Source organism: Diabrotica undecimpunctata, chromosome 8 (assembly GCF_040954645.1).
Source record: "Diabrotica undecimpunctata isolate CICGRU chromosome 8, icDiaUnde3, whole genome shotgun sequence".
Taxonomy (NCBI): Eukaryota; Metazoa; Arthropoda; class Insecta; order Coleoptera; family Chrysomelidae; genus Diabrotica; species Diabrotica undecimpunctata.
In genome coordinates this window covers 131,828,015-131,944,867 of record NC_092810.1, presented here as the reverse complement: position 1 = coordinate 131,944,867, position 116,853 = coordinate 131,828,015, and the positions used below count along the sequence as shown (strand labels likewise).

Here is a 116,853-nt window from a genome sequence, read left to right as displayed (position 1 = left end):
TATATTGTTACGTGGGCCAATTTTATGGAACCATCTTACTTTTCACTTATCCACATTGGCAAAGCATACGCAATAAAAATTACCCCGGTAAGTGGCGGTAAGAATTTACTTCTAACATTTAACATTGTTGCCGTTAGCTCTCAGTTCATTTTGTAGATAAGTCACCTTCAATTGAAAATTGTTATATTTATAGCATTTTTAATGTATTTTTAGCCGTACTTTGGGACAGGATGGGACTATTTGTAGGTTAACATTTTTAAATTTCAATATTTATTTATAAAAAATTGTTTATAAAAATTAATACCACTTTTTGAGATGGCAGACCTACATTTCGTGTACCGAAAAATTTTAGATATAAAAGAATAGTTTCCTATTTTCTATAACTTTCCACAAGTTTTCTATAATTATCCACCCTTCCATGAATACAGAAAGTACCCAGCTGCCGGATTATTTGACAGGTTAAAAGTAAATTTTAAATCTTAACCACAATTTTTTAAAAGTATGTGCAATATTTCGCAAATATTTATTGTAGTTTTTATATTGTTTACTGATGATATCTTTATTTTAATATACACAAAGTAAAGTATTTGCCATATAAAACGTAAAGTAAGTTCATGTATCTCTTATCTTTATATATAAACAGTTTTTATTGATGGAATCTGTATGTTTAATGGTAATTCATTTAATACAGTCAATCCAAAAGTACATGCTATAATATATAAATTATTTTCGATAAAAAATTATATTAAAAAAATTAAAAACAAATAAATATTTACAATGAAGTTTACAATTATTTAAAATGACAAAAAACAAAGCATCAACATTATACTCCAGTCGTCAGAGACGAAACTGTCACTGAATCTCTAAAAATCATACGATAGATAAATTTTGCCAGGAATACAAATTATGGGACCCCAAAAAAGATGCAAAAAAATTTACCACTTTTACCTCTGGGCTTCCCCCTAAAACCCCCTCGCAGAGTGGTAAAAACTCAAAAAGTCGATTTACCAAAAATATGTATATGTTTTAAATAAAAATGTAGCTGAGATAATTTTAAACAAAAATGTTTATTTGCACTTTTTGTGTAGAATGAACCGTTCTCCCAAACAAGGCTTGAAGCGACCGTCGATTTTGAATGACAGTTACGCACGTGAAATCAATGTTCAATAAAATTTGTATCAGCTCGACGGTAAAGTAAAAATTAGATATCTTTTGACTTAAGTGACCTATCGACAAAAATCAAGATGAAGAGCGAAACAGCCTGGTCCAAAATTGATAAGAAGAGATGTGTTATATCGTTTGACTTGCAGCAAGTGTAACCGTTTCCCAAATTAACCACTGGTTCTAAATTTTATTGCAGAAAAATATGGATGTATAATCTAGGAATCCATGATTGTACGGAAGACGTAGGTCATATGTTTTAATGGACGGAAAACGTTGCAACAAGATGAAGTGATGAAATTGCATCAGTACTCATAAAATTTCTGAGCTCAAAGATAAGTGAAGTAGAACATCTCGTTTTCTTTACGGATAATTGTCCCAGACTAATAATAACACCTGCTATAATAAACAACTGCCATAAAACTGGAATACCGGAGTAATTATACCACTGCATAAAAAGAGGAGATCAGCTTCAATGTAAAAACAATTACAAAGTCTAGTTGTGTAAAATATATAATTCTATAAGAAAAATATTTTCTTACCTTTGTTTTTGTTTTTCCATAGAAACACTTATTTCAGGCAATTCACAGGTGGCCATCGCGGTTAGGTGATTTATAGTCACACACATAAACAAAGTTTGACTTTTAAAATAAATATTGTAGATGGCGATAGTAGTTATTTGATTAGTCCACTGAAAAAGTTTTCAGTCCAAATTGAGTCCACTGCACATAGGAATGTTAACAAAATAATAAATTTTGTTCCATAAAAAAAGATTAGTAGAAATCTAAGCCTAATGGTTCGCTTTTATCGTATTCTTACGAGTATTCAAGAAAGTACGAGCATTCGAGAAAATATTCGTTGAAACACCCTCTATAATATTTCTCTAATGTCTTTTTATTGTTAAATGACCAAAAAAAAAGTTATAAGGCCGACAAGAAAATTTTTAGTTATTTTTGTTTATAATTTTTTTTCATTTTACGAATAAATGTAATAGTCATAAAGTTATAGACGATTTAATTTTCTACAAATAATGTTTGATAAAACATGTCTAGGGTTGATAGTTTACGAGATACAGTGCAAAACCCTTTGCATTCCTTATTCCATATTTGTAGTAAAAATTATTCTTTGAAGAACCATAATATTGCTTTGAAGTCATTTTATTGTAAAATTACCAGAAAAAAAATTATGAGGCTCAAAAGAATATTTGTTCAAAGATTTTTAGTTATTTTTGTTCATAACTTTTTATTTTCCATTTTACGATTAAAAGTAATACAAATAAAGTTGTAGACAATTTAATTTGCTACTAATATTGAGATACAATGTAAAAACCCAATGCCCCCCTTTTTTAAGATGGTGACCGGAAAACAAGAATGACGACCTCACAAAGTTGAACTTAAGCTTATTTTTAGTCCCCCAAAAATATAAAATTTCGCCCTCTCAAAAATGGATCCCTAATATAACTTTTCAATGGACTAAATGTGTTGCAGGCACTAAATATTTACATAAATCGTTATATCTATCTTTTATAAAAAAAATATGATTAAATTAAAGGGTTAATTTTAGACCATGGTATAAATTAAACTGATACGAAAACATATTTTCAAAAAACAAATTTTGTTTCTATAACTGTTGCAAGATAAATTCTATTTATTGCGATATATTCTAAAAACAATTACGCAATTGGTTTTTTTTTAATCTTTTTATAAAGTATTAATTACTTCAAAAGAATATATCTTCATAGTAATAACATTTTATATCTGTTACGAGTATATTTTATACATATCAGCAATACTTTTCGTGTTATAGAAGACAACTGGATTAATGTTTACTTTAAATATATAGACGGCATTGAATGCAATGAGTAATGGAAACATTATTAACAAAGAAAGAGAATATGTTGCAATGACTCAACTTGTAATATTTCTGCGAAAACAGTAAATGCTTTGTTCTTATTTATTAATTTTAAAATATTTTAAAACTGTATAGAATATTTTCCATATTATATCATCTATTTTACAAATATTAATTAGCAGATTCGTTTGAATTTTGTAACTAATTCCTATTACTCCAGTCGTCAGAGACGAACATGCCACTGAACCTCTAAAAACCGCCTCGTGAGGGAGTAAAAACGCAAAAAAATCGATTTACCAATAATCTGAACGCCGGGGGAAAAAATTTTTTAACTAAAAAATCTAGCTGAGATCATTTTAAACAAAAATATTTTAGATAACAGTTTATTTTTTATGGAAGTGTTTGCTATTCGATTATTTATCTCTGCTTCTTGTGTACCCTTACTCTCTAGTTGCACTCCCAGGTATTTGAAGGTTTCGACTTATTCTAAACTATCGTTATTGATTTTAATGTTTGTATGTTGGTCTGTTTCCCCACAAACCATGACCTTGGTTTTACTTTCATTGATTCTCAGATTACGTTTTTCGAGTTTATCTCTCCATATTTGGATGTTTCTATTAAGTGCGTCTTCGTTTCTTCCAAATACGACGAGGTCATCTGCAAATGCGCACTAGGCTATCTTTATCATTTCCAGGTTTCTATGTCCAACAAATATTCTCCATGTTTCTTCTCTAGTTTCCTTTATTACATCATCTAGTGCAATATTGAACAGGATGAGGCCTAGTACACCTCCTTGTCGTAAGCCATCATTGACTCCAAACTTGTCTGATTCCATATTATCTGTTCTTACTCTGTTTCTTGTGTTCTTGTATAGGCTCATAATACCTTTTCTGAGTTTGCTGTCTACTTGTCTGTTCTTTAGGCTTTTGTCTATTTCGGTTCGCGGAGTTCTATCAAATGCTTTTTCGAGGTCTATGAAGGCTTGGTATAGTTCTGTGCTCGTATTTCGTGCATTATGTATTAGCTGCTTAAGTGCAAAAATATGGTCATGGATGCTTCTTCCCTTCCTGAAACCGCTTTGTGACTGCTACAGCTTATGGTCTACTTCTTGTAGTAATCTTTTCTCCAGTACTCGTTCATAAACTTTGGAAGGGATACTCAGGAGGGTTATACCTCTGTAGTTGCTGCAGTCTGGTCTGTCACCTTTTTTGAAAATGGGTAGAATAACGCCCACTTCCCAGTATTTTGGGATCTTGCTCTCATTTCATGCTTTATTGCAAACTTTTCTAAGCATTTCATTTCCATTTTCCCCCATATTTTTTAGCATTTCCGCAGTTATTTTATCATAGCTAGATGCCTTTCCTCTTTAGAGCCTGAGTATTATTTCTCTTATTTTCTCTATTGTTATTTTGTTTTGATTTGGGTTCTCATGTGGGTTATCTTCAGTGTTGTCTATTTCATTATTAGAGTCTTCTTGAGTCAGGGGGTCTTCGAAATATTCTCTCCACCTGTTCATAATACTTTCGTTGACACTCAACATCAAGCTGACAAAACTCTACGCCCATGCCCTCTCAACAGCCTGGCTGTTATTTAAGTCCTGAGGAGATACGAGGATATCCAAAATCGAAACTTAATACTAGCTCCAATAAACCAAGAGAAAAGAAGAAAAGCAGAATAATAACTGACACTTCAGAAAAGCTTCTTCTGGCAGAAAAACAGATAAAAAAAAACAAAGAAAACCACCAACTCTAATGCTGAACGTACTAAATCTACGAAAAGAAAAATACTTTTTGAAAATGAGAAGAATAAGAAGACAACTGATGATGAAAATGGCAAAAACTCTGATGATAAGGTATTAGAAGAACCACAGCAAAATTTTGACAGGAGTAAATTGAAAATTGAAGATTTTGAGCTGGTTAAATTTGGGACTGTAAAACAAAAAGATGTGTACTATGTTGGTGGAATCATTGGTAAATGTAATGATGGGGATGTTGAAATTTCATTTTTGAGAATGTCATCTAAAGTAAATTATAAATTTTTCTACCCCATCCTACCAGATATCTCTAGTGCTGCTTTATCAGAAATTGTAGCACTTTTGCCAACTCCTGAGCAGAATACAAAGCGACAGAAATCATTATTGTTTTTTTCAGTTTCATTGGAAAACTTAAATATGCATTAGGAGTTTGATTAGGAATTATAATATAGTTTTAAATATTGTAATAAATAATTTCTAAAACATTTATATGAGGTTGTCATTTTTCCAATTGTGTCTGAAGCTGCCCCATTTCCCGTCTGAAGGTGCCACTTCAGTGGGGCACCTTCAGACGTTTTTGAAAAAGTGGTTTTGATTTTTTGTTACAACAAGTATAGGGTTTAATATTAAAAGCATATATACAGTGAAAGTTGGGTGAACAATGTATTTTATGAATATTTTCTTTCTTTAGTTGGTGATGTATTCAGAGTGATATAATAGTTCAAATTTTTATGTCTGAAGGAGCCCCACTCTCCCTGCTGGTCATGTAGTAAGAATAGAGACTGAAAGATCATTAAAAAGAGCTCTAGATAGTAAAATGCAGTGTGCAAGACCAAAAGGCCACGGAAAAGGGGGGACGATGAAGTGGCAGCGGACGCGTAAAATTTGCTAGACGTGAGAACCTGGAGAAGATCGGCGCGGGACTGGCAAGGTTGAAGGCAAGGTTTAAAACAAGAGGATCTATTATCAATGAATCTAGTATTAAAACAAATCGTAAGAAGATCAAATATGAGCACAGGAAACAGGAATATTTTCAATAGTAAGGAACAATGCATAGCGTTCGCGGATGATGTGGTGATACTATGGAAAACGAAAAAACATTGAGTCAGATATAAAAACAAATTCATGGTATGTGTCCGCTTCCAAAAAGATATTTTTATAAAATTTCATTACCTACAATGTTGCCAATAGTTTCGGCAAAATCGTAAAAAATGTGTAGTTTTACGCACTTTACCTTGAAAACAGATGGCGTTACAAACATTTTTTTTTACCCAAACCCCAATTATTTTTCAGTTTTTTACCTATCCTAGAGACTGTTACCTTTTTTGAAACACCCTGTATAATTTTAACAAAATAATATATGTAGGTATGCTGAAAACACTTATTTTTACTTAAATTTTTAACTAATGGATATATTTATCGCAAGTTACAACAATATCATGTTAATAATACACCAGCTACGTTTTAGTTTTAGTATAGCATAGTAAATGCGTCAATGGTTTATTAATTAGGAAAAGTACCGTCGTTTTTTATTACAAGCGCATATATGTCGTAATAAAAATAAAATGCCCATATATTTACTTAAATAAAATATCCTTATACACACTTTGAAAGTACTTTTTATTTATAGAACAAACTAGCCAACAACACCACACAAACGATGGAAAAACAGAAGTATAGAATTGCCATTAATATCTACATTTATAAGGATACGGGACGCGTATTTTATTTCAAGGAAGTTTCAGAAATTAATTTTTTTTCTTTGAAAATACATCAATGTTTATAAATCTGTTTCGGTCTATATAAATAATTTTATGGACTTTGGTAATTAACACGCAAAAATTGTGGTATGTATCATTGGGTTGTATATAAACGTGCGTCATATTTAATACAAACGCACCTATAATAATAATTGTAATATCACATGAATACAAGATAGAGAAGAAGTTTTGAATCTTTTTTTTATAAATAGGTATCTTATGCGTCGTATTTATAATTTTTCAATATTTACTAATTTACTTGGGTACGTAATACGCGACTGGGACTAAATGTTAACTCAACAAAAACGAAATATATGTGCATAGGAGGCCCTAAACACGTTGAACTAAACTTAGAAGCTAGAATTGTAATTTCGTTATGTTCCGAATATATCTGTATGGAGGCAAAGATCGAAAGAGATGGACGCACTGAAACAGAAATCGAAAAGCGTATCATAAAAGGGAAAAAATAATGGGCGCACTTAACTGACTACTCTGTTCAAAAACTACTTCTAAACAGAAAAAGATATAGCTATGTAACAGCATTTTTAACCCTTCGTTGCTAACCTAAGGTCTCTGAAACCGACAGCATGGAAATGACGTCTTCTGTTAATTGACACAGCGGTTTTGACAGAGTGTGTGCATTTTTCCCGTTATAATCGGTATCTGGGACCGAGGATAGTCAACCTTTATTTTTCTATTATAAAACTCTTATTACGATTCTCTTTTTGGTGTTTGTTTTTAGTAGAAGAACGTAGCTTTTTGTTACAGCATATTTTTTATGGCGATGATTATGAAAGGGCACAAGAGAGATTTTAAATGCTATGGAATGAGTTGGAGCATAAATCTGATACTCAACAAATACAAGACGATGACGATGATGAGAGCCTTGTTTTTGACGTATTAAAAACTCAATACCACAATATTGGAAAAGGAAGAATTAAAAGGAAATAATTGCAATGAAAATCTCAACGAAAATGGCCCTCTTCACAGAATTTCGTATTTTCTCGGAAAAGATAAGATTATCAGATGGAATAAGCATGTTTTCTCTCAAACAGCTGTACGTATCCGTGCACAAAATCTTCTAGCGCAAGTGCCTTTTGTGAGAAGAGTTCCAAAACAAAAAACAGACGCCATCGAAATTTGGAGTTTATTTTTTACGCCAGATATTATCGTCGAAAATACCAATATATATTTTACGGAACGAGTATGCCCCAATCTATAAAACAGCCAGCCTAATAGACGTAATCACGCCCTCATCTGGTCAATACTATCAAAATTAGAAAGACGTCATATCTAGGACACATAATGCGCCATAGGGAATTTAAGCAGCTCCAGGTAATATTAGAAGGCAAGATTTAAGGTAAAAGGGGCATAGGACGAAAGAAAAAGTCTTGGCTACGAAACATCAGAGATTAGACCGACAGAAAAAGAAATGAATTAATTCATCAAGCCCAGAACATAGAGAAATTTGCCATATTGATCGCCAACCTCAACAGAGAAGGCACTTAGGAGGAGGAATAGACGTAACTGAGTTAAAGGCATTGTGGGATTACTGAACATAGCAGCTGCGAACAAGAGTAACCATCAAATGCTGCTGAACTTTTTAGAACGGTATATCTACATTGACAACAATGGGTTGTCAATGTAGATATACCGATTGATGATGTCCCTAGAATGGCTTAGGTTTCTATTAGGAAATTTACGTTTTGATGATAAAACTACTCGAGAAGAGCGCCAAAAACGTCACAAATAGCTGTAACAAAGGAATTTTTTGACATCTTTACTGCTCAGCTACCAAAACATTATTCAATGTCCCATTTTACAACGGTAGACGATATGTCGTTAGGATTTCGTGGCAGATGTGGATTTCAGGTTTATATGCCCAACAAATCACGGAAATATGGCATAAAATAGATGTTCTTGTAGACGAAAATGTTTTATACCTCGGCAATGAGTGTTGGGTATCTTTTCAGATAAAAGAAATACCCCAACAAATGATTATCACAACCGACTAGGCTCCTACCATAAGGAACCCGTAAGCACCGAAAGTAAAATGATTACAATAACCGAATAGGCTTCTACCATAAGAAAAACTTAAGAAACGAAATGTAAAATGGTTTTCATAAACGACAAGGCTCCTACAACCAGGAAACCGCAACTAGACATAGATAAGAACATGGAAAAAGGGTATCTACTTGCAGAGAACCCTAAACACATATAAAAACAGAAAAAGAAGAATACGATCCAGCTCGAGGGACCATTATGTTGCTTTCTGCACATACGATGACCTTTTTATAACAATTGAGACCATAAGAAAGGGAGCAGAATGTCATTGTTCAATTTAGAACTCGCGGGTTTTTCCCTTTCGCCTTGGGTATGTATATTACTATATACGTTAAAGATACGCTATATATATTAAAGAAATGCTTTTTACCAGTTCACGCTACGTGTGGGCAGTAATTACCAAAGCGATCGGCAATTTTAACGAAATAGACTAACTTTTCTATGCTTCAATTTTTTTTAAAATTTTTTTATTATTATTATTATTACTTGGTCTGAATTTGAAAGGTTTGTCATAAATAAAGAACGTATGCTTTTTTACTACGTTAGGAGCAAACATAATAATTTATTGAATTAGTTTAAAATATAAGAAATAAATATTAATTTAATTTTAAATTAATAAATATTAATTTAATTTTAAATACATTATTTTAAAAATACAGAAAACAGTATGTAGCTCCACGCTAGTCTACATTACCGCCTATTGTTCCACTTTTTTTATATGCTGAATCAAAATAACAAGTCTTTTAATCTTAATATTTCAGCAATGTTTATATACAGTTGCGAAATTGCAACAAGAAGTACAATTGATCTACTAACGGTTAACTTCGCATGTAGGAATAAATGGAAATGAGAAAGTGGACAACCTACCAAACACAGGTCAAATTAACTTACAGAATACAACAAATTTTATCCATACACCGAGCTTAAAAACCTAATGAAAGCTAACTGTACGAATATATTGAAAAACTGCTGAAAAATGCAGGAACCAAACTAAATGAAATATCTCCTCATGTGAACACTATTTTGAATAATGCATTAAATAGAAGAAACCAAGTAATAACTAACTGACTTAGAATTGGACATACTGCTTTAATCCATAAATTTTTAATCAATAAACAATATTCGCCAATCTATAGAAACTGTTCCCTTCTGGCGACAGTGAACCATATTCTGATTAAGTCCAGTACGACGAAGAAAAAACTACCTTACAAATACCGAATACGTATTAGATTATTTAAAATGTTTATGTTAATATGCATCTATTTAATGTAAATAAATAAAATCTTTCTACCGCACTAATAACCCAGCAGGTAGATGAGGATTGTATTTTTAAAATAAAAAATATCACTTGTACCAAAAATATATTTATGGTGCTCAGCCCACAGACTATAAAGATTATTTTTATCTTTTAACGCATGCATATTTTAGAATAATAGTTGACTGAGTACAAGGGAACTAAAGATATTTTTGCTAGTATATGACCTTGAACAAAAATATGGCAATATATTTTCTACTCAGTTTTAATTAGCCAATCAAAATTGAATACTGATATTTAAATTTTTGTTTAACTATAAAGAAAAACAAGAAACACTCAATTATCACGAACTGTACCGAACTTCCGTAACCATAACCTTTTACCGCACCATCTGGAAAATGGAATCTTAAGAGATGCATGATTCACAGCGTTACTATTTTTATAACGTAAAGTATGATCACTTGATTATTATAATTAATAATTGTGGATAGAAAATAATTCAAATATATATTTGTCGTTTTTTTTTAATTTTTGTTATTCTCATAATCAGTTTTATTATATTAATTTTCTGCTGCTACTGTGAAGAGGTGTAAACATTTTATTAAAATAATGTCATCTGCTATTTTAGTGAAACTGTTGCTGTCTTGCTGTTGTGAGGCAAAGATCAGTTGCCGCTTCATTTTCCGATCTCACTCCCACTACCTGAATACTTCAATAAGCTATAATTCGTCCGTAAGTTCCAAAACAAAAATTTCTTATGTATTGTACCTCAAAATGGAATTATTCGAGTCTCCTTAGCTGTAGATGAGCTGATAATGTCGTCAAAGTTGATAAAGGATTATACTTAGATTAGAGATTCTCTTCTGTTCCATTGTACTTCTGATATAGTTTCTAATGATTTTAAGTTTGCTGAAAGTGGTTAATGGACCTCGGAGACAGCGTGAAGTGTCTCACCCCTCACCCTGTGATAAAACTCTTAGAAATGTCCACTTTTTCCCGACGAATAAGTTAAGGGTTCTAGAAATAGGATTCAACTCTGCCAGCAAATCCTACTCGGAAGCGGCTATATGGAACGTACACGGTATCAGAAATAAGCAGAAAAAAGTTTTATTGGATATTGAAAAAAAGGAAATCGATTTCTGTGTACTGACGCAAACAAAGAAATAAGGTAAAGATAACGAAAGAGTCGGTAACTATACGCAAATGTAGAGCGGTGTACCAAAGAGTAATACAGCCAAACAGAGTATAGCTGCCATAGTAGAGCTCACGAAAAATAGCCATAATATCATTTATGCTCCCAACAAAGATGTTGTGATGGTAAATAAAGAAACACTTTACTATAATCTACTGAACGCATTAAAAGGATTTAAGAAAAACAAGAAAGTATTCATTCTAGGAGATTTAAATGCCCGAGTGGGAAGAAGGGCAAAAGTCACAGTATTGGAAAGTATGGAGAGGCTATTTTAAACAAAAGCGGTGCGCGACTAATTGGCTTATGTGAGAGTTTATCGTTAGAAGCGCAAATGGGTTCTACGCTCTTAAAGACACACAAATATACCTGGGAACAGCCAACAAGAGAGCTAAGGTCAATTATTGATTATGTCATCATGCACTACAAAAAAATCTAAAAGTTTTGGACGTAATGGTATATTGAGAAGCGGAGTATAGATTTGATAACTTAACCATGGCAAAGGTGCTGGTTAAATACCGCAAAACTAGTTGTGACCATCAATATGAAAATACTTGCCTTGAAATATGAGTGTAAACAAATAATATAATTTGGAAAGTCTTAAAAATGAATCCACCCAATTTTTGTACAAACTCAGATTGGCTACAAAATTACAAAATATTAAAAAAGAAGACCATTCGGTGGAAGAACTATAATGTTAAATAAAAGACTGTATACCTAATGCAGCACAAGAGGCGAAGAGACCAGAGGGTATAAGCAAAATGTGCAAACCAAGATCCAGAGTGTTGCTCACAAGTTAGTTCGTAGATACCAAAAAGAAAGCTATCGAATCTAGCTAAAACAAAAAAAAATCCAGAAGAGTAGAGAATATAGACTTACTGGAAAAGGAAAGTTAAGGAAACTGTGACCAAAAGAAATAACAAAACGTGGGACAGGAAATGAAAAGAAATAAAATGATATACGAGTGGAATTCAAGTATAGAAGCTTATAAGAGATCTCAAAAAATCACAAAGGAACAAGGAGATTAAATCCCATATGTCAGAGCGAAAAAATATTACAGATCTCTATTGAAGCAAGACCACGTTGTGAAATAAGTTGCAGAGATTTCAGAACAGATCGAATAGACGAAGACGAAGTACAACTAATCAGTGTGAATGAGATAAGGCGAACCTTAAATGAAATAAAAAACGGGAAATCTACAAGACCTGAAAACATCCCCATTAAATGGTGGACGGCCTTAGCTTACTGAGCAGTTACTGGCTTCATAAGCCAGAGTGCACGATCAGTGTTTTGGTGTCAATTGGATGTCTATATGAAAGAAATATTAAAGTTTAAATAGAAGAAGATATGACAGAAAGCGAAGAGCAAAGTGGTTTTAGAGCTGGGCGTTCATGTATTCATAATATATTTTTTGTTTTAAGATAAGTTATTGAAAAATAATATGAAAAGAACTGACTCGTCCACCTAACTTTCGAGAAGCTTCAAAAGTTGTGCAAAAGCTTTATCTTGAGGCGACGAGTAGTATAAACATGGGGGCAAAATTTGAACTAAGAACAGTCGCTGCAACAGTCGCAAATAAACTAAGAAAAGGGTGTTGTATTGCTCCTACTTTTTTTAAAGTATACATAAATGAAGCAGATAACAGACTGGAAAAGAAAATGTGGGGAGATGGGAATATCAATGGGAGACCCAATACTGTATACTCTTCGATTTTCTGACCATTAGCTTAGCACAGTAGCTGATCTGGACGATGCACCCTATACGATGTGAAAATTACAAGAATATTTGGCTGAATATGGCCTGTAAATTAATATGGAGAAAACAAAACATAAATAGAGATCAGTTATCCTAAACAAGTACTCAGGATTAAGAATGATGTGTGGCGGAAGATCTAATATAGACGTTAACAATAAAACAGCTCAAAATAAGAGAGCTTAAGGCAATTGAACTTGGTTCCGTATCACGGAAACACGGAATGATAAAATTACAAGACACTAAACATCTTATTTTAAGGCAGTAATACAAAGTGGATATATATAGATCTGAAGTCTAAATACCAAAAAAAGGGACTGAAAAAATTAAAACGTTATGGAGATGAATTACTGAAGAAGAAGCTTTGGGATGTAAAACTTTAAACACTAATAAATGATAGGATCAAATAGATGATGTTTGAAGATGGAACATTCTAATAACACGCAGCTTATGTAGTATAAACACCTCCAAAGAATGGAAGAGATCGATGGCCGAGAAGAGTGTGGTAGTGGACTCCCGTTGGAAGGACGAAACGAGGACAAAGAGTATTTGGAACATTGAGATAAAAAGAAGTAGTGGCAGCGAGGAAATTAGGTCAAAACAACTAGATTGGCAGAAATTGCTAACACAAATAGGCGAAAAATGGCTTGGTTTGTAACAGATTCGCTGTGTATGTATATATAAGTATGTCATGAAGCTGTCTGTAATTTGTTTTTAAAACCATCACATTTAACGAATTTTTACATCGACTCGTAGACCACTAATGTGCAAGGTGTTTCTAAAAAAGATTTCACATTTTATTTGCGAAAATATGGGCACTGAATTTAAATCGGGTTACAAAAATTTAAAAAGTCAAGGTTAATCAGGTAAAACGTAATCAGGTATGCAGCACTCTAAATTTATAACTCGGCAACAGATAAAGCAACAACTTATTTGTTAATTGTACAATAAATTTATTATGTGGTATCACAGTATATCGCAAAACCTGATGAAATGTTAGTATCTTATGATACAAAAGAAAAGCCAGTTAATATTTAAATTTTTTTATATCTAATATTACATATTTAAATAAACCTCAGTATCTGGTTAACAGTTTATTGTCTGCACTGTTTTGTTAGTTTATTATATAATATATGTATATATAAATATATATATATATATATATATATATATATATATATATATATATATATATATATATATATATATATATAATTCGATATTCTTCTTCACCTTAAGGATTAGACTTCAACCCTGTTCCGCCTTCAGTCTTGCCATCTTCTTCGGAGCCGTCCCACATCTCTTCTTCCGCGTGATTTATATTTTACAATCTATCTTACCTATCTATCTTGGTTCATTCTTTCAATATGTTCTCCCCATTTTAACTGGTTTTGATATATTATGTTATTCTTCGAGAATATATTTAATTCGGCCCTTATATCCTAATTTCTAATTTGATCTTTCAATGTTCATCCTTTTTTACTTCAAATTAACGTGTCTTGACATTGTTGGTCATTGACACGGGAGCAAAGGTTTACGATAGTACATGGTTATGTATATTTACACTACAGATACTCAAGCAGTTAAAGAATAACAATACTAAGTGAATTAAATTTTGTTAAATAATTTGTGTAGTCTTTAAGAAATCTATTAGTCTCTTGAGTCGACTTGAACACTTTAGAGGTTCTTTTAAACTGTGGTTTATATTTTTGGCAATGCGAATGGCCTAGTAGTGTTAACATTCTGTGAGAGCGTGCTTGACTGATGCGTGACCATGTGTCACACGTGTGTGTCCTATCCTCCATCTTCGTTTATTGACTCCTCCTTTGTATTTAGAGATTTTAGAGATAAATAGCCATTAACATTAGGCTGTATTTCTCTTTTTGTGTTTTTGGTGATCCAAAGTTCTAGCTACTTGCTTTGGATATTAGTTTTAAATTTTTATTTTATGCCTTCTGGGAGCTTTAAATTGTAGACGGCTAAGTTTGATGTTCCTCTAAGATGGAACAGCACTTTGTCAGAATCAGGGTGAACGGGCAACCGTTCACATACATACACATATACCTACCTTAGTACAAACGTCAATGAAAATTGGGACCATTCCCATAAAATCAAATGTAGGATAGAGAAAGATCTTCATTTCAAAAAATGGCTAAGCCATTCAAATGTGATGATTTATCGATACCTATAAAAATCACGATACTGCGGTGTTATATATTGCCTGTACTGTTGTACGGAGTTGAGTCATAAACTCTCACAGACTCTACCTGCAAGAAAATTGAGGCTTTCGAAATGTGGCTTTATCTTCGAATCCTAAATATATCTTATATCAACCACGTTACTAATTAGGACGTTTTATTAAGAAGACAAAAAGGAAACGAGCTGTTAACCACAATTAAAACAGCCAAAATGAAATATTTCGGTCACATCATAATGAATAGCTACAACTAATGTTACAGGGAAAAGTAGAAGAAAAAATAGGACTCGGAAAACGAAGGATTTCCTGGCTAAAAAATCTACTAATCTGCAAAGTACAGATTGTTATAATGGTCACCAACATTTAAAATCTATAGACACTACAAGAAAAAGAAGTTGATTTAGATGCTTTTTCTCCAGCGCTTTCAGTTATCTATTTTTTTTTTGATACCGATACAAAAAGGCACTCTTATTAGTCTTATTCGGGTCCTTCGGAAAGTGTGGGGATGGATCGATTCTAGTGTCTTTTGCACAATTAGATGTTAAGTCAAAATATTTTCTATCGAGTGAATTGCGGATAAGGTATCGGTGCACAGAACTACACTTTGATGACTGTTGAAGGAAAATTCGAGAGCTTTTGAAATATTTAATATTTCTCCGGAAAACGCGCTACAATCATTAGATATTTGGTATTATACTAATACTGAATCAATTGTAGTTGATTGTACAGAACAGCCAATTTCATCTGTATTTCGGAATGCATCGATATAAAGCACCTTATCATTATGAGATATATTCACAATATCCTTGAAAGCTTGTCGAAAAATAATAGTTACTTGTTGCTTAGTTAATTTACCAGCTTGGCCCTGAGTCGGAGCTCCCTGTTCTCCGTAACTCTGATGTGACCGGGACCAGTTAGAATCCACCCCTCTCGTACTAGTGTATCGAGTTGGGATTTTCCGTTAGAACATAACTTCTCCCGATATCCTTCTTTTGCCCGATTTTCTATCACTCGTAGCCACACATTAGCTTTTATCTCTCACACTCATGCGACTACCACTTCCGCACTTGTTCCGTGTACCACTATACCGCCATTTCTGCCTCATTCTCTTATTCATACTTGTCTTTGTTTTTGTGTTATCAGTCTCTTCTTCCTACCTCTGCGGGCCCAGTTCTGCCTCCTCAATAATTGCTAGAACTGCATCTAGCTTCCTCTCTTCCTGCTCTTCCTTCTCTTTTATTGACAGCAGTTTTCTCATATAGTTGTGGATTTTGTTTCACTAGCACTCAGTCATCACCAACTTCTCTACCATCTCTCTCACCGACCCAAACACTCTCTCTAACTTATTCCTTTCTCTTACTTATCTACTTATCTGATCCCCCTTATATTCTCTCCTTTTATCACCCTATTTCTCCATTGAAACATCCTTTCTCTCTCCTTAACACATGTAAGGAGACAAAGCCGGTGATCATCCACAGCGCAGCAGCAGACACAGTCCTGTAACTACTTGCTATCCACAGCAGACCAATTCTGTCCACGCGTACGAAGAGCCTCTTGTAAGCCTGTGTTTACACAGTCGCACTCTATACTGGTGCCGCGTGGAGACTGATAGACTGTAAAACTCCGTATAAAACCGTCCTCGTTTCGGATTTGGGTTGCTCAATATTTCCGTCACCTTTTGGCTAGGTAGGAGTAAGCCTTGCACGACTTAAGGGACTCCACCGGCGACTCAAGGATCTGTGAAATTGAAAGTATACATCTGGCGAGCTTACGAGTCGTGAAATTGGTGCCATTAGAAGATTAAATACTGGGTTTATCGGATTCGCTGAAATTCTGCTGGCATAAGATAAGAGTAGTTCCTGCCTCCAAAGGTAAACGGGGAGGTCAAGAGTTAAGAGATTTACAATAGAGACTGGCTCCTGGTCTTAACGGAAATGTTAAGGTGACATGTGACATGTCAATGTCAATCAATTCTCTCTCCTGATGTCAACCATAATGTAGCTTTGCCTATTTTTTAAATAATTTTAAACTGTTTGTCCTTGTGTAGTGTAGTGAAATGTACAATTTTATGTTTATAACATTTCATGTTTGTTGGATAGGCCAAAGTTGACGAAATGCCCCTGAAGATGCTCTAGGAAGCGAAAGTACTTGGGTAAAATTTAATTAATAAACTGTGCTCGATATCTGTCTTTTATTTGATCAAAGTTCATTTAACCTTTTATCAACAGTTAGTACAAGCATTGTACCACAACGCCACCATGCGTGTAAAACTACATGATACCAGAGGAATTCCTACCCCTGAAGATGCTCTAGGAAGCGAAAGTAGTTGGGTAAAATTTAATTAATAAACTGTGCTCGATATCTGTCTTTTATTTGATCAAAGTTCATTTAACCTTTTATCAACAGTTAGTACAAGCATTGTACCACAACGCCACCATGCGTGTAAAACTACATGATACCAGAGAAATTCATATAAAACGAGGTGTGAGACATGGCGACACAATCTCACCTAAATTATTCATAACGGTCCTCGAATACGCCTTTAAAATGCTAAAGTGGGAAAATAGAGGAATAAAAATAGATGGGGAAATGCTCAATCATCTGCGTTTTGCCGACGATATAGTACTTATTACCGAAGATCTGCGTAAAGCAAAAAAAAAAATGCTACAAGAATTAGAAAACGTATCTTCAACAATAGGTCTAAAAATGAAGATCGGTAAGACCAAATTTATGACAAATTTGGTTCCCAGCGAACACCTAACCATCCAAAATCAAGTGGTACAATTGACAGAAAGGTACATATATCTCGGTCATTAAATCAGAATGAGCAAGGATAATCAGACCTTTGAATTTCAACGACGAATAACACTTGCTTGGGCGGCGTATGGTTCACTAAGAGACATCTTTAGCTATGAATTGAAGATAATTGACCAATGCGTTCTTCCTATTATGACATACGGAGCAGAAACTCTCACTCTCACAAAAACAATAGCACTAAAAATGCAAGTGGCACAAAGGTGCATGGAAAGATCGATTCTCGGCGTGACAAAAAAAGACAAAATAAGGAACCAAGACCTAAGGAAGAGAACAGGTATCACTGATGTTGTCGAACGTATAGCCAAGCTGAAATGGAATTGGGCAGGTCACATAGCGAGATTAAAAGACTCAAGATGGACCAGAAAACTAATTGACTGGCGCCCAAGAGAAGACAAACGCATCAGAGGACGATCACCAACACGCTGGATGGACAACATGAAACGAATATCCAAGAAATGGCAACAAGACGCACAGAACCGTGAATAGTGGCGAAAAATGGGAGAGACTTGTGTCCAGCAGTGGACAGAACACGTGGCATGATGATGATGATAATAATAAAAACAGTAAATACCCAAAAGAAAAATTCCAAGAAGAAAAATTACCAAAAATGGAGAGTTAATATTTAAATTACTAAAAATTTGCTTTAAAAATATTGGTGACGATGATCGTAAAATTCAATTGAGGAAAATCTACTCATTTACCGATAGTCATAAAAAATCAAGGTACTAGTGTACGTAACGATTTAAAACTAAATAAACATGACGAATAGAAAATAATTAACACTTAAACATTATTGTGGTAAATGAAAATTTTTATAGCTGAAATTATTGTACATAAAAACCCTGTTAGATATTTTTCAATAGAAATTTTAGCCGCAAGTACTACATATGTCTCAAATACTAAAAAGCAATATACTTTTGTTTTTGGAAGTTAATCATGCAACATCTGATAAGGCACGATGATTGAACAGCTATCAATCCAATAAAACCTTGACAAACGTCAACAGTGTAGTAAAGACTTCTTCTTCTTCTTCCTTCTTGTATGTAGGCTTTAAAGCCTGTTTCTTCTTTAATATTAGCCTCCTAAATTGTTTAAATTATCGCACCATCTTTCTCTTGGTCTGCCAATACTTCTTCGTGCATTTGGTGACTTATCTCATATACGCTATTCGTACTATCCTATCATCTGCAATTCTACTAGTGTGTACGGTCCACTTCTGTTTCCGTTTTGTAACCCATCCATTTATGTGTTCTATATTGCATGCTCTTCTTATGTTTTCGTTTCTCTTCCTATCCAATAGACTTTTCCCTGATATTTGTCGGAGTATTTTCTTATCTGTTGTTTCTAGTAGTCGTCTTGTTTTAGATGTGTCAGGCCTTGTCTCTGCCGTGTATGCTAATATAGGTCTAATTGCTGCTTTATAGATTCTTGTTTTTGTGTCTTGTCTTAGGTATTTATTTTTCCAGATTGTGTCATTAAGAAATCCCGTCGCTTTACTTGCTATTAAGCTTTGTTGCCGTTCTTCTTCAACATCTCCGTAACTAGTTATGCCTATTCCCAGATATCTAAACCTTGCTTCCTGCTTTATTATTTTTTCATCAATTTTGATTTTACATTGTAGTGGGTATTTAGATGTTGTCATACATTTGGTTTTTTATGCTGAAATTATAATATTGTATTTCTTGGTTGTTGTATTGAAGCTCGTCTTCTGTCTTGGCGATTAATGCGGCGTCGTCTGCATAATATAATATTTGGATTTCTTTGTTCCCCGTTCTGTAACCATGACCTTTACGTACTGCTTGTATAATTTCGTCCATTACTATATTAAAGAGAAGTGGGCTTAACGAGTCACCCTGTTTGACTCTGCTTTGTACTGATATACACTGAGTTAGTTTTCCATTTATCTTTGTCTGTATTCGATTATGGAAGTAGATGTTTTCGATGGTTTGTATAATCCTAATTGGTATGTTTCTTTTATACAGTAGGTGTAAGAGGTCTTCGACTTGGATATTCGATTGTACTCGATGGCTTTTCTGTGATTTGTCTTACAAATACGACGTCTATGCAGAATCTTCCGGATCTGAATCCTTGTTGTTTATCTGATAAAGTTGTTAGTTTATTGATTTTGTTGGTTAGGACTTTTGTGGTAAGCTTAAGTGCGGTGTTTAGTAGATTTATACCTCTATAATTGTAGGGGTCTTCTTTGTCTCCTTTCTTAAAGTGGGAAATTAAATCTAATTTCCCTTTTTTTTTATTGTTTTTTTTGTACTTTAGGTTGCCTTAATAATTGGTTTGGCATGGACTTGTCGTCGTGAGGAGCTCTGCAAAATGAGTTTAGATGATATAGAAGATAAAATAACCATGATTAAAATTCCTAATTCTAAAACGAACATGGAAAGAACCTTTGTGGTTATTGGAGAAAATAATATTTCTTTATACAAAAAATATTTGTCATTACGTCAAGCAAACACCGCATCGTAGATTATTTGTATATTACAAAAATGGAAGGTGTACTATACAACCTATTGGTATTCACACTTTTGGAAAAATCGCCTGCACTATTGCTGAATTTCTTAAATTACCGCATCCCAAAAAATACACCGGGCACTGTGTACGAAGGAGCTCAGCCACTTTACTGGCTAATAGTGGTGGTACCATAATCAACTTGAAAAGACACGGAGGATGGAAATCAACTAATGTAGCAAATGAATACGTAGAAAATTCTTTAAGAAATAAAATTCATATAGCTTCACAGATTGAAAATGGCGGCAACCAAGTTAATATCTCAAAAAATAGTAAAAGCCCTGAAACGTCTAACACTAATTTCAATATTGCCACTTCTGGTAATATTCCTAACAACATAAATGTAAATAATGGTTATAATTGTTTAATAATATTCATAAGTAGATTTTTCTAATGTTGAATTCACGAGAGTAACTTTAAAGTGTTTAATAAAAGTTCATTAAGTTAAGTTTATCCATATATTCTTTTTAACATACAAAACTGCTGCAGAAAAAATATTGTACGTAACACGATCCAAAAGTAATTTTACGAGACTCAGGATTCCACGACTCGCCTACGGCTCGCCCTGGAAACTTGCTAATCGTCTTGTAAAATATCACTTTCCGAACTTGTTAAGTAAATTACTATTTTTTGAGTGCTGCAAAAGTTCTAAAATTGACTGATTTATATCATATGATTATTTATATACAGATTGAACGAATTTAAAACGGAACATACGAAATCAATGTATTTCGGCTCAACTCCGCTCTAGGTGGTTGGCCAACAAAAGGTTGTCAAATAATTATATTATAAAAATCCAATACTTCAGCGGGCTACTGGATTCGGAACTCATTCAAGAACAAGTCAAAACTCCACCCCAAATAGGTTGCCTAGAATCACTGAAAAACTAGACTAAACAAGCAGTTATTATGCTGTCAAACCACTTATCGCTTCCTTATAGTCCAAGAGATAGAGCCGAATTTATAATGTTAACTATTAAATATTTTTGGTATAACAAATAGTAATTTTACTTATTTTTTATTACAATAAAAAGGTTTTTAAATTTATATTGCATAAATAATGATTGTTCAGATATAAGAAAAATTTGATTTATTAGTACATTAATAATCAAATACAAAATATATTATTTCTATTTATCAATAGGTAAAATTCAATTTGTAGAATTCCTTTAACATTTTACAAATAATTATTAATAAAAATCAATTTAATAGTGGAATTATCAATTTTTTAAGTTTTGAAATTTACTTTGTAGATATTTTCAATATTTTTTTTAACTTTCAAATTGATTGAATTTTTTTTCATTAGTTAATTATAATTTTACAAATGCTGTTTGGACATTAATTTTGCATCATTATTATTTTAAAATATTAAAATAATAATGATGCGCGTTCATTTAGATCAGTAATTCTAGACGCATGCGCTAAATGTAATAAGTATCAAGATGCTTTTATTCAACTTGGTGAAACTGACTTCGATTGTAATGAAGTTTTTGAAACCTTAGTCACTTATATGGAACAGGACTGACGAGAACAATTCCAAAAAGAAAAGTAAACGATGTCAGATTTTTACTATTTAACCGGCAGTATAAGTTGCATGATGTGAACGAGCCTTAAAAAAAAACTAAAAAATTTCGATGCTTCAAGCTTACCACCATGTCAAGATGAATTACACCAACATCTACTGCGAGCTCATTATATTTCAAATATTTGGACAAATGCTCATAAAAAAGTACCAACAGAATTAATTGTTGAAGAACATGGTTGGGAGTTTGAAGATGAAACATATAAATTCAAATGGTTTAGTGGACCTCAGATGCCAGAATCAGTTCGAGAAGTAGTGATTGAAAATGAAGCAGATAATGAATGTGATATTATTGAAAGTGAAAGTGACGAAGATGATGAATGTGATAACATCAATGAGAGTGAGAAAAATGACGAAGTTTTTCTAAATTTTTTTTTCTTATCGGAAAAATCGTTTGAAAATTTTTGGAAAAAAATCATGGTATAACTTACAGAAAATTGAAAGGATTCTACAAATTAGATTTTACCTCAAAAAATTACGAAAATTTTCATTTACGGAAATTTTTTTGGAAAATTTTGAGGAAAACTCTACTTGATGCTTCTCAGAATAGTAACAGAAGTGAGCATACAAATTTTCAAATCAATCGGTATAAAAATATCATAATAAAATCAGTTTGAAAATTGTTACCGAGACCTAAAATGCGCAGGCAAGTGGTACATTTGACCCCGTTTTGTGACTCTCTGTACCAACCCAGCTGTCCGCCCTTTTGGATTTAGAGTTTTTAGGGGCTAAATAATAAGCCATGAAAATGGCGGACATAATACTTATCGTTAATTTTTCCCCAAAAAATTGCAACTTCACCCCTGTCCGCCACCCCTTATGTATCCACTCTCGCGTCCGCCCTTTGGGATTTCGTCTAGTTATACCAAGATCTTACTCTGGGCAAATTTTCAGCCATATTATCGATCGTTAATTTTTCCGAAAAAAATTTCAACTTCATCCCTGTATAGCCACCCCCTGTACCACGAGGGACGTCCGCCTGTAAGGCAAAGTCTTAACCCAGTTACAATGAATATATTCCAATAGAGAAATGTCATATTACTGATCAGTTCAAAATTTCGGCTCTATCTCTCCGACTATTAGGCAAGCTCTTCTTTTCTTTAAAGGAGACAGATAGTTGAACGATATTTTATACAATGTCTATCACCGGGTATGTATTTATTTTTGTCCAAGTTTTATATTGGTCCACTATTTCAAATGCAGTTCAAACAGACATATATTAAATTGTATGTTCCCTTTTAAATTGGTTCAATCTGTATATTTCATAATACGATATTGAATAAGGTATTATTAAATGACGTTGTCCGTAAAATTAGTATTTGTGAATATTTTTGAAAAAGATAATTGTAAAAGTTTCATAAACGTTGTTAAAAATTATCATAGATTATGTTTACTTAAAATAAAAACAGTAAAACTGGTTATTTTGACTGGTACGGTAGTGCTCTGCTGTGTTTATGCGTAGCAGTAAATCTTCATAGTTGGCCTATGTACTAATACGTGTTGGTGTATGATACTATTAACGACACAACCACGATCGGAGTAGCACAATCGCCGCTTGGTAGTCCGATTCAAATAATCATCGTCATAGTTGTCAACTCATTCTCACCTTATATCGCGACAGAAATTTAAATACCCGTATATTACCTCCTAGTCGGTACTTATTTTTATCACCAAGTAGTTGCACTGGAGCCTTCACAAGAATTTCTCTCTCTACCAAAGTGTGTAAATGTAAACGAAAATGAAATTTTTAGTGAAAGTGATGGACCTTATAATCCTCCAGTTCTTATGGATTGGTTATGTCATTTACAGGAGTGTTTGCCCGGAGAAAAAGCTGTAAGTAGCTATATTTAAAATAATTCAAAAAAATTGAATAATCCAAGTACCTAAACAAATTAAAAAATTGTATTATTAGTTTTAAAATTATTTTTATTACATTTTTAAATGCCATAATACTTCTTTTGTTTATTAAATTAATTTTTATGTAACGACATTTATTATTTCTTTCTTTACAAGATGGCAATTTTCTGTCATGTAAATTACATTTTTCATTGGTTAGTTTGAGCACTATTTGGGGGTATACTTGTCTTATTCTACAGGAATCTTATAACTTGAATCCTTGGATCTGTTCTCATATTTCTTATCTATAATATTATACATCTTATTAATTACATTACTGTCAATATTAACAGTAATTAAATTACTGATAATATTTTTGTTGTTCTTTTTCTTTTTGTTTCCCAGAATGTAAGAAGCTTTGCCCCTATAGTTATCATTGCTGCAATAGGTTATTGCAAAATGCGCAGTTTTTAAACTTAGTCCAAAAGATGGAGAAAAAGACAAACTTTTGATGCCTTTTGAATGTTTAAGAAAATAAAAAAAAAGAATAAAAATTATATAAAAAGTAGTAGAATATCTGAAATTGGCAATGGAAGTGATGAAAAACTACGAGACTGTCTTAATAATAAAATATATTCCAAAAGCTATAAATACCGATATTTTTTGATGTTATATGAAGTAAAAATATATATTCACACAACTTGCAAACCAAAATTTTATATAACATATCCACAAAGTTATTTTCTGTACATAGGTATACAGAGTTGTCACATTTAAGTCATATCGGTTCTATAAAATATTAATTATTTTATGAAAAGACAAAGCAAAAATTTACATTTTTTAATTAGCTATGTAAACAAATCCAGCTAACATAACCTAATCTGACCTAACTTAACCTAGTCCAATTTAATTATTTACATAACTTGTAATTGGTGTTTGAATTGGAATATTGTCAGTTTATATTTTAAGAAACTGTAAATTTAAAAAAGTGGCAACAATGGATAAAGAAAACTGTCATGGATGCCAAATTTTATAATTTTTTTTTGTAAAAAATACGAGATTTTGTTTACAGAAGCTTTAAAGAAGAAATGCAAGGAGAAATTAAAAAAAATAGCTATGACCGTGAAAAAATGTGTTTTTACAATGAAAATATGAAGTTAATCAGTATTAAAGCAAATCTATAGATATAATTTCAGGTTACTAGAGAAATTCTCATTTGCCGAATAATTACTATTTGTAAATTTATGTTATTAGGATCATTATCTCAGTATTCTTCATTAAATTGTATCTACTGCTTGGTATACAACGTATTGTTATAGTTATCATTACTCAATAATTTTATTCTTTTTTTTTCATGTTTTTTATATTAATATCTTTTATATATTTGATAGTATTCAATGTTACTCTAGTAAGTATGTCCGCTGTAAAAGGTATTAGAGTGCACCAGTGAAATCAGTCAACCCTGCTATTTGGTAATACTAATTAGGTTTTGTAAAAATGGTAAAATATGTCGATTTTATTTTCATATGGTGTACATTTTAACTATACAGACACTTGTCAACTTTTTTCTACTAGTTATATCTTAAAACCATTTAATTTAAAAAGGAAAATATACCATATCGTGTAACATATCATTTCAGAATCGCTTTGATAGAGTATTCCGCCACCAATGGCTTTTATTTCTATATAAACTCCATTTTTAAGAAAAAGTATTAATTTATTGATTTATTACACCTTTTAAAAATTGAAAACAATGCCCATGTTTCGCTAATCCGTCAAATTTCCATCATATCAAAAACTACATAAAACGAATTTTGCAACAACAATAAGGTACTTTTTAGATATATTGTATATATAATAAACTAAATTAATGAGTTTTGTAATACATAAATAGTTTACTCGTCTTCTCATGGCGCCGTCTCCTTTCGAAGGTTGTCGATCCAAATGGCAATTGTAGTTTTGGAAACTGCTGCGCGAAAGATTTCTGCGGATGAGTGGTCAAACCATCTCCTCAGGTTTTTCATCCACGAGTTCTGGCGTCTTTCTACTGATCTTTTGCCCTGTACTTTTCCTTCCAGTATAACTTAAAGTAATTCGTATCTTTCGCCTCTCAATACATGACCCAAGTATTGCATTTTCCTCTCTTTGATTATTCTTAGTAATTCTTTAAAATAGTTTACTTGTAAGTCATAATTAACTAACGATATTTCATAATGATCCATTCATAATTTCCATGCAGTTGTAAAGCCACTTTGCATTTTCAAAAATATGTAAGTAAGCTCACATACGAGACGTAAAATAACATTTAAAAACATGAAATTGGAATTGATCGAGGCCAAACATTCTCATTTCACAAGTAAGGCAATACAGACCGCCTTTACAGACTTTTTCCTGGAAAAGTGTCGACTACATACTCAATTGCTGGAAATACACAAAAACCTAGCTAGCACATTTCTGCTCAAATATTATTCAGACCAGCTAAATCCCACGGGAATTTAAAAACTCAAAAGTTATAGCAATACTAATATTAAACCGGGTGAACCACACAAAAAACTATCGACTGATAGCTCTATTATCACCGACAGAGTATTACAGAGAATTTCAAGTAATTATGGGATCAGAAGTAAGCACCCCCAGAAAACTCAAAAATTGTCAGCAATAAGAATCGGTATTTGCACCACTGCTTTTTAGCCTTAACATCGCAGACAAGCCGACAACATCAACAAAATTTGGCTATGCCCATGACTGGGCTTTATTAACACAAACCAAAATCCCTAGAAGAAGCTGAAGAGATACTGACGGAAGACCTAGAAGTTATGAATAAACTTTCAAAGTTGGAGACTTTGACCCAATGCCTCTGAAACAGAAGTAACCTGCTTCCACCCAAACAACAATTTGGCTTCAAGAATACTTAACGTTCATTTTGATTATACACGATTAACCACAATAAACACCCAACATACCTAGTCGTGACTTTTGATATAACGTTAACCTTTAGAGAACATTTAAGTACAGTTTAATTTAATTTTTAAGAGGTGAACTACAGTCAATAAATTAATACTTTTTATATAATGAAGATAATATGCGCATAGACCACCTGAATAAGGATAAAAAATTAAGCACCTGGGTGGTTAAACCTCTACACGGGCGACATCTCAATGAAGCCAATCAAGACTATGACGCGATATTTTTTTTTCTGTTCTGAGGATGGAAATTTCTAAAAACTGTAAAAGGTTAACCCATCTGTCGTGTGTTGGATTCAGGGTAGAGGAGTATATCCGCGTTCATTTCCCCCTAGATGGAGGTCCTGCAAACGTATGTCTTCCTGTTATCCTGCATACCAACTAAAACCACCCTCTCCTACTTGTGCGCAGTTGACTGTCGCACGTACCGTACTACGAAAGTGGGATGGTCGCTATAAAGCTGGCGACTTTTTCGGAGCACTCATTTCTCTTATCTATATCTTATCTCTTTCGTTGGTCCGGCTTGTGTTTCTCTTCTTTGTCTTTCTTTTTAATGACTGCTCGGATGTAATTTTGTACACTATTCCATCCCTTCTTACTTCCCGTCATCTTTACGATCATCTCTCTCACAGTCATAAAGTTTATACCTATTTCTCTATACATTCTGTTTCTCTCCATTGTCCATCTATTACACTATAGCGTTGTGTGAGTAACAGTGTTGGAGTATTCGCAGTGTAGGCATTTATCTGTATCTGTCTTTAGAGATACGCCCTAAAACATCCATGTCCTGTGAGCACTTGCTGGAAGTAATCCAGTCGTCTGTGACAACAGTCCACCCAGTACCTTAGGCTCGGGATCAGCATCTTAAGCTATTGGGCAACATCTTCCGTGTTGTTCCACTCTTCTTGCTATATTTCCATTGATTTTTTCCTTTCTTCTTTTTTATGGCTGTTGTCAAAAGCTCTCTTCTCTCATAGAAAAGTCTACTTTCTACTGCTAACCGATTCAGAGGAACACAACTCGTGATAGTCTACGAGGCCGCCGCAGATAGGTGCATGCTACTCGCAACAGACTCGTTCTTTCTACTCGTTTCATGAGCCCCTTGTAGGTTGGTATCTCTAGCCGCACTTTTCCATCCGCCATATTGGTGTCGCGTCATTCCAAAATATTTGACGCATTTTTTTTATGTTAGCTATACCCCTGCAGATTGAAGTTACATCCCTTTTATTTTCCGTTTACCCTTTAGAATGATGGCTTCAGTCTTCTCAGCTGCAAGTTCTAGTCCGTGGTCTTTTATCCAGTAATTCACGACGTTGTCCTGTAAGTCTAACCCGAAAGCACAGCGAGATCATCAGCAAAAGCGAATAGGGTTATATTATTAAGTTAGTTATTAAGTCACCTAGGGCTCGATAACACAGAAAGAGCCCTACCAAAGCTTAATCCTTTTAATACCGTAGGATTTTGGTGCGAATGAATTAGATTGCTAAAGAAAATGGCATAATAGAGCCCTATGGATTAAAGAATAGACATAAAACAAGATCATGGAGAAACAATGTAACCAACGCCATGATAAGAGAAGGGAAATGATAAAATCTCCATAAAATTAATTTTTGTGCAAACAAAATTAGAATACCAATATTAATTTGTTAAATTCTTAAAATTCCCTTTATTGAATATCAATTTGTCTTATCTATATATTGGTATTTTATAGTTCCTAGATTTGTTCGTTTGATAAAATTAACGACTTAATTACTTACATAATTTTCTTATTAAAACATTTACGTCGCACAAGTGACAAGAGCTTACAACATAATTTATTTTTGTTATAATTTAGCTAGATAAGATAGAGAGACATACTAAGAAAATCAATCAAGAATCTAATAAAAGAAATATTCACAGCAAGTTTCAAAGATATTTCATCACAGAGAAGAACATAGCAAGAATAAGGCTATAATATTAAATAAGGAAAAATAAAGGCTGAATACTGGAAACATTATTATTTTATATCAGTGAATAAATATTTTCAGCATCATAGACTCGACAACCATTATTATAGATCTCGGACTGCTCTAAGATGTTCCTTCTTATGCGTTTTGTTTTTCCAATTGGTTATATTTTACATCATTGGAAGGTCTTTCGATTTGGAAGAAATAAAAAATAAACTGGGTACAGAACACGTATAAAAATATATTCTTTCTACCCTAACTGATGGGAAATCTGGTGTACTTTTTTTTTGTACATGACTCAAAAGATGGTTATTACTGAATATTTTCTTATTTTCGTCAATCTCCCATGTTATTAGCCGGAATCCTGCGTTCTCGGATTTTCTACCAGAAAAAAATTGTTGCTTTTATTAGTTTAGCAATAAAATACACCCGAGCTTTCTTAAATCTATTAACTGAACTGATTGACCTCTCATGCACCCAAATATCAGTCGCGAACTGTCAGAGTGAAATAAAACATTCAGTTAATTGTTTTGCACTAAAGGATCAAAGTTTACATAACGAAATAAAATCAAATTCTTACTTATGTAAACCATTTTATATTTTAACAATATTTTGATTATGTTGTGTGAGCTATTTAAACGTATGACATTAAACATCCTATTTTTCTTCGGTTATTAGCCAGTAAGTCAATGTCGTCTATATTAAGATAATTGATACAATACCCACATAATGTTAAAGGTCTTTATTATCTTACCAATAAGATTTATTACGAAGTTACGAATACGAATTAGCGGAATGATGGTTAATTAAGAATAATTTTTTAATGAATGGTAGATAACTAAGGATTTATAAAACAGTATTTATATTAAACAGTAAACAAAAATTATGGGGAAAAAATAAAGCTACTACATAAAATAACTAGGGATAAATAAGAATAATAAAAATACTGGAGCCGGTACAACAGCAGTAACTTGAGTTGGACGATCTTGCATCGACCATATCAACACTAACCATTCTTCTCCTTCTTTTAATGGCGCTACAACCCTTTGTGAACCTTGGCTTGCTTAACAATATTCTTCCATTCTGCCCTGTCAGATACTTTCCTTCGCCACTGCCTGATGTTCATGGTTTTAAGATCCCTCTCTACGTCGTCTATCCATCTTTTACGGGTCCTTCCTCTTGTTCTGTTTCTTTGGGCTTCGATCTCTGGACTACGTTTACAGCTCGATTATCTGCCAGTCTTTTTAGGTGACCAAGCCAGTTCAGTCTTTGTGACTTTACAAATCTTACAATATCTGCGCTCTGCATTAGTTCATCCAGCTCGTGGTTTATTTTAATTCTCCACGAATCATCGCTGCATTGGGTTGGTCCAAATATCTTCCTTAGTATTTTGTGCTCAGATATTCTTAGTTGATTTTCATCAGTGGTTGAGAGGGTCCACGTTTCACATCTATATGTGACCACTGGTCTAATTACTGTTTTGTAGATTCTTAGCTTAGACTTACGATTCAGTAACTTACTTTAACCCAGTTTAATGAAAAAAGAATGGTTAGGGATCGAGCAACTCTCGATCAAACGTCTTTGGTTTCGATGATCGCTGAAGTTTCTAGTATTAAAACATGAAAGATGCAAACTCTAAGTTGAAAACCAAATGGTAGACCAAGATAGAAAATTAAGTGCTTCATAATCGGTTTACAAAATGACAATAATATTAAGCAAGAAGTGATAAAAACAAGTAGACAAAAACAATACGATATGGAGAATAATGAGTAAGAAAATCAAATCAGAAACCCGTGCAGAATAGACAACATAAATTTGCATGGTGAAAGTTAAAAAACAAGAATGGAATCGAAGCATTAGTGGAATTCTATATAAATGTTATCAACAGGACAAACTAAAGGCTCAATATTTCAACAAAATACATGGAGCAACATTAAAGAATAATAATTTGCCTAAATAAAGTGAACAAAAGAAAAATCTGTATCGAAAGATAATAATTCTAATTTATGCCATTTTTATTAATATATTCTCACTTACATCACTTAACTTTAACTGCGTTTTAGTACGTAAAATTTGAAATAAGCTGTTACATTATAAAATACTGATATCACAATTAACAATAAAAATTTGAGATCATCTCTTAATTTAGTAACAGAACAAGTTAGTCACAGAAAATCTTTGTATGAAAATATTCTTATCAAACATTTTAAATAATAATTGCAACATCTAATGAATGATTTAAGATGTTTATAACATTGCGACTGTTTTATTTTTCTAATTAAGACAAATGTGGCAATTTATTAGTTCAATTATTTCCTAATTAAATGTATATATTTATATATTTTTCGTCCATGTTGTTAAATAATGTTTAATGTTAACTATTTAAAAAAAAACGCAGAAAACTACAATTTTTAATAAGATAATAACAACTTTTACCAATTGAGTTTTCAGAGAATGCATAGTTGCTGAAAATATTTTTCAGAATTGAGAATGCATAGTTGCTGAAAATATTTAACTTTCGTTTTGTCTTCATTGAATTGATTTTTTTGATATCCGTAAATTTGACCAGGACTTGGGGGCTTATTTTTTTTATTTAACATTCCAATATATTTATAATCTATAATATAATTACAATAAGTAAATTGTCTGACAATATTTAACAATATAAATATAAATAAAGAAAAAATGTCGTGTAGAAAATTGTCCATTGACAATTTCCTGTCATTGGTTATCATTCGGAGGACTTTCGAATGGAATCTTTCAATAATGTCAATACTGGATTTAGTTGCTGCCCCTCATCGTTGAATTTCATAGCTCCAAATGGGTTTTAAAATAACTTTGTATGTTAAAATTTTGTTGTCGATTGACCATTTTGACTTCCAGCCTATTAACCAATACAGTCTGTTGAGTTTAAGGCTCAGCTGTTTTTGCTTGGTAAAGATGTGTTTTCTCCATGTAAACCTGCGATCCAAATACATACAAGTATTTTATGTCGCCTTTCTATGGCAGATGATGATCGTTTAACGATACCGGAGAACAGTTTCCTCGCTGTTTGTAAATGTTACCTGCGCAGATTTTGTCCCGTTGGCTCATAACCGCCACATTTTTAGCCAAGTTTGTATTGCATTTAGGTTAGCCTGTATTCTGTGTTGTGTTACGTCTAGGTCTTCATGAGAAGAGATTACTGCTGTGTTATAAGTTGCTATTGTGACTTCTGTTGATGTAGATAACTCCGCAGTGAATATCAGGTACAGCACTGGTCCAATTTGTATAAAAGGCCATTATGCCAGACTTTGTCAAATGCCTGGGAATTTCTAAGAACATTCCCGAGCAAAATTTTTTGTTTTCCAGCGATTAGTGTATTTGCTGGTAAACCCGGTAAATGTTTGTAGTGGTAGTGTGCTGTGGCCGAAAGGCAAACTGGTGATGGGGTATTATTTGTTTGTCAATTAAAATTAGCTCTATTCTGGATAACAGTAGTCTTTTCATTATATCCCAAGACAACAGGGAGCAGACTAATAGGTGTGTAGGACCCTATTTCCTCCAAGGATTCTCCTGGTTTTGTAATTAATATTATTTGGGCTAATTTCCAAACTAGAGGAAAATGTCCTGTTCTTAAAACGGCATTATACAGTTGTGTAACGGGTTTCATTATCTATATTAATACGTTCGTCTGCTGGGAAAGGTTGGAAAACCGTTACAAGATGTTCACCGAAAATCTCGGCTTTCTCTTTATTGCTTTTTGCCCATGCGCCATCTTCAGTGCGGATTTAGGGGTTGGAAAATTGAGGACGTTCTATTTGCCTGGTTGCTTTCCAGAGTGAACACTCGGTAACTGTAGGCGAAATATGTCTGAGATAAGAATGTTAACCATTGTTTTTGTGGTTATTAAATAACGCTTTTAACTGTGCTGCAGCTCTATTCAGACTGGTCTTGTCTTTTGGTGCTCTCGTCAGCTGTCATCTACGTCTTAATATTCGTTTCTCTATATAATTTGGTTTGATTTTATTGGGTAGTTTATGAGAAATCGGTTTATTTACTTGATTGTTGTTGATTCCCATGCAGCTTCTTGTATGGATTGGTTAAGGTATTCTGTTAACGTAGCAGATGGTGTTCTTTTGTGAATAATTTCTGAACATACTTTTATTAAAATAGGAGAATGGTCAGACGACAAATCATAACAAGTAGAAGCCCTCAAGTGGTTGTTTGGTAAACCCATGGTCACCACAATCTAACAGATTTGGTATTTCATTTCTGTCAGTAGGACAGTAGATAAGTTTACCCGAGGATATGTTTTTAAGATTGTTGCCTTGCATACATCATCATCATCACCCCCAACCCTTTGCGTACACTGCTGAACATAGGCATCCCTGATATTTGTCCATTATGCACTTTTCATCCAATTTCTTGACATTATCTTCAGATCGTCAGTCCAACGAGTAAGGGGTCTTCCTTTACTTCTTTTGTCTAACCTCGACCTCCACTCAATCAATTCTTACACCTTCTATCACTGTTTCGGGCGACGTGTCCGTCCCAGTTCTATTTCAGTGTGTCAATTCGAGAAATCACATCGTTAACTCCTGTTCTTCGTCTTAAGTCTTCATTTCTAACTCGGTCACGAAGCGATATACTTAACATTGACCTTTCATTGAATTGCCAACAATGACAAAGATCATATACTTCAAACAATATCAATGAAAAGCCCACTGCAGTTCAACGAGTCCAAGGATATCATTTCTTTTTTTACTTGACCAGTACCAACATGCTGGACCTCTTAGGAACTAGAACTTTTATCTCTAAAAAAAAAATAAAATTATCAGTTAATAAGTCTTTTAAAAAATTCTACAATAAAGTATTTCTTTTTGGTTTACGCTAACACTGTAGAAAATGTATGTAATTAAGATACAGGAGATAGAGGTACTTTCAAGTAAATGTTTCCTGGCAGTTTGGTCATTTAAAATTGAATGATACACTAAGAACAATTTCGTAGCAGCTCGTTATCGATGAAATATCTATTTTAGCAGTTCCTTATTGGGCTTGTTGCTGAGGCATACAAGATTTATTTAATTACCAACTTCTTTTTTTAAGTTTTACCAATTATAAGTTTCTTCTGGAAATATGATTTCGCACAAATTATGATATTGCTAAATCAGAAATACTTTCCCATTTATCCGTGGCTTCACACAGCATATTTCGTTTGCCGTTTACCACATGCCAATCGCCATTTATTGTTGTCATAAATATCTTCTTCAAACAGGTCCCTTTTGTCCATTTTTGGTCCATACCAGAGTAATTTTCGTTTTTATACTTCGTCATTTAGTGTCTCCTTTATATTCATTGGTTCTCTAATCAGTTCATTTCTTACTTTGTCCATAATTGTTAATCTGCAGTTTATTTTGCAAAGCATCACTTCCAGTGCATTTATTTTGTTTTCAATTTATTTTTAACTATTCTCTTAACCATTTGGCGTTTAGTTTTTTTTGTAATATCGTCGCTCCATATAACCGATTGTAGTTGTTGTTATTGTCTTTCATTCCTCTTTTTATTTATTGTATCTGTTTTAAAACTTTTTTTATAATCAATTAACAAACCCTGGCTTCTAAATTCTTCTTCCAAATTTTTTATCAAGTAGACGATGCCGTCTTTGCCTTCTGCTAAAATTATTTGATCGTCGGCAAGCAAAAGACTATGGATATAGTTGTCGCCAATTATTTGTGCTACCTCTGTTTTGAGTCGTTAAAATTTGAGTTTTAGTTTAATTTAAAGTACTAAAGATAGTAATGCCAAAGGTTTAGGTATCTGTTATCCTGCCCATCAACTAAAACCATTCTCTCCTACTTGTGCGTGCGCAGTTGACTGTCGCACGTACCATACTCCGAAATTGGGATGACCGCTGTAAGACTGACGATATTTTGGGAACACTCCCTTCTCTTATCTAGATCTTATCTCTGTCGTTGGTCCAGTTGGTATTTCTCTTCATCTTTTTGATTACTGTTCGGATGTAATTATGAACACTATTCCATCCCTCCTTACTTCCCGTCATCTTCACGATCATCCCTCTTAGAGTCACAGGGTTTATACCTTTTTCTCTATACATTCTGTTTCTTTCCACTGTACATCTATTACACTCCAGCATTGTGTGGATTCTAAACGGCGTTGCTTTAGAGCCATTATGGTTTATTAACTCTTCTTCATCTTTTGAATGTCCTGATAGATAAACATCAAAAGCTAAACCATTTAGTCTCTCTTCGCTAATACAATTTCTTAAATAAGTCTTTAGTACTTTCACCGATGAAAGTAACCTTTAACATGTACAGTTCGTTGCAGGTTATTTCATTATTAAATTAGCCTTTTTAATTTTTTGTCATGTGTGTGAAAGACAAGATACATGTTCCTACTATTCTTTATATATTTTTTACTTTATATGCCCTGGGGGAGGGGTTTTTAACCCCTTAAGCCCCCTGGGTGCGCCACTGCCCAGAAATCAGAATCAGAAATAGCTATATTAATTAAATTAACAAATTATTTAATTGAAAGTAACAAATGTTAAGGTAGAGCAAAAAACGAAATAACTATCTCCATTTCATAGCTTGAACTTTTTGAACGAAAATCTATGACACATTGTATCGTTTACGTCAGTTGCACAGTAAACGACTTAAATACTAAATACTTAGTCCATTTTAAAATTATTTTTTACATGCAAGAGCGTGGGTTAGATTTAAAGCTGTATATAATTGAGTTACTAGTTTATTAATTTTAAGTATGGTATGAAAATAGCTAGGATGCTTTTCTTTTAAGATGTTTTCTGTAAAAAAACTTTTTCTTTTTGTGGCTTCGTTATAATCCAATAATAATTGGATTATAGAAAAGAGTTTCAATCGTTATTTCATTTGTTGCGTCGTGGGAACACGTTAAAAGTTAAATTCACGTTGGTATCGTATAGGAAGTCTCTGCAAATAAAATAGTAGTAAGAGAATAATCATTAGACGTCATAGATTCGAAAAGTTATAAGTAAACGGCACAAATATGATGCCAAAAAATTCAGCAAATTATTTCTAAAGTTCGGTATTTTTGGGTGGGACTGTTTTCCAGGTGATCACTGTTGCCAAACAAACATGTCTCTTGGCATTTTCGGAAACAGTTATTGAATTATCGTCGTGTATAAGGGACATCAAAAGAATACAATTATATACATAATTTATTGAAGTTTTCGTAAATGTTCTCCATTCTTTTCTATTCTGTGCGTATTGATTTGTTCTTGCCATGATTTGCACCCACTTTTGAATATTTCTTTCATATTACTGTTCCAGGCTTTAACAGGACGTCCTCTTCTACTTTTCCCTATTGGTTTTACCTCCCATATTCTCTTCACTTGCCAATTATGATTTATCCGGGATAATATCCGTACAAGGCCAATTATTTTCCTTTATTGTGTTTATAAAAGTAATTTTGAACATTTCACTATTTCTGATTCTGTATGTATGAAATCTTCTTCTGTTCTTTTAACACTTATTTTTAATTCGAGCACTGGCCTCCCTCAAAGAACCTCTCCATTCGTTACGGTCTGTAGAGATTCTACACCACTATCGACTGCCAAAGAGATTTCGTGCTTCCTTATCCACTTTTCCTTTCATCGCTTTCTCAGTCTTGCAATAGGCCTCTTTCCCTGAATTCTTGCATACAATAGTTTTTTTGGAAGCCTGTTTGCTTCCACTCTAAATACATGGCCTGCCCATTGCAGACACTGTAGGCCGACATACTGAGATAAGGGTGGTTCTTTATATAGATTATATATTTTATATAATTATATCTAAGGGCCTAGTATTTGTCTCAGTACCTTTCTTTTAAAGATTTCCATGCGGTTTACAGATTTTTGAGTTAACACCCAAGTTTTACATTTATAGCTCAGTATCGGTCGGACTGTGGTCTTGTAGATTCATATCTTAGTTATTTGATGTACGTCACGTGATTTAAAGATCGGGCTTATAGCAAAGTATGCTGTATTGCCTAGGATGATTCTTCTGCTAAGCTCTGCATCGTCAATTTTATTCTTTGTGATGACTCCTAAATAGATAAGGCTATCTACTTTTTCTAAGTTATCAACTGTCAGGGATAGCCGTGTAGGATTTTAATCTTTTTTGTGATTATTGACAGTGTATTGACAAGAGGTTTGGATTTGTAAGCAAAATTTTTGACATATCCCAATAAGAATGGCGTCAGATCGGGCGATCCGCTAGCCGTTCCATCGATCGATCGGTAGAGCGCTAGAAATTGTGGATTTGCTGAACTTACTAAATAATTATCACCATTTAAATTCCCATCAATGGAAAAGGGACCTATGATATTTCTAACAGTTCCTGTCCATACATTAACCTTTTCAAGATATTGTTTATATTCTTATCCCATTAAGTGAGGATTTCCCTAGAAATATTGTCTTAAAAGAAAGGTTAAGTTCCCTCAGCTGTGATGGATCTAAGGTTGTATATCCGCTTAAGGAGTTGGGCATCTCTGTTTCATTGATGATACAGTCAATGTTATGAAGTGCCAAAGTATTTTACATAAAGAATTATTTTCGTTCTTCATGTACCATGTCCTTTCAGAACGTTGGTTACCATCATAGCTATCTTAATTTCATTTACTGTCACCCTGAATGGCATGCTTGTATCAATACCATCAATCTCGCAAGTTCATCAACCATGAAGTCTTTCTTCGTCTTTGCCTGCTATTTTCCTTGCATAATATTTTGTAGCAATCTATATTTGAAATAATATAAGTCGAAAGCTTACAGGATGACTCCACAAGAAACCTATTCCAAAAAATAATAACCGAAAAAAGCAGAACTACAAATAAAATTTTACAAGTACATTTTACAAATTACTGAGAAATCACTAGACTAGCATTTCTGTGTCTGATTGACCTAAAAAAAGCGTTTGACAGAGTAAGAGTCAAAGATGTAATCCATCTACTGTATAATAGAGAAGCTCGCCTAAATATTATAAAAACTATCGAAAACATCTACCAAAACAACAAAATGGAAGTCAGAATAGATGAACAACTTACAGCACCTATAGAAATAGGCAGCGAATTAAGACAAGGGGATTCATTGAACCCCATGATCTTCAATTTACTCATGGATGAAATCGTCAAAACCGTTAACAAAGGAAGAGGATACAGAATGGAAAACAAAGAAATCAAAATACTCTTTTACGCAGACGACGCAATATTGATAGCCCAAGATGGACAAAGAAATGATAGATCAAGTACAAAAAGCAAATAAACTGCCAGGATGCTTTAATAACACTATATGGCGAAATAGATACATTAACACTGAAATGAAGTCAAGAATTTATAAAGCCAGTGTAAGACCAATAATGACATGCCTCAGAAACAAGAACCGACATAGCCACAACGCAAAGGCTACTGGAAACAGCAGAGATAAGAGTACTGAGAAGAATTACAGGAAATACGCTGAGAGATCGAAAGAGAAGTGAAGACATTAGAAGAAAATGTAACGTACAGTATATAAATGAATGGACACAAAATAGAAAAAAGAATATAATAACCACATAAGCATAATGGGGGAGACCCGTGTCGTCAAAATATCAAGAGATAAATCATCAATTGGCAGAAGAAATATCGGACGACCGCGCAAAAGATGGAGTGACAACCTTCCATAGAGATATTAATCCGCCAATGAACAAGCAGAATTGTTTATAAAGAGGAAGAAGAAGAAGCAGAAGAAGAAGAAGAAGAATCTATATTTGGGACCTCTTATTACACGTCCGAAGTACTCCAGCTTTCTCCTCTTGATGCTTTTTATAATCTAAGTAGTCTTGCTGAGACGTTCTAGTAATATGGGGTTTCGAATCTTCTCCACCCAAGAATTATTCGCCTCTATTAATAAGGTTCAATTGTCAGATGGGGAATTTATATTACAATCAGATGGTATAGTTTGGCCTACAGCGAAACACGCTACATTGTGATTGCAGAAATAAATATTCCTCTTTTAAAATGGTCTTCTAGTTGTCCTGATCTATCACCTATCGAGTCTCTTTGGCATCAGATGAACATGTTCTTCTAACTATACCAGTTCGCAAAATCCCTGAATTAAAGGGTAAAGTTCAGGAAATTTGGAATAACGTTTAAGCAGATTACTGCCAAATATTAGTAGGCATTATGCCAAAGAGAACTGAGGCTGTTTAAAATCGGAAAGGTGACTCCACAAAGTGGTAATGCGGAGTAAATATTTGGTTCAATTAATTTGCGCCAGACATTACTTTTTCTTTTTGTTTATCTTATAATTATTATAATTGGTAAAAGTATTTGATATGGCTGAGTAATTGTCAAGATCAGAAGTATCAAATAAGCCTAATCCTGCCCATTTAATGTATAACAGTTAAGTAAAATATTAAATTTTAGGATTAGTATTTCTATTAGTTAAATAATAAATATTATCTGTTATTAAAAAAATCTTTCAAACAATTTTACAATAGCAGTTGGAATAATGTCTCATTTTCTTTTAAAGCCATATAAAAATCGAAAGGAATTTACCAGATACGATAACGCTGTCCATGATAAATCCAATTATAAACAAATTATTCATATCTTGTAAAATAACAATATTGTATACAAAGATAAAAAAAGTCATTTTTACTTCATGATAGTGGACTAATTTTAAATAAATGAATAGGCAAAGTTTACTTCATGTACTTGACTTTATTTTCCGTATTAATGCAGACATTTTTAATAGTAGTAACTGGGTTTAAGTCAGGAAGTGCATTCGGGTGTAAAAAACATGGAAAGAAGGTATATGAACAGCGACGCGCAGTTGAGGCCTCGCCTGACCCTTGCGAAAAGTGAGTCCTCTAAGGAAGGATGGAAGGGGCCAAAAAAGCTAGTCCTGAGGATTGCAACATTCAAAGTCGGAATTATAACAGGTAAAGGTAGAGAGATTGCCGATTTCAAGCAAATAAGAAGGATTGGTATACTTTGTATTCAAGAAACTCGTTGGAAAGGTAATAAATCGAGAGATCTTGGAGATGGATGTAAAATGTATACAGTGTGAGTGTCATTGGGAATATCTAGTAAATGTAACTAGAAGCAGGGATAAAATAATGAGGGTTTAACTAAATACAGGCCATACCAATGGGAATATCCTATGTGCCTACGCCCCAAAGGTAGGGAGTGAGGAACAGAAAAAGGAAGAATTTTGGAGTCTTTTCCGTTGTGGTGGTCGAACAATGAAGTGAAACATAAGGTTAGGAAGAAAAAAAGAGGTTATAAGTCTAAAAGAGTCATAAAAGTACTTTACTCACGTGCGCCCGATTAAGAGTGTAGATGGAAGAGTGTTAAGATCCGATGTTGAAATAAAGCATAGATGATAGGAGTGTTTAAGAAAGTTGCTAAATGAACAACACCAGAAGACGAAAAGAAGATGCCGGACCCGAAATGAGAATGTAATACCGGGGATAACAAGAGATGAGTTTGTCGAGGCTTTAAATAGGATTAAGAATGGTAAGGCAGTAGGATCTGATGAAATACCTATGGAGGTTTGAAAGTCTCTGGGAGAGGAAGGGATCGCTGTGTTGTGGCAACTGATAAGTAGGATATATGAGGAAGAAAGGATGCCCAATGCATGGAAGGAGAGCGTGATGATATCAGTGTATAACGATGATTAAGGGGAGATTCAGGACTGTAAGAACTATAGAAAAATACAGATATTTTTGGTATAGTTTTTAAGATATCATCTCAGTGATAGATAATATAGAGTAATTTAGTAAAAATATGGATTATTTTTATAAGTATTTTATTTTAGGAGTTTTATTAAAAAAGCTTATCTTAATTGTTTAGAAGAATCCAATAAATATATTCTGTAATATTTTATGGAAATAGATGCAAGTTTTAGCTCATTAATGCCAAAAGCTGCAGGATACTCTTCATTTTACTTTGGCAATTACCTGTCTTTTCGAATATTTTCTACTGTTTTGTTTCGACATAACCTCTTTCCATCATCTCTTGCTCTTGGAATAATTCTTTATTGACTGTTTCATATATTTTTACCTCCTTTAATATATTTTAAACTATTAGTGTTTTTTTTTTATTTAATTAATGGCTTTGGATAACTTGATCCATTGTCACGATAATGTGTTTGACTAATTGAATTTGTTATTGATGTATTGACCTATTGTATTTGTTAACAAAATAGTACTTCGCCTATCTACAGAACTTTGGTTAGACCCTTAGTAACCTATGGTTGTGAAACCTGGGTAATGACGAAAAAAGAGGAAGCCCAACTCAAGACATTCGAGAGAAAGATACTGAGAAAAGTATATGGCCCGGTGCAAGAGGAAGACGGCACATGGAGAATCAGGAGAAACGACGAGGTTAATGAACTGAATGAAGGGTATTGTAAGATTTGTGAAAAGTCAAAGACTCTCATGGCTGGTATATGTTCAACGACAAGAAGACACGAAAACGACAAAGAAGATGTTACAGTGAAAGCCGGTAGGAAGGCGGAAAAAAGGAAAGGACGAGATGGTTGGATGACGTGGAAGGACATAGCCAGACAGGCAAATACCCATCCAGGGTTATGATGCCAAAAGAAGAAGAAGAATAATATCAACTATGTGGAAACGACAAGGGAAGTTTATATTTAAAATTGATAGAATAATCTGAAGTTAAGTCTAAGACTTTGCCGATAAAAATGCGTTACCGATGCTGTTTGGTTAGTGACAATATTTTAAATGAATAGCATGACCTCATAATAAAGAGATATATTATTAAGTATTATTCTTATGAACTTATTTACATATTATTGTTTCTATATCTGCTTATTTATTATCAGATTTATAGGTATTATCAGATTATCTTTTTATAGTATTGTTTTGCAATCAATTTTTATTTCTGGTAAAACCAAAAAAATATAATTTAAAGGCTCACTAACATTTGCCGAATAATAAAACCAGAAAAATATAATTTAAAGTCTTACTAAGATTAACCGAATTCTACAAAAAATTGAAAATGACGGAAGTCCTTGAAGTTATAATGCGCAATAGTAACAGAAACAAAAAATAGAGTAGCCTGAACAATTTATATTGTATGATGTAAATTGTAGAATATACGACTGTGGCAATTAGTACTCAATTGTTAACATTAATAAAGCACATTTTGCAATTTTTTTGATATTTTTCTATTACGAAAAAGTGCGCTTATTTGTTTGTAAACAATTTTGTTTACGACAAGTGCATCTGGTACTGTTTTCAGATAATAAACTGCTTGGTATGCAGAATCAGTCAACATTACCATAAAGATACAATAAGCGCATTCCAGTGTTTTAATTAAGGTTATTGCCAATTGTGAGACGTAATTATAATTAATATGAAAATAAAAAGTCTACATAAAACTTTTATAACGTGTGACAAAGTATTGTTTAAAACATCATTGATTTCACGTAAAAATCTTATACAGATATTTGAAGGTTTAAAAAGAGATATGAGGGGTAACTGATGAAAAATCCTTGAAGACGTACACTTGATTTTGCTTTGTTTTTTTAACAATCCTAAAACTGACAAATATATTTTTTTGCCTATAAAACGTTTCTAATACATTTTAGAGAAAAATAATTGAAATAAAAGTTATAGATCATAAAAAGTTCTTTAATTGTGAGAGTTTTCAAATTAAAATACAAAAAGAAGTGATCGAGATAATTGCAAAAATTATTTTTGCAGTTGCAGTAATTTATAAATAATACTTTGTTTTTTGCACAACGGCATGTAGTATAACTACTCAAAATTGTGACAGTTAATGAGTTATTAGAGTGTACTAAATTTCCAAACAGTTCGACCAATGGTTTATAATATATGTATGTTTTTAAATTAGTTTGTCCCGGATCGCGATTATTTAAACAACTGCATTTGCAGAAACAGTGACTCTAGAGGTATTTTGTAAATGGCAATCGATTCTTTGAGTCTTCATTTTTAAGGTACCTTTAAGGTGTAGAGGAGGTGTCCGGCCAAAAGAGGTGTCCTTTAAGAGATAGTTTACTGTACAAAATTATGAAAATACATAAACAAGCTTTAATTTGAGCTATGCTACATTAAATTTGACCTAATAGTTTCTGCAAAATTAATAATTGAATGTCCAAAAATGTTAATTTTCCATAGAGGCTTCTGTTCATTCACAAGCTTTTCATTGAGCTAACCTACAAGCGTGTCACATAAAAAAATCAAAGTTATTATAAGTTTTTATAAGCTAAAAAGTCAGTTCTTTTTCAAAATGTTTAACAAAGTTAATAAAATGTTGAAGTTTTTTTAATATACCTTAAAATTAGCTGTACTTCTTCATGAAATTGTCATCAGAAACCCCTCATATACCTTTTAGAACCTTAAAATACCTGTATAAGATTTTTTCAGCTGTCTTCCTTGACTGGGGTTTATAAATTATTCAACGCTTTGTAAGGTTAAAAATAAATACATTCTAATTTTAACTTTTAACTTTTAACAAGTTGCTGTGTTGAAGTTACAAAATAAAATTTCGTTTTTAAGGTTCCCCTATTTTTTGTGGCAAAAAGATTCTTTGTTTAATGCCATCTCTCCACATACACATAAGGTTCCCCTAACACGGTTTAACACTTTTTCTTCCAGTAAACACCAGATGCTCTCTGCTCGTCTTTTGTTGGCATTTAGACCATCATATTAGTGCGCCATACGTAATCATAGGTCTGACTAGAGTCATATTTAGCCAGTACATCTGTTTGGATTTCATACCAGATAATTTCCCACATATCCTTCAATATGGCGAAAGGGAAAGCTTTGCTTTGTGAGATAGTTTTTGAAAGAAATATTTGGAAAAAAAAAAATGTTATCATTTACTGTCTTTGTCCGTTGTTGAGACTGTCCGTTGAAGAGAGTTGAAGGGTACAGGCTCATATATTTCCGAATGATTTTTGTTTTAAAAACCGTTAGTGTAGAGGAGGTGTCCAGTCAAAAGAGGTGTCCGTTAAGAGAGAGTTTACTATAAAAAATTATGAAAATACATAAACAAGCTTTAATTTTAGCTATGCTGCATTAAATTTGACCTAATGGTTTATGCAAAATTAATAACTGAATATCCAAAAATGTCAATTTTCTCCATTTTTAGTTTTTGAAATAATTTTTTATGCAATAATCAATATATTTTAGCTCTTTTAATTATAAATCAAATGAGACTTTGTAAGATCCGATCGATCAATTCGTTTTCGAGATACTTTGATTTATTTTTAAAAATTCTTAATTAAAAGTTCATAAATTTTCCAGGGCCGGAACTTTTTTTGTAAAAGAGATCTAATTCTAAACAGATTCTCTTCTTTGTCGATTCTATTTTTATGAAGAAATAAAAATATTTGATTAAAAAATGTTTCAACCCCTTATTTATTGCTTTGAAGTAGGGGCAACTTTTGCAAGTAAAGTTGACTGTTTTTTTGAGTAGCTGAATTGGCTTGATGGTGGGGGAAATTCGGAATTTAAATCCCCGGCGCTTGGAAAAATTATCATATCTTCGTTAAATATGGACTAATTTCGTTTTTTTTTATCTGGGGAAGCGAAAAATTTTGTGATAATTGGCGAATTTTTTTTGGTGTGAATAAAACTTTAGTGACTATTAACATTTCTCTTTAATTACTCATCTTTATTTTACATATGATAAATTTTTGTATAATCTTTAAATGAAAATTGATTAGGATTCCACAAACTTATTAGTATGGAAAAAACCAGTACGTATCTGGTATATAAGTTATGTCTACTATATAAAAGAGAAAACAGAAACAGCTATAATATTTACAAAAAAGAGGAGGGCATTTCTACAAAAATGAGCCTACCAGATAAAACATGGTTTCTGATTTAAGAAAATAAATGTTTACAAAAATTTTTCATTCAAAAATTTCAGAAGTAAAAAATGGCGAAAAATTGACATTTTTGGATTTTCAATAGTTAATTTTGTGTAAATTATTGGGTCAAATTTAATGTAACATAGCTCAAATTAATGCTTATTATATGCACTTTCAGAATACCGTACTCATTTCACTTTAAAATGTTAATTTGATAGAAAATAAAAATAAATAAAAAAACCACCGTTTTTTACACCTTAAAAGTGTTATAAAAAAATGTGATTAAAAGTTTGAAATTGCACACTTGGAATTTACTCCAGACATTACTCTTTATAACGCCACGTTGGTTTCATAAATTCACTAATTAATGCACGTTTTTCTCTACAGCTTCGGCTATGTATGTATAATGTTCACAGTAAATTGACCATCTTCCTTTTAATGCGAAAATTTTATCCGAACCCTACTCACCGCTTCTGAATCCGCTTCCTTTGCATAGTTGTTTGGGCATTTCCTTGTGCACTTCGCCTTTATACTATAAAAAACGTCAAAAACCTGTCTATTGTCTACTAAAAGCCTAGTGTTAAAATGTTTCACTGTAATTTTGTCACTGCATTTGATTTTTTTATAAATGTTGGTCATATTATTGTCTTTCTCCGGTATTATGTAATCTATAATTATAGTAGTAGCAATTCATTTCAATCTAAGAGTTCTATTATTACCCTTTGCTACATTTCTGATGAAATTAGATATTTAAATATTGTTGTCTATTGTAGATTATTTCAATATACACAATACTTACTGTATTTTTTAATTCCAGATACCACTCTATCCAAGATGACCGCAGTCTGTCACAAAATGAAACCAAAAACAAACGCCATTTCATTCACCTCTACACAACGACCTCAATGAACGGGAAACCTTTGTGTTACATGGACGTATACCAGATATATTCAGCTTCCGATGAAGAACATCTAAGAAGCGTTTGCTCCAAAGGCGTCCCTAACAAAACGTACTACAGGCACAAGGAGCGGCTTACCAAAGAGAGGTCCTATATTCCAGACGAATGGAAAGATTACTCCATAATGGCTGTTTGATTCATTTTTGATTCACATGGAATTTAAATCTGCGATACTAGTTTTCTCGAACGAAAGAATTGATACAGATCGTCAAATGTAGGGAAAATCGGTTTTAAACATATCACGACAAAATTCATCAAAGTCAGCAATCGCAGGCTAGAACTAGTACTATAGGTACGATTCTAACAGCAATAATTATCAATACAAGAATCAGAATATGTGATAAATTTCTATAGTTTCTATACGATGTGTAATTTAAATCAAAGATTAGTAAAGGAGTATACAAATCGTATACTTAAGTATTAATGAAAAGGTTTTGTTTCGCAAATATTATCATTTAAGACTAAATAATCCGCATGCAAATTAAGCTGAGAAATAATGTACAACAAACTAAGTATACCCTTAACCTAATATGCTTTTTATCTGTTTGTTTATTTTATTACTAAAATAATAATGATGAAACAGGTTTTTAACATTACATTCCTATATCCAACAATATTTAAACAGAACTCATCCAATAATACAGGATTGAAATTATTGTATTAAAACTAAAATTAAGAAAAAAATGTTAAATTGAAAAGCATTACAAAAAAACATACTTACGTATCTTTATGCGGTTCTTTTTGATACGAGTTACGCGCATAATAAATGTGGTAAATCAAAAACCTTTTCCTATGTTTGATGAACTGTAAGATACCAGCGATTGTGAGCTTGTGATCAAAATGGTTTTATTATAATAATAAAAGTGCTTGATTTACAGCTCACCTTTATGCATGAAGAGTACATGAGTCTTCTACTTAACATACGCTTGTTATTTTTTCCTTAGAAAGGATAATATAGAATATAAAACCTAAATACACCATGTACATAATTCTTTGTAAAATTCGACTGATTAGATATAACTTAATTTTATTAAAAATAAATTTAAAAAAATGTTTTTCTGTTTTTTCTTTCATTCTCCCATTCACATCGAATATATTTTACCCTCGCAAATAAAATACTCGTCCTCAAGGAGTCCGTATCTGAGTGGATAAAAACAATAATTATTAATAAATCGATGGACTTTTTCTGCTCTCTGAACGATGCAAGATATAATGATATTCAAATAAAGACAGTTAAATGTCAAAAGTAAACGAACTATACATAATTTTTTTATTTAGAAAAAACCCTCTTTCAAATAGAATAGAAATATGCTTTATTGTCACTAAAAATTGTACAATTTTATGGACAAAGCTTGCAAAAATTCAAAAAAATAACAATAACAAATTTAAAATTTACTAAAATTACATAAATCGTCAATATAACAAAATAAAAGATAATAACATCTTTATCAACATCTGTTTTGCCTTGCAATTCTTAGAAGGCACAGATTAAAGCAAAATTCTGAATTTGGTTTCGAAAATTAGTTTACGGATTTTTATATCAGATGTCGCTATTTGCGTCTATACGAAGCCATGTTAGAGTTGCTTCCTAAGACAGAAAAGATTTATTTTCACGTTCAGAGCGACTGTGAAAGCCGTTCTGAAGAGGCCTATTAAGCCGAAATACATATAAGCGGATGCACAGGCGCCCTGTACGTGAAATCAAATCTTAACTGTCTTTTCCTTTTTAAAAGATAATAAATTATACAGTCCATTGCAAAATTTTACTAAATTGCAAATTGCATAATAAAACCTTACGAACTATTTTACGAATAAGTTGCTGCATATAATACAGAAATATATATAAAAATACTTTTAGTTGCTTGTACCTAAACGTACTGTAATTTCTTAGTTATTCGTTAAGAAACTCTTAGACTGAATAATATGGTCTTTCTCAGATAGATAGGCTTTTGTCAATTTACGGAACTTAAGGAGATGGGTTGTATTTTTTTGCCGAATATAATTAGATTGCTTTACTAACGCAGTGGTCGGGATCGGTAAATACACATAAAAGCTTAAATTTCTGGTGGAGTAGTTAGGATTAGGTCCTGCTGGAAAAACATGTAGGTGTTTACGAATTAACGAGTATATAAAGAGGGAACAGTTAAAATCCCGTGATTTTTTAAGTATCTTCTGCAATGTGTTATTCTACTGAGGCCAAAAAGATACCGTATTACTCTTTTTTGTAATTTAAAAATAATATCAGATTGGGCAGCTGTACTAGAATCCCAAAAGGGAATTCGATATCGAAGATTAAACTCGAACAAAGAAAAATATGTTATTTTGGAAGATGCTAAATTGATTTCCTTCGAAACAGATCTTATTACATAGCAGACTGAGGCTAGTTTCTTACTTAACAAATCGATATGAATCGATCATTTAAGGTTGCTGTCTATAAAAATACCAAGAAATTTTACAGAATCAGCGGTACTGATCTGGTTGTTATTAAGAAGCAAGGGTTGAAGAGCTCTTTTATAGAATAATGTGACTGCCTTATCCACGTTAAAGGAGAGTAAATTAGAGTCGGACGAGGTTTTTATTTTAAGTAGATCAGAAGTTATAATTGCATGAAAAGTTGCAATATTAGAGTTCCTCCAGGTAATACTGGTATCATCTGCAAAAATAAAAAACTTTCCAGCGATTTTTAAGATAGTAATATTATTTATAAAGACAAGGAAATGTAGAGGACCCAGTACTGAAACTTGTGGTACTTCACATACAATGCTTTTGTGACTAGAGTCAGTATCATTTCTTCTAACTAGTTGTTTCCTATTCCTCAAGTAAGATTGGAACCAATTTAAAGAAATATTTCGAGTTCCGTAAAAATTTAGTTTTTTTATCAAAATGTCGTAATTTACACAATTAGAAGCTTTGGCATATTCACAAAAAACAGTGGCAGTATAAAGATCATTCTTTAGTGCTTGATAGACCTCATGTAGTACAGAAAACATAGCTTCGCTGGTACATTTATTAGATAAAAAGCCGAACTGACTTTGTAATAAAATGTTGTTTTCAACGAGAAAGGACATAAATCTATAGTTACAGACATTCGATTTTTCACCACCCTTATGAAAACGAATAATAATGGCTGCCTTTAGGCACTCTGGAAACATATCTTTATCAAAGGAATCGTTAATTAGTGAGACCAGGACTTCCAACACAGTCTTTGGGAGATTTAAGAAAATTGTTGGATAGTCCATCAGTACTACAGGAAGATTTGCTTTTGATACTACTGATTATTTGGATCAATTCAGATTTATCAACTGGTCTTATAAAGAATGAATTCGAGACCTTTTTTGAATTGGGGAGATAGAAAATAGGATCTTGTTGTGGCAAAATATTTGATGTTATATTTTTACTCACATCACCAAACTATTCATTTAGATTTGCAGGGTTTGGAAGAGAAAATGTTTGAGCTGTGTTAGTTTTTTTTCGAAGATCGTTTATTATGGACCAAGTTTATCTTGCAACATTTTTAGAACTTTCCAGACGATTCTAATAATACATTTTTTTAGCTGTTTTAATAAGTTTTAGATAGGCTCCTCTGTACTTGGAGATATATTCAGTGACAAAGACGTTGGTAGCAAATTTCTTGATGTACAGTAGTAAACGCATATTCTGAGCTGATATGCGGATACCTTTGGTAGTCCAGGGTTTGTGATATTTTGATTTAATTGTAGACAAGCCTATCTAAAAAATCACTGAAATTATAGTCCACGTCCACAGAGGGAAAATGCCACCCAGAAGTTAAGCACAAATTTTGGAATTTACGAAAGTTCTGAGCGGACAAAATCCTATCTAAACGTTGAGTTTTCGAGGATTGTTTGTTAAGAGTATTAAACTTGATATATACTGCTTCATGATCAGATCCGTCCTGCATTAATAATAGTAGAGCGTACATCAAGGGGTGAGAAATCTGAGACAATATAATCAATTATGGTAGATGTTGTTTTAGTAATTCTTGTAGGAGAATTACCGTGCATTGTGAAACCATACGATTTGAATATATTGACCAAGGATAATTGGGTAGCACAAGCAACAGCAATTAATATTCAAGTTACCGCATAGAATCTTTCTGCTTTTATTGGACAGGTCGTCTAACAAATTTAACAGGTTCTGAAAAAATCGTTCCGTGGAAAAATCAGGTGCTCTATAAATGCACAGAATGTAAATAAATGCAAAGAATGTAAACCTTTAATCTCATATGGTTATTGACGTTATAACTCATCGAAGTCACTAGAAATATACGCAGTCTCTATTAATCCAGCCTTAGTACTATCGTTAATGCCAAAACATCTTCACAAAAAACATAAACCTGCATCTTTTGTTGGACTATATTCCAACCATTTGAAGTTGGAATAAATGTAAGTAAAAACCACCGACTTCATGTTTTCCCTTTGCCTATTATTTTGGCCGGAAACTGTTCTAGTCTTGGTTGGTAACGACCTCTAACTATTCTAGATCTTTCTTATCTTTCTTTTGATAATTTTATGCAAGATTCACCGGGCACATTATTATGGTTTCCTATTATATTTGAAATATGTTTCTTGTCATTTGTTAACTTATATACGCCTATCTAATAGAGATATACTAATAAATTCTCATAAAACCATTTAAAATTATAAATATTCAAGATGGTTCGTATTAGATAGAGTAAGTTAATTTCAGAAATCAGAGGATAAAATCTATTAAAAAATTATGAGAAAAATCTAAAACGAATAAAAAGCCGAAACAAAAATTAATGGACCCTATATACAAGTATATAGTATAATTACTTATCATTAGTTTGTTTTTAATATAAATAAATATTATTATTAAAAACCTTAAACACCTTAAAAAAAATTAGAAAAATTCGAGATATTACAGTGCTTTTCAGATAAAACTATCCACCAAATAACTTTTTAACTTCTGGACACGTCAATTATTATTTGAAGGGAGAGACATTATATCATATTTAAGGTTGAGGGATAAGTGAATCTATTATATATTTCCATCAAAGGCCACCGTAAATAAAATATAAACTATCTTTTATAAAAATATTTAACTCCTTGTGAAATAAAATATGCGTACGACTATGTTCAGGTTTGGTATGTTCACATTGCCATTATTTTACCCATGTAACTGCGCGCGCAACCGGCGCAACGAGTGTCGTTACAATTAACATTCAAGAGACATGATTATGATATAAAATTATTGATAATAATACTTCAATACCAAACAAATATCCAAGATGAAGACCAGGCTTTTTATTTTATTAAGTATTTTTTATCTAACTTGTGATGTTAATGCAAAGGTGCCGCCAATAGTTTTATGGCATGGAATGGGTAAGTGAACGATTTTCATTTTATAGGTTATTATAAATAGTAATAAGTAAAGTATAATAAAAGCTCAGATTTTATAACAAATCATACTACCAAATGATTTTTAAATAACTTAAATGGGGAATAAACTCTTGGGATAAGCCATTTATGATTTTAAAATATACCTGTGTGCATTGTGTCAAATTAAAATCAAAACAAAGAATACCCGGTAAACATAGACGTTTCGTAAAGGATTGCATGGGATACACATAATTTATTTATATAGAATGCCCTGCGAGAAAATTTGAATAATTTCATTAATTAAATTTTATGGAGGTTACCAGGCTAAATAAATATGATATAGATTGGTATGTATTAATTTTGATAAGAAATCAGACGATTTAAATATATTGTTAGATAATAGATATCTATAGGTACATTGTATCTTACACATTTTAGGATATATGTACAAAGTCTACAAAAATCAGCTTAGCACTTATATTTTCCCCAAAAATATAAAGGTTCAATGTCTAAAACAAAATAGATTGCCAATTTTCTGCAATAGTTTTCTAGTTTGTGATTCAAAAGTAAATTAAAACTTGTCAACTATTATCTTATTTATTTTACTACTTATATACTGCTTTGCATTAAAAATAAATGCATTGTTAATGTTGAATTAATTAATCTTAAAAAAGTGGGTTTCTACTCTTATAGTTAGTAGTAGTAAGTAATCAAATATTCAGCCTTTCTTGGCATCTAATCCATCTAATACATTTGCAGTTTTCCGCTGAAAAGTCACGAAATCGTGATGAAATATTGAGACATAAAACAAAATAGAGTTTCATTTTTTTATTTTTGTTCTTTTTTTATTTAGACATAATTGTCCACATAAAAATTGTACATGTGCCTCCAGTAAGTTGTCGTTCCATCGTTTTCGTGGTTTTCCTACTAATCGTCTTATATATCGAAACTACTAACTTTAGGGCAATAGCGATACAGATTGCGTTTTTAGAATTCCATTTTTTATTTAATTTTAGTACAAAAGGCAAGTACAAAAAGCGAATAGACTGGCAGGATTCCTTAATAACACTATATGGCGAAACAGACACATAACACTGAGGTGAAGTCAAGAATTTATAAAGCTAGTGTAAGACCAATAATTACATACTCCTCAGAAACAAGACCCGACACAGCCACAACGCAAAGGCTACTGGAAACGGCAGAGATGAGAGTACTGAGAAGAATTACAGGAAACACGCTGAGAGATCGAAAGAGAAGTGAAGACATTAGAAGAAAATGTAACGTACAGTGTATAAATGAATGGACACAAAATAGAAAAAAAGAATGGAATAACCACATAAACAGAATGAAGGAGACCCGTGTCGTCACAATAGCAAGAGATAAGTCACCAATCGACAGGAGAAGTATCGGACGACCGCGCAAAAGATGAAGTGACAACCTTCCATAGAGGTATTATTCCGCCAATGACCAAGCAGAATTGCTTATAAAGAGGAAGAAGAAGAAGATTTAATTTTGACAGAAAAAACTTAAAAGATTCTCTTTTAAAAACAAATGGACTAAAAATTAATTTTTCATTTAAAGAATTTTATGGTTATTAATCACTACTCAAAAAAAAAAAAATATATATATCGAATAGTGCTATCGACTTAACGATTACTTGTTGATTTTCACGATTTACTGATTCGACTATTGTTACAATATTTATTTTATCACGTACAGCATGTGAATAATATGTTATTAATGTATTTGATAGAAAACGTATCTTCAACAATAGGTCTAAAAATGAACATCAGTAAGACCAAATTTATGACAAATTTAGTTACTAGCGAACACCTAATCATCCAAAATCAAGTGGTAGAATTGACAGAAAAGTACAATCTTGGTCATGAAATCAGAATAGGCAAGGACAACCAGACCTGCGAATTTCAACGACGAATAACACTTGCTTGGGAGGCGTATGGTTCACTAAGAGACATCTTTAAGAGCAACATCCCGATAGCTATGAAACGGAAGACATTTGACCAATGCGTTCTTCCTGTTATAACATACGGAGCAGAAACTCTCACGCTCACAAAAACAACAGCACTAAAAATGCGAGTGGCACAAAGGCGCATGGAAAGATCAATTCTCGGCGTGTCAAAAAAGACAAAATAAGGAATCAAAAGGAAAAGAACAGGTATCAGTGATGTCGTCGAACGTATAGCCAAGCTGAAATGGAATTGGCAGGTCACATAGCGAGACTGAAAGACACAAGATGGACCAGAAAACTAATTGACTGGCGCTCACGAGAAGACAAACGCAGCAGAGGACGACCACCAACACGCTGGATGAACGATATTAGACTAATATCCAAGAAATGGCAACAAGAAGCACAGAACCGTGAAGAGTGGCGAAAAATGGGAGAGACCTATGTCCAGCAGTGGACAGAAGAGGTTGCATGATGATGATGATGATGATGTATTTGATAGTTAGTTGATCATTCGCTCGACTTTTATTTGATTTTATTTATATTTATTTAATTTTATTTAATTTCACTTAATTTTGTTTAATTTTTTTGCTGATTGGCCGGGTCAGGGGCCATCTTATTTCATGTTCATTCTCTGAATAAACTGTTTACTAGTTCCTTCCACTATCTTCTATTTCTTGCTCTGCTCCTAATTTCACTTTATCTTATATACATTTTTTCTTCTTCTCTCGTTGCAGTTTTTTCCAGGTGTTGTCCGATCTTCCTCTTTTTTTCCTTCTGGTTGTTATACAAGTACTTTTCTCGCTATGTTGTTTTGATCTGTCATTAAACTATGGTCAATCCATTTTCATTTTTGTTTCCTTGACTGTAGTAGATATTATGAAAGTTTGTTTTAATCTTTCTTATAGTTTTGTATTAGTTATTCGGTTAGGCCAGAATATTTTTAGGGGTTTTCTTAAAGATTTTTTTACAAAAGTTTGTAACTGTTTAGTTGTAGTTTGGAAGTAGTATACTTTTAATGCAGCTATTAATGATTTGAATTTTTTTCTTATCGATAACATAAAAGGATTAAATGTTTGATTTACATTTTATTATGACTACGATTTACATTCGTTTGATATATCCAATAAATTCGCATTTTACTTGATGCATTTGTTTTTAACGATGACAAATGAAACTATTTTGCATTCCAACGTCAGATAAGATTCCTAAAATTATAGCAATTTCCCTCTTAAGTCACACCGACTTGGATGCGTATCGTGTGGTTTCTTTGATAAACTTATTTTTGTTTTAATTTGAACTTGTGACTGACCTCCAACATAAATAATTATTTTGTTAAGTTAGTCAAAATATTTACTAGTTGGTATGCTATCGGTATCCTTTATTCTTTACTATTTTTTTTATATTTCTGTAAATCTTGTATTTGCTAAATCATATTTTGTCATATATAAATTATGATCAGATAAACTATTTTAAGCGGAAATATTAGAGAAAATATCTTCTTCTTCTTCAGTGCCTTATCCGGTCCGGATGTTGGCGATCATCAAGGCTATCATGGTTTTGTTGACTGCTCTGCGAAACAGCTCCGCTGAGGTCATCCCAAACCATTGTCGGAGATTTTTCAACCACGAGATACGACGGCGTCCCGGTCCTCTTCTGCCAAATACTTTACCCTGCATAACAAGTTGAAGAATTCGATATTTTTCTTCGTTCCGCATCACGTGGCCGAGGTACTCAAGCTTACGTTGTTTAATTAAATTAAGCACTTCTTTTTCTTTTGTCATGCGCTGTAGGACCTCAACGTTGGTGACATGGTCCACATAAGATATTTTTAGTATCCTTCTGTATATCCACATCTCGAAGGCTTCGATTCGTTTTTCAGTGGCTTGCGTCAGTGTCCAGGCTTCAACTCCATATAGTAACACTGGAAGAACGTAGCACCTCACTATCCGCATTTTGGTTCCCAAACTGAGATCACTGCAGCACAGCAAGAATCTCAACTTAATAAATGTATATATAATATATAGAGAAAATATAGACACAAAAATAATACGTGTTATGAATTTCTCTTTCCTTCAACAAAAGACGAGAACTAAACTTCTAAGTAGTTGACTATGAAAGACTCCGATTAATTAATCTTCTTCGATGCTAGGTACAATTCGATGTTAAAGAAATGTTGTAGACAGCGAGTTACGTATTTTATTTTATTTTGAGCACTGTTAATTTTACAAACACTTTTATTTTACAATTTGTCCTGAAAATAACTGAGTTGAAATGACCACTTTACCATGTCGTGCGAGATAATTGTCCGACTGCGGACTAGAGATTGTAATTTTACAGCCAAATAAGCAGCGTTTTATAGATATTTTAAATGAGAGCAGATGCTTTACTATCCTTTTTATCGCTTTGTAGTTTTGTAGATTCCAAAGCAATAAAATATTTTACAACCGGCTCTTAAAATCTTTTAGTGGGAATAGAACGATAAAAAGTGCAGGTGTGCGGCTCGAATTGTGTGTGTGATGACCATTAGAGAAATTTTGACGTAAATTACTGCCGACTAAAATTAGAACTTTGGGTAAATAATTCTTTTTAGAATATTATATGAAAGGGTCTGTGATTTATGAGATAAAAACCTAAAAAGACATTTAATGCAAACTCGACATTTTTGCGCTGAAGTAAATACATTTACAAAGAAATATAGTAATAATCTCCTAATCTTAATTACTCTTTGTTTTCCACATGTCATCTTCCAGGCCACTCTCCCCTATCTCTTTGTCAACGTCTTCTCGCAAATTTCCGTGGTCTTCCTCATGTTCTCCTTCCTTTTGGATTCCATTCTAATAACTTTTTTTGGGATTCTGTGATTGGGTATTCTTTGTATATGTCCGTACCATATTAATTATTGACTAACCACTTCGTCTGTGATATCATGTGCATATGCAATATTAATATTTGTTTCCTTTCTTTTATATTTATTTTCATATAATATTCATTTATATTTATTATTGCTTCTTCAAGTGTTCCATCTTTTGCTATTTTCATTCTAAGGTATTTGTACACAGATCCGTATTTAATTTTCTGACCGCGTGCTAGTTGTAAATCTTGTTGTGTTCCTCAAGGCAGTGTCTATAACGTTATATCGTCATATAGTATACGTTGTGCTTTTTCCAAGTAGATTTTGAACAATTTTTGAAAGAAGAAGAAGAGGGTATCAGTAAAATTCCTGGCCCAGATAGTATTTCTCCATTGCTTTAAAAAAAAACTGTATGTTTACATTGGCCCTCCTTTACCATTTTTAAAGCTTATTTAGATTGGTGATTTTCCATTTTTCTCAGTATAGTTGTTTTGATTTAGAACCGTGTTCAAAAAAGTTCAGAAAAAGGTCAGCGATGTACAGAAAATGTTTGTCGTGTCGTTTTTATGATGTGTAAAAATAGCAGTAGAGAAGTAAATTTTTGCCACCTACAACGATGTACAATATTTTTAAATCCATAAGGTATTCAAGTATTACGCACTCGTATATATGTATATAAATATAGCATACCTAATATATGTGTAGGCCAATGTCACATTCTTCTGACAAATACGGATTGTAGTTTTAATAGAACATGAGGTAAAAGTATTATAACAATCAATTTTAGGTGGAAGTAAATTGCCTGTTGATCAATATATATTTTTAAATTTTAAGTAAATGTATTGATATCTATGTGGTTCATTTGACAAAATTAACATAATTGAAGGGCTTGGCGCAATAACCGTCCCCGTGCACATTGCGTAGTTTTGGGAAAAATGAGAAAACGTGTCATTTAGTCATAGTTGAAATTATGTGAATTTTTGTACGTGTTTTTGCAATGTTGCACATAGTCATTTATTGCTAACAAAATAAGAAACATTGTCCGAAAAAATAGTAAAAATGCTGTGTTTTTGCAAAAAATCTTTTTTATTAGTTATAACAGAACTCACCTAAGAACAAAGTAGGTAATACAATAATAAATTCTACTATACTATCACTGTAATAATGCAGAAAATCAAAAATAAAATAAAAGAGGACAGTCTAAAACACTCTAATCAGAATGGTTCTTTTTTTTGCGATCAGCATCTGCCCGTTTGATTGTATCATAAAATGTTTGGCAAAAAGGAGGAACATATTTTTTCATTAAAGGTATAATGCTATCGAATTTTGCTGATTTCAGTGTTATATTTTCCTTATAAGCCAGAGGAGCTCCGTTTAGGTCAATAATGATTCTTGAACTTTCATTTAAAGCATATGACGTTAACGAGAAAGGAATATGTGCTTCAGTACCGAAATATTCTCAGGGATGCAGAATCATATATAAATAATCTATATTTCGATAAAGCAAAAGGGCGCTTTTTAACCACAGCGGATTTTTTAAAAAAAGGTTCGAAATATGTTTTGAAATCGAACACCATGTCCAGTGTTACACGTTCCACAGTGAACTTTTTACCACAGCTTTCAACCAATGAATACCATTGATTACCTTTTTTTCAATTTCTGCAAAATCTCGGTCACACGGTAAGAAGCTGTGACCTGGCTCGGGTAAATGGTGTACTATTCTTGAAAATCTTCCGTTCTTGGCTAAAATTGAAAGGAAATGGATCCTAACAGCATTTTTGTTCTGCTCCCCACAGTTGTCAGTAAATAAATGCAGCACAGTAACAAAACTTTTAATATACTTCTGTATAAAATGCCACAAAAACGATACAGCTTCTATGGAGCCTTTCTTCGCAACTGTTTCGTCAAACATATAACTGACTGATTTATTATTAGAAGAAGAGTAAAAAAGCTGATTATAAACCCAGATCTGCCTAGCATAAAATATTTCCCGTAGTCAAAACAGGAAATGGCAAATTTTGCTGATAATCGAAACAAATAGTCTTCACAGTTTCGTCGATTTGCGCCATTTCAGTGTTTTATTTTAAATCATCGTAGAACGCTTGTGCTTTCCGGAGATGAACTTCTTTTTTAAAGTTCATTTTTTGCTTAAGTTCGTCCGTAGAAGCAGCATCAAGTTGTATTTTCAACAGATCACAAGTAGCACAAGTGTCCGATCGCGGATAACCAAATGACAAATTAAAATGTTCTGTGAAATACCTATAATAGTAATCATACGTTACTGTAGATTTTATTTTTTCGTGCCTTTTTAACAGACAATATTGCTCGGGATCATATTTTTTCAAATAAAGTTTGTACATTTTTCGCACATTTAACTCTGCTGATAGATATTTCTTTTTATTTTCATTTCGTGAATAGTGTGATTCACGCACTGGAAAACTATTAATGTGCTCCTCAATCTGTTTCACAATATTTTCTTACTTTTTGTTTGGTCGATTATGGTGTTTACCATGGGAATCCCTTTCAAGCACCACACCAGATGCTTTTTACTGTGCACTTTTCAATACTCATTTGTGAACAGCATGTAAGTTACAAAATGCTGAGCTTTTACTTTTACAGATTTTGTACCCATTTTAACACTATAGCGATAAGAATACTTCTTCGTTTCACGTACGCTGGTTTTTCTTCTTTTAGATACTTTTCTTACATCTATGAGCGACCCTAAATAACTATCTTCAATGTTCTTATCTCCTATTACATAAAATGCTGTAAATATTGCATCTTTCTCCATTTCCGTCAATTTTTCAAAGCACCGTTCTAGATGGTTTAGTATAACTTTAATTTTCTTCATCGCTCGAATCATCCATATCAGATGAAGGTGATGGAAGTAATGCCAAAATTTTTTCGGACCTTGAGATGGTGTCATATTGATATTTCGCTGAAACCAAGAAAACACTATACTTATATAACTAAATGAATTCATTTTGAAACGTTTTATTAAAATAAACTCTATTAATGTAATTGGAAAAGAAGTGTGGGATAGGTACAAAACAAAAATATTTCACAATACTGAATATAAAGTAAACTATAAGATACATAACAAAAAAGTTTCATTAAGCTGTATCTTTGGCAAAGTAGAATATAGGATACAGCTTAAAAAATAGTTCGGTATTGTTACTTTTGAATATTTATATATAAATATTCATATTTACTAAACTTCATGAACTACAATCTCAAAAGATTAATGTATCACTTGTTTGGATTAAAGGGCATTGTGGAATAAAAGAAAATGAAGAAGTAGACGAAGAAGCTAAAATAGGAAGTAGAACAGGAGAATATCTAAAGTATAAATGTCCTCACAATGAAATTGCTTGCCACGTAAAGCCCATATTACTAACAGAATGGAGAGAAGCAGTCCAAAAGGAAAATTTTATAAAAACATAGTTACCGAGCCTCCTAGCCAATCTTGGTTCTCAAGACTGTCGGGAAGTAAGCGGTTTTTCTCTGTATTGTGCAGATTAAGGTTCAACCATGTTTTAACTCCGCAGTATAAATATAAAATAAAATTAAGTGATTCTCCTAATTGTACATGCGGAGAAGAAGGTACAATAGAGCACATGATATTAGGCTGTTCTAAAATAAGTAATGAAGTAAAAGTATTAAGTGAAGAAATAACCAAAATACCCAAAATCACCAAACCATATAACCTAACCCAATTACTAAGTTCAGAAGATTGTAATATTTATCCAACCATATTATAAACAATTGTCTAATCGGCGTTCACTAGGCAACCATGTTATAAACAATTGTGACTAACTTTGAATGATCAGTATACATGGCAGTACTATTAGCTTTCTGAGTTTATTAGACGTATAGGCAACACAATTAACAGACAATAGTGAGTAAATGATTAAAGAGATAGACAATTTGAATATTTGAAAATGACGTAGCCTATAAGATACAAATCCAAATTAAAGGTTCTTCGCGCAATTCTTGGTATAAAAACTAAAAACTGAAAAGTGTATTGCCTTTAAACATATTACAGCATAGTCCATATGTTATTATTCCATTTATATGGAACTGTCCATATGTTTAACGCATAATAAAATCATTGGCTATGATCCATATCGTCTAGCCTACATCTATTCTATTCTTCGCTTACAAATGCAAAATGTCAAAATATTCAAAATACAAAAACAAGTATATTGCCAGACGGAAACTTTCTGAAAAACAATTTTGCAAAAATATTTCACTCATCTTTACCTGATTGTTTGAAAATCAATTCTTAAATCATCTGGACCAGTTCCAATCTTTTAGTAAAGTAAAAAATATATGCACCAGTGAAAACAAATAGTAATAGCTATGATTTGAAAACATTGATATACTAAAAATAAAACTTATTTACGTAATACGACTGGGAAAGCGATAAAATATTTTTTTATTTTTATCCCAAGTACATGTAATAAAATTAAAATAAAAAATGTAAAACTGGCCGTACCATAAACAATATATTTTATCGTTTTCATAACAAGAATCAACAAGGAAACTAAATTCCTGTAGTAGGCTGTATACCATGTATTACAAAAAAAAATTTATTTAAAAATTCCTTTTTAAAAGGTATAATAATAAAAACCCCATCGGGCTATTGATCTACGAGCTCAACAATTATTGTTCAACAATTCGCCGTAATATTACGGTGAAGTATACACATTCTTAGTAGATCATCTGAATGCAACCGAAGTCTATGACTACATTGGAATTTGCAAAGTGACTAAGGAAAAGGAAGACCTTTACATTGCACCACTTTTGGAAAAACATAATGCAGAAAAAGCGTTAGAGATTTCTTTTAAAAGGAAACCGGAAAAAGTTGGTACGAGTTCATTATCTGAAGTTAACTTAGAACAACAATAAAATTACCCATTGATCTTTTGATGCCACCGCATACTCAAGTTGTTTACAATAAGGAACACGAATTTTATAAATATTTCTTACATATGTCCAGATTGCACTTACATATCCTTAAACTAAAAAAGAAATTAAGTTAGTAATAGAAAAAGCCTGCAAAGAACTACCAGTTTCAGTCAACACCACTTGTATCAGCTTTGTAGATATATATGAACCAGCTCTAGTTGCTCTGTTAGATCAGGCAATCGATCCTTCCAAAGTATGTCCCATGATAAGATTTGTCGTTCTTAAAATAGTGGTATCGAAGTGTTTTTGGAAGCTAAGAGCGACTCCAAATGTCCTCTGTGCCTTGCTGCTGTTACCAAGTTGAACGAGATGGTGTCTAATAACAAGTCTGGGGCTCAAATCAAGGCCGCGCTTGAAAAATTGTGCAAGGTTCTGTCGCAAACGATTAACAACCAATGCGAAACATTTATTGATAAATACACAGATCATATCGTCGAAATGTTACTCGCCGATTTGACTCCTGAAGATATGTGTGCGACATTACATATATGTACTAATAATAGACTAGCTAATTCCTTACCACTGTATAGTCAGGCAAATAGGTAAAAATATAGATAGGTATATAATGTAAATAATGTAAATATAGGTAGATAATGTCCATACTGGTTCTGTTGGATCCAAGCCATAGTGTATATTATGCGAATTTGTGATGAAGAAAATAGAAGATCAATTGAAAGATAAGTCGACTGATGCTGAAATTGAAACTATAGTTAAAGATATTTGCAAAGTTATGCCATCATTCGTAAAACAAGTTTGTTGATCAATATGCAAACACTGTCATTTAATGATTGAGTGCTGCTCTTGATCCACCGAAAATATGTTCGTACATAAAATTGTGCCGAGGATCACAAATGGATATGATTAAAGTTCAAAGTTGGGAGTGTCCTCTTCCCAAAAAAGCCTGTGCAATACAGATCATAATGTATCAAAATAGTAGACGCTTACGATGAAGAAATTATCGATTTGCTCGTCCACCAGGGTGGCAACATTGTGTGCCGAAAATTGGGGTATTGCAAATCTTCACTTGAAGAAGTTGTGATAGATTAAAGTTATAGATACTTTAATAAATTAGTGATATATGTTAAGCAAGGTAAGAGTCGAATATCAATTTAAATGATTGTAACGATTTTCAAAATAAATAATACTAAGACTAAGACTAAAAAAATAAAATAATTTGATAAATTATTATGTTTGCTCCTAACGCCACCTGCTAACATATTAATAAAGCACACGTTGTTTACTTCTGACAGACCTGTCAAATTCAGACGAAATATTAAGATAATAAAAAAATATAAATAAATATCATTTGATAGTAAATTTAATTATTATATAGACTAAATAAGATCTTTCAAAATAATAACTGTATTTATATGAAATTATGTGACACGAGAAGTGTCATAAAAATTTAAACAGATGATATTGTTATTAATTGGATGACATTTATGACTTTTAAATTTTGATAATCATTACGAAACGAATTTTTTATTGACATATATTCCTTTAATTTTTTACTTCTCATTAACAACATTATACAGCAACTGAATCTGTTATCGAGGACCTAAGAGACATCTTGTCTCGGGTTAGCAACCTCTGGTAGTCTTCTGTTGCCATGAAGTAAATCTGTTTAAAATAACATCATTTAAATTTCTCAACAAATATGTATTAATTAATAAAGTTAACATCATTTAAAGGGTTTTTACCCACACCTTTAGTGGCTTCACTCATCTATCTTCTTCTTCACGTGCCATCTCCGCGACGGAGGTTGGCAATCATATGGCTATTCTGATCTTAGATGCTGCTGCTCTGAATAGTTCAATTGATGTGCATCCGTACCATTCCCTCAAGTTACCCAACCATGAGATTCTTCTTCTTCCTACACTTGTCTTGCCCTGGATTTTTCCTTGTATAATCAATTGAAGTAGGTTGTATCTCTCATTACGCATAACATGCACCAGGTATTGCAGCTTTCATGTCTTGATGGTTTCCAATACTATACAGAAGTTTAAATCCAAAAAAATTATGTCGAAAAGGATTTAAAAATCCGCATAAAGTTGTAGGTACTGTAACAAAATCAACGTACACTGTTCTGGTTTGCTATAGTGCAATAGGAGAGTATTTACCTTTGTTTGTAAATTATAAAGGTTTACATTTGTATTCTACCTGGTGCCAAAACGGCCCTGACGATGTTGTATGCCATCGGGATGGATGGAATCAGTTCAGTTGGCCAAGTTTTAAAACGTTTTCATCAAACATACTGCAAAACTGAAAGGCCCTAAGCTTCTAATAGTTGATGGTCACAATTCACACTTGAATTTGCCATTGATTGAAATGACTTGTGTGAATAATATTGAAATTTTGTGTTCGTCGGCCCACACATCTCATGCTTTGCAACCCTTAGCTGTGAGAGTAGTTAAAAATCAATGTGTTAAAAGAATATTATTGTGCTACGGGATGCAAAAATGTAGACAAAATTACTTTTCCTTCATTGCTTAAAACATTGGTCGAGACAGGATGCTTCTCTAGAACAAATGCAACTGGCGGATTTGTAGGGTCAGGTATCAGCTCACACGTCTACTCCAGATCTACAACAAGAAGAAGCCACTGCAATTTTTCCAGAAAAGTTAGAACTTCAGGTTAATCGCAACTTTCACTTAGATGATGTAAATTTTACCAGTACGTCTAGGCACCATACAGAAAGACGTGACACCCAAAAAACCTTAGAACTCGCATTATTATCAGCACTAAAGAGGCAAGAAAAAAAGACCAGAAACACTGAAACGGAATAGAGTTAAAGAAAATTTGCTGAATGTCTTACTAGCTCAGAGGTTTTAGAAAGAATTCCTTCAGAAAGCACTGCTTGAATAAATCAATGAAAAGACGATTAGGGCGAAAAAGAAAACAATTGAATCAAGTTCTGAGAGCAAAGTTAGTTTATGAATAGATGACTATTCAGACTTAGATGCGCCTCTATTGAAACATGAACATGATATTCCCAATACAGTGGCAAAAACGAAACAACACGATTCTACCAAAATTGGGATTAACTCTTAGGTTTTGGTAAAATTTACTGTTGAAAAGCGTAGGAATGAAATCCATCATTACATTGAAAAGGTAAAAAGAAATTATTTCCGACGGTATTGAAGTAGCAGTGACTTTCCTGAGAAAGAAAGAAAACTGTTTTGTATTTCCTACTGTTACTGGCGAAAGAACGCGTTTTCCTCCTATGTGTTAAATTTGATTATTGTTATTTTCGAATTTTTTGGGTTTTGAATAAATTTTGTACCAAAAACAGTGCATAATTAACTTATTGTATGTCAATGTTACTCGACCAATAGTAAATCTTGGTTTATAACACAAATCACCTTTATTAGTGGTCTGTGGCTTATAACGTAGTTAATATGGGATGTCAATATTTTCTTAGGGTGTGGCCAACATTGACATCTGACACATTTACAAAAATAAAAAAGTGTATCAAAATTTTTAAACTTACAATAAAACTTTTACTCTCCATTTACTCCTAATATAGCAACTTAACATTACACGTAATTTCAAATTTCTAAGTATAGTCAAATGCGAGAAAAAATATTTAGTGAAGATGTGACAATATTACTCGGATTTACCTTACATATAAATTATAGTGAAGTCGTAAAATAAATTGCTATAAAAAGACACTTTAACACAAAATTTGAATTTGAATGTGTTTTGTGTAATATGAAACTAAATCAATCACATATTTTTTACTTATTTAATATTTATTTTTAGGTGACAGTTGTTGTTTCTCCTTTAGTTTGGGAGCTTTTTCCGAAAAACTTAATACTACTCTTGGGGGTACGTACATTCACTCAATCCAGATTGGAAACAATCTTATTGAAGATGTCTTAAATGGATTTTTTAGACATCCTGACCAACAAATTGATGAGGTATGCGAAAAGCTTGGTTCGGATCCTGAACTGGCGAATGGTTTCAATGCCATTGGGTTTTCACAAGGAGGTCAATTTCTGTAAGTCGTAGTTTACTAAAAGCACTAGTCGTGCTAATATTATTAATATGCGTACCTTTTTCTCATAATTATACATCACATTTATGAGGATACTCAACTAAAATATTACCTTTAAACTTAACGTTGCCCGACCAGAACACCCATGATGGACTTTTTCTATGAATTAATAATGATCGTGATTTTTTGACAGTCTTTCTTACCGAAACATAACAACTTAGTATTAAAGCATTTTCCACTAAAAAAAGTTCGACAAACTGCTGAAAAAAGACCCTTGCAATGGTTTAATAATGAATTAAGGTCTTACAGATCTGATCTTTTTCTTATTAAACACATTTCAGATGTCACTAAGGATCCCGATTTGTTAAAAGTATATAAACAACAAAAAATTTAATATAATCGGCAAATTGCTACAAACTCAGCTTACTAAGATTTTATTACTAATTCCAATAATAAACCTAGAAACTACTGGAAAATGGTAAATTTCGAAAGAAATAACACAAGATTGAGTTCGGTGCAACCTGATCTATTTCCAGCCAAAATTAATCAATTTTTTTACTACAATTGCAGAGAATATAATTACATCTCCTCCCACTATTAATGAAGATGTCCTCTTTAAATATAGAAATTATCCTTCTTCGAGCAAGTCTTTTTTTTTCGTCCCGTTCGGAACGGAGCTTTCATTTGCAAAAGAAACAAAATACCTACGGCTATAAAAGGAAAAAGAAAGAAAAGAAAATAATTATCACAAGCATATTTGGTTATCAGTAAAGGAATAAACATGGCTACTCGCTTCTCGTCTAGGGCCCCATCAAGACATTAAATTAAAACATAAATTAGACTGGGTCACGGATAGTAGGTTTAAAACAAATGGGATAAAACAAAGGTTACTATTTTAATTGAGGTTACGTTTCAAAATAAATTCTGTTAAGTAGTTATATACAATTTTGTTATTTAATGACAAAAGGTAACAAATCTTATAGGGTGGAAGGATTTTATGTTTGATTAAATTTTTTATTAAGTAACTCCCATTTTGATAAAACAATGTTATCATTGGCACGTACTGTTGCACGCCATATCCATGCACGATGATTTAGCAAAATAGGCTAAATAAATGACAGCTAATTTGACAGAGATGTTGCTTTAACAATAGAGCCACTATCAGCTGTCAAAATTTGGAAGTCGGTACTGGATTACTGTACCACAGAATAAATAACAATTAGAATGCCCACTTTCAGATGCCGCCTTTGAAGTGTGTCAGCACACGATCGCCATATTTTAAACGGAAACATAGACTCGAATTAAGAAATTTGTGACAAGCTAGGACAGAACTGTAATTTAAATTTTTAGAGATAATTAATTTAGTGAATTTGAAATAATTTAATCTATTCTTCAACTAAAAGTATGAATAAAATAGTGCATATTATGTCTATGGTTGCCGTAAATAAATTAAACCGTGTTAGTTTTTCTATGCACACATCAGATAAAATTTCACTGAACAGCACTGGTTTCGTTTAAAACATGGCTGATTTCATTTGCGCGAACAAGATGGGCGTACTTATCTTATCAGAGAGGGCATTCTGATTGTTTATTATTCTATGACTGTACCTACAAGAATGATCAACGATAGAAAACAATATCAGATACCTGTACACAAGATTTATATTAGCGAAATCAGTAGTGCCGGTAGCAGTGATGAAACAATTGATAAATGATTTCATTTCTTAATATTTTATTATTTTAAAAGTAACTCAGTTATTTTGAATTATCTTTTTTAAACGTAGCTCTTATTTTGATTAATTAGAGTATATTTCGTAATAAACGATATTGATATTAAATTTACAAAATTTAGATATTTAAACTATTTCACTTATTGTATTCTTATTTTAGGAGGGCTTTGGTACAAAGATGTCCAAAAGTAAAAGTTCTAAATTTAATTTCCTTGGGTGGCCAACATCAAGGTGTTTATGGACTTCCTAGATGTGCTATTATATCGGAAGTTTTATGTGACTATATAAGACAGCTGTTAAATGGAGCTGCATATGAGGAGTAAGTTAATATTTAAAAAATTTGTGTCAACTTAAAATTAATAATAAGGTGAATCATATATAAAACGCAATAGTGCAGTCGTAGACCAAATTTTTAGGTATAGCGTTTTTGCTGTTATGGTATGCGAGTGAGCACCAAAATGTATGCAATATACATTATGCGCAGTGTATGCTATATTATTAGATATTATACACATAATGTATGCAATATACAATACAGGATTTTGTCTTAAATGGGTCCTAGATTAATTACGCTTTACTTTATTTATTGCTAAATTGTGCAGACACTGTATAGGTTTCAGATTAATAGATCTTATGAACTAAGTAGTTAAAATTGTACAAAAAGTAGTTCACAATAGATTATAGAAAAAATTTGAGAGGAAGTGCTATAGAAGAGGGGCTTTATTTTCTCTACAAGTACAGAACATTAACTTAAATGATAAAGACCTCAGATTAATAAAAACGAACATCCAGCATTATTAATATAAGTGAAGGAGTAAGGCAAGATTCTGCATTGTCCCCAATGATTTTTTTACTTTTTCTCGGTACTGCTATCCAAGAAAGTACTGAAAAAAAAATTAATGGAGAACAAATTTCTAATATAAGATATGCAAATAAATGACACTGCCCTTCTAATTGATACAGACATGTACAGGTCTTAGACCAACTTAATGATACTTGTCGAGAGATTGGAATGAAAATTAACAATAAAAAAACCAAGATAATGGTAATCCAAAAGAGGTAGAGTGTTGCTTTACCTATAATGTTAAATTGGGAAGATATTTGAACAGGTTAACCATTACACATATCTTGGCAGCTGGATTAACTACAAGCTTGTTGACCCACCACAACAAATCAAGCAAGCTAGCGATAGTTTCTTCCAGAAGCGTGGTCTACTCTGCGGTATACATATCGATATTAAGATTGAAACTTGTTTTGTTTGCTCTGTTGTTTTCTATGGAGTCAAAACTCTGAATCAGTTAGAGAAATTTGAAATGTGAGTGTACCGGAGACAAAAATTCCTTGGAATTCACGACAAACAAATGAAAAAGTTCTAAATAGATGTATAAATAACCCTATTTGGGCTATTTGCTGCGTAATGAAAAGTACTACTAATAGAGGGGAAACGAGGTCTTAAAAGAAAAAAATTGTCCTAAATGCATACAGCTGAAGACATATAAATATTAGCCACCATAACTTTGAAGGAAAACTTTGCTAAATTAGATAGAAGAAAACTGGGAAATATATAGGGCAGCTCGGAATGAATCAAAAAGTACTTTAAGGTAAACAATCAGCAATATTATAGGAGAAGTTTCATAAAGCATTAGGAAAGCATAGCTGCGTGTCACCAATACTTTGTTCTAGTTTTTTATAAATCTGGTTTGTATGATTTTTAAGGGTATGCGCGCACTTGACCGAACCGGTCGGCAAAGGAACGCGCCACGACGATCAACGATTTAATGTCTTCATTTAATATTTAAATGCGTCACTGCTTTACGGAAACGTTACACATTGCCTTACATCGCACGGTGCCGAAAACCCGGGATGGAATATTTTCGCTATTAGAACGGTATCGTCTGCATACCTGATATTGTTAATATATTTACGGTTTATTTTTATACCAATTTTGGCGCCATCTAGTGCTTGTTTGAATATGCAGCATTCAGAGTACAAGTTAAAGAGCACTGGAGGCATTCAGATCTATCAAACTGTTTACCATTTCCTCATCGACAAGTTTGAAAAACTCATTGGGATATCATCTGGGTTCGTCGCTTTCCTTACTTTTGTACTTTGTAGTGCATATTCTACTTTTTGTCTTAGCATTTTTGGACCTGGTTCTTCCATTTGCATATTCTTTGGCATATTCCCATCACCTATTTAGTTGATTTTTAGTCACTGTCATAAAATAAATAATAAACATATAAACAGAATAAACATATAAACTAAAAACTAAACAAATGCTTTTTGTAGCTTTGTCCAAAAAGATTTGGTACAAGCCACCTACTGGCACGACCCACTGGACGAAAACCTTTACAAAGAAAAGAGTACCTTTTTGGCTGATATAAACAACGAAAAAACGATCAACGCGGAATACAGTGAAAGAATCAAGTCCTTAGAAAACTTGGTGCTGGTGAAATTTTTAAACGATACCATGGTAGAACCTGTGGAAAGTGAGTGGTTCGGATTTTACAAACCAGGACAAGCGGAAGAAATTTTGCCTTTGTTAGAATCGCCTCTGTATACAGAAGTAAGTTAATTATTATGCCAATTAATACCAAAAAATAATGTATAACATTTATCTAATTTGACATGCTTTAACAAAAGCTTTTATAAAACTTTATTATTATATAAAATTATTATTATTGTTATTATATAAAAGTTTATTGGTTTTTTTTAATTTATGCCACTTACAATTAGATATTTAATTTATACATTTTAAAACAGAAACTAATTTATTAAAAATGAGACATATGTTCCCAAATAAAATGTTTTTCCACTGTACAGTATAGTAGATTTAAAAAAATTATTAACTTGCTGAATATAGAAATGCTAAAGATCTAAAATCAATTTTTTTTTAGTTATATTAAATGTGGGCATTGTTTGTTTAAGCTAACTTAAATGCCAACTGCGTAACTCCTTTTGAAGACAGGAATGTAGTAGATAGTACATTGAAATAGGGAGGCAATAGCCTAAGACACAGCGACCTTTGCAAACTTGTGCTTGTATTTATCAATATTAAAGTTCCTCATCTAACCTAGCCCTCTTGATGAATTTTCACAACCTTAAAAAAGATCATTGTATATAGCTGATGCTTTGGATTTTTTCTTCTCCGATTTCTAGATAGCACAATTTTGCAAGGTCTACGCAGTGGCATACATGCGGTTATCTTATCCTCTTAACAGAACCGATAAAAAGTTCCTTTTGTCAAATGTTTTTGAGCCTAGAGTGTCTAGTCAGATATTCTACTATTATTCTAATAACTGTTCGACTGCGCTTTACTCTTTGCGACTCTTTATGTTACACTGATGTGTCCTTTGCTAATCTTTTCTATATGTTGGAGTCAACTCTACGAAACTAAGTGTCTTCTGGATCTAAGTAGATGGCAATTGTATTCTCTACCCGACTTTGAATTAGTCGGTTGTTTTGGCGAAACAACCTTTGACTACAATTGCCAGGTAGTCTGCATATCTAAGGCAATAGAAACCTTTTCTGGATTGCTTCGCTAGTAGGTTGCCCATCAGCATAGTCTACATCAGAGGAGATAATAATACCGTCGTCTAATGAGGATAAAATAATCCTATTTGTTCGAGTCGCCTTTATTCAACGTTTTCTCCTCGTCTAGAAAAGTCGTTACCGCTATCTCTTTCTCTTCCATCGACTTTAAGAGTAATCTGCTTAGATCATCTTCTAGCATTAGCGATCATCGTGACTGAGATCTCCCTTAACGCTTCGTTCCTTATGTACCTATCAAATAATCTTTTCACGATTTTTCTAAAAGGATTTGTCGGCCAGTAGGATAGGCTGTTTGGTCTGCTATCTTATCAACGTTTAGGATGTAAGCCGATACAAGACCGTCGTTGGGTAAGAACTAGATGAGTGGATCGTAGAACATACACGAGTCTTTTTACCTTTTTTGCAGAACTTTATTTACGAATCTTTTTTGGATTCTCTTTATGGGTTTCTTTATTGTATTGTGTCAGTGTTTCCCAATACTATCTCACTATTTATTGTATTTAGCCTTATAAATAGCCTTTTACATATATCTTAACCTTTTTTTTGTCTTATTCCCCCAAAGTGTATTTATTTTTTGTTTCCTTAGTTTTTGAAGTTATACTTCTATACGCGCGCTCCACGTATGGGAGTGAATCTGTGAAATCATTACATATGTAAGATAATGAGTACGAGAGAGACATAAGATATATTTTCTCTCTCTTCCTCTCTCGAATATAAAAATGTTCCTTTTGTATATAAAATTTAATATTATATATATATATTATATAAAGATATATATACATATAATATTATGTTCGGAAAGTTTTCCGCGGTTAGTACAATTAAACTTAGAGCTAAGATTAATACTATTATCAAAATTAATATTAAACTCACCAGTCTTCCGGGTTGAACCGCGTCCATTTTGCCGAGCTTTCGACATCCTCTCTGATGTCTTCTTCAGGGCTTCCGAGGTCTCAGTATCCCGAGACCCCAGACACTACTACACTCACTAGTCACTTCTAGTTCACTCACTAGTTCACTACTACGACTGAGGCCAGGGGACGGTTAATTTATACCGTCGATGGTGACGTGGCCTAGGTGGGGGTTAGGGTGGGGATTGGCGCGAGAGTTGGCGCGAACATTTTCGACAGTGAGATTTTGATTCGAGGATGGAGGGGGCGATATTTTGTTTATGAGTATAGTTTTGTTTATGAGATAAAAAGGAAATGTTCGCGCCAACTCTCGCGCCAATCCCCACCCTAACCCCCACCTAGGCTACGTCACCATCGACGGTATAAATGAACCGTCCCCTGGCCCCAGTCGTAGTAGTGAACTAGTGAGTGAACTAGAAGTGACTAGTGAGTGTAGTAGTGTCTGGGGTCTCGGGAGACTGAGACCTCGGAAGCCCTGAAGAAGACATCAGAGAGGATGTCGAAAGCTCGGCAAAATGGATATCGACGCGGTTCAACCCGGAAGACTGGTGAGTTTAATATTAATTTTGATAATAGTATATAATATTATATATATATATATATATATATATATATATATATATATATATATAATTAAATATTTATTAATATTATTATTTATGTGATACGTTTTGTATTATTTATTAAATGTTCATAATTATATTAGTCTTTTGTATTTCAAAATAATAATCTCAATAAATCACTTTATGACCCAGAACTGTCAATTTTGACATATCTTTGTGTCATGTCCTCGGTAGTATAGTAGTCAGTATCCCCGCCTGTCACGCGGGAGACCGGGGTTCGATTCCCAGACGGGGAGGACTTTTTTATAAATATTATTACATGGTACATTAAACATATATGCGTAAGTAGACAAGTTATGTATATTATTGTCATTTTTTAATACTTATGAATATTGCATTTTAATTTGTATTGTATTATTATATTAATAACAAAATAAACAATGAATTTTACTGCAGAGTATGTGTAAAAAAATGTTTGCATTCAACTCCTTTCATACATATATGAAAATAAAAATATACATTTTCATCAAAATATTGATTCAATCCTTCATTTACAGGTCAAAAGTTGTTTATTAATTGTTAGTAAGTTGTTATTAATTCTGTTTCTCTTTCTGCTATGTCTTACCTATAGCATTACATATGTAATGATTGTACAGATTGACTCCCAAATAAATTTGTAACGGCGAATGCGTGTATAGAAGTGTAACTTCCACCGGCAGTCCCACTGGACTGCCACACCCGTTTTTTTCTGGGTAGTTTTTATGTTAAGCGGCTGTTATTGCCTCAGTTAATTGCCATTGGATCATGCCATGCCTCTAATGGTCCCTATTCTTCTCTCGAGAGACACTCGAATGTGCACTTATAGCTTTTCGAGTTTACCTCTCTTGGACATATTTGTCCACAAAGGTGAGGAGATCAGGTCAAACTGAATTTACCTGTGATCAGAATATGAAGGTTATTCTGATACATATCAGGCGCATAATTTTTGACTACAAAGTATAATCTAATATTCAATACTTCCCTGCGAGTGGCTTTGACAAAAGTAGATTTATCTCTTATATTAGTATTTTCTAGATATGTACCTAAGATGAAATGTAAAAAGGACTTATCTTTAATATTGATGATGGTGCTTTCTCGCACGAGATAGTGGGCATTGATATGACATCCTAGTATTGGGCTAATGTTTTTCCCATGGCTATAGGTAACTATGTCCTTTAATACTCCTGACGAGAAAGTTTTCTTGCAAAGTAGGCAAAGCAGACTAATCATCTTTTCCGGCATTCTTTCGTGGTTGTAGTTGTAACAAAATTACCGGTGCAGAGTGCTGGCATTAGTCTAAAATTGACCTTGTACTGTATACTTGTATATTGCGTTGTACAGTTTCTTAACAGAGCAAAGACATCAGCTTAAATAGACGAAAAGACGAAAGATAAAAAAGATTCCCCTTCTATATTGAAGTAAAACTGACACGACAGAAGTCAAGAGTAGCCAACTGACAAATATATTTTGTCGCTTTAAGTGGGACATAGACATTTTATATATGACTATGGCATATAATAAAATGGAGTGTAGAATCGAAATAGGTGAAAGATGAACTAGAATATTGATACAATAGTTACGCGCCAACTATTTTTAAAATAAAAATAGTAAAATTAAAGAGAAAGTTGTTAACAAATGAATAAAGTCAAAAGAATTGAAATAAAATAATTATTTGAATTAAAATAAGAAAAATGTGACGTTTATAACGTTCCATAGTATAATCTTAAGTAATTTAATTTTACAACCATAAAATCAGTGTCTTCCAAGGTGTGTTTGTCCTATTTGGAATTTATATTGAAATTAAGATGTTATTTTATTTCGGTTGTACGAGGTACAGAGTTAAGGATCAGTGTAAGGAACCACCGACATATTTTTTACACCACTCTACTCATTAAGTTTTTACATTTTTTGATTCTACCCAGTTTTTATATAGCTCCGTAGAGATGCTAGAACGTTAGTTTTATATTATCGTAATAGTAGCAATTCTAAATGTTTAATTAGAATATTTTAAATGTATATTTTATGTTTTAGGATCGCTTGGGATTAGGAACATTATACGCATCAAAAAAGCTGCATTTACTCCAAGTGGAAGGTGAACATCTGAGATTCAAATGGGCTTGGTTCGAAGAAAATATTTTACCCTATTTAAAAGAATAGATCAATAATATATTATTGTAAATAAAAGACGTTTAATATTAACTATCTAATTTTATATCCTTTTTGTCGAGAAAAACAAAACATCTTCGGGAACTTTATATTTAAATATGTGAACTACCTAATATCGTATTTGAAATTTCTTGTAGGACTTAGCACATTCCTGAATATTTCTCCAATTCTTATTGGACATATATATTTCCGGGTTGAACCGCGTCGATTATCATTGCTCCGAGCTTTCGACATCCTCTTTGATGTCTTCTTCAGGGCTCTGAGGTCTCAGTCTCCCAAACTTACAGACACTACTACACTGATCACTAACCAATCCATTACTGCTACTGGGAACAAAGGACGGTTCATTTATACCGTCCATGGTGACATAGTTTGGGTGGGGATGGGGAACCGTATGAGATGGTGTTGACCTAGAGCTGAAATTGAATCTGAATTGCGAACAGAAATGGAATGTTCATAAATCCTATTTTGGATTCTACGATTTGTTTGGCCTATATAAGATCGGGGCAGTCTGCACAAGGAATTTCATAAACTCTGTGTTGTTCATTTGGAATTTTGTCTTTGATTGAGCGGACAAGAGATGAAAGTTTTTGTTGGGGGGTAAATATTGTCTTTATTCCTCTTGATTTAAGAATTTTGTTGATTTTATGTGTGTGAGTCTTTGGGTTAAGATTGAGTGGGAGGTTGATGTATGTGGATGCTTCTATTGATGTGATTTTCGCGGTAATCGTTTTGGATGAGGGCTTGTTTTTAAGAAGAGAGCTCAGCGGGTCTACTTGGATCATCGCAAAGGCGTATTGACCTGGAGACAAGGGTATATATGACTGAATTAATTTGTGAAGGTGGATGATGAGAGTTGGCATGCAAGTAACGATTGGTATGCGTGGATTTTCGATAAACAGAGTAATGAAAACATTGGGATTGGTATACTTGGTTGCGTATACGTACAAATACAGAGCTAATTGTACCTAATCTTAGACTGAAAGTAAATCGTTGATAAGATGAGTAAGTCACTTGGGCCATGAAGAAGACAACGAAAGAGATGGCTAGATTAGATATTGGACGAACTCTTACAGGCACCCCCTGAAAATACAAAATATGCCTAAACAGGATACCCACAAAAATAAATATCCTCGATAAGAACGGCCCACCAGAAAAAACAGACAAAGCACAGCTTGGTATTATAGGCCGGCGGCTTCGAGTTCAAGACTGTGACGATTGGAAGACGTTCACAAATTAATCTAGAGCTCTAGAAGAGCCGTAGCGCAAAAGGTAAGCTATAAAATTGTTATGTCAATGCAATAAAACCAGTGAATCTAAAATAGTACATTTAAATTTACGTTGCAAATAATTATTAAATATATTTATTAATATTTATTTATTTATTAATATTATTAAATAATTATAAGAATTCTGAATAGTGCCAATGACCTACAAAATCCTTTTATTGTCCAAAATACTTTGAGTACTGATTGTCCTGGTTGACTAATTTATATGTTTAGAAAATAAGAATTAGCCAACTTTTATCCCTACTTAGATTTTTACCGATACAAAAGATCGAAATGCAGATAACCACAGTCGGCTTATTTATATTTTTCAAAGAATTAACATTAAAAAATATCAATTCCTTATCTTATCTTTATGTATTTATTGATGAACAATAAAAGATCCTTCTGTTTCAACACGTGTTACAACAATAAATAATCCTTTCAAAAATTACAAAAGAAAAATTTTCATACCTTCGTAACTACCTACTTATTTAGGAGTGAGTTAAGCACCTGCAGATATTTCGCGTAATATCGCTCTGTTATATACAAAAACTCAACATTTCGCATTTATCGTATTTATGTTCAAAATTTTGCGGAAATTCGCATCTATTTCGTAAAAACGAAAATTCCGTACCCCTACATATTATAAATATTTACTGGTAATAGATATTTTAATTACGAGGTTTTTTAGCTTCCGGTAGAATTAGATCAATTGCGATATAGTTCGACAATATTTTCCTAGTTCGAATTATATTTATATAGCGTCTAGGTACAAAGCTGCAAAAATATAAAGTGTTACACAATGGCCTTTTTGATGAATTGTAGTTTTTGAACAGTTAGAGTTCGTAGAGTCTAATTAGAATATTTACCTCATCAAGTAGTACGTAAGTCAGTTAAAGTTACTTCGAGTGTATTTATTTTAAAGTTATCAATAAAATTGTACACCACAGCTTCGAGAATTTTTTCACATCGTCAATCGAGAAGTTCGGACATAAGGGTATTCGAATTTATATTCGAATGCCTTATGAATACGTCGACATTCACTCACTTGGTGTTATTGTTATACTACAGTATATTTCCTCGAAAATCTTAGATGCTTACAATTAAAAATTCAGCCATTTGGGCATTCTAGACTTTTATTATTATGCTAGAATCTACTCCTGATCAAATTACTACTAGAACTATTAATTTTTATAGGTCCACTTACAAAGACTCTATTATTAAATTTAAACAAGAGTTTCGAAATTCTGAAAGAAAAATTCACGCAGTCTTCCAGTCTTCCACAGTCTCTTAGCGTATCAAATGTTGAAGCGACAATCAATGATTTAAAAATAGGAAAATTCCCAGATTTCGTTAATTACATACAACATATTCAATTAATGTGTTAAAGGCAAGTGTGTGGTTACGTGTTAAGTTGTTTTTTACATTCTCTTTGTAGTGGCACTCCCAAAGAGTTGAATAAAGTATAGATAATCGGCATTTTAAATCTTGGTAACTGTTTATTAGGTAAAGATGGTGGATGCAATACCCACAACATTTGCAGTGATTCATCAGAGACATAAATGCAAGAATTGGCAATGACTTTTACTTTTACTTTCCTTTTTGGGGTTCTAGTACAGCTGCCCAACCTGATGTTATTTTGAAATTACAAAAAAGAGCAATACGGTATCTTTTTGGCCTCAGTAAAGTAACACTGAGAAGCAGAAGCTACTTCAAGAATCACGGGATTATAACTTTTGCTATATTCTAGAATCTGTTTGCTTAATTTGTAAACACCTCAAGACCTAATCATGACTACTCCACCAGACATTCAAGCTTTGATGTGTATTTATAGATACCGTCCACTGAGTTAGTAAGGAAATCTATAATATATTCTGCAAAAAAATTATACAACCATCTCCCTTTGCAACTTAAATCTACAACTTTTTTCTTAAGTTTCGTAAATTGACAAAAGCCTATTTATGTGAAGACCATATTATTCAGTGGAAGAGTTTCAATAACTAAGAAATTACAGTACGTTTAGATACAAGCAACTAAAGTATTTTTTATATATTTGGGTATCCTATGCAGCAACTTAAACTTATTCCTTGGCGATGCAAATAGCAATTGTAGTTTTGGAAACTGCTGAGCGAAAGATTTCTGCGGATGAGCGGTCGAACCATCTCCTCAGGTCTTTCAGCCACGAGTTCTGGCGTCTTCCTACTGATCTTTTGCCCTGTACTTTTCCTTCCAGTATGACTTGAAGTAATTCTGATACTGATGATTTATGTAATTTTAGTAAATTTTAATTGTTATTGTTATTTTTTTGACTTTTTGTCAGCTTTGTCCATAAAATTGTACAATTTTCAGTGACAATAAAGCATATTTCTATTTTATTTTACTTTCTGTACATGCGATGGCCTCTATCTAACATATGAGGATATCGAGGAAGTTGTACAAAAGACTAAAATATCATTTTGTTTACGTCCTAGCCTTATATAGAAGGAAAAAATTGAGTGAAGTGACTTTAGATGGCAATTGGTGATGGGGAAAATCACTAGTTATTCAATAAATTATTATGTTTGCTTCTAGCGCCATCTGCAACGTATCAACGTTTACTTGTGATAGATCCGTCAAAGTCAAACTAAATATTAAATTAATAATAAAACATGAGTAAATATTATTTGATAGTAAATTTAATTATTATATAAACTAGATAAGATGTTTGATTGTTTGAAAATTTGAGTATAGTTTGAAAGTTATTTATTAATATGATGACTAAAATCGAATTGATGGAGAGTAGTGAATCGATGTGAAGACCGCTATTTCGTGACGCTACCCGTGACGCCTTCTCATGGTGCTCGCCTTATCATAGAAAAAGCAATACAATACCAGTATAGGAACTTCGCTTCAAAAATTCATTCATGGAAAGCGTTTTTCATCAAATGATAAAGGTAATAACATCTATGAAAGCGTATTTTCCACCACCTTCGGATTCTCACCTAAGGGATGGAATTCATAAATTGGAATCCCGTTGGAACAAGTGTATTGATATTTTGGGAGACTATACTAAATAATAAAGTGTATTTCAAACTATAACATTGTATTTTTCTTATTGAACCGCAATACTTATTGAATAGTTTATTAGATCATATATAGGTTTTGATATCTACTTTTGTAAATCTAGTTTATGTATTTTGTTAGTTGTTTATTATTGACTAAAATCTTTTAATTTTTAAATCTCTCCATTTGAATTTATTAAAAAATAAAATCTTAATTTTGTTTTGTAATATGCGATACTGACTTAATACTAAAATAAATATACAAATCTATTTATACTACTGCACCATCAAACACGACATTTAAAGTAAAAATACCTTATTTTGTTTATTCATTCCGGTTGTGAAAAAAATTTATAAAAAAATATGCTCCTAAACAATAAATATTACTTAGGATTAGCTCTGAATGTTTTATTTCAAACGATAATTGTAAGTACTAATGTTTTAAACTTTTATCATTATCGTAATTATTGTCTTTGTCTTTATAATTTCCTAATTAAACTAATTTCATTTCTTCCTAAGTTCCTCTCTTGAGTCATACCAATATCATTCACCATTACCGACATGTCACGTTAAGCGTCTCCGCCAGCTCTTCTTCTGTCTTTCTCTCTTACTCCTCCAAGGGAGCTTGCATTCCATATTCCATACATAAACCCTAAGATATTGGAACCCTAAAAATTGTCGTCGAATCTTGGAATCTAAATACATGATTAGTAACTATTATATTGTAGCTACTGCTTGACATGGCCATTACTCTTAAAATATCCTCAGGGATTAGAAAAAGTGTTTTGCATTGTATATCTCCGCGGCCTTTTATCGGCTCATTCATTTTGGGACAATAATTTATTCTAAAAATTCTAACTGACAATCGATCATATTTATTTAATGGCGACTTCCTTTGGGATATTTTAGAGCTTTGTTAAGGTATGCTTTCGTAAGACATATATATTATGGTCTCCAGTATCAGTACTTTCTGATCTGGGACTACTTATTCAATACATTTGCTACTAAACTTTATACCGGAAGGCCATTCCCAATCCACCACTTAACGTAACCTTGTTGGTGCCCGAAGTTTCAGTCTCGGCAAACAAGAGCTTGTACATTACGTTAAATAATCACTGTTTCAAAAAAACATTTTATACACTCTTCTTGAAAATTTCAATAATGATGCGGAGCATTCCTTAAGTTAATATATATTTTAAATCTCTAAGTAATGCTTCAATAATAAATGTTTTCTTGGTGAATTGTCCGTCGAAAAACTTTTAATATACATTTTATTTGATTTCCGAGATTATTTTGGACGTAATTCTGAATATTTGTGTTTCTTAACTCTTTTTTTTCTTATTGTTCATGTACCATGTCCTTTCAGAACGTTGATTACCATCATAGCTATCTTAATTTTATTCACTGCCACCCTAATTAGCATGCTTGTATCAATACTATACTAAACTCGCAAGTTCTTTAACCATGAAGTCTTTCTTCGTCCTGGACTGCGTATGCCTGCTATTTTCCTTGCATAATATTTTGTAGCAACCTGTATTTGGGACCTATCAATACATGTCCGAAGTACTCCAGCTTTCTCTTCTTGATTTTTGTAATCTCAGTAGTCTTGCTGATACGTTCTAGTATTCTGGACTTTTAAATCTTCTCTTTCCAAGAAACTTAAAATTCTTGTATAGCACCACATTTCGAAAGTATTAGGACGATTTAGATCATTTTTATTCATAGTCCAAGACTCGACACCATAAAGTAAGATCGGGGACACGTAGCAGCAAAGTAGGCGGATCTCTTTTCTGCCATCACTAAATTTTTCGCCTTTCACTATGTACTCGGTGAATTCTTCATTTTGGACTCATAAACAAATTATCCACAAGACACGTTTTTGATATTACTGAAGTCTAACCTTCCTATTTGTTTAAATCAATGGCAAGATTAGACTGCAAGTCCAAATAGCTAATCCTGCTATTCTTGTGCCTGTACCTATGTATACTTAGACTCAATTAACAAATTATTTTAGTGTATTGAAGTGGATACAGAAGAAGGAAGAATTTTAGGGCGCACATACTTAACTGCGTATGGAAATAAATTATGCTATGCATTTCAAGGAATACCCTTTGCAGAATCACCTAACCGATTTGAGGTAAGAACAAATGTGAAACATCAAGGTTATTAACAACATATTTATAGTTATGTACTTAACGACATAATATATACTTTGAACAGTTACATTTACGTGTTTTACTGTTAAATTATTATCACATACATTGCAGACAGACATATTTATAAGCAAGATTGCACATTGCGTGATCCATTTGGAGTTTATTAATCTTTTCGTAATTTGAAATAAGGTCCTATTCCGAGTTTAATTGGACATAGTTTTAAATGTAATATTTCCACTCGTCTGTTACGAACTTACCACTTAAATTTTATGTAAACTTTAAAGCCATTATTCACCACCATGTACCATCATTTTACTCATATAAACTTTTCGAGACAAAAATCTGCTTCTTCATTACCCACACTGCTATGATGGGGTAATACAACCCACACGAACTAAATTTCTATATTATATTTAGTATTATTAAATAGGTAAAAAAAATAAAATAAGACTTACAATCAATTTAATTTTACTACCAAAACGACCGGTTTCGCTTTATAAACTTTGCAAAGCATCTTCAGGTCAAAAGGTACAAAGTAAATTAAATGCTGAAATTATAAAAAGCCCATATTAGCTATGGGCTTGGTAGTAAAATTAAATTGATTGTGAGTAAGTCTTATTTTATTTCTTTTACCTATTTGAAATGGACTCACCCAAGCAACACATTCATGTTTTTATATTATTAAGTTATTATTATCACAGATACCAAGAAACGTCTCCAAGCGTAGAATATCTAGTATCTAACCTAGCAACTTTTCTATCGATATTGATAGTTGGTATCGAGGACCCATAGAGAGTCTTTTTCTTCTTAGCCTTCTCTCGTCCATTTTTCGACATAGGCCTCTTCCAGCTCCTTTCATCGATCTCTATCCTGAGCAACATACTTCCAATTTGCCATGAAGTAATTTTTTCCAAAACAACAATATTATTCAAATTTATCTACAAATATGTATTAAATAACAAAGTTAACTAAACCATTTAAAAGGTTTTTACCCACATATTTAGTGGCTTTGCTCATGTATACCTGGTAACTGCACTGATGATGCACTTATTAGTCCGAAAACGTTTTGTGATGTACCCGAAAGGGCATTTTATATATATATATATATATATATATATATATATATATATATATATATATATATATATATATATATATATATATATATATATATATATATGTGCCTTTTATAAAAGATTTTTTTAAATGAAAGCTTTTATGATTCATCGTATGCAGCCAACTACAGGAAGTGCACTTTCCTTGTGGTTTTTAAAGAAGGGAAATAAACATAAGTAGCAACATACAGAGAATAAAATAAACAAAACTTTGTAAGAAGATAAGGAACAGTATTAAAAAATACATAAGAAAATACAATGAAAGACTGGTAAAAAATGCAATCGAGAACAGAAAAAACTATAAGAAAACAAGAAAAGCAATAATCATTGGGAAGAAGCCAATCGTTGTTCTAACAAAACAAAAAAAAACACTTGAACAAGCAATCAGTAACCAAGAATATGCACCAGAAGTACTTCAGGAGGTAAAATCGACAATTAGAAAAACGAAATGCGGTAAAGCAACTGGAATAGATAGCATAACAGTCATTATCATCATCATCACTGGCTCGACTAACCTTTTTGGGCGTTGGCCTGTTCCAGGATTCGTCTCCATTCTGATCTGTTTCGTGCTTCTTTTCTCCATATTTTATTTTTTGGTTGTTATATCATTTTCTATTTGTTCTAAGTATCTCAGCTTCGGTCTTCCTCTTGTTCTTTTTCCTACTGGCATCTGTTTGAATATTTTGTTTGGTATTTCGCCTTCTTCCATTCTTTCTACATGTCCTATCCAACGCAGCCGTTCTATTTTAATGGATGTTATAATATCCGGATCCTGGTATATTTTGTATAGTTCAGAGTTGTATCTTCTTCGCCATATTCCGTTTTCTTTTGTGCCCTTATATATTTGTCGCAAGATTTTTCTTTCGAAGGTGGCTAACAACGTTTCCTCTCTTTTAGTTAGTGTCCAGGTTTCTGAGCCGTATGTGAGTACCGGTCTTATTAGGGTTTTATATATTTGGCATTTTGTTTTTCTTGCGACGTTATCTGACCTTAGTTGCCGAATTAAGCCATGGTAACATTTATTTGCAATAAATATTCGCCTCTTCACTTCCTCTGCAACGTTATTATTAGACGTGACTAGGGATGCCAAGTATATAAAGTTTTTTACCCCCTCAATGTTGTATTCTCCTATTGTTATATTTTGTGGCTGCCTTATTTCTGCGTTTTTACTTACCTGCATATATTTTGTTTTGGTCTGATTGATTTTAAGACCACTATTTTGTGCAGCTCGTTCTATTTGGTTGTATGCCTCTATCATTTCTCTTCTTGATTTTGCGATTATGTCAACATCATCTGCAAATGCTAGTATTTGCACGCTTTTATTAATGATTGTTCCTCGTGTATTGACTGTTGTGTCCCTCGGTATTTTCTCGAGTACGATGTTAAACATCGAACTCAACATCGATAGCATAACAGTGGAATTGCTTAAATACGATGGAAAAAAACCTGGAAAACCTTAGCAGGCATATTTACGAACTGTCAGATCAATATGTATACCAGACCACTGGAATATAGCAAAGATAATTCTCATTAATAAGAAAGGTAGCAAAGAGGATATCAAAAACTACGGACTTATAAGTCTACTACCAATCATATACAAGATATCCAAAAAGATCATCAACAAGCAACAATCATTAACAAGAGAGCAAGCTGGCTTCAGAAGTGGATTCAGTACCCTGGATCATATTCATAAGCTTCGAAAACTAATAAGTGGAGCTAAAAATTATAAAATATCGCTAGCGTTAACATTCATAGATTTCGAGAAGTCTTTCGATTCTATCAGGTAGTAGAAGAAGCTTTGATTAACCAAGCCATTGACAAACCGTACATAGAGACTGGCAAATATATACAGACAAGTAAAAGCTAGGGTAAAAATGTATAAAAACGGCTGCGCAACTTGGACATTAAAGAAAGAGACAATAGCCAAACCCAAAGTAAGTCAAAGGTCAATGGAGAGATGCATGCTAAGTATAACAAAGAGAGATCAAAGAAGAATATAATGGATCGGAAAAAATACCACGGTCACTGATGTAATCCACAGAATTTAATCTTTAAAATGGCAGTGGGCCGAAACATTTACCGAGAAGAACTGACAATAGATGGTCCACAAGAATCACACTCTGGTTTCCAAGAGGCGTCAAGAGACCAAGAAGACGTTCAAATTTAAGATGGGACTATGACATAAGAAAACAAGCGGGTAAAACATGGCACAGAAAAGAGAATATTAGACAATTATGAGCAGAAATAAAGAATGACTATGTAAGGGAGGCTGCACCATAATCGGGATAATATGCTGAGAATGATGATAGTAATAAAAATAAAAATAATGAAAAGGATTTATGAATTACCAAGAGTATAGTGTAATTAACTCAATCTGTAAAATGTACGGAAAGATAACTAAAAATCTACGTTTTCCTACATTAATTTAATAATAAAATTTTCCAATTGATTTGTTATTTTTTAATACTGTCCCATAGATATGTTTACCATTGTCTTTGTGGTACACAATATTGTGTTACAAATATTTTTCTGTGTCTACTGTTTACAATTTACTGATTATTTAAATAATATTAATTGTAACTCACTTAAAATAAATCCTTTAATTACTGATATAGATATCAAAACATATTTAGCACGATAGTAATAAATAAATAAACACATCAACAATGTGTAGGGAGAATTCTAAAAATTTTAAATAACAAAGTTGTTTAGAAAATTTTTATGATTAGGTAATCTTTTTTTTTTAATTATCTAGTGATTTATATTTAAAAACAGCTCAAATAAAATAATTACATTAATAACAATGAAAAGAAATTAATTATACAATTTTATAAATTGAAATAAAAAAAGACACTCAAATTTAACATAAACGTTTAATACATATATCATCAATTTCACTATTCATTACACGCCTGTGTGTTTTTGTACATAATTATATTTAACTAATTTTGCTTAATTGCTGTATGCATATATTGTGTATACATTAAATCAAACTCATTACGATTTCTTCTTTTGCTTTCGCCAAACTACCTCTTTATTATTATTTTGGGATAAACTAGATATAACTATGCAATTGATAAAGAGATTTTCAGTCCAATAATTGGCTATGGTGCTGAAGATAACTAATAGATGAGATAGACTCGTAAAATGTCTATACTAAATTTTCAAAAATATAGGCAGTAAATTCTCAGAACTGTGAATGCGATAAAGCGACAACATCGTTGCCAGTTTGTGATGATAGATATTCTAGCAATTTATAATTTAATCATTGACATGCAGCAAAATTATTATATTAATAATCGTTTTGTACTTGTTAAGGTCTCTAATAAAATGTATTTAATAACATCAATATTTATATAGGTACAATACTTATATATAGCAAACATCTAAAGTACGATAATATTCTTTGTAAAAGTCATACATGACAACATCGTATTCTAGGACCGGTAGAAAGGAATAGTAAATCAACGTTGTCATAATATAGAGAGAGATAAATTGCTCATTGATTTCCTAGCTTAGCATTCAGTAGCGTATCGTTCACACTGTTGCAGTGAATTTTAAAAATTAATCTTAATATAATATGATATGAGAATTATATTTAACTTTTGAAGTGAATACTTCTTATCTCAAAAAAAAAACACTTCTCAAAAAACTACTTTCAAATTCCATAATTTTGTACAAGACATACGAGGCAAAGAAACTTTCTATGACATTTAATGACAAACTATAACTTTTTTTAATGACATTTTTTTTTGTTACAAAAATTAATTATCGAAAAGACAGGTAGAGAGATTTACCCTGCTGTTATTGCAATGAATGGTTTCTTTTCATTGGAATTTTAAACATACTAATTTACATAATTAGGACAATCCAATTCTGAACCTGCAAATTACATGAAGTGAACTTTTACTTTTAGTGAACATATAAACACATACACATACATATATATATATATATATATATATATATATATATATATATATATATATATATATATATATATATTATAATTAAATAAAATAAATCGAATCGAATATACCTAATATATATATATATATACGAGGTTTATTAATTGTACTTTCAGCATGTTGTCATCGAATGGTATATTTTTTGAGAGAGCCAGTTGAATATTTCACCTTTTCGTCAGGCAGTCGTTGGTCATGGCTCCAACCGTCGACTGTTGTATGACGAATTGTCCATAACAACGACAGAATTTGCTTCAAGGTTTGGTAGAATATATGAAAACCAACCTTCGAATCTTTGAGCGTCCATTTCCTCATGCTAATCGTTGGTTTTCTTGGTCTAATAGTAACAAACCCTTATCCAAAAAACCCGAATCGCTGCCTATATGTATTATTATGAGCCTCCGTCCTTTACCCACTGGTGTTTTTAAACCTAATGAAAGCTCGTCAATGAAGGCTCCTTGATTTAGCCAAGTTTCATCTTAATAGTATACTTTTCGTCCTTCACGACGATACTTTCTTATTTTTTGTAAGTAATTTCTCCGCCACAAAACAATTTCATCTTTTTCTAAGAGAACGCTATTCCTGCTTCTTTTCATATATTTAATGTTCATTTGTTCTAATGTTCGCAATAAAACACGTCGTGATATTTTGGGTCTTGAATTATCGGAATTTATTTCAACTTCAACTTTCTTTAAGTTTGAAATTTCGTTCCGAAAAAAGAAAGCATGGAATTTCCTCCGAATAGCATATTTGGTATGATCTTCAAGCTGGATGCGTTTTCTACCTCTGGTTTCAATGGTTTCAACAGGTCCATCATCCAATTTGTCTTCACTTTGTTTAAAATTGTTTACAATTCTGTATAAACTTCTCGTTGACACTTTAGTGAAATCACTACACAGGGTAACTACATCGTTGACCAACATACTTTTATTCCTTTCACGGAGTCCACAATACACATTGAATTTAATAGTTTTTTCTCTAATCGAAAAATTTGGACTTCGTTTACTTTTACTGCTTTTACTTTCCATATTACTCTCAACCCTAAAATACGTGTTCATTGCTTAGATAATCTAACCGATATGTGAGTCATGTTTTGCGGTGGGGCCACATTGACAGTAGAATACTATTTTGCTGACGTCATGTTGCATAGCAACGAGGAATAGAATCGACGGTTGCTAGGCAACGTGACGTCAGCAAAATAGTATTCTACTCATCGTCATCCCACCACTGTTTAATTCGATAGCAAAACAACTGAATCCTTGAGTAGCCGACTTTCACCAACTATCGCGATTTTAGGGAGGTATAACTATTACCTTCTAACCTAAAATTATTATTTATTGTAATTAACTCAAATTTATAAAACAATAATAGAAAGTATTGGGTTGTACGGCGATGTAGTATATCTTTTCTAAGTAAAAATATTAAGAGAATAAAAGTTTTGATTCTAAAAGTATGTGGAGTGGGAGATAAAAAAAATTGAACGTATTAAACGAGCACTGAAAGACGTATGTAGCGTCCTTCATCATTTTTAGTGACGAATTTAGATTTCGTGTCCCAAAAAACTCCAGCTTACCAAATTTCGTGTTGTTATCCCATGCCTGTCACGAAATATTCAAAAATAAAAGTTTAACTTTGACACCCTTTATTTTGGTTATTATCAACTTTCGTACTAAAGAAGTTAGTTTAAATCGGCCTATTTTAATCTCATGAATCTAAGATTAAGTTATGACCATTCGTTACCAAACACCCTGTATATTATATTAATATATATAATAACCCAAATGTCAATAATAATTATATTAAAATTAACATAATTATAAATAGGTAAATATTTATTTAATACAAGTAGCTTTGTCGTAACTTCTTATGACATTTTTCGTACGCCATTGGAAGATCTACAATAGCGATGAACCCTCACTATTACTTCTAAGAATTTACTGCCTACAAATAAGAAACTTTAGTATAGAGAACAACCTTTTAATAGCCAATACCTTTTTTAAACAACAACATCCCAGAAGGTACATTCATAAAACTCATCTGAATATAGAGAATAAAAAACCCAGGAATCAAATTGACTTCACGTATGTAAAATCCATAAAAACTTACCCTGAAGCAGAAATGTATAGCGAACACAATCCAATTGTACCGAAGTTTAGCTTTAGTTTAGTTTAAGAAATTAATTGCTTTAAAAATAAAAACATCAAAGATTTAAGAAGAAGATATCGCATTTATGAAGACCTAACGAATAGGAGAAAAGCAAAAAATTCCCACTGCTTAATTTCTGAGGGGCAATGGCCATTGTTGGTTATCAGGGAGCCCAAGTATACAAATCTGTCTACCACTTCGAAATTCGCCATTTGGTGTATGTGAAGTAGATTAGTATTTGCTCTGTCTACGATCACTATTTTTATTTTTCCGGTGTTAATGTAAACTCCGAATTTTTGCTTATCTGACTTAGTTGTTCAGTGATGGTAATCATTTCGACTTCATTCGCTGCTGGTATAAGTGGATCATCATGGATTTTTCGGCTTGCTATAGTAACTAACACAAACTAATTATTTATTTTTCTATTTTTAGCTACCAGTTCCAAAAGCAATTTGGAGTGATACTTTAAATTGTACTTACGATAGATCTTCCTGTGTCCAAGGTACTACTTCAGTTACTGGTTCGGAAGATTGTTTGTATTTATCTGTTTTTTCTGGAGATGTAAGTATTGATTGCTATTATACTACTAAGTTATTGAGAAAAATTATAAGTAGAATACTTACAAAGTTGAAATAGTTACTATGGTACTATTTTTACTGGGAAATGAGGTAACGATGTTGTACCTAATATATGGTTTACAATTTAAACGACTAATATTAAACATTACTGTTTTTAGTTAACAGGCAATGCTCCAGTACTTTTTTGGATCCACGGTGGGGCATTTATTGCTGGAAGTATCTCTTTTGATTCGTCTAGACCAGATCATTTTATTAATCAAAATGTAGTTGTAGTAACAGCACAATACAGATTAGGAATTTTTGGCTTTATGAGCACTGGGGATCTAGCCTGCCCAGGAAATCTTGGACTAAAGGATCAAGTGATGGCACTAGATTGGACCAGACGAAATATCCAACATTTCGGAGGTAATCCAAACGACATTACAATAGGCGGCCTAAGTGCTGGTGCTGGATCCGTTGGTTATCATCTACTTTCTCCAAAATCAAAAGGTGAGTCTGTTGTTCTGTATAAGGCAGTACCCGCAAAACAAGACATGAACTTTATCTTATTTCCACAATCCTCAAATTTCCGTAAAACGAAACAAACATTTTATAATGGGATAAATAATTATCCGTTGTGTAAAGTTGTCCGTTGTGTAGAGTTATCGATTAATTAATTGAAATAAAAAAGAGGTTTCTATAAATTAGGTTCTTAATTCAAGGTAAGCTTCAATTACTAACACAACTAGCTCAGTTTACTTTAGGATTTTTTGTCAATAGGACTGCATCAATCTCTAGTTGGTTCAAAAAAATTTTAACTCCATGACTTTCGCAAAAGGTTGACAATGACAAATCATCTTACAGGTCTTGTAGCTCCAGATTTTCCACAATTTCTTCTCTTTTTTATAAAACCGCACCGGATGATTGGAGTTTATTTCGAATGTCACCAAAATGCCGCTATTGCCTCACGTATGTATATATTCTGTAAGATATCCTGACAGGACACATTATGGCAAAGAAATATTTAAAAGAAAGGCAAGAAGATTAAGAGAAACTGGTAGTTTTCATCGTCCTTGTTTTAAACGACGTAGTAGAGGTATGACCGAAGATAATTCAATCAATGTTATTGCTTTAATTCAACAGATTCCACATATAAGTAGTCGGCAAATCTCTATAGAATTAAACATACCCAAAACTACTGTTCTAAGGATTTTAAAACATCACAGGTTGGTTTTTCATATATTATAAAGTGAACGTTTAGGTCACAAACTTGGAATTCCCTTTAAACTTTAGATTTAACTGTTATTTTAATATTCCGATAAAAACGGCAACACGGCGCTTTTATCCTTTTATCCGTTTCTTAAAAATACTTATGCACGATTTATCTTGTGAAACAATTGTGGATTTTTCAAGATTTTTTGAGTTCAGTAAATATAGTGGTTTCTTTTTCATCAATATTTGTTGTTCTGTTTTTTAGACTGCATCCTTATCATGTAGTTCTCCATTACATGAGAGAGATTTTGATGCAAGGCTGGATTACTGCAATTGGATGTTAGGTCTGCTAGAAGAACAACCGCATATCATGTCAAAGATTTTGTGGACAGACGAGGCTACGTTTAATAGTGCGGGTGGTGTTAATCTGCATAATATGCATTATTGGGCTGAAGAAAATCCGCACTGGATACATGAGGTGCAGGATCAAGGTAAACGGAGTTTTATGTTTGGTGTGGTATAGTTGATGTAAAGATCGTAGGTCCATATTTCTTTGATAGAACTTTAAATAGCAAAACATATTTGGATTTTCTGGAAAACCAGTTGCTTGTTTTATTTGAAGATATTTCCTTACAAACAAGAAGAGATATGATATTACAACATGACGAGTGTCCTGCGCACTTTTCCAGACGAGTTCGAGATTATTTGTATGCAAGTTTTCCAAATAAATGGATTGGAAGGGGAAGTATATTTTCATGCCCAGCTAGATCTCCAAACTTGACATGTCTGGAATTTTATCTGTGGGGAAGATTGAAGGACTTAGTGTACCAAACTCGACCAACCACGCAAGACGACATGAAGCAGCGCATTATAAACGCAATAAATAGTATATCAAGAGCTGAGATTGAAGCAGCTGTTATGTCTACGTGCGAAAGATTACAATCTTTGTGTGGACAACGATGAAAAACAATTTGAACATTTAATTAGACATTAAGTTTTAATGATCGAGATATTTGTATGATCTTTCAAATATTTAATTTTAAGTTATAATAAAGGGTGAGTCAATACTATACCTACTTACTTATGTTTATGCGTTTTTATTCATATCTCGAGTTCGACAAAAGCTATCAACATGCGGTTTGCGCCATTTTGTTACGAATTTATTCCAGTTAATTTACAATAAATAGGTGTTTCCATTAAACATTTTAAAGAAAAACAAATTTAAATTTTTTCTATTTGAAAGTACCCTCTAGCCATGACAATTAAAACTAAATGCAATTGTTTTATAGTAGATGTAAATTAAATCATTTACACTCTTTCTAATGACACTAATTTCGTTAAAATCGGTTGATCCAAACCAAAGTTATAGGTATTTATTAACAAATACTTTTCCACTCTCCCCCACCCTTTGTTTGAAAAAATAAAAAAAAGTACTTGAACAACTTTGTGCGGAATTTAGGCCTCTTTCTAGTTTACTTATTTACCACTTATTATAATTGGGCATATTTCACAAAAAACTGGTTTTCTTCACAGGTTACGCCCCGTAGCTGTTAACCCAGAAACTTAAAAGTTATTTCCAGCGATTTCTTTTGGCCAATTTTATTAAGGAATTTTTTCTCTTAAAGTTATAACATAAATAGTTTCTGATATATATCCGAGAGATCGGCTTATTGGACCACCCGTTACATACTTTGCCTTTATGTTTTTTAGATAAATTTCAAAAAGCAATCATGAACAGTGGCAATTCTGAATGTCTGTGGTCATACAATAGAAATGCAGTGCTAACAGCGTTTAAAACTGGTGAAACTTTTTTAATTTTTACTTCCAACTCTCAGCAACTTGTATCTGGTTTAAAGCATGTCGACTATAAAGATCTACAAATGAATTCAATTGCGGTGGCTTCTTTGGTAAGTAATTTTTATATATTTTTCTTTCAATATATTAGACGAGGGCGGATCTGTTTTGAGGTGGATGTGAAAGGTAGCATTCGGATTTTTGTAGAAAAAGTTGTGTGGTAACTTCAATAATAATTGACTTATCCTCCCTCTCAAATAGGTCAGGAATTTAGAAATTCCTAAAAACATCGATTTTTTTCTACTTTCTTTCTCTATTGTCCTTTTGAGAAAAGTCAAAAAACGTTTTAACCCTTTACCGCATGAATTTTTGTTTTTTGTCAAAAATAAATTCTCAGATAAGAATTTTAATTTTATTTTTACTTAAAAATATTGAAAAAAATCTAGCTACGTGGAAAACTTTATTGACAAAAAATATTTTTGGTATCAAATATGGAATATTATGCAACAATGTAAACAATGTAAAGTCAAACTATTTTGAAGCTACAGTATACACTATAGAGTATGAAACTGCAAATAACAGTTTCTTTCTTTATTAATACACAACGGTACTGTGCATTTTGTGCGCACTATATATGTTTTCCCTGTACAGCCTGGAAATTTGCATTTTGACCTAGTGCTCTCATCCAAATAGGGAAAATGATCAAGCCCATCTTTACAAATGTCTTCTTGTGGTATTTCTTTAGTGGGTCCTTTTTTTCGTTTGTTCTCGTACATATATTGAATGCTACTACTGGACGGTCTTTCTACTCTGATCTGTTTAATTGTATTTCCGGCTTTGCATAGAGCATTGGCTATTGCTAGTTTGGTATCCAAAAGGGGTAAATCAAATTTTTTCGCTCTTTTGGCTAATAACCAACAGTTCACGGCTGTCATGTCAATGAAATGAAAAAATATTCGTAAATAATATTTCTTCGACCTGATTTTTATACGATAAAATCCTAACATGGAATCAAGGAGATCTACACCTCCCATGTAGTTGTTGTAGATTAGGACACTGTTAGGACAACATTTTATGTATATATATTCTTGTTTGAAAAATCTTCTTTTTTCTCCCTTTGGTTCACTTCCAGCATATGTTGATATTGTAGTAACGATTTTATTATCAAACCAGGACACTACACTGACATCCACTTTGTCTATATTGGCTATTTTCTCTACCATATGACCTCTGCCGTGCTTCTTCATTTCTATCTCAGCTGGCATTAAGTCCAGAAACACGATTAAGTCTTACTGTTCCCAAAGGTAAAATGCCCTCTTTGGTCAGATATATCATAAGAGCTATGCTGGTGAACCAATTGTCAAAAAACAACTTGATGTTGATGTTTTGGTATCGAATCTGCTAATTTGACAACCACGTTGCTGCTTATACTAAGATTTGGTGCTACTAGAGGTACAATATTACTCTGGCAACCAGCAAACAAATTAAAGTCATAGCTGAATCCCGAATTACTACTCAGCACAAAGTTTTTGAAGCCCCACTTATGTGGTTTTTTTTTTGGGTTGTACTGTTTAAGCTGGCTTCGCGCTTTTGTCGGCATAATCTGTTCGTCTACAGCTAGAAATTCTTCTTTTGGAACCATGAGTAGTCGTTCCAGAGCAGGTCTAATTTTGAATAATTTGTCATTTCCAGGCTGATCATTTTCAATCATGTCATCATTGTTATTGAAATGCAAGAAACGTTTTATTTCTTCGAATCTGTTACAGTTAATCACATCGCTAACTGTTCGGTGGCCAATATTGGCATTCCAATAGTGTCTTGTTGATGGAAGTTAGATTATCGACATGTAAATAGTAATTCCTATAAATTGTTCTATTTCATATTTTTTTATATTAGCTGGTTTATCTGGACGTTGTTACACTGAGTATAAATTTAATTGGTCTGTGATATGCTCGATAAGACTATCAGGAAAGAGAAACTTAAAAAATTGGACCGGAGTTTCTAATTGTAAAATCGAAGAAGGTAAATTTTCAGAACCAGTAAATTTTGTATCATTTTCTGATCTTCTCAGATTTCCTTTCACCCAATTACGAGATCTCTTTCTTTTATGTCGTAGTTTTTTAGACCTAGGGGTATCATCACCTAAGGAATCTTAGAATGTGGCAGAAATGACAGTTTCCTTGACATTGCTTGGTAAATTTTCACGCTCCTTATTGTCACTATCTTGACACAATATCATCTCATTTGTGCCGTCTTCATCGGACAGATCTGATTCTTCACTATTAGTAATATTTGGAATTCTAACTGCATTCATTGTACCATAAAAGAGTTTCGAATCCATATCTATAAAAACAATCAATGAGTCCATAAGTTCATAGTGTGCCATATATAGCACAAACTTTTTGGGGTTTTCGAGAGACTTTCATTATTCTTAATTTTTAGTACTTACCTAAGCAGATATCTAATATCACAATACAATAAATTTCAATTTTTTCTCGCTGTAAAAAACGTTTTTACTATGAAAAATAACCTCTAACTTCGAGCACTGTTTCGCGTGGTTCAGAATTTCAACAAGAATGAACTTGAAACTGCGCACGGCTGCCGATCTCGCCGTCAAAACTTTTCCGCATATCTCGCGTACACTATTAGTACGTGTCAAATATGGGCTGCCATGCAGATACGACAAAAATTGAGTTAAAACATTCGATTTTTTTTCTCTTTTGTTTGTGCCATTTATGGCACACGATGCGGTAAAGGGTTAAAAGTGAAGTTTCTTAAAAAGTGTTAAATAAATAAACGTTCCGCGTTTTTTGAACTCTCATGAGATCAAAATTTTTATTTAAAAAAATTCCTTTATAAAAGGTATATTAATAAAAACAAACACTATCGGACTGCATCACAGAACGTTTTTGGAAGAACTATCCTAGCATCAGTGGTATCCTAAAATAAGTATAACCCTGTGCAAACGTAAAAGTTAAAATTTTGTTTGTTGGTAAAAACCCTTTAAATGTAGTTAGATTGACGTTTACATAATTACATCTTTGATATTTAAAAACTATGACGTTTAAGTTATAAAAGGAATTGATTACATGGCAACGTAGGACTCTATTGAGGTTGCTAGTCCTTAAACGAATTGTCTGTGAGGACTTGTTAATAGCAACTGAATTAAAATGACATATTAGGACGAAAGTCTGAACAAAGCAGTCAATATAATCGGAGGTATACTGTATCCAGAAATTTAGTGTCTCATTATAAAAGTTATTTTAATAACAGCTGTAAAACTGAATAATCCCTTGTAAATACTCTATTGTTGTATAATTATCACAGCTACCAAAGCTGCCAGGACCGGCATAATAGCCAAGCATAGCACAACTGTATATAGGTATATATAATCAGATCAAATATTATCATTAAAGCATAATGTCAAAAAACTCTTTTTATAAACATACAAATTTCCCATAATTATTGTTATTAATCATTATTCTCAACGAAGAAAATGTTTTGTGTGTGTTTTGTGTTTTATTGGCACTAGTTTTCACACTGGTCAGTCAATTTCATAATGATTTTTTTAGACTATAACTTTTCACCAACTCAGGAGAGTACTGTGTAGTGTCTGTGTTAAGTAAATGTTTTGTTACTTTAGTAATGTCGACTTCATTGTCTTTACAAAGAGACGCTAATTGTATCTTAACGTCTGAGGTCCCTTCGGTGAGTACCGATTTACTCGTTTTAAAAGGTTCATATTTATTCATGTGTACTTGTTATGTTTAAGTTTTCGGTTTCATGTCTGAAAAAGTTGGCAAAAAATGGGAAATATTCTTTATTAATAATTTTATGAAAAAAAATTATTCTTCATTAAAGGTTATGCATCACATAGAAATCATTAACAGATAATCTTATAAAATATTAAGTGGTAGATAGGAAAAATCAAAATTATTAATTAATACTGAAGAGGAAATTGATTTTAAATTTAGATATGCAAGAAAATGTAATTTTAAAATGTTTGTAGCTATTAAAAATTATGTCCAAGTTTAGATTCATGGCCTTCTAATATTTAAATAATACATTTAAAGTAAAAAGTAAATAAAAAAATACTTTTGCATTTGTTGATTTTGTATATTGAATAAGGTAAATTAGAAATAAAATTAAAAATTAATGCACCTACTGATACATCATTAAAAGGCCATGAATCTAAATTTAAAAATAATTTTTAAATCCTACAACCAAATTAAAATAACATTTTATGCTGCACCTAAATTTAAAAGCACTTCACTTTTAAGCATAAATCAATATTTTTGATTTTCGGTGTATACCACTCAAACTTTTATAAATTTGATTATTGATTATTGATTTCTATGAAATGCAGAAATGTTTATGAAGAATAGTTTTTTTCATGAAATTAATAATAAAGAAATTTCCCATTTGTTGCCAACTTTTTCAGACATACTTTATACCTTACTAACAATTAAAACACTTCTTTCCTTACATGAAGTATAAAATATAATCATATTTAGCTATATGAATATATCTACAATAATTCATTTTAATTTTCACTTCACCATTTTATTATTTCACTTGCAATTTTTTTAACAAAACAAAAATTGTTTATGACTTTCAAAATTTGGATATATTTAATAAAGAATCGAGACAGAAAATATAATAATTAATTAATTCTAATACTCCATCAGCTTATGTATTTTTTCCCTTAATTATCTAGATATTTATTTAAATTAAATATGTAATGTAAATGACAAATAAAATATAAAATTCGTTAAGCCGGCCCTTTTTACTATTTACCTGAAGAGGCAAATCCCTTTATGGCTTCGACTTTATCAGCGGGATACTTTTAAATTCTGCATAAGTCAGTTCTTATAATTGTGAATGAAGTATATGTATATAAATGTGAGAGTAGCCAGCAAAATGTATAATTAAATATGTTAAAATTTTATTGATTATAACAGTAGTAACCATCAATATATTGGAATTTAGAATATGATTTACCATGAAAGTTTGTTTGAAAAAATTGTAAATTAGGTATTATTGTAAGTGGATTGAAGATTGATAAAATTTATAAATGTGGGTAGGCAACCAACTATACAGATATCTCAATTCAATGGTGAACAACTAAAGATTTTAAAAGGCCCCAAATGTTTTTTTAACATTTGATACATGGAATATGAAAGGCAGATATGTGTAGGAAGTTAGGTTATTTAAATTTATTATTACAAAGTGAAATGTTAATTGATGTATGTGAGTATGTATTTGATATAAAAGGTGAACACAATAATTGGTGAAATGTACTGGTATATTACTTAACATATAACTTTACTTCTTATATAAGTTATATTATCAGATTTAGCCATACGACTCACACTCCCTCTAAGGGGAAAATTCACTCATCCCAGATACCTACGGTATCTAAAGGATTGAGCTCTTAGTCCCTATTCTTCTCAGCACCTCGTTGTTGGTCACGTGCTCTGTCCAAGAGATCTTCAGCATCCTTCGAAAAACCCACATCTCAAAGGATTCTACACGTCTTATACTTGTGCTTTCGAGAGTCCATGTTCCATGATGACGTAGAGTGTATTAGGAATTTTTTCATTCTTTGAAAAGCGGACCTAGCATACTCTATACGAGCACGTATTTCAACTTCGTAGTCAAGATTGTTTGTTATCCAGCAACCAAGATACTGAAATTTTTGTACGGGTTCTATCTGTTTGTTGTAGACACGAATATTAATGTAGGTATTTTCTCGTCGTCATTTCTTTCGCATTCTCTGTATATACGTTCATGTACAATTTTGAGTAAAATTTCAGATAGGTATTAATGTCGATCTAAGCCTGTCTTTTGGGAAGATTCCAGTGGTATAGATTTTGTTAAATAGTAGTGTTAAGGACTGAAGATTTTCTTCATTGATAAGTTTTATCATCTCTACATATAACTCATCTGGACCTGAGGCCTTTCGTGGCTTTGTCGTATTGATTGTTTTTGTAACTTTCGATGTTAATATATCAAGTATTGTGACCTGTACTATATTCATATGTGGTTCTGTTCTCTCGTCATCAAACAGATCTTCCATGTATTTTTCCCACATATTTTCTGCATTTTTTGGGCTAAATACTATTTGTTTGTTATCATCTACTAGAGTTGTGGTAGTGAATTTTTTTTGTCATATTTGTAACTTCCTTAATCTTTTTGTATGCATTAAAGTATTCATGTTTTTTTAGTAATTCTTTCAGTTCCTCACATCTGCTGTTCATCCGATCTTGTTTGGCTTTCCTGATTTTGTTTCGGATGGTTCTCTGGGTTTCTTTATATTTCATTTCAGTGTAGTTTTTGTAAGATTTTCTTACGTCCATCAGTTCTATGATTTCTTTTTTCATCCATGTATTTTTTGTTTTTATTGTGTTGTCTTGTAGTTGTTCTGTTTGTTTAGTTGTGATTGTTGTTTTGAAGGTGGGCCAAATACTTTCTACTGATTCTTCTGCTACCGCAAGGGCTTCACTAAATTTTTCTTTGAGTGTATCATTGAGTATTTTCTCTATCTCTGCCTGTAATGCTGGATCTTTAAGTTTTTCGAAGCTAAGTTTTATCTTCTCTCTGCGTTTGATTTTCTTCAGTTGCAGTTCATGACAAAATATCTAAATAACTTTAATAAAAGAATGCAAAGAGAAAATTGAAAAGTTCTTTTATTCCTAGACAATACTGGGTCTAATCGACAACTTGTAATGTTGTTGAAACTAATATTTCTATCCCCAAACACTACATCAGAGTGCCAACCTCTGGACCAAGGGATTATAAAATGTTTTAAAACATAGTACGGACAGTTTTTGTTTGAAAACCTACTGTCGTCGATGAACGAATATGATTCTACCAAGGAGATGAAATGTCTATCAACATTATCTTAAAGCTGGATTCGGTTCCCATATCGATATCTAGGCTGAAGAAGAAGATTTTGAGGACCATCTTTCACTTTCTGAGTTATTTAAAATAAACAAAGACTTTCCGACAGATTTATTATCTTACGAAAATTAGTAGAACCTTGTTGACACAAAATCCTGATATAAGTATTCAAGAGTGTGTACGAGAGTTTCATATGAACCAGGCTGTTGCAATATTATCAGATATATATATATATATATATATATATATATATATATATATATATATATATATATATATATATATATACTTATTTTTAAAATTTTTAAGTTTACACATTTATTTTTTCCCTTCAACGGACACTATTCGGAACGACTACTGTCCGTTCATGTTAGAGTTCACTGCATATTGTAATATTGTTGGAATCCATACCTCAATACGAGTTCAATCATATTTAATACTTGATATTTTTTATCTTGTAACGAAGGTCTTAACCAAATAAAACTTTTCAGTGCCAAGTAGTTTTGAAGTAATTCAATAAATATATAATGCTGTGAGTTTAAAAATAATTTATAAATGCAACAACAGTTTGAAGTTTATTAAAAAGTTTTGTAAAATAAATTGTATTAATAACTAAATCTGACAGTTGTTTTATATGTTTTAAAAGGTCTACAATAAAGATGGTTTTTGATGAAAAAGAGCGAATTACTGTTTTATTGATGAGGGGCTACGGAGATGGAAAAATATCTTATAGTGAAGTAGCCAACTTGTTCATGGTACTTTTCCAAACCATTCTTCTACCAATAAGGCGACAGTAAAAAAAATTAAAGCGCTTTAAGGTAACTGGGCGAGTAAAGATAGCATTCGATCAGGAATACCAGTTGACCAAAAACTGGTCTACCTGTTGCGGCATGCAATGACATGCCCCGAAATATTGCGGCTCCAGTCGAATTTTTAAAATTGTTTTTAATTTTTAAGCTAAATTGAAAATAAATAAACACTTCTAATAATTGTCTAGTATAATCAGTATTTCAAGATTTAAAATAATATAATTTCCATTTTCAAATTACTAATAGGTTAAAATATATTAGAATCATACTGTAAATGTTAAAAGTTACTTTCTCTTGATGTATTTTTACTCGAATATGTGCACTTCGCCCTGTTGCCCTGGCATAACAGTTACTGAGAGTCTATAAAGTTGCAGCCACTCTTTAGAATCACGTAGGCATATCTAACATCGTTGCCAAATATAATGCCTAGAAGAAAGAGCTACTGCGCCGACTTAGTCTTGCGGCAACAAGCCCCGGTCTTCCTTAATATAAAATTTATAAGTACGTTTATTTTATAGATTACGGTACAAAATATATTGGTTGGTATTCTATTTGGAGGAGTCCAAGAAGTTGACCATAAGGATGCCTTTTACACAGGAGAAGCGGATAAACAATTTCGTACCGGAGATTTTAATCAAGTTCCAATATTAACAGGGATGACAAATAATGAATTAGGATCATACCAGAATCCTGAAAATATTGGTAACTATATATTGTTTGTATACTTTTCATCGTTCAATAAACACTATTTTTTATTTTTCTTTTCGTTGGAGATGTCCATTTCTTAATAAATAATTTAATTATTTAACCAAAAAAAAAATTTTAAATTTCACTTTAAGTTGTCTGTTTTAGCTGTAACTGAAGCCGCATTAATCAATCTTGATTTAAAGCCTTGGAATTTAGCCCCCGCAAGTATATATCTTAGTGATTTTACAAGAGCTCTAGCATCAGCTAAAATTAAAGCTAAATTTTTTAATGTATTTTTGCCAATGTCTACGCAAGTACCACAAGCAGTACAGGTAAAAGATAAATTGTCACGTTTTAATTATTTATTGAATAGCAATCTATGCAAATACGAATAACAGCAACATGAAGGAATGGAAATGAATAGACAACAGTTAAATAGTCGAGCATTTTACAAATTGGTGTCAAACTTTGTGTCTGAACTCAGGAAAAATAATGATGAGAATTAATATTCAACGAGCAATAGCTGCTTCAAACATGTCAACAATATTTAAAAAATTTACTAAACATACATCAAGAGGAAGAACATGGAGATGATTATTTATATATTATTATATATATATATATATATATATATATATATATATATATATATATATATATATATATATATATATATATATTATGGAAAAGATTAAATCTTTTAGCAAAAGCTGCTATTGCTTTGTTGAATTAAATGGCCAAATATATGGCCTAGGAGGAGAAATTCGTTAAACTTCTTGTGTTCGAATCGGTATCAAAAAAGTGTTATGAATCATTTCGGCCTATCCCAGCATCATCAGACACTTGGGCTGATACAAATTCAAACTCGAAAAGTACAATAGATGTCTCCTAAATCTTCTGCGTCAGGAAGTAGTCTAGTTTCCTGAACTTGCATTTCCACCATAGCCTCAAATCGGGAAAAAGCTTTATCCACCTTGCCTTTTCGCCCATTCTCTCTGCCACCTCACTATCGTTCTCTCTCTCTCATTCTCATCTATATTTTCATCCATCCTCCTTGCATACACCCTCGCTAGCTCTTTACACAACAAAACGATAGGTATCACCGCTCCAATGACACACAGAGCCTTATATGAAGGCCCGAGGATTAGAAGGCCCAGATTAAAGCAAAAATCTGAATTTGGTTTTGAAAATTAGTTTACGGATTTTAATATCAGATGTCGCTATTTGCGTCCATACGAAGCCATGTTAGAGTTGCTTCCTAAAACAGAAGAGATTTATTTTCACGTTCAGAGCGACTGTGAATATTGCGACTTTTGGGGCGAAATACGTATAAGCAGATACACAGACGCACTGTAGGTGAAATCAAATCTTAACTGTCTTTTTCCTTTTATTCCAATATACTCTGTACGAGTATTAGAAACCAATTCGCTAAGTATATTTGCTTAGTTAAGGAGATATGTTGTGGAATGCAATTTTTAGATTCCCCATGTCTCTAATAAACTTTTTATCAACGTCTGTTTTGCTTTGCAATTCTTAGAAGGCACAGATTAATGGAAAAATCTGAATTTGGTTTCGAAAATTAGTTTACGGATTTTATTATATTATACTTACTATTATTTTATTGGTATGTATAATTTCTATTTCTTGTTTACATATTTTTAGTTTTTCAACGTCGATTTATTTGGTAAAGCCACTGATCGCCTAGTACGAAATGTAAATCCATTTGTAAATTGTTATTATTATTCATTTAATTACGAGGGGACTTTAGGAGGAGTAACAACGAGATATAGTGATGGTACGTATATCTTATAAATAAAGAAGCAAAAGAAATTTAAGCTTAATCTTTTTTGCTCGATTCGTCCTTTCAACAAAATCATATTTTTAATGAGAGTTAACCCTCAACTGGTGATGTGATATAATCTTAACATAAATGGTGACGTGCGGTTTAACAGTACCTTAACCTTTTAAAATCACAAAAAACCAATGAAAACGTTAGCTTTGTCATAAAAGAAATAAAAAAAGTTTTAATAGGATTTTATTAAAAAAATTAAAATAGTATTTTAAAATCATTTTAACTTTAAAAATATAACAGTTTTTCTAGTTATAGGGGAAAAATGGTCAATAAATTTGCACTCAATAGATTATTTACAAAAATCGTTTTTCCACATTATCTTTTTTTATTATCTGCAACAGGAATCGTCACTACTGGGATTCGTTCTTGTAAAATTGAACTAATTATTGATCTTAACTCTCTCGGCAAATGATATTTGGTCAATCGTCTCTTGTCTGCGGCGTTATTAGATCAGAACCTAATTCTTTAATGAATAGAAATGTGGAACGGTTATTCTGGTTTATACCAGTGTATAACACATATTTTATGAGTTTCTTCTTCTCATGGCGACGTCTCCTTTCTAAGGTTGGCGATCCAAATGGCAATTGTAGTTTTTTCTAAACTGCTGCGCGAAAGATTTCTGCGGATGAGCGGTCGAACCATCTCCTCAGGTCTTTCGGCCACGTCTGGCGTCTTCCTATTGATCTTTTGCCATGAACTTTTCCTTTCAGTATAACTTGAAGTAATTCGTATCTTTCGCCTCTCAAAACATGACCCAAGTATTGCATTTTCCTCTCTTTGATTGTTCTTAGTAATTCTTTTTGTTTACACAAACGACCTCAAAGTACCTCAACATTAGTAACTCTTTGTACCCATGGAATTCTCAGCATTCGTCTGTATATATATATCTCAAAGGCATCTATTCTTTTTTCTATTTCAGAGTCCATTGTCCAACTTTCACAGCCATACAGTAAGACAGAAAAAACGTAACATCTGATCATTCGGATTCTAAGCTGCAAACTAAGGTCTGATCTTGTAAAAAATGTTTTCATACTCATAAATGATTTCTATGCTTGTTCGATTCTTGATAGAATTTCTTTTTCTGGATTACACTGACTATTGATATTTGCTCCCAAATATTTTATGGAATTTACTTGTTCTATTATTTGACCCTTGGCATTCACATGTATGATCATGAGCATTATTTTAAAAACATTTTTTACAAGATCAGACCTTAGTCTAGAGCTTAGAATCCGAATGATCAGATGTTACGTTTTTTCTGTCTTACTGTATGGCTGTGAAAGTTGGACAATGGACTCTGAAATAGAAAAAAGAATAGATGCCTTTGAGATGTATATATACAGACGAATGTTGAGGATTCCATGGGTACAAAGAGTTACTAATGTTGAGGTACTTCGTCGCATGTGTAAACAAAAAGAATTACTAAGAATAACCAAAGAGAGGAAAATGCAATACTTGGGTCATGTGCTGAGAGGCGAAATATATGAATTACTTCAAGTTATACTGGAAGGAAAAGTACAGGGCAAAAGATCAGTAGGAAGACGCCAGAACTCGTGGCTGAAAGACCTGAGGAGATTTTTCGACCTCTCATCCGCAGAGATCTTTCGCGCAGCAGTTTCCAAAACTACAATTGCTATTTGGATCGCCAAACTTCGAAAGGAGACGGCGCAATGAGAAGAAGAATACACATGTACGTTTATTGGTGTTTTTGAAAATACTAAAGTTTTAGATTTGGAAACGTTTAGACGTAAACCGAACATTTCGCTGTGGTGAACTCCCGCATTTATTATATTTTGTAGTTTTTGTGCGTTGCTTGCTATTAAGACGGTATCATCAGCATATCTGATGTTGTCTATGCTGATTCCGTTAATCTTAATTCCGCCTTGGAGCTCGTCTAATGCTTCTCTGAATATCGACTTCGAATATAAGCGGTGATAAGACGCAACCCTGTCTCACTCCTCGTCGGATTTGTATATCTTCGGATGTGCTCTATTTCAATTTTCTGAAATAATTCGCAAGTCTTGTTCGTCAACTCCAGTTGTTCTCAGAATTTCGATCATCTTTTGATGGTTAACGCAGTCAAATGCTTTTCTATAGTCAATAAAATATGCATATACATCTACATTCATGTCTCTGCATCGTTGCGTTAACACATTTAAAGCCAAAAGAGCCTTTCGTGTTCCCGATTTGTTTCGAAATCCGAATTGAGTGTCACTCATCTTTATGAGCTTACGAGAGATATATTTAGCAACTGATAAAAAATAGCCATAGGCCATCTTCTTGTTCTTAAAACTATTCGCTCCCCCTTTTGTGTTGTTGTAGAAATGGATCATCTCGGATTTTCCAGATTGACTATCAATTGATTAAGCTCTATGCATAGATGAAATCATTATCACAGCTTTATTTCGTTTAGACACGTATGAAAGAAGTGTTATTTTTCTTTTAAATTCATAGATCGATGTTTGTCTTACACGAGTTTTATTTGGCAAAAATTGTTTGAGAATTTCTCTTTTATTCTTTTTGAGTGTTCTCACATGTGTAATTTTTATAGTTAATAACTTTTCAACAACCTGACTGAACCAATTATTCGCAGTAATATTTCTACCGGTTCCAAAAATTGGCTTTGAGAGTCAAAGTACTGATTGGACAGAAATTAATTTTTTTTTCTTACCATACCATATAATTTATTGGGTTTGTTGGGAAAATATATTTTAAATTTGCACCTGCCTCTAACTCCAAATAATATTTCATCAATGCATGCAAGATCATTTACGGAGTAATTTGTTTGCGAGTTTCAATGATTCCATTAAAAACCCAAGAAATGGCTGCCGAGATCTACTATTATTTTCCCTCTCCCTTCTGAGGTTTGTGAGTCATCAAATCTTAGACAAGTTAATAGGGTGAGTATACGTTTTATAGACATTGTGCACTTAAAAATTGGTCTGCTTGTTCCATCTGTTGCATGCATTAATTTTAAGTCTTCATTTGTATCTTATCTTCATTGTCATATTTCTGCCTTGTTAAAGCGAGTCTTTCATTTCTCCTCTTTATTATTTCTTTTATCACGTCATCGGTGAATATACATTGCCAAACACTTATTGGATTTTGATCTGCCAACAATTTTTCAAGGCCTCTAAGACCAGTTTTTTGCACAGGCTGCATAGACCATTTGTAACGATTTCTCTCATAAAACGCCCTTCGATGATTTCCAAAATCCAATTCTTGCTCACTATGTTCACCGTTAGGGCTATTTTGTTCTTTCTCAATAACAAATTCTGGTGTATTTTATTCAGATTCTGAAACATTTTATTTACTATCAGTCGTATCATCAGTAACTTCTATATCTTGACCATTGTTGACTATGTCGTCTTCCGAATCAGCGTCCAGTTCGTCATACCATTACATTAAGGGTCTCCTCGTATTTTTCATGGCAATATTTAATTTTTTTACTTTTATCAAAAAAATAAATGAAAATATTGCATACAAAAGTTGCGCGCGAGCCGCGTAGCGGCGAGCGCAGTAATTCTACAAGCATGTAATAAGCTTACAACTCAAGTAGTGTACTATACTTTTTTTACGATTATTTTCATTTATAAAAATAAAACGTATAACAAATAACTTTTATTTATTTAACAAAATTCGGGAATAATTTAAATTAAACATTTATTTATAATAATTAATTGTAAAATTTTGCCAATTATTTATAACTATACCCTTATCCGAGTTTGGCGGTCCTTCAATAATACGTGGTGAATGGTGAGATGACGTAAACTGTACGGTGTGTTCTTTTTGAACATTGGTATTTTCAGTGTATGTAAAGGTCTGTAAATTACTTTCAATTGAATTTATAATTCTATTGCCTGTTCACGTCTTATTATTTATTGACTCATCGACATATCCTTCGGCCGTTGTTGAAGATTTCCATTCGCCATGTGCTTTAAGAGTCATTAAATCATCACCGGCATCAACCAAAGTAGTGCAGAAGTTCGTCTTGTGACCTGTGTTAATTTTGGGATCTGGTAACTTTAAATATTCTGCTATTTGTTTAGGAACACCGCCTATTTTGTTTAATCCTACCACCTGTTTCGTACATTTACCTCTTTGATAATTAAGAAAAAATTGATTTATTTGCGGATCGCTAATCTGTAGTCGAATTTCTATATATTGTTTGCAGATTTTATAGAAATTTCCGAAAATAACGAAGGACCTACATATTTTGGTTTTCGTATCAAGAATTTTAAACTGGTACTTAAATACCTTTAAATGTACTTAAATCATCAATGTCACAAATTTTAAGATTTTTTAACTCTTGTTTTCTACAAGCTCCACATATTCCAATAATTGCAATAACCTTAAAATAAAAGTATTATAAGTAGGCACATTTATGTTATACTTTTAAATAACATACCTTTATTAACAAGTACTGTACATCAGGAGCTCCATTTAAAAAAAGTTTTATTTCATCAGGATGTAAAATTTTAGATTTTTTGTTTTTAAAACCTTCTTTGCCTTTTTAGATAAGCTCGCAATTTCGGGTAATTTTCAATATTAACACTATTTTTCAAAGTTATAACACTTCTTAGCATAGAATATATTGTCCATAATGAGGATGGTTTAAATTTCTTAGCGATTTCTCCAAAATACAAGAGTACGTTTTCAGAAAATAAATTTATATTATTTGTTGTACGCCAATCCATAAATTGTTGATATACCTTTTCATATCTTCCACTAGATTTTTCTGGTAATAGGTTCTCGGTAGTGTTCGCAGCTAACTACATAATATTGGGTGGTATACTACTAAATTCATCTTCACTATTCGATGAACTTATTTTATTCATCTGTATTTAAATTACCACTATATTTACACTGACAGATTAATAATTTTTAATCTGTCAAAATAACGTCTGTCAATTCGTTTCCATGGTAACTAGACCAACTGGCTTACAAGCCTTATGTGATATTACACATTTTTATAGAACTGAAGCGTAATTTTTTTTATTACGTGCTAATCATTACGTGTCAGTATCTGTTTTGATGTATTTACTTAGCATCCGAATAGTAGGTAATATACAATTTACTAGTAAGAGAGTAGAAAAATAGTTATGAATAATATGTTTAAAAACTAAATTTTACAAAAAATTAATTTTTTATTTGAGAATCAAATCTATTTATAAATGTACACAGGGGGATAAAATGAATAAAATGGGAAATAGATTTTTCTTAAAAACAAGGCATTCGAATATTTTTTTATAATGTGTTGGTAAATGTTCTTCGTCTGTGTAAGTGGCACGATTTTATAGAGCCCAATAATCAACTGTAAGAATGTTGATAAGTTCTAAATCAAATTTGAAGAGTTTTTGAACTTAAAATTTAATAGTTTTAAAAAAAATGAATTTTTATACAAAGTAATTTAATAGACAAGCAAAAGAAGAAGAAAATCTGGTATTTTAAGCAAAGATTGGCAAATATACAATTTTTAGAATACTATTATTTCGTAGAGTTGGCTAATTGAAACAGGAGGTTTCCACAGCCAGAGTTAAAATTATCAAAAAGTTCTTCGTAGTTTACGTAATTTGCTGGTTGTTGTCTGGGAAGTGCACATTGTATCACTCTACAGTTAGAGGCACATTTGACACACTTGGGAAGGTGTAACCTGCTGTTTTTATGTTAATATATATATATATATATATATATATATATATATATATATATATATATATATATATATATGTATATATATCTATATATCTCTATCTAATATATCTCTTACATATCTCTGGTTAAACACTCCACCTACTTTGACCCTAACTTCATGTTCTTTACGGTGGTTTTAGATTAGGCTTATTTTTTAAGGAAGACAATATCCACCTTACAGTTTCAACTATGTAGGTTACTATGTATGTTACTTTTAATCTTTCTCTGCATTTTATTCGTTAAAGAAGGGCTAAAGAGGCATAATTTCATACAAATAGTTTGAATTGATTTTTCAACAGGATATCTACACAGTGTAAACAATGTGACACGTGTTTTAAAATTATGGAACGATTTTTCAATATTTATTTGTTGGGATATTACACAATATAGGTAATAGTACAACATACTTTTATAGTAAATCATTATTTTTCTTTTAGGAGCCCAGCATGGAGAAGATTTGCCATATCTGTTTATCACGAATAATATAACTCCTACTTATAACGACCTGATAATAGTTCAACGTATGACCACAATGTGGTCAAATTTTATTAAAAGTGGGTAAGTTGTTATTTTAAGAAATAAATCTCCTATTTGGGACTATTTTTCGAATTTCTTATTAAGATTAATATACAGTAAAGGGCAATCCATGATTTTTTAATAAAAATAGAGCGCTGAGTGCAGTTTTGATGGAATGCAAGATTTATGTAATCAAAATCCACATTTCATTCTAAAAATTAAATTCAAATAAATCATTCAATCCTTTGTTCTGATGAACAGTAAATCGGCAAAACTGCAGGTATAGGAGTGAAGAGAATCCCCTTAAAAAGGGGATATATATATATATATATATATATATATATATATATATATATATATATACAAACAACACAGTTTATTAGGGCTGCAGTCAGTAGGTTTGGCCGGGATGTTATAGAACCACTCTTTTGACTTTTGGTCGAGCTTTCGGCATTCTTTTATTCCTTCTTCAAGACACTGTAATTAGAAGAAAGTGTAAATATTTATTACAACATATCTCAAATTGTCATTACAACTTACTAGTCGTTGAGATTATTTTTCTAAAGCTACGACACTCAACATTGAAAACACACATATAAAATATAACATTTAAAATAATGGACAATATACATTTTAAAATTTAGTTGGAAAGTTAAAATTTTGTTAGTGACATCTTTTCATGGTGTATTTTGACTGATCCATAGAGAACAGAAAAAAAACAAAAATAGTGTAATTAAAAAGTAATTCGTGTAATTAATTTTTAGTAGATGAAGACAAATTTGGTTTTGGCCCTTAAAACTAGGGTTATCAACTTATCACACATCGACTTCAGGGACAAGGGACTAAAAAAGTTGAGATTTATACTACAAGAGAACTCCTATCCTACAGGGCTTTTGAATAAACTCATTTTTGGTTCTCCTTTTCCATTGCAATTTTCTGACAACCAAAATTTTCATAATAATGAGGTGAATGAGGTCCGACAACTAACACAGACATTGACACAGAACACATCAGAGCTACCACAATCTAAAATAACGTATGGTTGCCTACCCTATATTCCAGTTCTCACACCTAAGCTATTGAACATTTTCAAAAATGTTAGTGGCTTAAAAATTGCAACTAAGAATGTGAAAACGGTATCAAAGTTGTACACAAAGACAAAGGATCCTTTCACAATACAGGAGTCATCGAATGTTGTTTATTCTATACCGTGTGCCAACTGTAAAAACGTGTATATCGGAGAATCATCTCGTAATTTTCACAATAGAGTAATATCACATCGCAGCGCCATAAAAACCAAAAAGATAAATGCATGTGCGCTCACAGAACATGCATTAACTTTAAAACATGAATTTAATTTCGAGGATTCCTGTATTCTGGCTAAAGAAAAAAAACCATTCAAAACGTGTTTTCTTGGAAATGTGTTTCATAAAATCTAATACGTCTTGTATAAATAAAAAGTCAGACATAGATAAATTGAGCAACATTTATTGTTACTTACTTACAAAACATCAAAAATAAAATAAAGATTTACTTTTACATATACACACCGTAATACACCAGCATACAAAACATGTTGCATACTATCAAGACAGGTTTAAGATACTACTTCCATTAATATAATAGCAGGAACTCCTAATTACTTTTTTAATCACACCATTTTTGTTTTTTTTTTCTGTTCTCTATGGATCAGTCAAAACACACCATGAAAAGATGTCACTAACAATATTTTAACATTCCAACTAAATTTTAAAATGTATATTGTCCATTATTTTAAATGTTTTATTTTATATGTGTGTTTTTAATGTTGAGTCTCGTAGATTTAGAAAAATAATCTCAACGACTAGTAAGTTGTAATGACAATTTGAGATATGTTGTAAATATTTACACTTTCTTCTAATTACAGTGTCTTGAAGAAGGAATAAAATAATTCCGAAAGCTCGACCAAAAGTCAAAAGAGTGTTTCTAGAACATCCCGGCCAAACCTACTGACTGCAGCCCTAATAAACTGTGTTGTTTGTATATATATATATATATATATATATATATATATATATATATATATATAAATATATATATATATATATATGTATATATATATATATATATATATATATATATATATATATATATATATATATATATATATATATGGCGTCTCGCAAAACAGAAAACAAAATAGGTATATCCTACGGAAGGCAACCGTATATACGTATTTCTGACTATTGGTTGTCTTCAATACGGTATAGCCAAGTTCGAAAAGTAGCACTTAACTTGTGGACGGATCACTACAGGAGCAATGCAACCAATTTGTGACATTAGAGTCAGAAGACACTGATGGTTTCCAGGGCAACAACTAACAATAACTACGGAGGAAGCTACAACTACTCGAGGAAAGGAATACCAAGCGTTAAAACGTTTAAAACAAAATAGAAAAGGTTAATGGTCCTAAAACTAAGATTATTCTTTATATATACAAATCTTATTTTTATCTTATTTTTAATAAAGTAAAGAAAAGAGATCTTATTTTTAATAAATAAAGTATCGGTAATTTAAAAAAAATTGCAAAATTCCAATACAATTTTTAATTCCCAACAACTTTTCATATTACAATTTTCGATATTATAAAATATAAAGGTACTTTACTTTTGAGTGATACTTATATTTTTTGACACACCTTGTAGAGGATAGATAAAATGTAAGATCTGATGGTTGCTTCTTAGGTTTTAGATTATGCAGAACTTTTTATGAAGTATAACTTTTTTTCGTAAAATTAAGAATAAAAAAGTGTCCCGTATGCGGCCAACTTAAGTAGACAAGATATATAGCATCATCATCTTTGGCTCGACAATCCTTTGTAAATCCTTACATACCCTAAGATTCTTTGCCATTCATTGAGATTTTTACTATCCGTAAGTCGGTCTCAAGTCCAGTCAGCATCTGCTTCTTCCTCCTATAGGTGTTCTTGTTGTTAGCTTTTAAGTAATTGTATTGTCTGACATTCGCATTATATATCCAGCCCATCTAAGTTGCTGTGTTTAATAATCCTTACGACATCTGGTTCATTAAAGAGTTGCTATAATTCGAAGTTATATCTTTCGCGCCACTGCCCTTGGTCTTCAAACTAAGATTAATTTATTATAAAAATTAATAATAAACTAAACAGGTTTGAACGTCGATTATCATTGCGCCAAGCTTTGGAAAAATGGGAGATGTTTTTAAAAATATCCCAATCCATTTAAAAAGAAAAGCTTTTAACCAATATGTTTTACCAGTCCTCACATACGAAGCAAAAACGTCAACAGAAACCTTAACTTAACTCTTATAGAAACATCAGCGGAAAGATTGAGACTACCAACATGAAGTGAAGATATCAATTCTAAGAATAAGATTGAGAAATAAACTAGGGGAAGTTCGCTAGTCATACTCAACAAAAGAAACAACAACAATATACCTTGGTTCAGATAATAAATAAAAGAGAAATGTAAAGGGAAACGAGAGGCCTACACGAAGTACAAAATATTAAATACTCCAGAATCCCGAGAGACCTATAGAAGAATACGAAATGAAATAAAGCAGTTGGTAAGAAGAACAAAAAATGAACACTGGGAACAGTTTAAAAAAAGGATGAAAAGCGACTTTTAAGGCACACAAAAACAAATATAGAGATTTATAAAAAACCAATAGAAAGTAAATGGTAATCGAAAACATCTACTTATATAATCGAATACAGGCAAAGATAAATGGAAAACTAACACAGTGTATACCAGTACAAAGCGGAGTCAGACAGGATCACTCGGTAAGCCCACTTCTCTTTAATATAATAATGGACGAAATAATACAAGCAGTACGTAAAGGTCATGGTTACAGAATGGGGAACAAATAAATCCAAATATTATGTTATGTAGACGACACTGCATTAATCGTCGAGACACAAGACGAGCTCCAAAGATTAACACATATCTTCAAAACAACAGCCAAGAAATACAATATGATAATATCAGCAGAAAAAAACCAAATGTATGACAACATCTAAATACCCACTACGATGTAAAATCGAAATGAATGGGAAAATAATAAAGCAGAAAGCAAGGTTTAGATATCTGTGAATAGATATAACTAGTTACGCAGATGTTGAAGAAGAAGTACGACAACAAAGCTTAAAAGCAAGTAAAGTGACGAGATCTCTTAATGACATAATCTGGAAGAACAAACACCTACGACAAGACACAAAAACAAGAATCTATAAAGCAGCAATTAGACCTATATTAACTTACACGACGGAGACAAGACCTGACACCGACGAATACCAGGGAAAAGTCTGTTGGATAGGGAGAGAAGCGAAAAAATAAGAAAAACATGCAATGTAGAAGACATAAATAGATGGCTGACAAAACGGAAACAGAAGTGGAACAAACACATTATTAGAATAGCAGAGGATAGAATAGTACGAATAGCACGAGATAAGTCACCAAATGGACGAAGAAGTATTGGCAAACCAAGAAAAAGATGGTGTGATAATTTAAACAATTTATGAGGCTAATATTGAAGAGAAACGGGCTTTAAAGCATACATACAAGAAGGAAGAAGGAGAAGAAGAAGAAAAAGTTCACTAGACGAACAATAGTGGAAGACATCATCAAATGTATTATAAGGCAGAAATGAAGATGGGCAGAATATGAAGCAATACATAAAAATTGCTCGACTTGAGACTACGTGTAGACAAGCAAAACAGAAGAAGATCCCCCAATGCGATGAATCAACGACCTCAAAATAATTAAGACCAATTAGATAGCAATAGACTAATTGAAGGTGCAGAACAAAAATAGATAGAAATATCTAGAGGAGTACTATGTTCAATAATGGACAAATCAGATGCTTATCGATGACGATATGATATAGGTATCCGTATGTTATTGGTAATTTTTTATTGGACTCAATTTGTTTTGATTTTTGGTTTTCTCTACTTCTATTTTGTCTTATTTTCTATGTTCTGTTGAATATGGACGCATTTCACAACTTTCTTTTAATACATAGATAAGCTTTATGAGTGTTGTTCATGATATTTATAAATATGTTTTTTTTTCAGAGATCCTACACCTGACCCAGTTTCTGACCTTTTGCCAGTCAAATGGTTGCCTTCATCCCTTTGTGATCCTCCGCTTTTAATGAAGATCGATTTAGACATGGGATACATTGCACAGCCATATTTCAACTATTATTCGTTTTATAGAAGCCAAATATTTTCACTTGGACCATATTATACTACCTACTGAATTAACCACTGTGTAAAACAAAAAAATAATTTTTAACAAATTTACAAAAAGAAAATATATTTAAAGTTGCTTATGTTTTTTTTATATGATAGCCAAATAAAATTGAATAAATCATTTTTTAAGTTTTTAACAGCTTCCCCTAATTCTGTGTTTGTGTGTTTTTTTAATGTCTCTCATAATTTAGGAAGATAAACACTTTTATAAGCTTTAATAAAATAAAAGGTAGATATCGAGCACAGTTTTTTATTAAATCTTGTCCAAGTATTTTCGCTCTCGGAGCATCTTCAGGGGTATTTCGTAAAAATTCTAGGGTATTTAGCACTTTTATGAATGTCCTTAATATTAAATAATACATTTACATAAGAATATACAATGGACAAATAGTTTAAAAAAATGTTAAACTTGAAGAAGCTACATAGTGGGTAACATCAGGAGAGAGCATTCTCTCTCCATTTAACAGCTAATGATAGTTGGAATGTAAACGAGACAGGGACTGAGACTGTCCAGAAACCGATAAAAATCATAGCGAAGAAAGGCGAGGAAAGAGTTGTGTGATGTTACTTCAGCTGAGAGGGGGACCAATGTTACTATGGTTTTTGCTATTAATGCAGATGGTAACTCAGTTCCTTCCATGTTCGTTTTTCCACTTAAGCTTCACAAGAAGCAATTTGCACGTGATGGGCCAGTAGGTTATTGCGGCTACTAGAACGGCCATACTCTAATCTTTACAAATTACTAGAATTTATTTCCTTCATTATTAAATGTTTACTTTACTAAGGAAAAACTCACTGGATATATGCTCTCTACATAACCATTATGTAATAGACATTTTTCTTCTTAGAGTGCCGTCTCCCTACGGAATCACAATGGCTACTTTTATTTTTAAACTTGCTGCTCTAAACAAATCAATCGATTTGCATTGATACCAATCACGTAGATTCTTCAACCATGAGTTCTGCCTTCGGCCAACAGATCTTCCTTGAATCTTTCCCTGTATGATGAGTCTCAAAATTTCATATTTTGGTCCCCTTATCACGTGGCCTAGGTATTCCAGTTTTCTGGTTTGTATAGTGATGATTAGTTCTTAATATTGTTCTGAAGCTATTTTCTTGTGGCATTTTAAATTAATTAATATTTAAATGGGAATAAGCCACAATTAAAGGTTAAAATACATTTATTGACGTTTCAATTTCCACTTCGGAAATCGTTCTCAAAATACAAACATTAGTAAATTAAACAAATTTTGTTTTTGTTACTTAGTGAAAAAATTCTTCTAATAATTTAATTTTATCTGACTCATTAATATTGACAATTCAGACATACATTATACATTTTAAAGTAGACGACTTTAAAATGATATTGCCAATACTGTTGAGTTGCGTTCCTGGGACGACTTTACTTATAAGATAGTTCATTCGATTACATGAAATCAACTTTAACGTGAGAATATCCGTCAGAAAAAATCACAACATGTAATTCGTCTTTAAAAAGACAAATACATGCCATGATGACAGTAAAATTCTCCCGTTAGTGATTCCATAGTAAATTATGAGGGAAAACCCAGGAAAAAACCTCATAATACTATCCCGACATGGTAAGTATTTGATCTTGCATTTATTTTACCTTCAATAAATACCAAATTCCGATTTTATATGTTTGTTATTTAAAAAATATAAATGATGCATTCTCTATATGTTACTGACTTACCAATACTGGTATTTTCCTTTTAATAACTTCCTCTTTCAATATGGGTAACCAGATCCTACTACATTCTGCCGAGGAATTCGCGACGCAATTGGTCTCATTTAGCATAATTAGAGCCGCTTCTTTGATTTTTCTCTTTTTACCATCAGTTTCTTTTAGGACTATATTTGAATCATTCCATTGAACCCTATGTTCATTATCCCATGCATGTTTACATATTTGAGATCTATCAAATTCTCTATTTTTAATATAGGATTGATGTTCACTTATTCTAACATTTAATGGCCTTGATGTTTCACCTAAATAAAACTGATCGCATTCACAAGGTATTTTATAAATGCAATTCTTTGTCCTTTCTTGTTCATTGTTAGGTTTGGTTTTGGACAAAATAGATCTCAACGTGTTTGTTGTTTTGAATGTTGTTGAAATGTTGAATTTATTTCCTATCCTTTTAAGCTTTTCCGATAATCCTTTTATGTATGGTATTGTTATTTTCCTCGTATTATTCCTTGTATATGCTGTAGGATCTCGTTCTAAGTTGTTTTGTTCTATTCGATCGATTGTTGAAAATTCCCTATTTATAAACGATAAAGGATAATAATTTTTTAATAAAACAGTTGTTAACAAATGTTTCTCCTCCAAGAACGAATTTTCGTTAGAACAAGTAATTTTGGCTCTATCGTATAAGGATTTAATGATTCCAAATAATAATACCAACAGATATTTAAATTTCAAATCAAATCACAATATTAATATTAAAAAGGAAAATAGGATTTATTGATTCCCTTTTTAATATTAATATTGTGATTTGATTTGAAATTTAAATATCTGTTGGTATTATTATTTGGAATCATTAAATCCATGATTTTTTCTGACGGATATTCTCACGTTAAAGTTGATTTCATGTAATCGAATGAACTATCTTATAAGTAAAGTCGTCCCAGGAACGCAACTCAACAGTATTGGCAATATCATTTTAAAATCGTCTACTTTAAAATGTATAATGTATGTCTGAATTGTCAATATAGATGAGTCAGATAAAATTAAATTATTAGAAGAATTTTTTCACTAAGTAACAAAAACAAAATTTGTTTAATTTACTAATGTTTGTATTTTGAGAACGATTTCCGAAGTGGAAATTGAAACGTCAATAAATGTATTTTAACCTTTAATTGTGGCTTATTCCCATTTAAATATTAATGATTAGTTCTGTTTCTTTACCAACCCTCTCCAGTACTTCTTTATTTGTAATTCTATCAGTCCATGATATTTTTAATACTCTGCGGTATAACCAGAGTTCGAAAACCTCGATTCTTTTTAAATTGCAGTTTTTTAATGTCCAAGTCTCAGCTCCATATAATAATATTAAAAATATATAACAGCGAATGGCATGTAGTCTGATCTCCAAATTTAGATTTTTGCACGTTAGGAGTTTCTTCATTCGTATAAATGCTGATCTGGCAATCTCTATTCGCCTGTTTATTTCTGCCAGTATGATCATTGATAAAAGTTCCCAAGTACTGTTTTTTGTACCCATGTACTTCGTTTTTTTAAGGTTTATAGTAATTCCCATCTCAGCACTATTCATACTTAAGCTTTCGATAAGATGTTATAGATCTTAGGTATATACTGGTTGCTATGATCACAGTGTCGTCTGCACATGGTAAGTTGTTAATTAATTTTCTAACGGTGACTCCCGCTTTGATATTATTAAGCGTGTTTTGGAAAATTTCTTCAGAATATAAGTTAAACAAAAGTGGCGATATAACACATCCCTGTCTAACTCCTCTACAGATCTTCATTTCTTCTGAGGAGGATATTAGCGAGACGCAGTTCGGGTTTCAAAATGGAAGTGGTACTCGAGAAGGACTATTTGCCATCAACATATTGATTCAGCGATGTCGGGAGGTAAACGTTGATCTACACTTGTGCTTTGTTGATTACGAAAAAGCTTTCGATAAAGTGAGACATGAAAAACTAATATCAATACTTATGAACAAGCGCATTGACAGTAAAATTATAAATATATTGCAAACACTATATTGTAACCAAAGTGCCATAGAATCAGAAATGACGAAATAAGAGAAAGACTCAAAATCAAACCGATACTCGAGTCAATCAAAGAGAAAAAATTGGCATGGTTCGGACATCTAACCCGGATGGACAAACACCGAAAGGTACAAATGGGTCTACTGATTAAGTAAGTAAGTAAGTAAGTGCCATAGTTCAAATCGATGGGCAACACTCAGAAGAAATGAAGTAATAGACATACTGTTACGATAAATATATGATTCATATTTAACTGAAAACATTATATTCCTAATTCTATTCCATTCAAGTCTTTTCTAGATCATACACCAGCCGGCAGAAACCCCAGGTAATACCTGACGGGTCTCCTACGATTCGAAGTTTCCAGAAGCAGGTCGAATGAAAACCAGTCCGGGCGACCTTCTCGTCTGTTCGAAGGGAATCGCCGGAATTCTAGTCTAACGGTTGTTTAGTATAAATATAGAGGAACCTTTTATTTAAGTTACAGTTAGTTTTGAATATGAAGTCGAGTTTTTAGTCCGAAATAAATATTG

General features: G+C 32.3%; 1 protein-coding gene and 1 long non-coding RNA gene across 2 annotated transcripts; both read left to right on the top strand.

Annotated features, from left to right (window-relative positions):
- Positions 1 to 23,330: 23,330 nt before the first annotated feature.
- Positions 23,331 to 46,523, top strand: LOC140448583 (uncharacterized). Its single transcript, XR_011951739.1, has 2 exons — positions 23,331 to 23,736; positions 45,328 to 46,523. It is a non-coding gene; the product is annotated as an uncharacterized lncRNA (long non-coding RNA).
- Positions 46,524 to 50,650: 4,127 nt separating this feature from the next.
- LOC140448582 (palmitoyl-protein thioesterase 1-like) lies at positions 50,651 to 73,610 on the top strand. The gene is made up of 5 exons (XM_072541664.1): positions 50,651 to 50,831; positions 64,382 to 64,619; positions 66,507 to 66,665; positions 68,636 to 68,912; positions 73,443 to 73,610. Exons 1-5 carry the CDS (start codon positions 50,738 to 50,740, stop codon positions 73,566 to 73,568), a joined length of 894 nt encoding a protein of 297 aa, XP_072397765.1. The 5' UTR covers positions 50,651 to 50,737; the 3' UTR covers positions 73,569 to 73,610.
- Positions 73,611 to 116,853: the final 43,243 nt, after the last annotated feature.

What these genes read in the sequence shown, in the direction of transcription:
- LOC140448582 (XM_072541664.1), top strand. Translation starts at nt 50,738, where the DNA reads ATGAAGACCAGGCTTTTTATTTTATTAAGTATTTTTTATCTAACTTGT. An exon ending in AGTTTTATGGCATGGAATGG is followed by an intron (nt 50,832 to 64,381) that starts GTAAGTGAACGA and finishes ATTTATTTTTAG; the next exon opens with GTGACAGTTGTTGTTTCTCC. An exon ending in AATCGCCTCTGTATACAGAA is followed by an intron (nt 68,913 to 73,442) that starts GTAAGTTAATTA and finishes TTTATGTTTTAG; the next exon opens with GATCGCTTGGGATTAGGAAC.